At 37.8% G+C, this 144,179-nt stretch overlaps 3 protein-coding genes and 1 long non-coding RNA gene across 8 annotated transcripts; 3 read left to right on the forward strand and 1 right to left on the reverse strand.

Annotated features, from left to right (window-relative positions):
- The first annotated feature begins 30,862 nt into the window (after positions 1-30,862).
- On the forward strand, positions 30,863-45,907 carry sync (syncoilin, intermediate filament protein). 2 transcript variants are annotated; one of them, XM_065294569.1, is made up of 6 exons: positions 30,892-31,013; positions 32,116-32,381; positions 32,835-33,600; positions 42,461-42,883; positions 42,991-43,119; positions 45,028-45,907. In XM_065294569.1, the coding sequence occupies exons 3-6, from the start codon at positions 32,848-32,850 to the stop codon at positions 45,079-45,081; spliced, it is 1,359 nt and encodes a 452-aa protein (XP_065150641.1). In that variant the 5' UTR covers positions 30,892-31,013; positions 32,116-32,381; positions 32,835-32,847; the 3' UTR covers positions 45,082-45,907. The 2 variants fall into 2 exon arrangements, with proteins under 2 accessions (XP_065150640.1, XP_065150641.1); XM_065294568.1 differs by lacking the exon at positions 32,116-32,381 and having other exon boundaries at positions 30,863-31,013; positions 45,028-45,906.
- A 435-nt stretch (positions 45,908-46,342) lies between these two features.
- Positions 46,343-95,077, forward strand: LOC135784978 (uncharacterized). 2 transcript variants are annotated; one of them, XM_073812658.1, is made up of 4 exons: positions 46,343-47,029; positions 67,489-67,942; positions 71,023-72,977; positions 93,962-95,077. In XM_073812658.1, exons 1-4 carry the CDS (start codon positions 46,862-46,864, stop codon positions 94,829-94,831), a joined length of 3,447 nt encoding a protein of 1,148 aa, XP_073668759.1. In that variant the 5' UTR covers positions 46,343-46,861; the 3' UTR covers positions 94,832-95,077. The 2 variants fall into 2 exon arrangements, with proteins under 2 accessions (XP_073668759.1, XP_065150644.1); XM_065294572.2 differs by lacking the exon at positions 93,962-95,077 and having other exon boundaries at positions 46,363-47,029; positions 71,023-73,793.
- Positions 47,940-52,045, reverse strand: LOC135784925 (uncharacterized). 3 transcript variants are annotated; one of them, XR_010546256.2, is made up of 9 exons: positions 51,948-52,045; positions 51,350-51,409; positions 51,119-51,206; positions 50,789-50,829; positions 50,556-50,638; positions 50,177-50,255; positions 49,964-50,027; positions 49,453-49,564; positions 47,940-49,072 (listed from the first exon to the last, which is right to left on the reverse strand). It is a non-coding gene; the product is annotated as an uncharacterized lncRNA (long non-coding RNA). The 3 variants fall into 3 exon arrangements; XR_010546250.2 differs by having other exon boundaries at positions 49,453-49,595; XR_010546244.2 differs by having other exon boundaries at positions 47,942-49,072; positions 49,453-49,553; positions 51,948-52,044.
- A 4,227-nt stretch (positions 95,078-99,304) lies between the features above and the next one.
- On the forward strand, positions 99,305-103,903 carry LOC135785066 (uncharacterized). Its single transcript, XM_065294579.2, has 3 exons — positions 99,305-99,566; positions 99,660-99,954; positions 102,193-103,903. The coding sequence occupies exons 1-3, from the start codon at positions 99,405-99,407 to the stop codon at positions 103,596-103,598; spliced, it is 1,863 nt and encodes a 620-aa protein (XP_065150651.1). The 5' UTR covers positions 99,305-99,404; the 3' UTR covers positions 103,599-103,903.
- Positions 103,904-144,179: the final 40,276 nt, after the last annotated feature.

The following is a 144,179-nucleotide window of genomic DNA, read 5'->3' on the forward strand; positions in this document are numbered from 1 at the left end:
TTCTTTAAAATTAACAGCAAGACAACTAGCAGTGAATGTGCGTTCAAGAGAGTTAGTAGATTAGCATGGGAGGATTTGAACTTGAAAAGCGGAGTGTACTGACGCCTTTCCGTGGTTAAAAGTAAACAACATTCCTTCTCATGGTCATTCATGTTTATTTGATGCTATAAATTAACTAGAAGGAAGAGATGATTGGAAAGGTGAGACTTTGTTTAATATGTTAAATCTCAAAAGTAACCGAAAAGTAACCTGGTCTGTCCTGTATGTCAGCGCGTTGTCAGTGTCTGCTCCGCTCTGTATTTTTCACTGCGTGAGAACGTGAGGGGGCGTGTAACACAAAACAATTGTTTTAAATAGTATTTAAAAATTCTTTATGATAAAAAATGTTTTAAAAAATATTTTAATAACACGGTTTTGCCGGTTATAGAGTTCTAATGACGGTGTTCAACTATAACCGTCGGTCTCACGGTTATATAATGACCGTCACACCCCTACTTGTATATACTGTATGTTATTTTTTGCGATTTTTGCAAATCCGACTTTGCAAAATTAGACAAAGCCGTCAACAAAAAACAACAACAAACTTTACAGCATCAATTTAACTAAGGCATAAAACTATAATCTCTGGTACAACCCTCTTATGAAGTTTAATGTGTTGATCAATCCATTTCCACCATAGATTATCATCACATACCGGAAAATTGAGTCACTTAAATCGTAAATACAGATAAGGTAGACATATGTGACAGGATGTGTATCCAGAATGACCTAATATACTCTGTAAACAGAAGACTGCTTATTCTCTGAGCTTGTTTAACTTTCTTTCTGCTTTGAAAAGCACAGATGGAGATCCTCTGGCCTCTTCTCTCCACACTGGGATGAACCAAATATGGTCCAATAAATCAACACTGGGGATCACAATCCAGAGCATTTTTTTCTAAAGTCATAAAGTGAACATACCGTACATCCAAACTTCTTTGATTCTCAGACAGCAAAAAAGGATAATTGCTAACATTGCAGAAACAGATTGCATATCTTTATTTCAAAGATCCTTTATGTGTTGTTCTGTTATTCCTTTTGTAAGAGAGAGAGAGAGAGAGAGAGAGAGAGAGAGAGAGAGAGAGAGAGAGAGAGAGAGAGAGAGAGAGAGAGAGAGAGAGAGAGAGAAAGGGCAAGAAACGAGTTGTGGGGGATTGGGTGGGGTTACTGTGAGTCAGACTTAAATTCAGTCCGGACAGATTGAAATGTTTAAATGTTGCTATAGAAACTATGGAGAAAACAGTTATTCCCTTGGCTTCATAAAAGCCTGTGTGTTGTTGTGAATATACGGTGCTGGAGCACTGTGGTACCACACATAATCATTAACCATCAGAACTAACTGAAGCTGGTTTGCATAAAGAAAATGCAACATTTCCTCAGTTGAATGAAGACAAACCAAGCCTGGCTCAAGGTTATTACTATTGTTTGTGTAAATAGTCCTACAGCTTTGGTACTTTGGTATTCTGCAATAAGTTCCTGGTAGCCATGGATACCTACTCTCCTCTTTTGGTGTCTCCTTGGGTTGTGATGCAAGAGTCTAACCAGTGTCTGTTCAACATTACCCCTCATAGTGAGAGAGAGAGAGAGAGAGATTATGAGTTATGATCTATTAATTGGAGCAGTTTTCTATGGTTTTAGAGCTTTAAAGGAATTATATTAGAGACTAGGGGTGCACCGATATATCGGGCGATGATGCTTGCTATACTTCTCAATGAATTACGGGGAAATGCCGTTACATCCAAAAGCCTGGGGGCGCAATATTTGAAAAATGCTAGAAAAGTGGGCAGACCCCAATGAAAATAGAGGGGACGAACTGAGCTCGTACCAAGTGCGTGGTGAGATCGTAACAAGGGGGTGGTGAGCTTGAACCTGCTTACGTAGGATCGTACCGCTTACGTCACACATTACCGTTTACATTATAATAATAACTATAATGTTTTTTTACATTTACAGTGTAGTATAAAGCTCTTGTCTGTTGTATTTGGGATTCAACAGGATCTATGGCATTCCTTTACAGCAACAGTCTGTAGCTTAAACCATTGGATTAGCAAATGTAAAGGTCATGGGCTCAATCCCCAAAACAAATAGTTAACTCAAAAAAGTTTTGTGAAAATTGTTGTAACAACTGTGAATTAACTAAAAATGTACCAAGTGCATATATTGGCTTTTATTTTCTGAGAGTCCGTCCAAAATGAAGAGGCATTTATCTGTATACATATCAATATTGTACAGTATCGTTGTTTTGTCCAGTTGGATGCAGTGTTTTGGGAGCCTGTAACCGCTATTTTATCTGTGTCTCAGAGTGGATAAATCTGAACATGACACTCTTGTGGTTTTCTGTGTACAGCCATTCTGTTTATTTTGTGATATGATGATGTCATTACCCCACTTCTTAAGTCTAGTCAGACACCACTACATCACGTAACATCAACAACAATGACGGACTACATGTTTGTGTTCGTGCAGAAGGTACTTTATACTAAAGCAAAATCTTCTGCTGCTAGTGAGCAACAAATGATTATGGACAACAACAAAGTGTATGTGCATGTTACAGTCTTCTCCATTTTCTTCTTTCTCTGTGGTAGAATTGCATCAATTTGAGGTGTTTTCAGTGGTTTCAAGATGTTTCTTCAGACGGCGCCGTGTTTAAGGTCTTTTTTTAGAACGAGAAAAAAGATTGGATAGGGAGAGCTTTGGCTTCATGTGGATGTGGCCTGAGCATCACATAAGCACAAACTGATGATAGAGCCCATTTTATATTGTAATATTCTCTATAAATCTCTGCAGCCTATAAAACTCAACAACAAGCCCATTTACACAGGTGCTTTGTGTAAATCTCCCACTACTCTCAGTTATGAGTGCTGAGGCAACATTCAGGAAATCCCTCTTGTCGACCGGGTTAAGCCTCCTCTCCCAGTGCTGTATAGCAACCCGCTTTCTCTCTTTGTCTTCTGCAGACTGGATTTCCCTCTGTACCACTGAGATGCACAGGCAGTGACACAATTGCAAATTCCCAAAGGATGAAACAAGCACACACAATATCACTTATTCCTTGCAGTGAATCAAAGGATAAGTTTACCCCTTTACATTTTCTTAAAAGTTTCACATCCACACTGCAAAAAATGACTTTTTTTAAATAGTAGAAATATCTAAAAATTCTTAAATTAAGATGTATTTTCTTGATGATCAAATGACCTAAGAAAATAAGGCTAGTTTTTAGACAAAATATACAAAGTTTAAGCAAATTTGTGCTTAAAACAAGCGAAAAAAATCTGCCAATGGAATAAGAAATTTTTTCTTGAATTTGCTTAATACAAGAAAAGTCAGCAAAAAATGCCTTATTCCATTGGCAGATTTTTTTTATTTGGCATGTTTTAAGCATTAAATTTGGTATGTTTTGTCTAAAAACAAAACTTATTTGCTCATCAAGAAAATAAATCTTGATTTAAGTGTTTTTAGATTTAATTTCTACTGAAGACAAAAATACTTAGTAAGAAAGACATTTTTTGCGGTGCATTTAATAAAAAATGGTATGCACTGCAAAAAATGACTTTCTTATTAAGTATTTTTGTCTACTTAGCTTCAGTGGGTAAGCTGTCTTGGGCTACAGGGTGATATGGCTGCATCTATCAGTATATATCATAAAATATACTGAAATAAAAAGAGAAAATAAACTTTTGATCTTCACATGGCCTTCTGAAGATCCAGATGATGTATCGTCCTTTTGAAAATGTGACTTGTGTAATATTCCTAGATTCAGAGAGGGGGACGTGTTGGGTAACAGGACTGAGTAAAATCATGGGGACATGACTAAGATGTGCATTTTATGTAAAATAATTAGACTTTTTCAGTGGTAAAAAATGTTTAAAGCATAGATGGGATATGGAACACAAAAATGCAAAAAAAAAATAAAAAATAAAGATATCGGAAGAATTTTACACTTTATATTTCGAGGTGAATTATAGAGCTACAGTGGATAACGTGGATAAAAATGCTGTTTTTCAGTGTTCTATGTAGTTTCTTTTAATGTTTTAAATTATATAGTTTAAATTTGATGTTAGTTTAACATGCAGGACACTAAAATGCATTTTAGGACGGTTTCACATTTGGTGCGATTGCCTGGTCCGAACCCGAGTTCGATTGCTTCCCCCTCCCCATGCCCCCATGGACTGTGTTCACATATTATTTTTGCATCCGAACCGCGGTACGCTTGCATCATCAAGCTGCAGCCGGCGCGTTCTCATGTTGCTTGGCAACCGCTGTAAACGAGAAGACGACAAGCGTGATTGACGAACTCCAAGCAGAGAGATGATTTCTGAATGCCTCGGCAAAAATTGACGTTGGTGGACAGACCGTTGTCATCGAAACGACTTTAGTATGTTTGGGCCAGATAGACGCAAGTGCGTTTCTGTATTATTTTTTTAAAAACAAAACCAAAGGTTTAAAAAAATAAGAACAAAACTCAAGCAAGCATTCTATGCATTTTGTTGTCAAGGTAAGTGCACGCACACAAACACACACGTCTGTTTTGGTGGGACATTCCATATAATACGTAATTAACATTGGTTCACTTCCACGATTTGGTGCGATTGCGCTCACATTAGCAGCGAACCGATCTGGAGTTCACATGAACCGGACCCCAGACCACCCTTTTCAAGCGGACTCGAGTACGTTTCGCGGGTGCGCACCCGAGTTCGGAAGACAGCGTTCACATCATCCAAATGTACCGAACTCTGATGTCAATCGAACCCGGGTGCGCACCAAAAGTGCTAATGTGAAAACGCCCTACATTTCTTGCATTTTTATACATACAATGTCCTGGGCACAGAAATAGCACAGATTTAAATGGCCTAAGTAAGTAAGCTACAGTATTGCTAGAGACACTATAATGGGGCATAAACGTGAGTTCAACAATTTGCGCAAGTAGATTACATACAAAGTCAATGCAAAGACACGATCAGAAGCGACCTCGCGCTGGGCTTTGCGAATGACGCAAATTGGGTGGCGTAATTGCCGCGAAAACACACGCTATTCGCCTCAAATGCACCTTCATGCAAGTTGAAAATATTCAACTCAAGCGAAAAATTTGCATGACACAAAGTTAAATCCCACAAAGTAATCTAGAGCGAGCAACGCGATGCTATGCGTTTAGTGTTTACATAGCATTAGACAGAAAAAGCTAATACGTGATGATCTGTTGTTACACATGTGCAGTCCAGCCAAGTCCCAGCAAGCACCGAAAGGGTGCTTGGGTACCAAGGCTTTCACCCTAATGAGGATCACATAGTTTCAAACTCATTACTCTGTCACAAGAATCATGGAGAAAGTAAATCTTGGCAAGCGTCCGCACTTTTTTAATCTCCTTCATCAAGCCAGAACTTTGAAATGAAACGCATGGAGAGTTTCAATTAGAGATTTTGGCCTGGGAAGAGACACTTTGATTTAAAGGCTTCTGTGCCTTCATGCCTCTGTCTTTAATAAGGTACTGATGTGCCAAGATCCCAAAGCATCACAGATTTAACACTTTAATACTGCTAGTCAATTAATTCAATGAAGTCTTCCAGTGACTGGTCAGAACTGAAAACACCACAAGGTGAAAACAACCTTGAGTTTGACCGGTTGAAAATAACCCAGCACTTGTTCTCATTTTATCTAATATTACACTCTAAAAATGCTAGGTTATTTTCAACCTAGCGTTGGGTCAAAAAGGGTGAGGTGAAATGCTGGGTTGTTTTAACCTATTGTTGAGTCAAAAATAAAAAAAAATGGGTTAATTTGAACCCAACTGCTGGGTTCGTCCCTTTTTGACCCAACGTTGGGTTAAAAAACAACATAAGAGTGTATTACTTCTGGATGAACCGAAGTTCAAATAGTAAAATTTTGCAATGCTGACATGTATTGAATTGTTTTCAATCTAAACTGCCAGAAAGTTGTAATATGTGTTGGGTAAGTTACTCAAAAAGGTCATTAATTACTAGTTATTAATATTTGTTAGACTTGATAATGTTGGTAAACAGTTAATAATTATGTTTGTCAACTAATTGTTTATTTATTATTACAGAAAGTTGCACCTGAAGCTACATGACATGGCAGTGTGTAAACCGCTGGCAAAGAGTCAGAACTGCTATGTTTTACACATAGGCCTACTGTTATTTACATAAAAATGTGAAACTGGATCCTAAAATGGCTGTTTATTTATTCTTGAGAAAATATAAATAAAGTGAGGAAAAATGACTGTTATGAAGTGTATCGTTTCTATCACAACATTTACATAACATGTTACATCTTAACTTGTAAAACTTGAGGCAGAATTTTATAACATGAAAATGTTTTTTTTTTTTTTGCACATGTGGAAGGTCAACATTTGTCAACATACATTGTAAATGCATTCTTTACTTGCAGTGAAACATTAGTAATTGTACACTGTTATAAGATTCATGTGTAAGTATAGTTATTTTGTCTGTCATGCCCAAAGTTAAATATTAAATGTTGGTTTGCAAACAATCGATTCCAACCATGTTTGTTTTATCACGGAAGCTGTTAGTATTATTCATTACCCCATTGTATTACCAAATGTGTAACATGTATTACAAATGTTCTTGTTCTTTTAATGGAAAAGGTATACATACTTTGTCCTGGGTAAAATGCTAAATAACATTAATAGCAAAAATATTACTACACTGCCGTCATTTAACATTAAAAAAAAACTTTCAATATAAAAACATCATGTTTACATAATGAACAACATAACATCTAAGGAACAATGTGACAGCATCTTGATGACTGGGGCACTTGTGTTAGAGACACAGAAAGGTTTGGGCAATGAATAGCATCAACATATAGAATTGTTTTAGCACTTTAAGTGGGTGTATCTACCAAGCTATTATGAACAACAATATTCTATTAAACCCATGATTTACTCACCCCCAAGCTGTCCGAGATGCATATGTCCATTGTTTTTCAGACAAACACATTTTCAGATATTTTAGAACATGTTTTAGATCTTTCAGTTAATTAAATGTGAAGTTACAGGGTCCACGTCCTTCAAGTCCAAAAAATGTGCGTCCATCCTTCACAAATTAAATCCAAACGGCTCCAGGATGATAAACAAAGGTCTTCTGAGGGTAATCCGCGCGGTGTTGTTGTAGAAATATCCATATTTAAAACTTTATAAACAAAAATAACTCGCTTCCGGTAGCGCCACCATCTTAATCGCGTTCTGCATTCGAGATCAGAGCTTACACAGCCTACCGAGGCTACTCTGCTGCTGCTCTGTACCCCCGCCCTCCGAATTTGTCATACGTCACTAAGAAAAGTGCGTATACGCTAATACTCTCTCCTGAATACAGAGGAGTCTAAGATGGCGGCTCTACCGGAAGGTATTTATTTTCGTTAATAAAGTTTTAAATATGGATAATTCTACAACAACACCACACAGATTACCCTCAGAAGACCTTTGTTTATCATCCTCCTGGAGCCCTTTGGATTTAATTTGAGAAGGATGGATGCAAATTTTTTGGACTTGAAGGACGTGGACCACGTAACTTCACATTTAATTAATTGAAAGATCTAAAACATTTTTTTAAATTTCTGAAAATGTGTTTGTCTGAAAAATGATGGACATATGCATCTTGGCCAGCTTGGGGGTAAGTAAATATGGGTTTTATATCATTTTTGGCAGAACTATCCCTTTAAATATAAAAGGCAAAAAGTAATGTTTCATATATCCCTGTTGCTAAAGATATCGTTAATTTGTTATCGCTGATTGTAACCATTGACTACCATAGTAGGAAAAACAAATATGATTTAATTCAACTTTGTTTTAACCTTCAACTTACCATCATTTATCAAAATATGTTTTTCATCATTTATCACAATTCTTCCATTATATTTGTTTTTTCTACTATGAAAGTCAATGGTTACAATTAGTTGTGTGCTTACCATCATTTATCAAAATATCTTTTTTTATGTTCATCAAAAAAAAGAAACTCATACAAGTTTAGAACAACATGAAGAAGAGAAAATGATGACAAAAATTATTTTTTGTGTGAACTATCCCTTTAAATCAATGTTAAATCCGTTCCAATCTGCAATAGGATAATGATCAACAAAACATCTTGGGAACAAATTTCTTGTTCACCAGCATGGTTTTGTGCGCTTGACCCATGCAACCGCTTCCAGGTTAGATGAGAACATCTGGTTGGAGGCGGTGTAAGGCTGCAGAGCCAAACCAATGACTCAAAAATGTGTCTGTGACAAGAAAGCAATGCTAGAAGCAGGACACAAAACCCCTCCCAATTCATAACATCTGCTACAGACAGACAATAGGGTAGAAGTGGCCGAAATCCTATTGTTTTTTCAGAAGATAGTTAGCTGAAAGCTGTAAACATATAGTATTTTCCACACTGAGTACTCAATGTCATTATTTGTTTCCACTTTCTTTTCACCTTTGGTTGTCGCTGTTTTGCTGAGTTTACAGTCTTTAAAAGGGGTCAGATAGATAAGCAGACCAGTTCATTATTCCTGCCTCCAGGTTGCACACAGGCACAGGTCTAGACATGATGTTTGGTCCCTCCCCCTCTTCCTCTCTATCTCACTTTCATAGCATGGGGTTATTTAAGAGACACGGTAAAAAGCCAAATGTTCTAAAGTTCCTGGATTTCGCTCCATTTGCACATCACACGGGCCAATGAAAGATAAAATCATTGTTTTTTCTTGTCAAATTTACTCCACATGACTAAAAATAAAGAGTGTGGAAAAGTGTACAGAGTATTATAAAGTTTTAATGTCTGGGGTTTCGGAAGGTTTAATTACAGGCGCCACTAAAAAAACACACAATGGGTTCTTTAAGACACTGGAGGTCTATATAACTCTCATTGGAGATCTTTCTTTGAAATATCCAGTATAATCCAGATGTGCAGGACCTGGATAAAAAGTGTCCGAATGGACAAATTTTCCCAGGATTTGGGTTGTAGTGTAGCTCCTTTGGGCATTATGTGGTTGCAGTATCTCACAAACGTCGTTTTGTTTTGCTCTTTTTCTAATCTGTTACTCATTTCTGCATGACATGACCCATATTATGATGCTGGTTTTCTAAAATCTTCCATCTTTTGTGTTGGGAACTGTGCTGATTTAACATTAATGGACTGTGATTTTAGATCAATTTCATGCTAAACATTGAGGATACAGGTTGTGGAGACAAAAGGTTTTACGTGTGATGTTTTCTGCAGGACTGTTATCAAATCTTTAAGAATTAAATGCAATGAAATAATCTGTTAAATTGTTCTCTGATATCTACATAGAAGGTATGTGTCAGAATCCTGCCGGATCCTGTTGGTATTTAGATCTAGTTTAGCATGGCAGGGTTCTGACAGTACATATGTTCTATGTGGGAAATGTGTGGTTGTAGTATTGGTTTATTTTGACCACGCATTTCCCGGGTCTCGTCACTTTTTCCCCGATCCCTTACTCGTGATTATTTTCAGCTGTATGTAATTTACTTTCTCCCTATTTAAGAGTCCTTGTGTTTGTTGTTCAGTGCACGTTCGTCTTGTTTCCTGCCTTGTTTTGATGCCTTGTCTCATGCCCTGTCGGTTCCTGTAAGTTTGTATTATATCCTAGTTTAGATCTGTTTTGTGTTTGATAAGTTTAATGTTAGTTTTGTCGAGCTTAGTGTTAGTTAGCGTCTTGTTTTCCCTGTCTTGTTTTGCCCCCTCGTGGGTTTTGTTTTCCTGTTTATCCCTGTGTTTTGTAATAAATCCCTCTGTTTTACGTCCGCATCTGGGTTCGTGTTCTGTGTTACCCAAATCCTGACAGTATGTGGCTTTATTAAATGCAAAATAATATCCAGAATCGGTTTTACATGTCCATTTACAATCTTAGGATTTGCCCTTAAAATAAAATGGTCTATCATTAACTTATTTGGAAGGGTCATTAATAATAACGTTGAGCTCTGCTCTGATTGGCTGTTTGTCAGATCAGCTCCTTTGAATAGCTGTGTGTGTATATAAACCGACCTTGTCTGTATCAACCAAAGATACAGAATTTGAGGAATAATGGACTTAGTAGTAAGTTTGTGTTTTTTCAGTATGGACCTGCAAAATGTAACTGTAACGCCATTAGAAGAACTTCAGCCTAAATGCTAGCATATAGCATTAACTAGCATATGGTGTTTACTCAGCAGTCACAACTTTGTTTTTACCATTGTAACAACATTGAAATTAATTGAATGTGTTATTTAATGTTAGGGGCGTGCATCTCGACTGTAACGTCACAGATGGTGTTATGTTGAGATTGGCCAGTTTTCCAGCGGTATTTTACATTTACGAGGATTACATGAGAAGGAAGAAACAATAGTGTTTGAGGCTCATGATATGTTACCATGTACAGTACAGAGCTCGTATTATTCATCTATGCCGTAGGTAAATAAAGTTTTACACTATACGGCAAGATCTTTGCAAATGGGGTCCGAAATACTTGTTTGAAATCTTAGGACCTTAAAAAATAAAGGTCCTCTGAAACTTTCGTCCTTCATAAAAAAATTCAGATCAGGTTCAATTTTCTTGCATTTTTGGCATCTGTAGCAAGCATTTTGAGTAGGCCTGGCAAACTCGATTCCTTTTAAGGATCCGGGTTATTGTGAATCACTCACTAAAGTGATCCGGGTTGTGGGGGTCACTTGAGTCACTTGATTCAGTATTGCTAAATTGCCAAGGAAACTCAGTACAGACCCACTTGTAACCGGCTGATCCACGCAACTCGAGATTCTCAGAGCCGGAAACATTGTAGACTCGCAGACCATGGACATGAGACTCGCTCTACAGATCCACTAACCGGCTGATTCACGTGGATCACCCGGAGCCGGTTAGTGGATCTATGGGGCTGTTTACACTTGGTTTTAAGATGTGTTTTCATCGATCGGATCACAAGTGGACGAGAGAGACCCATTACGTTTACACCTGGTATTTAAATCCGTCTCTTTTGTCCACTTTCGACCGCATCTGTCCTGAATACTGTGAGGGGGCGTTCTGTGAGACGGTGGGCGAGTCTCTCTGCTGTCATTCAAACGCGAGCGGGAGTAATTATGAGTTTATATGGACGCAAACTTATATTATGTCGGAGCCCACTGCTTGTTTAGCAAGTATACATGCTGCACAGTGTTTTGTACGTGTATATGTTGGAGCTTTCTCTGAATTTTCAGCGCAATTGATGAAATAGGATCGCGCAACTTTCACGCTTTCAAAACGAAACTACGGAGAACACCCAGTAGTTTTATCAATGAAAGGCTAAAAATAGCGCTGTTCACCGTATGTTCACGGCAGAAGTAAAAAAAAGACGTAAAATTAGTGTTTAATACCTCAGATTAGATAAATGGGCGGAGAGAAGGCGGTCGCGTGTGGCTGTTCGAACACATTCAACCACATTGCGTTCCGCAGCTCCAAAGCGATCCGATCGAAAGTGGTTTCGACTACCTCTGGATGTGGTTGAAAGTGGTCGAAAGTGGACGCGTTCAAAACGTTTTGAACACCGTTTACACCTGGCATTAACGTCGTCCACTTGTGATCCGATCGACGAAAACACATGTTAATGCCAAGTGTAAACAGCCTCTATAAAGTCTCCTCAAAAGCAAATCCATAACAAAAGCCTTTCACTTCTGAAATAACATGCTTATAGGTTTTAGGTTTGGTGTGTATGGTCGACCATTTAAAAAAGAAGCCTAATAACAATAGCATAATAATATAGAGAAAATATAGAAAAAACTGTGTCCTGCTTATGTAGCCCCCAGAGCCGGAGAGACAGTTCGCGCAGATCAGCCGGTTACGCATCAGCCGGCGGATCAGTCGGATATGGATCAGCCGGTTACGAGTTGAGAGACTCTTGAGTCATTCGCATGTCTCTCGAGTCCTCATTGTTTCCGGCTCTTAGTGAGAATCTCAGGTCAGTTCTCGCGCAGATCAGCCGGTTACGAGTGGATCTGTAGTGCGAGCAGGGTCTCATCAATAATGTTGAAAGAGGTTTGTGTGTGTGGTGGCGCTGTTTATGGTTTTACATTGAATTGTAGTAGGACTCAACTGATCCGGGTTAATGACACTAGAGACTCGCGACTCATGAGTTAATTTAAAGATCCGGGTTAAAGATCCGAGTGAGTCACGACTCGAACAGGTCTAATTTTGAGAGGTGTTTTGACATCAGAGCTACCTTTCAAGCGAATGCCAAAATCAATAGCGTCTCACAAATTGATCCGAATTGTCTAAAGCCCTATTCGCACGGGATTAGTATTACCTGGTGACCTCTAGTGATTTGTAATAATTACGGAGGTTGTCTGTGATCTTAATCCCGTGCGAATCGGCCATGTCTGTAATTTGTAAAGTAAAAATTCCTCCGCAAATGACCTACCATATTTTGCCGAACGCCGAGGTCCTCTGATAATATTAGTCCCGTGCGAATTGGCATCTCTGTAATTTGGCCAGCATTTGTTACCAGTGCGCCTTTTTTATTTTTATTTTTTCTCAGTTTCTGTGCCTCTCGCACGGCAGCTGTGAAGCGCACATACAGAGACGCATCCCTCCGATTTTTTTGGCTTTCATGGTGAAACTTGAGGGCTTTATTAGTATGTTTCTGATTTTAAACTTCTAATCAGTCTCTTTCGTCCATCTTGGTGATTAATATTAAAAATATGCAGAACTGTCAATATTTGCGATCTCTAAGTTTAGGTGGGGCTGTCGTGGTAAAGGAATTTCATTTGTGGTGATTTCGGGTGGCTCAATAGCGTTGTATACACAACCCTTTGTTTATTAAAATAAAATAATTATTTAAATCCAGAACGAGATGCACTGAGGTTGTTTAGGCTTGTTAAGTGCAAATTTACAAAGAATCTGTCAATAACACAGCAGTGTCTTGAAGAAATTACAATTATGCAGTATTTGTGCACGTGTACAGAACGAATGCAATACAGAAGGCAATACATATATTAATATAGGACATTTTTAATTTGTATCTATGAAATTAAGTTGGAGAGATCCTTTTTAGTCATTTGGCTTTTTTCATCATTTCAGAACAAGCTTAACTGCTATCCATAATAACTTATATTATATTCTGTGTGTTCCTTGGTCGAAAATATGTAGAAATATATGCGTGTAAAAAGTACAGAACAAAAAAATGTAGCTCACGCGGAGCAAACGGAAAGCAGTTAATAAAGCAGACCCTCCGTAGATGCTGAAACAGTCGAGTCGGTTGATGATCATCATGTTTATGTTTCACGCAGATATTGTTGATGAAAAACTTTCATATCTTAATGCCCAGGCGAGAGTCAAGTGTTCAGTCAGTTAATAATAAAGCCATCGGCGTTACATGCTGCTGTTACCTCGTCCACGGAGCGGACGTTGTTGATACACAAAGAAAAAACCTTGTTTTTATTAAAGAGCACCAATTATGCTAATAAATTAGCACGTTAGCACGTTATTGTAATATCCCATAGTACATACATGTTATTAAAACTTGAACTAATGCACTGTGAGTCTTATAAATTGCTTACATACCTCACCGATTTCTGCATGTCTGGAAAACGCTCGGATTTAGTTCCTGTCTCCGCCTCCCAAAATGTCTAGTGTATTCGGATTGGTCAGATGACTACTCAACTGTTATTTGTCAACTGGGTTCGGCGTGTGTTTGAAAGGTTACGCCCCTGACTACGCGTGGATTTTCCGGTTCTGACTGAGAGTCACAGGCAACGTAAACAAGCGCTATATTTCTCTATAAACGATGGTGTCTGTACTGCCTTACCACTTCAAGCTCGATCCAGAGAGTTCAGACGGCCGTTACGGTATAAACAATCTCCGTCAATGAACGCGATTGGATTTAACTTTTTTAGGTGTCCTTAGCTCTGCCAGAATGCTAAACGAAGACGAAAATGTGTTGCAAAGACATCCAAAAGGTAATTATAACGTACTACATTACTTTGCAAACTATATGGAAACACCAAATGTAGCACATAGAAAGTATTTGTTGAAATGATTATAAAACTATTTCACTTATTAACATTATTTTACTATAGTAAACTTTATTATAAAAGACTGTTACATACTATATTACTGTGCAAACTATATGGAAACACCAAATGTAGCACAAAGAAAGTATTAATTGAAATGAATGTTCTACAACCCCAAAACAGAAAAAGTTGGGACACTGTAGAAATTGTGAGTAAAAAAGGAATGGAATAATTTACAAATCTCATAAACTTATATTTTATTCACAGTAGAATATAGATAACGTATCAAATGTTGAAAGTGAGATATTTTGAAATGTCATGCCAAATATTGGCTCATTTTGGATTTCATGAGAGCTACACATTCCAAAAAAAGTTGGGACAGGTAGCAATAAGAGGCCAGAAAATTTAAATGTACAAATAAGGAACAGTTGAAAGACCAATTTGCAACTTATTAGGTCAATTGGCAACATGATTGGGTATAAAAAAGCCTCTCAGATTGGCAGTGTCTCTCAGAGGTCAAGATGGGCGGAGAATCACCAATTCTCCCAATGCTGCGGCGAAAAATAGTTTTCTGAGTTTCTCAGAAAAAAATTGCAATGAGATTGAAGTTATCATCATCTACGGTGCAAAATATCATCCAAAGATTCAGAGAATCTGGAACAATCTCTGTGCGTAAGGGTCAAGACCGGAAAACCATACCGGATGCCTGTGATCTTCGGGCTCTTAGATGGCACTGCATCACATACAGGAATGCTACTGTAATGGAAATCACAACATGGGCTCTGGAATACTTCCAGAACACATTGTCAGTGAACACAATCCACCGTGTCATTCGCTGTTGCCAGCTAAAACTCTGTAGGTCAAAAAAGAAGCCATATCTAAACATGATCCAGAAGCACAGGCGTTTTCCCTGGGCAAGGCTCATTTAAAATGGACTTTGGCAAAGTGGAAAACTGTTCTGTGGTCCAACGAATCAAAATTTGAAGTTCTTTTTGAAAAACTGGGATGCCATTTCATCCGGACTAAAGAGGACAATGACAACCCAAGTTGTTATTAGCGCTCTTTTCAGAAGCCTGCATCTCTGATGGTTTGGGGTTGCATGAGTGCGTGTGGCATGGTCAGCTTACACATCTGGAAAGGCACCATCAATGCTGAAAGGTTTATCCAAGTTCTAGATACATATGATCCCATTCAGACGTCGTCTCTTTCAGGGAAGACCTTGCATTTTCCAACATGACAATGCCAGACCACATAGTGCATCAATTACAACATCAAGACTGCATAGAAGAAGGATTTGAGTACTGAAATGGCCAGCCTGCAGTCCAGATCTTTCACCCAAAGAAAAGATTTGGTGCATCATAAAGCGAAAGATGCGACAAAGAAGACCTAAGACAGTTGAGCAACTAGAAGTCTGTATTAGACAAGAATAGGACAACATTCCTATTCCTAAACATTGGTCCTCCTCCAGCTGTTCCTTTATATGCACATTTAACTTTTCTGGCCTCTTATTGCTACCTGTCCCAACTTTTTTTAGAATGTGTAGCTCTCATGAAATCCAAAATGAGTCAATATTTGGCATGACATTTCAAAATATCTTACTTTCAACATTTGATATGCTATCTATATTCTACTGTGAATAAAATATAAGTTTATGAGATTTGTAAATTATTCCATTCCTTTTTTACTCACAATTTCTACAGTGTCCCAACTTTTTCTGTTTTGGGGTTATACATTATTTCACTATGGTAAACTTTTTTATGAAAGACTGCTTACTTATAAGTGCTATGTTTTTACTTATTAGGTTTTAAGGAGAATGCAACATGTTCCAGGGCCTCTTACCTGCGTGATTCATCATCCAGGTTTTGCACAAATTGTCTAAATCCCTACACACAGAACATTTATTGTACCGACTATAAGCCTTTGAGGCGCAGGACCAGAGTAAGTTTTATTACATTTTTAAACCAATAACACTAAAGTATCATTATAGTAACAAAGTACCCAAAAGAACAAAAGATGTAACTTTAAAGAAAATATAATAGTCAGTCAAAAGTTTTTTTTATTTATTACAAATATATATTTAAATGTTAAACAATATACAAATAAACATACTTTAGTAACCATATTGTGCACTTGTTTCAAAAATTTTTCAATTCATTTCTTACAGCTATCTATTCAGATAAATAGCATATCAAAGCTTTGTCAGCTGGTGCTATTTAAGACGACACTATAAGGTTATCATCCTGTCGTGTGTTGTTCTCCAGATATGCTTGGAGCTTCCTGATCAGATCGGTCACAATTTTGGCTTTCGACGACCCCTGCACTGAAGATGGCATGCAATCACGTCCTCCTTTGAAGGTCTCTCAAACTGTGATGCCAGGTCCATTGGAATCGGGGTTTCCTTCAGCTTATCTTCAAATACCTCATCAAACACAAACCTGATCACATCATCCACATAACTGTAGAAATATTGCGGTCAATAAATCTTTTGTTTTGATCATTTATTTCCCTGCTTCATACATTAAGTTTTTAATTATGAATGTATTTGAAATAAAACATTACTGCTTACGGTATGTCACTTGTGTGTTTTGGGAACATAGCCTTGTACTTTCCCTCTCATGCTTTTGTTACGGCTTGGTGACATTGTAATGGATGGCTGCAAGGTACAAATACCTGTAAAATATATAAACAAGCAATTAATTTATTGTAAAAGTAAATACTACTTTATTTAACACAGTTACTAAAATACTTAAATACCTGCACAGCATTCCAATAAATGAGAAAATCAAATGTTTTTTGCTGCAAATCTGAAATCTCAGGCTACGGACGGCAAAGGCATCCACTGATGATGGTGATGGAAACATTGTGAAACGATGCTACTGCCTGGGTTCCTATTATTATGCAGAGAAAAAAAACTTTGTCATCATCAGTTATACATCTAAGACTGGTAGTGGTTTCATTAGCTAAATACATCATTTGTGTTACACACCTTTGCTTCTCATATGCCAGTCTGACTCCTTGTACTGTGTGTAATGATGTTATGTTTGCATACAGTGTAGAAGGATGTGTCCAGCTGCGAATCTAGGATATAGACAAATAAAACAAACATGTATTCAGTCAAAAAGACATATTATAACAATAGAGTACAACGACTATAAATCGTTAGACTATTCATTAAACCGTAAATGTATTACATATTACATGGCCCAACATTAGCAACACACATTACGTGTTTACTTCGTTTCAAAATCTAAGAAAGCTTCAAGTAAATACAACAGTAAAATACATATAACTTTAAACAAATCATCTGTACTTAGAGTTTCTTGAGTTTGATCATGAGAACACATTTTACCGGTAACAGTTTAGCTGGTATTTGTATTTGTATTTAGCTTAGCAACTTAGCAAGTTTGTAAACATGTCTAAACCAACATAGATAAAAAAAAACGATAGTCTGCATAATTCAACATACACGTGTGTAAATATGGTACGTTGTTTATGAAATACAGTATTACAACACAAAACAATTAGCTTGCAAGCTTAGCTCTACACGCACATTATGTTAATCTCCGGTTACGTAACGTACAGTAAAAGGCAAATAATAAACGTGAATACTACTTACAGCCTGTGATCCAGAAGTGCACAGTAATCCAACTTTCAGAAGGAGACGTCGCGCAAATCCAGCTTCGGTTCATGAGAAGCAGTTATTGTGAAAACTCCGTGAACAACTTCTGAGTGGATTTTTCCGGAACCGTATTAAACATGATGTCCTCTGTGGAAGTCCATAAAGTGCTATTTTGCCCTCGCATCTAAAGAGACAGCGTCTACTCGAGAGATTTAATCGCTTAAATGATGAAACAGGAGTTTGCAAACAGAGTCAAAGCAGGGACTCACAACCTCCGCCATTTTAGCTCTCTTCTGACTCAGCGCTCCCCACCCCCGTCTTTGAGGGCGTACCCAAGCAAAGCAGAGAGGGCTGAACTATGATAATGTTGGTCTTATCTACGTCACTAATCCCAGGAAGTAAACTGTTGCCTACAATCCGAGTGTTTTTTGTAGTCCTCGAACGTTAGAGACGATAACTTGCGTCATCGTTTTCTTTGAGGTATGTACTTTTTGAATATCGTTAGCATGTACTAATACACACTTACACACAAAAGGATGTTTAAACGTGTATCCCATAATAGGTGCTCTTTAAAAGCTGGTTGTTTTTATTAATTTATTTAATGCTGGTAAGCAAGCAGTTATATTTTTGCGCCTTGTATTTGTGTTGATCATATACATTAATTTTAATCTTTAAAACTGCATCTAGAGGCAAAAGACGCTATTCTGCATTTCAGTTTCACTTTTTTCACACATTCAATGATTTAACGAAACGATTTGATTTTGTGTTGCATGATAGTGTTATGCAAAGCCTCAACATTATATTTGGGAGATAAGTCAGTAAATTGAAGTGAAATCACAGGCTTTGCTTATCCCGTGCGAACCGGCCACACGAATCTCAGACGTAGGTAGGTAATTTCTAAATCACATTAGGTCCCCAGATAATACTTATCCCATGCGAATAGTACATAAGAAACTCATTTAGTGGACAGTTTCAGCACCTTTGCTTCCTTGGAAGCTTCCTTGCTCAAGTTAGCTAAACGAGAGTTTGTTGATATTAATCCATTCGCAATGAATAGTGCTAATGTTACGTAGACTTCAGTACCATTCCCTGACACTGACAGTACCATTCCCTTAAGGAGCGGCTACCAGACGCTCCTCAGGGGGAACACTAAACACGGGACATAATAGACTGAATACAAGACAAAAACCATGAGAACATTACAAACACTAACAAGGGCAACAAGGCAATAACAAGAACAGGATTGGGGTGAGACATTAAAAATAACAAACAAGGGAGGGGGGGGGGGGTGGGGGAACAAAAGAGTTCAAAGGTGGTGGTGAAGGAGTCCTGGGTGAAGCAGAGGAAGTCCGGGGAGGTCTTGTGGAAGACCTGGGAAGCTTGACATGGTTCTTGGGGTGCAGGCTCTCTCGGCTGCGGCGCAGTGACAGGGGTCTCTGCCGCTAGCTGAGACGTCGGTGTGGGCCCAGGAGAAGATGGAGAACAGGAGGCTCCCTTCTTCCTCTTCTTTCTCCTGGGTCGCGGTGCAGAAAGTGGCGAAGGGAGAAGAGGCACTGTGGCGGGCAAGACAAACTCTGAGGAGGATCCCCCGGACGCCGATTCCCAGGAGATCCTTCTCTCACGCTTCCCACGAAGCGACACTGGTAGAGAGGAGCTCTCTGGGGCCGAAGGGGGAAGACGCGGGTCACCAAACACAATTACTCCCATGGCTCGGTCCTCTGGGATGGCTGACAAATGAATGGGATCAGTGGTTCTGACTGGTTCCCTCCTGGAATTGACCCCGGGTCCATACAGGAGAGGATCGAACCAGGTAGGACCCGGTTCACAAGCAACAGGAGAGCTGCGGCCCCTCCTTGCACAGTGACGGTACATCCCGTCCGCTGGGTTCAGTTCTGGCTTGTGCGTTCTGTCAAGATTGGCGAGACAAGAACCCAGGCGCAGACGGAAGTATACAAAAAAACACTGATGACTTTAATTAAAGACACAAAAACAGAAAAACAAAACCCACGAGGGGGCAAAACATCACAAATACAAGATAAAAAAACACTGACTAAACTAGGATGACTAACAAACAAACTCTACTAAATAACAATAAACTAGACAGGATTCCTTTAAGACAGGATACTTTCAGCACACGATACTCACAACAAGAAATACAACGCACAAGCAAAGAACATCAAACACAAGGACTTTAAATAGGGACAAAGTAAATTACATACACCTGGAAATCATTACAAGTAAGGGATCGGGGAAAAAGTGACGAGACCCGGGAAATGCGTGGTCAGAGTAATACACCACTAAAACCACACATTTCCCACATAGAACATGGTACTGCCAGGACCCCGCACACAAAGACTAGATATAATAAAAGACATGATTCTGACTGATCCTGACAGTTTTGCAAATTATTCCGCAACAGATTAATTAAAGGTCCCGTTTTTCCTGTGTTTTTGAAGCTATGATTGTGTTAAGGTGTGCAATATAACATGTGTTCATGTTTCCTGTGTGAAAAACGAAGTATTTTTGACAAAGTTTACTTATCTCTATAGCGCTTTTTTCACTGTCCTAAAAACGGGCTGATGTCTTCCTTGTTCTATGAACTCCCTCCTTCAGAAATACGTAACGAGTTCTGATTGTGTCGTTTGTTTAGTGTGTTGTGATTCGACAGGAGCTTAGCTTAGCCAGAGCCATTTGAGCTTAGCTGGCGACTGACGTATTCCTGTGGGCGGAGTAAAAACTTTTCTAGTGACATCATTAAAGCAGGAAGTAGAGGGCTGTAGTCCAAACCGACCGTTCACTGTAGGTTTTGAAAAGGGAATTCTGTTAAAGAAAATATTTCACTTGGCAGTGAACTTTGAGCTTTATCATTTTGCAGGTATTATTTATGCCCTAACAGCAGCATTACACACTAACTAAAGTAAAAAAATGGGATATTAAACGGGACCTTTAATACACATTGGATACAGTGTTAAAGGTTTGTGTGCATGACGAATTTGTAGTATAATAAATACGAAAAACGCAAACGAAAATTACGGATTACAGATTTGCAGAGAACTTTACACTTAGGCCATGTGCACTCAGAGTTTAGGAGTCTGGTGGGTGGACTTTAAAACTTGACTATTTGTTATGTTCAGGATTGAGTAATTACGGTCTCGAGTTGCTTGGGTTTGTTTGCAGAGGTTTGCAATCTACTGCTGCATCTGCTATTGTCCTGTAATTATGCTATCATCATAACACCAGGTTACAGTAGGCCTACAACAGAAAATTACTATTTTAGTTGTTGGAGAATAGTTTTCTCTCCTTCAGCATGAACTTTACTTCATTATATGCTTGATGTTCAAAATGTACAGCATAATACACTCTTAAAAATAAAGGTGCTTGAAAGGTTCTTCACAATGATGCCATAGAAAAACCATGTTTAGTTCCTAAAAGAACCATTCAGTCAAAGAACCATTTATTTCATACCTTTTCATAATCTAAAGCACCTTTTCCACTACAAATAACCCTCTGTAAGACAGAAAGGTTCTTCAGATGTTAAAGGTTTGGGAACCATTCAGCCAAAATGGTTCTTATGTGGCATCATGAAGCATCTTTATTTTTAAGAGTAATTAAATAAAACTACTTTGCCCCATTAAAGGCTCAGTCTGACAAGTCTTTAGTTATAATCAATGCATTGTTATTGTATACTACAACTCTACATCATCAATGTGAGTATAGCTTGCATCATGAGAGTCCTACAATCTTAGAAAAAAAGGTGTCACTGGGGCGGTACCTTTTCAAAAATTACACTTTTGTTCCTAAAAGGTGTATATTGGTGTCTAAAATGTACATTTTGTTAACTTAGAGGTACACACTGGTACATTAAAGGTACATATCTGTATCAAAATGGTACATATTAGGACCTTTTTAACAACATGATCTCACGGAGAGTCATGCTATTGTCACTCAAAATTTTAGTAGTTTATTAGTGTCCATGGCACGAGATTCAGCTCTTTTTCATGACACGCACGAATTTCTATAAATAGTTTCTCATGTCCGTGGCACGACTTTCTTTTTTGTGTAATTTTATGTAGGGGTTAGATTTGGGGTTTGGGTTAGGATGTAATTTTATGTATTGGTTTCTACATGTTTTTCTTGCGCTTTCAAAACTATTCTCGCCTGGAGTTGGCTTTAGAGTTCAGAAAGTGACAGAAAGTGTTTCTAACCCCAACCCCAAGCGACAATGGTAAGAAAATAGGAAAAAACAATGACAATACATAAAATGAAACGAAATGAAAAACAAAGTTGTGCCACAGACACAAGAAACTATATGAAGAGTTTCGTTGCAAAGCGAGATATCTCCGTTTTTAACATTTTTGTCAAAACATGTTTATTATTATGTTATCATGTTATTATTTTTTATGGTGCTACTTAGCTGTATTTTTTAAGTTATGAATGTTTAAATCAAAACAAACCAACTGATATTAATTGGAATGCACAACCAAAAAAACAAGATTTCTGAAAATTTTTTTTATCTTTTATCTTTGAGTTATCTCGTTTTGCAATGAAACTCTTCATTTATAGAAATTGTGCAAGTGTCACGAAAAATACATTTGTGCTTAAAGCACAAAAAAGGCTGAATTTCGTGACATGGACACAAATAAATTAATACAATTTTGCGTGACTATAACACGACTTTCCATGAGATCAGTTTGGTTTAAAAGGTACCCTCCCAGTGAACTTTTTATAATCAGGCAATGTAAAATACTGACTGCATATCATTTTAGATTTTGTTATGAAAAAACACACAACAATATCTGCCTTACCTTTCACACAAATTGTGTGTCTTTGTGATCAGTTAAATGCTTACAGTTGCACAGCCTAGTATGATATTTAAGGGCAGTGTTTAAACTGTGCACTAATGCATACTATATTACAGAGGAAACTTGTAAAAAGAACCATTGTGTCCTGCTTATATATATTTGGCCTCTTCGTTCAAAATGACTAAAATAAACTTGACTGTGTTTAAAATAGCATGGTAAATTTAATTTAGTGGCAAAATCAGAAGAACTTAGATATTTAATATCATTAAAACGTGGCTGGCTTTTAAATGACCTAGAGAACAAAAACATACAAAACTGTTTAAATGTATAATGAAATGTATGCAATAAAGCACAGCATAGGTCTGTTATTTTGGAGAAGAGATGACTCATTTAAGCAACCAAAATTGAATTTTCCACATTCTTCGTGCAACACAAATGAACACCTATCACTGACGGGAAATCGTGACCTTTTATAGTTCATCAAGGGTGTTAACTTTAGCATCACGGGTTGTGGAAAGTTAGTAACACATGAAACAGGGTCTGGGCTATTTGTTCAGTTGATTGCCATCACAGTCAGGAATAATATTTGTTTAACCTTTAGATCTGGGGTCTCCAACCCACCAACGGATAAAACAATCTGGAGGGCTACTTTTTAATATAGTCTACTCAAAACTTTTTTGTTTTACTAGTTGATTTTATTTTATTTTACTTGTTGATATGTTTTAGTATTGTTTAAAATGTTAACAAACAAACATAAACCAAGCCAAGCTAATATAAAAAAATGTCATAAATAAATATTACAATTGAGACTATTAATAGAATGTGCTTTGGGGCACATTGGAGACCCCTGCTTTAGATGCTGTACTGATGTGTGCATGTGCGTCTGCTCACTGCATGTAAAATACAGAGTGCTGAGGTGTTTTAATCTATTGTTGGGTCATATATAAACATTTTCTGGGTTAATTTAACCCAAGGGTTTGTCACCTTTTTACCCAATGCTGGGTTAAAAATAACAAGTCCTGTTTATTTATTTTTAAATTAAAAATATATTATCAACATTTCATTAACAAAGAAATATGGAATGTTAAAGTGTTTGATATTTAGAATTTTTTTTACAATTTTTTTGGTTCCTTTTAAGTTCAGAATCAGATCTTTAGTCTTATATCTCACTAATGTACCATGGCAAATTTCCCATAATTCCCTCTTAAACAATCCCATTATGGCAAAGGATCAGTTGTCATGATATTTTTATTGAGTAGTGAAAAGTTCTGGCAGATACCTTTTGATCTTGCTAACCTGCATTGAGAAGTAGACCCATGAAAACAACAGGACACCAGTTGAAAAGAGAGATAGAAAACATGATCCATTCCAGATAGAAGTGATTCGCTCATCCTTCTCCTTAGGACTTCATATCCATTTATGGATTTGTTCTTTCGATAACTTGAATCAAGGCTGCAGCCTCTAACTGCTTATTTTTCATACAGGTGTATGTTGTGAGATTTGTTTTGATTTCACTTTGAAGGTAAAGAAATGATATGTGAAGCACAGAACAGTATACACTACTGAGTGCCACTTACTGGGCAGAAATGATTTGGTTGACCTACTCTGTGTTTTATTCCTCTTACATGAGATTGTTATCTGATAAGAACATTGCAATTGTGTTTGAAAAAATTTTCTTTATGCCGTCATTCCTATTCATGTTTACACATCCTTTAACAATGTTTTTGAAAGCTCCAGCTTGATAGTTCACTTCATGAAAAAGATTAAAAGTCCCTGTGTACAGGAATTCGCAATCGACCTTACTTCTAAATTATGACTATAACTAGAGTTGTTCCGATTCTGATACCAGTATTGGAAAAGCACCACCAAAAATTCTGGCATCGGAATCGGCGAGTAGTTGAACCCATGTACCGATCCGATACCATTTTCTTAATAAACCTAGTAATGCCCGTTATAGCTAATGCTAAAGCTAACGCTGAAAGCAATACTCATCTCTTCTTCGCTGCTCTGAATGCAAACACCAGGAAGTTACCACACGTGCGACACAACCAATGTTTACTTAGAGAGGCGAAAAAAAGAAAGCGCACAGCTGTATTTATTAAAATTAAAAAACATGAATTTAAAATAATTGTGCTGCACTGCCACACAGTGATACTGTACATTCTTTGTCCCAATTTCGCAGTAAACTAATCTAAAAGATTTCTTTCTGAAATAAATGTAACCTGAAGTGCGCCTCACGCTTTTTTCTGGAGAAATTGACGGATTGTTAGATTTAGGATTGGGTTAGTAGCTTAAAGAAATCTTTTCAAAGTAAACTAGTATTTCACACAAATTTGAGGGGTAAAATGGTTAGGGGTTGGGTTAAGGGTAATTTGGAGTTACTTTGATTAAAACTTGGTCCAGGACAACAAAAAAAGTTGTTCACATGGTGATCACATCACACTTTGTGAAATCACAGTGACAGAGAGGGGGCTTATGCTGCCCTCACGTGGTATTGAAAAGATTATATTTTCCATTTGTGAACCAGTGGGTTGCGTGCTAGTGCTTTTGTTGTCGTACTGTATCACGTTAATTGCCTGATCGCTCATTACTAGGAGGCTCCTATTGATTGCTAGCTAGCATCTGCTAGCTGGTAGGTAACACCAAACCATAACGGTGTTTTTAAAAGTGACACTGAGTGTTAATGCATTATATTAAAATCGTCAATGACACAACATTGTATAGGCTACAAAAACTATGGGCTAACAGTAGGAAAAAAACATTTAGTAGTGTACAATGCTTATCATTCACGACTCTTCAGTTGCTCTCCACCATTTTGAAAAGGTCAAAGGTTATCTCATCTGTCAACTCGGGCATCAAAATATTGTAAGACTTGCCAAGTGGAAAATACCACATGAGGGGGTGTTCATGTGCATTTTCCAGGTTGGCTTTTGGTATTTACCATACAGTAAGTAGCACGTGAAGGCTGCAAGTCGTAAACACACACATGGAGGACTGGGCAGCTATATGCCTACAGCGCCCCTGTAGCAATTTGGGTTAAGTTGTCTTGCTCAAGGGCACCTCAGTCACAACCTGCCAGCCGTGAGACACGAACCGGCAACCCTTGGGTTACAAGCCCGACTCTTAAACCGCTACTGCCCCAAGTTTTTAAATGAAGGCTAGGATAAGCCCTGTCTGGGAAACTGCCCCATATATTTAACTTTAATATCTCTTTAAATGTAAACTCTTCTAATATCTACAGAGCACAAATCAAGATAACAACATTAACAAAGCTTTTGAGTTTGGGGATTAGACTATATAGACATGAAGTGAGGGCTTAACAGAGGCTCTAAAAATTGGATCTTGCAAAAAATTATCTTTTCTATAGTTAAAATATTTAAACTTTCCTAAAAGAGAGTCATTACTGTCTTAGAGTGTACTTTCTATGTTATAAAGTCCATAAGGCCAAAGGTGTCCATAGTTACCGTCTACCTATTTATATAGCCCAGCCCACTGCAATGGTGACCTTTTAGTCAAACACTGGACATGCATGGGGCAGTCTACCAAAATATTTAACTTTCCAAAGCACCCGCCGACACAAGGCTTATGGCTGTGCTTTCCAGGCAGAGAGAAACAAAAGGAAGGAAATTATTGATGGAAAATAGGTGATGATGTCTATAACAATACAAGCAGAAGTATACATATAGCTTGGAAAGACTTGGGTGCCTGTATGCACAGTATTTAATACTTATCTTCCCTATCATAAATGTGCACACTATAAATGTCAAAACATCTCTTCTTTACATTTACTTATTCACCTTTTGAATCAGGCATAAAAACATACTCAGCAAATGAGGTACACGCTTGTTTCAGGCACGACTACATTAATAAATCTTGCAAATTTGTAGTAGGCCTATGTACAGTATGCACTTTCATGAAGAGGGACAAAAAGAAGAGAATTGAGTTTAGATGTCAGGCACTGTTGGAGTTGAAGAAGGTCAAGTTCATTCCAAGTTCACTGTCAGTCACTTTTTAAGTTAAAATGTGTTTTTATTATGACATTGTTTCACCACAACTGTTTTAAATATACCTGTTTCTTTTTCCATTATTTTTCCTCTATTTACGAATAATGATGTTTTTTCCTATGGTGTAACAAGATTGTTTATTGTCTTAGCATTACAGGTTAAACAGCACCACCAAGTGGTTTTGAGAGGAAAAATATAGGAGTAGAATTACAGGAAAGCCCCAACACATGACAGCATCCAATCATACTGTGAAGTTGAATGTTTTCTTGAGGAGACAAATTACAAAAAATGATTGTCAACACTCCAAGAGCTCTTATTGGAATCTTTCAAGGACACTATTAAAAATGATGAATGATGAGTAACATTCTTGTCTAAAGTGTGAAATATCCAAGAAAATGAACCATGGTTTAAATACAATATATGTTAAATATATGTTAACAATATATTAAATATATGTTAATAAAGGTTCAAACTAAATATAATTTCAAATGTATTTAGCATATATGAAGAGTTTCGTTGCAAAACAAACATTTTTGTCAAATTTGTTTATTATTATGTTATCAATTTATCATGTTATTATTTTGTTTTCTGGTGCTACTTAGCTGTATTTTTTTAAGTTATGAAGGTTTAAATCAAATCAAACCAACTGCAGTTGAATTGATATTAATTGGAATGCAAAACCAAAAAACGAGATTTCTGAAAAGTTATCTCGTTTTGCCACGAAACTCTTTATATATATATATATATATATATATATATATATATATATATATATATATATATATATATATATATAAACACATTAAAAAATTTTGGCCAGATATTTTTTATTTTTTTTTTGCCGTGGTAAGTACCCCAAAGATGCATATTAGTACAAAACGTATTGTACCAACAGTTGACATATCTGTACCTTACTGCCCCAGTGACCCCTTGGGTACATATTTTGCCATTTTTCTAACAGTGCATTTAAATAAACATCATAACTATATTTAAACATTGGTTACAACAAAAACATGGTTTTACTCATGGTTATTTATAATATGCCAAATTATGATTGATTTTTGTATTTTAATATTAATTTTACCGCATTAAAAACCGCAAGGGGTGGTTTCTCGGACAGGGCTTAACCTAGTCCCAGACTTAAATGCTGCCTTAATTTAACAACACCTTGCACTGACATATCCTAACATATATCAGTGCCACTGTTTTGTCCCAAAATGCACACCAGTATTGATTTTTTTGAAGGCATGTTTTTAAAATCTACTTAAATGTCCTAATAAGGCCTAGTCCTGGATTAATCTAAACTCCGTTCCACCCACAAAACTTCTTAGCTTTGTTTATACAAAGTTGACATGAAATATTTAAATTTTTGCAATTCTAATTTATTATCTGGTTTTACCTTTACGAAACAAAAATATATTGCAGTATATTGAAAAATATCATGTAATATATTAGGCAACATATTCCCATATATGGGATTTAACATTTATATTTTCCAATATATTGAAATATATGCATGAAACATACATGTATATATGATACAAAATATATTGCAATCAAGAACAAAAAGGGCACTATATTTTTTACATGTAATAGTTTGTCTTTATATGCTTTGATATATTGCAATATATGCATAAACCATACATGTATATATAAGACAAAATATATTGCAATCAAGAACAGAAAGGGCACTGTATTTTTTACATGTAATAGTTTGTCTTTATATGCTTTGATATATTGCAATATATGCATGAAACATACATTTATATATGATACAAAATATATTGCAATCAAGAACAAAAAGGGCACTATATATATATATATATAAAATGCTCGAGTAGGAAGCTGAGATTCAGGCGCGAAGAGAGGACAGGATACGTAACAGACACCAGCAACAAGGAGGCTGATATAGGTCCTGACCTATGATCCTGACCCACACTCCTAATCAGTAGGTGGCGGTAATGCCACTAAAAGTTGTTTGCCAACTGCCAGTAAAACTCAAGAAGAAGAAGAAGAAGAAGAAGACTGATGTCAGCAGGCTCCAAGGAAACTTCAAGTTTTAAAAGGTATATAGTTTTCAGAGCTGGTGCTTTTCAGTTTTTATTGCATCTCTGAGAGATTTTTGTGAACAACTTGTTGTTCTGCTCCACAGATGCTGTTTTAAAACAGTTTCCTATAAGGCCAAGGAAGCTGATGTCAGAAAATCTATCAACAGTAGAATCTGCGAGCTAATGGCATTAGACACCAGGTGAAGAGCTAAAGCATGGGTATGTAAGTGGTTTACATCAGTGAAGAACCAAGGTGGACTCCTAACCAGGATAATGGACTGTTCTTTTGGCAAATCTTTTTTTTTTTTTTGCTTTTTCACGGTTCCCAAAACTTCTTGAAAGTTTGTTTATTATTTATTTGTTCATTATTGTCTGTGCATTTTGTTTATTGATATTGTCTTTATTGATATTGTCTTTATATTGTATAATGGCACTGCTGAAATTTTGAAATGGACACATTTATGTAATGTAATGTAAAGCCAATCACATTTCCTTTGACTGACCATATGCAAAACCTCTTGTGGTTTTAATAGGCCTATAGAGCTCTGAACCTCAAATTGGGATTAGGATCTGTGCCTGATTAAAAGAAAATAAAGGTGGCTTTTGATAGATTACCCATCAGTCTGTGTTAATATGTGGTGTAAATGTTTGTATATTGCAGGTTGCATATTTAAGTATTTATATATTTTAGATGTTTCATGTACATATACTGTATATATCCCAAATATATTCATACATTGTATGTGCATGTTCTCATATATGTACACATATTGTGCATACATTTACAATAAATATGTACATATATTTCCATCTAATTTTAAATATATGTAAAATGTATTCCACAATATATCAAACACATATCTACATATATATTTCCATATAGTTGTACATATATTTGAAATATATTCTACCATATAGTAAACATACATGTGACACTATATCTGTACATATATTGTTAATACATGTTCCCATATATGCACATATATTTCACATATTCTCCATCTAATTTTACATATATGTAAAATGTATTCCACAAGATATCGAACACATATCTACATATATATTTCCATATAGTTGTACATATATTTGAAATATATTCTACCATATAGTAAACATACATGTTACACTATATCTGTACATATATTTTTAATACATATTCCCATATATGCACATATATTTCCCATCTTATTTTACATATATTTAAAATGTATTCCACAATATATCAAACACATATCTACATATATTTCATGTATATTTCCATATAATTTTACATATATTTGAAATATATTCTACCATATAGTAAACATATATGTGAAACTATATCTCTACATATATTGTTAATACATTTTCGCATATAAATCAAAATACAATATTGCAGATATATATAAATATAATATTGCATATATTTTTAAATATATAAACACATATATTATATCCATGTACAATATATTGAAAGTGGCAATAATTTGTATATTTTGCAATATACTGCAATATATTACACATATATAGAATATATGTACCATCAATATATTATTCCATGTATTGCCAATGTATAATATATTGGAAAATTGAAAGTAAAATAATATATTGCAATATATTACAATATATTTCAAGTAATATATTGGTAAATATATTTTCCTTTCGTAAGGGTATTCTCCCATTCCATATTTTGGTTTATATGAAATCACAATGATTGGTGTTAACCTTTATTTTGCAAATTAAAGTGTATATTTTGAAGCTTTTTAACACAGAAATAACACTTAATAACTTAAAATATAATTTGCTAAATAAGTTCATCCAACTTTTCACTTTTTATATTGTATATCTTGTAATGAAAAGCAGATCCAGATTTTACTGATCTAAGCAAGATCTATTTAGATGTGTGATATCTATTTAAAGCTGTTGGGATAAGCAGTAGTGAATTTGGCCCCAGTAACCCTTCTGATCAAACACTGATATCTCCCTGTTAGTCTTGCCTCTCCTTTAGCTTTCTAACCCCTTGTGATTTCAGTACACGTTTAATAACAGCCAGGTTTTCAAGGCAGAATGTGGGTCACTGCCATTTGAGTAACCATCTCTTCACAGACATCTCTCCCCTTTGGTTACTACACCCTGTCACTCCTGTGTGGCCACCCCTTATGAATTCTTCTGCTGTGTCATTTCCATGTGAGGACCCTGCAGTTGACACCCATTGGATAGTGAACAAATTCATCGGCATAAAATTTGCTTTTTGGCATTCTATTGGTTCCTGTGAGTAGGTCACCTCCCACTGGACCTCACGAATGCTGATCACCTCGATGTTCAGCCCATGCTGTATAGATCATATTTCTTTTCCTTAGTGTTTATTAATAAATATAAACAGATTAAAAGTTGCCTGGGAGACCTGCACCATATGTTTAAGCTTAGACGGAGAGCAAGGCCAGACTCTCTTGCCCCTTGTTCAGTTTGCTACCAGCTCTTTAGTTCGGGTTCAGTTCATGGTCATTGTCCTGGAACCTCTGTATTTAGGTTGAGGTAAGTTTATTTATAAATGTATATATTTATTACAGGTTTCTACTTAGTTTTAGCATATTAATATTGTCAAAGTATCCTAATTTAACTTCTGCAGTTATTTATACTGCACAATGTCCTTATGATGTTTCTTTCACAATTTGTTTCTATTCAAGGAAATGGTTTAAGAAAGATGCAGTGTTTTATTCATGTACACTAAGTTTTAAAACACTTAGTCATTTTTTTATTTATATTTACACACAGTTTAGATTAATAGTGAATTCATCAAAACTATACAATAACATTAAATGTAATTATTATAGGAGTTATGACCAAAAGCATATACAATAAATCCAAAATGTTTTATCATTTTATAATCTGCCTAACATTTGCAAGATTGTAGTATTGGCTTTTATCAAGCAGGGTTTTTAGGTCTTACTCTGAGATATTTTAAATTATTTATATATTTTTATATTTACGCATTTGCAATGCAAATACTTCTATCCTGACAAACTTAGTATACATTTTTATTAGAGATGCACCGCTGTTAAGTTCTCAGTCGATTATTCAAATGCCAATAGTTTGGTGGTTATATTAACTTGCATTAACTAAAGTCTAAAGATTACATTTTCTGAATGTTATTCATTAATAAAATGACCATTAATATTGAACATTAAACTAGTGATGTTTCTTTACATTTTCTATAGACGGTTTCATCAGACGCATGTGCGTTGTCGCGGTTACGCATCTGGGCAGAACTTAACTTCCGATTAAGTTGTTATTGATTCTTTGCAGAGTTTACCGGAAATTAAGTTTGTTCCACGAAAGCTGTTTGTTTATGTGGTTATACTGAAACCCTAAACAGAGCTCAAATTCATTGCATGTTTCCAGTTTCCTGTTTTTGTTTCTTCAGTATTTGGTCCAAGTCATCCATTGAATAAAATAAAAATAAATATTAGGGTTTCTTTAGTTATGTTGGCTCAATTATAGTTTTGTATACAAAATCTTTTTAACTGTTTAAACATGCACCTTCAGATTAAAGGACTTTTAAGATTACAAGAAACATTTTCAAGTTTGTCAATACATCTTAACGGCAGTGTTTATCTACATTCTGCTTTGATTACAGTTGTTTTTGGTCACTTCACAACACATGCTCTTTAAAAAAAAAATCATAACAAACAACGGGTGATTGGAAGGAAAATGTTAGTGTTTCAAATATAGAGCATGTATAAACATGATGAAGGAATGAACAGTTGTCTGAGACGAGGGCTTTGAGGTCATTGGCACTGTTGGAATCTAATGCTCCGGTCTGGAGGTTTGCTGCAGCTGCTTTCTGTGCCCCAGCGATACAGACATGAAAAATACCAGCAATGTCCACCAAGAAGTCATGCGGTGGGCTTTTAAGATCATAGTTCATTTGGGGAGACTAAATGTTAGCAAATGTTATTTTTCTCTGGTTTGAAGTGATCCAGTACCAAGCATTGACAGTATTTAGTTGCTTATTTGTTAAAACATTTTAAAGTTTGCTAAATGCAAGTGCATGCATATAGGTGTCTATATAGACTATATGTTCTTTACCACTGATTATATGCTCATTCGCAGAATTCAATTTAAGGTCTTTGTTCGAACACTATGTATAAATATGCTTCATTATCACTCAGCTGTTCAACAAGTTTGCAGCTGTTCCTGAATGACGTATTAGCTTCAAATTTCCCCTCACCAACATCAACACCATCACAAGAATGTTAATACTTTGCCCAGTGTATTGAGTCTAGCATTTGTGAAATTCAAGAAATGCTAAAACCGCTTCATAGATTTAACCCATTTCATCCCTGGTTTTGATAGGTGAACATATACAATGGAGGATCATGAAATGAACTTTGAGGAAGGTTATGGATCTCCATCAGAGAACGAGGGAACGTGTGAACCTTTATTTATTAACGAGGAAGATGAAGATTACTTTGAAGATTGCTTGGAAGAGATTGAAGCAACTCTTACTCTGCCTGTAGAGCCCATGAACTACTCACCAAAATGCAGAGAGGTCTTGCAAGCTGAGTTTAATGGACTTATGCAACAGATGTTGGCACAATTAGATGTTTTTGAGGGAACCCACAAAATCACATCTACATCAATGGATGTATTTTCAGAACCAGATGACAAAACTGACAGGAATGCATGCATAAAAGCAATCGTGTTCAGAGAGCCATTCATTCCTGAGGAAAAGAAAACTATGTTTCAGGTCAAAGATGATTCTCTGGGCAGTCCTGTTGAGACAGCACACGAGTTGTCAACTGTCATGAACATAAAAGAGCTGGAAGCAGCATTTGAGGCATGTATCGAGGAGGTGGGCCAGTTGGAGCGCAGAAGAGATGAGCTGGTTCGGGAGCTTCTGGACCTCGAGGAGCCCATGGCCCAGGAGTTGACGACTTTAAGGAAGAGTCTAGGGAAGGAGCAAGGTTTTCTGTCCAAAGTCAAACTGGAGAAACACAGGTTCCAGGAAGAGACTTTAATGACTAAGAGACGGCTATTTATAGTGGCTCGAGAATGTGCACAGAGACAAGTAGAGCTTATAACACAACATAATGAGGTGGAGCAACTTAACAAAGCTCAGGTAATATTGAATGAACCATGGGGCGATTGGGGTGGTCTACAAATCATACTTATCACTACAGGTTATTTAAAAAACTTCCAGAAAATATTTTAGATTATGGTTAAGATTTGTTCTTACTAAATAAACCATTTAGTTTGAGATCTTTCAGTTCATAACCTTTAGGGCACAAGATACTTTAAAGGAATATTTCACTTTCATAAAAAATTCTGATAATTCACTCACCCCCATGTTATCAAAGATGTTTATGTCAGGATCGGTAGGACAGAACCCAGGAGCAGACAACAGATGAACACACAAGACTTTTATTAAACAAAAACAGAAAAACTGGAGAGGTCTGGGAACATACCGGGAACAGCACATGGCCAAAGTCAACAAACAACAATGACTATGTGCTACACCTAACATACATGGGGCTGTCACAATCCTGACACAAAACTAAAACAAAACAATGACCATAAGGCCAGGATCGTGACAGTACCTCTTCCCAGGCTTGGCAGGGGCCATTGCAGGGGGGGGCAGACAGTGGCAGGGCAGAGGCAGGAGTGACAGGGGCAGCAAAAGGGGGCAAACTAGGGTTACAGGGTACCAAGGGAGTAGGAATGGAAACAGGCTTGGGCAAACAAGGGCTAAGAGGGTATGGGAGAGAGTCAAAAGAGGACATGGAGAGTGAGGCAGGATGAGGAGGGTGATGATAAAGTGAATGAAGTGATGAGCAGTGGGTGTACCATGGTCTGGGAGGGCTGCCGCTGGCATGGCCAACTCCGTGGAGGAGGTGTCCAACCCTGTATTCCATGACGTCCTTTTCCCACTCTTCCCACTTAGGCGAACTGGTGCGACAGAACCTTCAGGAGTTGAGGTGTGAGGAGCAAGCTCTTCCAAGGATGCAACGACCAGGATGAATCAATGCCATTGAGGCTGGAGGTGCGGCCTTGGGCTCGGACCAGTTCATAACGTACCGGACCATGTCCACAAAGCCCAAGGGCCTCAGCAGCTCCACATTCCTGGAGTTAAGGGGCTAATTAAAGCAGCTATTAAAAATTATTTTCAATTCTGCCTCGTTTGAACCCCTTTTGATGTGCTGCCCCCAGGAACTCCAGGGTAAAAGACCGCACATCCATATCCGTCTGCTGAAGGCCAAACAGTAAGTGGGCATGGTGGCTGTGATGGGCGGCCCAGGATGGGTCCATTGATGTCTGCTGTGTTCTAGCTGGCTGGAACATTTTGTCAGGATCAGTAAGACAGAACCCAGGGGCAGACAACAGATGAATGCACAAGACTTTTATAAAAAAAACAGAAAAACAAAAACCCACTAGGGGGCAAGCAATAAAACTTTGCAAACAACAAAAGACAGACTAGACTAAATTAACAAACAACTTGACATTAAACCTTGACTCAAGACTTGTCTTTATAATGCACTAGATTCAACAAGACTTGACATTAAACTGGGAATATACAAACAAATCAGCACAGTACAGCAAACACAAGGGCATTAAATAGGGGAGAACTAATGAGGGCAACAGTTGAGGGCAGTGAACCAATAACAAGATTATTAATGAGGAAACATTGGGTGGGGTCTGAAGAGACAGGGGAAAGCACATGGCCAAAGTCAACAAACAACAATGACCATGTGCTATACATAACATACATGGGGCTGTCACGATCCTGACATAAAACTAGAACAAAACTATGACCATTGTCGTGGAATTTTAGCCGCATCAAATAATACTCACTAAGAGTCAAAGTCAAGGATCACACAGACACACTGTCGACAGAATTTTCTTTGTCTGAATTTTATATATTCTGCAGAATAGGCTCTCACCCCCATGGTGCAAGAAGTTTAAAAACCTAAGAGCCCCGATCACAAGGTTGAAGACACATTTATAGTAAGATGGTGAAACACGTACAATCATCCGTTTCTACGTCATTTAGAAGATAGCCTTCAGTTGTCAGTGATTAAGAGCAAAAACCGTTAAACATAATCATAAAGGACAGTACATGCTGGTACATGATGTTTAAGTCCTTCCTTGGACATTGTACTTGCTGAAAAGACAGAAAGAGCATAATTCTGTACGTTAGCAGAAAAACATGATCTCCATATGAATCACAATTTGTGAGCTTCAGATTGTTATTAAAAAATGAAAAATAGGATGAAAAATAAAACATAATAATATGAAAATAAAAGCATAATAAAAGTCCTCCACTACACTCCTCCCTTTTTATGATTTATTCATAACTTCATTTACTGTCATCGTTACGTAGCTCTGGTTATTACCCTTAACCATAGTGTACATATAGTTCTGTGCAGTTGCAAAAGTAAAAATGCACACACACATAGTATGATCATGAACCTCATTTTTGAAAGAAGAAAAATAGTTCGTTTTCTTGAAGAAATTGAGCACAGTTAGAGTTGGGGTCGTGAGCCCTTGATGATTCCGGATTGAGCACAGTTAGAGTTGGGGTCGTGAGCCCTGAGCACAGTTAGAGTTGGGGTCGTGAGCCCTGAGCACAGTTAGAGTTGGGGTCGTGAGCCCTTGTTGATTAATTTCCTTTGTAGGTTCGGGTTTGGTAGGACCACACGGTGCAGTCGTGCCAAGCTATCCTGCTTTCTTGTTCGAATGAAATTATCTTAGTGTCTAAATTAATGTGGGGTCTCAAAGCTGGTGTTGTAATTACAGTTATTAAGCTGCAAGCGTCGTGTCGATTACCCACATTAAAGATGTCGTGTGCGTGTGTCCAAACCAAACCCAGAATACTGGAGTCGTCCTCCAATACTTTGTGAGCTGTTGCAGTTCTCTCGTGTCGTTCTTCGTATAAACTTGCAGTATACAGGTATCTGTGGTTCCCACCAATACGAAAAAGTGGTCCGTAGCAGTCGACTAGCCGTCCTCCCTTTGGTTTACACCTTGCAGTCCCGGATCAAACCTCCGGCAATGGGCAACGTGCACCCAGGTGGCACGCTCCGCGACCTTCACAGCGGTGTGAGTCGTCAGCAGAACCTGAAATGGCCCCTCCCACCGTCTGGCTTTCCAGGATTTCCTCCTGAGGTTCTTTACCACCACGTAATCCCCTGGTTTGATGTTGTGTAATGGTTCTTCTACTGGACGGGGTAGGGCTGATTTAACCTGCTTTGGAGATATTTTGAAATACAGAGGACATAGAAATACAATATTGCAACATGTCATTTTCATTTTGAAGAGTATCGCATGTCACCGTGGTCCCCATGTGTCAACCTAGCAAAATGGGAATAAAAATGTTTAGGTAAGCAAGGTTTTTGATTTGGACCCATCCAAATCCCTTCAGGAGTTTTGGTTGCTCCACACGATTTCCATAGAGCTATTTCTGTTGGAAGAGAAAATGTTTGCATGCTTATTAGTAACTCCTGTGGTGTTTCAGCTTCCTTTTCCTGGGAAATCTGTGTAAGAGAAAACTCTACGTTAGTAGTCATGAGAGACGCTTCCGCATCCGTGCGTGCATTTCCTCTGGAGATCACGTCCTGTTCCTTGGTGTGTGCTTTGCATTTGCACACAGCTATTTGAGAAAGGAGTAAAATTTGTTATAGGAGAGAAACTGTCAGTAAAATCAGCAGTCAATGTAAATGGTTATAGATTGATTAGTAGCAAGTTGACAAGCTTGTGTTAGTGCATGCAATTCAGCCACCTTCGCAGATTTCTGAGGTGGTAAGCATCCGGATTTCACTACTTCAAAGTCAGACACAACTGCCCACCCCATCCTATTTATGCCTCTGTCATCTCTGGAAGAGGAACCATCCACATAATATGTGAGGGTGCATTTAGGTATGAGTGTGTCAGCAAGGTCAGGCCTTGGTGTGCATACTTCCCGTAGGGCAGACAAACAACAATGTGGTGTACCTTCACCAGTTGTAGGTAACAATGTCGCCGGGTTTAGCACTGTACATCTTTCAACTGTGACATTAGACATCTGAAACAATGCACAGGAATAACGCAGCCATCTTGCTGCAGACAAGTGAGATGTGCGCTGTTCAAGCCCTGAGACATCCTGGTAGGCCCCTGGCCACCGCATCAAGGCGTCCTGAAAAATATGCAACTGGTCTCAACTTGTCACCATGTTCTTGTAACAAAACAGATGTCATACAGCCATTTCCTTCATCCACAGTTTGAACAAAAGGCTTTTTCGGGTCTGGCAAACCTAAAGTGGGTGCCTGCTGTAGTGTCTGTTTTAGTTCCACAAAGGCCTTTTCAGCCTTCTCTGTCCATTCTACCTTCTCTGATGGTGCCAAAGGTTTCTCATAAATCATATCATGCAATGGTTGTTGCATCTCAGAATAGTTAGCAATAAAAGTCCTGCAATAAGATGTCATACCCAAGAATGACATCACCTGTTTCTTTGTAATGGGTTTTGGTATGTTAGCTATTGCCTCTATTCTCTTTGGAGAGAGAGACTTACCCATAGGTGTAATTTCGTGTCCTAGAAAGGTTACTTTCTGGACAGAGCACTGTACCTTTTTGGGGTTGACCTTGTGGCCCTCCTCAGCTAGATGAGTGAGCAGCCGTATGGTGTTGTCTGTGCACGACTGTCGAGTCGGTGCTGCCACCAAGAGGTCATCCACGTACTGCAATAGAGCAACATCATCATCCAACACAAGTGTCTGTAATGAACAATGCAATGCCGAGTTATAAATTGTGGGGCTCTCGGCGTACCCCTGACACAATCTTGTAAAAGTATAATTCTTTCCTTCAAATGTAAAGGCAAACCAGAACTGGCTATCAGGATGGACAGGAACACTGAAAAATGCATTTGAAATGTCTACTACAGAAAACCACTGGCCATCAGCTGGTATCTGTGAGAGAATTGTGTAAGGGTTTGGCACGTGAGGTGCCCTTGCTTGTACTGCAGCATTTCCTGCTTGGAGATCTTGAACAAACCTCCACTCTGTGGGCTGACCTGCATCCCTGACCTTTTGTACAGGAAAAATGGGTGTTCTCACAGGTGAGTGTGGGCAGGGAATAATTATCCCAATAATGCCTAAAATACTGGCCTTATCCCCTCAAGCGCCTCCCTTTTCAGAGGATATTGGGGTTTACATGGTCTATAATCACTCTTTGGGGTGATAGTTACTGGTTCACACCCTTTAATCAAGCCCACATCATACTTGTCTTTAGCCCACAGGTAATCAGGTACATTGTCAAGAACCTCTTGTGGTAAATCAATGCTAGCACACGTCATGTGTACTGACAAACTGTTTTGTGAGTTGGAATCTGCAGAAACAGCTTTCTGTTTTACAACTCTCTCTCTCTCTCAGCCATGAAAAAGCAGCATAATCTCTTCTGTGTGCTGATAACTGCTCTGAGAACTGTATGCTATCTGCTAATGGTTCCCAATCAACAGCCTCGCTGCAGGCCTTTGCAAATTCACCTGCATTTCTAACGGCTGACTAGTATTTTTTGCAATGGAGATGTGGGGTACTGAATTGTCAAAATCAAAAATTTGTTCCTGCTTTCCTGTCAACTGAACGAGTGCCACACACCATGAGTCATTCCAGCATATATGGGTTAAAGTCAAAACCCTCTATCTTTACAGAAAACCATCTCTCTTGCCACTCTCTTTCTGTTATGTCAACAACATGAGCTTGTGCAATGCATGTTTTCAGCTGGAATGACCTCGCTGGCTTGTGGCAATCTTATCTTCCCTTCAGCATGCAACTCTTCATTCAGAAAGGCCCATTCATACACATATACAGACAGAGACATACATATAGATGACATTCTGGGATCCCAACAAGAAATATTCAGGCCTTGGTTGTTACATAAGATGCTAGCATTAATTTTACACATCAAATCCCTCCCCATGAGGTTTACCGGACACGCGTCAGATAAAAGGAACATATGCATAAACTTGTTACCGTCATGCATACAACAGAGTGGAGCAGTAAATTCTTCCCTCACTATATGCCCCGTAGCACTCATAGATGAGTTAAACTGCCCACTCAAGGTGACAAATGGGAATTCATCTTTGCGTATGACAGAGTTGATTGCAGCAGAGTCTACCATAAACAACAATGCCTGTCCCTCAAACATTATTTCTTCGAGAGGCAGTTTAGAGATGTTGCCTCTCGTTCAGCATCAAGCAAAGCAAGTTCTTCATTGCATAGAGCGTTTCTTTCCCTTTCACACACATCAGAAAAACAGAATTAGCAAGCAGATAATATGGCATTTGAACCGCAGAAAAAACAAGATTGGACTTACCCGCCTCCGTACGATGCTCCCCTTCCCCCTCCTGGCTTCAGTCGGCCCTTTCTTTACACACCGGCAGGTTTCCCGTGCTCCCTTGGGATTCCGGTGTCCCTTTAGTTTTCAGGAAATGGAAACATTGTTTTTCAAATGTCCTTTCTGTCCGCAATACCAGCAAACATTTTCTTTCGGATCTCCTCTCCTCTTCTCTCATTCTCTCTGCTGCCTGTTCTCTCGGGAGCGTTGTCCTTGCGAAGAGAAATTGCGTTGTTATGTTGTGGCTGTGCCCATTCTCCTATCTTGGCAAAAGCTTAAGATAGCTGTTTCTCTGGTGAACGGCTTCTCTGCTGTTTCCTTAGGCCTTGCCTCCCGTTCCGTCTTTATCTGAACATCATCTTTGTCCTCTTCAAAAGTGCTGTCAAGGATGTGGATGATCTCTGATTCTGGTCCACGTGGCAGTTCTTGCATCGGCGGTGGCGGGGGTGCAGAAGGTGGTGCTTGTCGTGCTGGCTGTTGTATCTGTGCGGCTTGTTGAGCTGGTTGTTGTATCTGTGCGATTTGTTGAGCAGGTGGTGGTGGAGGGCGACGTTGTGGAGGGGGTTGGAGGTCATCGTCCAGAAGCGGTACCCTTGTGAATTGGAAATGTACCCCAGGTGGGGTACGTGCAGGTGCATAGGGAGGAGGGAAGAAAAAAAAAAAAGAAAGTTAGGTTCATCATGTAATGAATCTGATGTAGGAAAAACATTTGCTTAATGTTTAGCTCTGACTTAGTCTGAGTCAGTTTGTCCTTGGTTCTTATCTTACTCTGTGCTCTCATTTCTCTGCCATCCGCAATGATCTTTTCCCTTAATAAAGTGAGTGCTTTTACACTCAGTGTCCCTTTAGGAGGAAAATTATACCTTTTCTCCCAGATTTTACGCTTTCCAACGCCCCCGTGCCCTTTGATTTGATCACTCGAGCATACACGCCATTTTCCAGATCCATTGACTTTGTACTCCCTTTCGAATTACCCTGACCCATGGTCACGAACGAAATAACGCTTACCATATTATCTATTCAGATGCCACCACAACGGTTCTTTTCCAGATTCCGTCAGCCTTGACTTCAGAACTGGTTGAGACTCTCCCTTCCCTTAGGCCTGGGGTACGGAGCCCGAGACCTCTTGTCTCAGGGGTGATCAGTCAGTCTCTCCCAAACCTGGAGTCTACAGCTGTGGAATCCGCATCCTCGTCGCCATTATTGTCGTGGAATTTTAGCCGCATCAAATAATACTCACTAAGAGTCAAAGTCAAGGATCACACAGACACACTGTCGACAGAATTTTCTTTGTCTGAATTTTATATATTCTGCAGAATAGGCTCTCACCCCCATGGTGCAAGAAGTTTAAAAACCTAAGAGCCCCGATCACAAGGTTGAAGACACATTTATAGTAAGATGGTGAAACACGTACAATCATCCGTTTCTACGTCATTTAGAAGATAGCCTTCAGTTGTCAGTGATTAAGAGCAAAAACCGTTAAACATAATCATAAAGGACAGTACATGCTGGTACATGATGTTTAAGTCCTTCCTTGGACATTGTACTTGCTGAAAAGACAGAAAGAGCATAATTCTGTACGTTAGCAGAAAAACATGATCTCCATATGAATCACAATTTGTGAGCTTCAGATTGTTATTAAAAAATGAAAAATAGGATGAAAAATAAAACATAATAATATGAAAATAAAAGCATAATAAAAGTCCTCCACTACACCATAAAGCCAAAATCCTGACAGTTGATGTCTTTCTTTGTTCAGTCAAAAATAAATACATTTTTTTGAGGAAAACATTCCATGATTTTATGCCATATAATGGACTTAAGTGGACCTCAACAGCTCACAGCTTCAGTGCAGTTTAAAACTGCAGTTTAAATGCAGCTTCAAACGGCTCTAAATTATCCCAACTGAGGCATAAGGGTCTTATCTTGTGAAACAATTGTCATTTTCGGCAACAAAAAAAAACTTGCCATGTGACGCACCAGCGTGACCTTACATATTATGTAATCATATCGAAAGAAAGATCTTGGATGACATGGGGGTGAGTAATTTTTTATGAAAGTGGAATATTCATTTAACTCTTTCCCCACCAGCATTTTTAAGGAAAGTTGTCAGCCAGTGGCATGATTTTTCATAATTTTCACAAAAATGTAATGCCAGAGAATTATCTTCTTTAAATATATAAACATACAATATATCACATTAAAGAAAGAACATACCCTATTCTTTAAAAAAAGTTTCATACAACCTTGATTGAATCACCTCTCAAATATGGGTAGGTTTCTTCAAAAATACAAAATTTTGAGCAAAAAGCTGAAATAATTTCAGTTTTGTAAAGGACTTTTAATAGAGATCAGACTGATGGACACATACACAGAGTTTTAACTGTTTGCGATAAGGGAATACTTCCGGGTTGTATAAGATGTAAGAGATCCAGCTGGTGGATAATAGCGGAAATACAGATTGCCGGAAAACTCGTCATTGGCAGGAAAGCATTTTCTCTTAATTAACAAGTTAACTCGTCAATGGCGGGGAAAGAGTTAAGGATGTTTTAACAGCATTTTAAAGTGTTACTAATCCACCTGAATTCTATTTCTATTACAAATCTCTGACTCAGGAGGAGCTAAAGGCCCTTGTTGCAAAAATGACGGAAGAGATCACTAAGCTCAATTCAGATCACCAAAATCACGTTCTGGCCCTGCAACAACAGCAGAACAATATCACTCGGGAATCCACCAGAAAGAAGACACATTCTTACGTGACACAGGGAAGACGGGCCTCTTTCGACTTACAGCAATACCTGCACGGAGGGATAAAAATTCTTGAAGAGTTTTACGAGCCCCGGTTAATATCCCTGTTAAAGAGGCGACAGGCCACCACAGAAGCCATTAGCAAAGCTAAAGAACAGTGCCAGGAGCTAAGGACGAGGCTAGGGCCACTGAGAGAAGAGGAACATGTGCTGAAACTCCAGAAGATTTGTCTGGAGGAAAGAATCCAATTAATGGAGAATCAGAGGAGGGAAAATGTGGAACAATATCGGGTACGTAATAGGTTTTGGATTTTTCGCTTTGATTTGATTTCTTTAGATATATTTTAAAATGTTATTTTAGATTGCATGGTATTGAATGTTTAAAGTTCTGTATTTAGGAGACAGTTGACCTCTTAGAGGAAAACAGCCGACAACTGAAAATTGAGCTTCAAATCCAGATAAGAAAGACAGAAGAATTGGAGATGATGAAGAACGACATTGCTAGAGAACTGCTCTTCTATAGGCAAGTACAGGCACTTAAAGTGCCTATTACAGTTTTCTTGATTGCTAAAACACTATAACCAGGTTTTTGAACTAAAATTTTAGAAACCATAGCGCAATTTTTCAAGAAGCACAATCATTTTGCTGAACTATAAACATTACTCCCCGGCTTTAACACATGAGTCGGATTTGGTGAACTGTAACTTCAAAACTCTACACACAAATCCCTACATTTCTCAGTGCGTACACCATCTGGTCATATGGAAAGCACTAGCATTCAATACTGTTCCCTCAAGTCAGCACAGCTTAGGCTCAATTAGTAAACAATAACAAAGGTGGAAACACTAAGAGTCAAAGTTAACACACATCAATTAGATCTTTCAATAGATAGATAAAAGGACCCGAATCAGTTCACTGAGCTTTGAAACTATGAATCCACAGAGAAATTAAGAAATAGGTTGAAGAGAAGGAGGAGGAAGAGGAGGAGAATGCAGAGGAAGAGAGAGAGGAGGAGGGAAAGATGGAGGACATGGAGAGGGAGGAGGAGGAAGAGGAGAAGGAGGGAGAGGAGGAGGCAGAAGAGGAGGGAAAGGAGGAGGACGTGGTGAAGGAGGAGGAAGAGGACATGGTGAAGGAGGAGGTAGAGGAGTAGGACATGGTGAAGGATGAGGAAGAGGAAATGGTGAAGGAGGAGGGAGAAGACTTGGTAAAGAAGGAGAAATAGGAGGAGGACATGGTGAAGGAGGAGGGAGAGAAGGAGGATGTGGTGAAGGATGAGGAAGGGCAAATGGTAAAGGAGGAGGAAGAAGACTTGGTAAAGGAGGAGGAAGAGGAGAAGGACGTGTTAAACAACTCCTGACATCAATATTTTTTCTTAAAGGAATACTCCACTTTCATAAAAAATCCCAATAATTTACTTACCCCCATGTCATCCAAGATGTTTAAGTCTTGTTTTGCTAGATAAGACTCTTATGCAAAACTGTATAACTGCATAAACTGCATTGAAACTATGAACTGTTGAGGTCCATCCTACGAGTTTTTTTTAAATAAAATGGAGTATTCATTTAAGCTCACATTGTGCTGAAAACATTTTTCAAGGTCGTTTTGGCTATAACGCAAGGCCTCATTACCTCAAGTTTTATCATCTGATAATTGGTTCTTTTAACTGGAGGGTGGGACTTCAGTCACCAGGGTGACCATACTGAGTGTTGGATTGCCCCCTTTCAAAGTAATAGAAGTGCTCTACAGGGAGTGCAGAATTATTAGGCAAGTTGTATTTTTGAGGATTACTTTTGTTATTGTACAACTACAGTGCTCTTGGTCAATTCAAAATGTTAACAAACCCTCAAACCTGAACATTTAAGTAGTAAAAGTGAAATTTTGGCTTTCTTAAGAGAATATTTCTTTTATTATATTGTTTTATTATTTTCTTTTTGTAAATGATAGAGTTTGTTTATTATTCTCACTTTAACAGGTGAAAAAAGTGAGATGGTAAAATCTTTGTTTTTCATTTAGTTGCCTAATAATTCTGCACACTAATAGTTGCCTAATAATGATGTACATAGAAATATTCTCTTAATAAAGCCAAAATTTCACTTTTACTGCTTAAATGTTCAGGTTTGAGGGTTTGTTAACATTTTGAATTGACCAAGAGCACTGTAGTTGTACAATAACAAAAGTAATCCTCAAAAATACAACTTGCCTAATAATTCTGCACTCCCTGTATTGTTATCTTGTTATATCTAATATGATTGTTATTTAAACTTTTTTCAACACCTCACTATATAAAAAATACTATGTTGAAATGAATTGATTATACTTCAAAATAATTTAATAGGCAAACAGGATTTTTTTACAGTTTTGAAATTTGTTATATTCTACCATAGGAAACATGGCGTATCTTCATTTTTCACCTTTACTTTTTTTACAGAGAGAGCATAGAGGGCCTCTGCAAGAAAGAGAACACAGTGATGGTGGAAAAAACCTAAACTTCCAATTATTGTGTTATTGATTATTATTTATATTATATGCCTTTGATATCTTGTTTTCATAGCTGTTGTTGATATGCATATTGTTTTTTGTTTTTGTTTTCACATTTGTTTTCAAATACAAGCTGCCTGTTTTCACCATCACCTAATGAATAATCACAGAATGGACATGCATGTAGATGAAGGCCACAAATATCAATGAAAGTGAAAGTGACATGTTTGTTAAGTATGAAATGCATACTCTGAATATCAGGACCAACCTTGTCAGTTTCTGAGAGCTGCAAGTATTCAAATCTTAATTCGACAGGTTACACAACACAAAATGTTGTTAAAATAGCTGTGTCGTAAAGTACATCAGCCAATGGAAAGGAGAAATAAAGCTATTACTGTATATTTAGTGGTGCCTGTGAATGCTTTTTCTCAACAGAGGTGGGCAAAAACAAGGACATATTTGGGCACTGCAAGACCTCTCTAAGCATACTGATGGGGTGATGGCTGAAAGGATGGATGTAACAAATAGGATTATGCACACTGTTAATTTTATGTCTTGTTATAAGGGTCTGAGATAAACATTAAAGTTAAATTAAAGTTTTGTTTATGTGACTCATAGGCTACCGGACTACAAAAATATTACAAAAATACTAACTCTGTCACAGTGATAAGTGCTTCAAAAGCTTAAAGGTGTTAAAATAAGACTTGTTAATGATTATGTTATGGACAATACATCAACCATAAAATCTGTAGCTTAACAATAAAGTAAGTTAAGTAAAACATGCTTCTACAGTCTCTCCTTATTGGATTTCATTAGGAAAATGTCAATAAACATTTGAACGATTTAAAGCATTGCTTTTGGAGTGTTTTTTGTTTTCAAGTTTGTTTTCAAGCAGGACCTTGGCTTGAAGAAGGGAGTGTTGAACAAAGGCCTGACTCGACACAGCAGATAGTGACCATTGACTTCTATAGTAGGAAAATATCTTATTCAAGTCTATGGTCACTCTTTGCTGTGTGTTTGCCATCATTTATCAAAATATCTTCTTTTGTGTTAATCAGAAAAAAAATCATATAGGTTTAGAACAAAAAGAGGATGAGTAAATGATGACAGAATTTTCATTTTAAAGTGAACTATCTCTTTAATTTATTTACAGTGACATAATTGTGTCTTATGTTTTTTCTCACACATTAATTAGGAATTAATGTGTGAGAAAAGCTCAGCTGTATAATAACAGTTTAGTCCAAGTACTGATAAGCAATGCAATGAAATAGATTCTGATATAATATACCATAAGGTATTTTGATATTGCAGCTTCCATTTCATTAATAAAATGACAAGGAAGATAAAAACTACTCGATTATGAAAGAATTTGTGTTTTCTTATATCTCAATTTAAAAATATGTTGGTGGGTCCTCCTGGGATAGATTATACCTAATTAAGAAGGTTGCAAAATTAAAAGTTTGTGAACCACTGGTCTAGTGCTTAAGTGAAATATGTTTAGTACTTTAATGAAAACTGTATAATGTGATGCCGGAGCAATACAGACATAGGTACATTCACTGACATTGAGTCTTTACTTTTGGTTTAAAACCAGCATTGTGACAGCCCACAGCCCCAGACCATGAAGAAACATCAAACTTTTGACAGATGAGTGAAGTTTTGATCGTCTTCTCTCTACAGTACAGTAGGAGGCGATCTGCAGCTCTTTAGTCCGCCGATAAACCCACTAAAGAAAGAAAGAGTTTGCGTTTTAAGTGTGGTCTTGTCTCTGTGTATTTTAGTGTTGAGATGTTGATGATGAGAGATGTGAACGTGATGTGCTGTAAATCAGTAGGAACTGATTTGTCCATGCTGGATATTGATGATTTCATCACAGAAATCTCTCAGCTGAAGAAAGAGGTGGCATTACTGGAGACAAAGCTGAGGTCAAGAGGAGATGAAGGAGTGAAGAGAGAGGTTTGTACAGCTTAAAGAAAAAACACCGTTTTTAAGTATTTTACTATGTTCTTACTCAAACTTAGACGAATTAATACATGCCTATGCGGCTCGCAAAATCGCTAGCCCGACGTCCCGGGGCTATTTGCAGTCGGGCTATCAAAATGCATCCCCAGCCCTGCCCGTCGGGCTATCTTGACTTATAGGGAGGAAAAATATATTTAAATGGTTATGCATTCTATCACAGTATTGGATGGGTAATTGTGGTGTATGAAATTCAGGCATCGGGTATTTAAATTGCGTTTGAGCGCGCGCTCGAGTTTTACTTTCACTTTCGCTATAAGCCGCAGTACAGGAAGCAATCCGATTTGTTATGGATTTGTTGTGCAAAATCCTCTTACTTCGTCCTGTCAGTTATATCTATCCTCACGTAAAAAATAAATCTCTCGCAGAAAGCTTCAAAGTGTACTGGCAGTGAAGAGAATTACGAAAAAGGCTCCAGTATCCGCCTGTTTCTCGAACGCGGAAATAAGTGATGTGACGTTTTTCCTTTCCGGTCCGACTTCCTCTAGCCAGCCGGTAGAAAGTAGTGTAGTGTGAGCACGCATGAAATATGATTTAAACAGTTCATATTTACTACACCTGCCATGTATGAACCAGTGTGAGGATGAAATTAAGAAGTGGCTTGCTTGATATATGAAGATGTATTCAATAATTTTGTGTTGTTGATCGGAGGTGACGGGTCTTCAATGCGCAAATATAAAAGCATAGAGACATACTAGTATCTTTACAATGGGAAAGTCAGTTGAGTGTTTGTACATTGATTTCACCAAGACTTCGTGTTTTTAACTTTTCAGGGGATGGTTTAAAATGTCACAACTGTCCCTCTGGTGTGAGGTTTTTTTTAAAACGGCAGTTTTTAATGGACCCCAACAAACATTTGGACGTGTGATGACCGTTGAAAAGACGTCCGTTCGTCACGTCCCGTCCGCGTTGAAAAATATATCCAAAATGAAAGTTGAGCCGACGTCTTTGACGTCATCTGGCCGTGAATTACACGTCTTTTCTGCACGTCCCTGGACGTCTAAATGCGCCGTCTTTTGGATGTTTAAATGTGTTCCTGCATAGTTTAAATATATGTTTTAAGCCCCCATATAGCAAACATTTGGACGTTTTATGACCGTTGAAAAGACGTCCCTTCGTCACGTCCCATCACGGTTGAAAAATACCCTAAATTAAAGTTGAGCGGACGTCTTTGACGTCATTTGGCCGTGAATTACACGTCTTTTCTGCCCGTCCCTGGACGTCTAAATGTGCCGTCTTCTGGATGTTTAAATGTGTTGCTGCATTGTTTAAATGTATGCATATAAAATGAATATACACCCACTGTGTAACATCGTGAAAGGCAATCAATTGTATTGAGGTTTAACACATATTCACAAAGGTTCAAAATCGGTTCAAAATTGGTCCAGTCAGACCTGAACGTCCATAAAACGTTTTAACCACGTGTACTTCACAAACACATTAAAGAACACATTATTTGTCGCCATAACCAAAAAAGAAGCATGTTCTGATTTAGCACTTTTTATTTTTTAACCATTTAACTATAATAACAATTTCAAAACACTTTCTATAAAGGGATAGTTCACCCAAAAATTAATATTTAGTCATTTATTCCCTCTCATGTTTCAAACCTGTATACCTTTCTATGTTCTGCTGAACACAAAGATATTTAAATATATTGTTTTTAACAAAGCAGATCTCACAACCCATTACTACAATTGTAAAAAAAAAATATTGACAGTTAATGGGTTGTGAAGTTACAAACATTCTTCAATCTTTGTGTTCAGCAGAAAATAGAAAGGTATACAGGTTTGAAACATGTGGATAAGAAAATTATAACAATTTTCCTTTTTTGGTGAACTCTCTCTTTAACACATCACAGCTGTTAGGCTTTTTTGTATCCACCACCCCCAGCTCTTCCTGGAGCGTGCTTGAGGTGGTCTGCCATAGCTGCATCTATTTCCGATTCGGTGGCATTTGGGCTCCACCTCTTCACAGCATCTGAAGGAAGAGAAGAATATGCTTCTTTTTTAAAATAAATACAACTAAAATTTTGAGGTAAATGACATGCACTTACTTTCAAAATCTTTATGGTCTACAGCTAAAATTATATATTACTATTATATATATTATTGTACAAAATATGTTCTGCTTTAAATAAGTGTTAGATCAGTTGTGGGGGAAACAGCATTTGTCCCCTCCCTCAACAAAACCACTGTGGTGCCCTTGAGAAAGACCCTTAACTAGGTGTGTAACTGTCAAAAAATGAACAGGATATTTCTGATAAAGACAGGTGAGCTGTGATGTCCCCTGAATAGATCAAGCATAACAATAAAAATTACATCAATATAATTACATCAAAATAACATTCCCCAAATTACCTTGAATAACATAATACAAAGGTGTGCCTTTAAAAGACTTCTTTTCCAGATGTCCACCACCCTTCATATTGAACTTTGCCATAAGACAATTTCACATCATTCTGTGAAAGAACTGTAAGATTACTTCACCTTAGACAAATAACCTAAAAGGTCAATAAATCACAATTAACAGTAATGAGCAATTGCATACAATGTTCAAACATACACTATGTGTTAACACTTCACAACTTCACTTGTTTCATCTACCATGTAACAAGTGCTATGAACTATATCATCATCCATAAGTTTGGGTGACAAGTAACGGCTTACACTGAAATTATGTTTTGATTTCTTGTTTTCAGTATGGCTAACTGTTTAAGTCACTACGAACATTAAAACTTCTGAACAAGTGATGTGTGACGGATTAAATCCTGAATTGAAGTAATATAAATAGCTGGGTTAATTATGGTGGTAATCAATATATATTCCTTAAATATTATGCAGGATTACACAAATCAAGAGAAATACATACCTATTCATAACGTTGTCCACGGAGTCTCTGACAGAATATCCACCAACTCAGACAGTTGCTGGACCTAAATGTGAAAACAATGGAAATAATGTTATAGAAAGATAGATGGAAATATAAATACATATTCTTTATGTCACAACTTACGCAGGTCAACTTATCAACATCTTTGATGTATTCATAATGCAAAATACACAGTCATATAGCATTTCTTACTTCTTGCATTTGAAGCTGAGGCCATAGGTGAAGAATCAGGTAGTCTCCATCCGGTAATTTTTTCGTTGTGTTACCTCACCTGTACAAATAGAGTTAATGTTATGGTAGTGTAATATTTTAACAGTTAATAACTTCACAGTATACTGCATTAGTTATGAAATCAGCTGGCTGTACTTTTAGGTCTTTGTGGTTGCAATGACAGACATTATAAGCTCTGTATTTGTAACTATTAACTCAGATTCAGAGAAATTTAAATTTTTATACTCTAAGCTGTGTTGCCACTAATGTGAAATCTTGTGATGCACGATAAATCGCATGTGATATCATGCGCATCTCGTCAGTAAAGCCGGTTCCTTGATTAGTAGTAAATCACCATCACCTGGTTTCAGATGGATGCTCTCTGGGATTGGGGTGCCCACTGGTACTGGATCGTCAATCCAGAATTTGGGATTGTAGACAATACTATATAGACAATAAAAACAAAAGGTGTAAAAAATGCTAAGTTATTTAAGGTAAGAAAGGACACATTAATGAATGAATAACACCATAACTGTACAATTACAAAAAATCCGCTTTAGGTGTATGACAATACACAAGAAAACAATACTATGCCTCTTTCGGTTGTCTGTAAGATGGCTGTTCATTATGTGACCCTGCGAAACAAATGACACCTTGCATGTAATTTCATTAAGTACAATAAACATACACATGCACAATGTATTTTAAAAAATACATAGTAGTGTAAAATATTAAAATAAATCACTTTTTATATCAAAGTTTGGGATATTATGTTGACATTTAGGCAAAACCCTGACTCATGGAATACATTTTTACCTATAAATGAGAATGACATTATAAAGATGGAACTGTATGCAATTTGGAGCCAAGCAATGTGTTTGTATAGTGTGGGAATGCACAAAAAAAAGCATCAGTAGCACGTACACAGCATCAGTGTCACAGCTTATTCTAGGGTATAGATCAATCACACCATCTTGATACCGATGTTTACTGTCATGATGTGTGCCATCACCTGTGTAAACAAAAAAAAAAAGTGTGTTGGACACAAAACTTGATCTTTAGAACAAACAAGGACATATGACAAATTAGAACATTAACAAATGTGTAGACTGTTTAAGCCATATCTACACAATTCATATCTACAGTTTGTCATACCTTCTTTTTTATTGTTTGTAGAATCTACAACATCTTCATTTGGTTTGTGTTGATCTTCAACTGTAAATAAAATGAAATTGTAATGATATTTACACCACAAATAACATCTCACATTTGTTTAAGTGTATTTTCAAATGGATTGGATTTGAATGGTTATATTTTGGAGGAGGATCTGGGTAGGACACAGTCCTTTAAACAGCTTGTTTATTTTTATTTGGATTAGGTTCTGCTTTTCCTTTGTACAAAACAAAAGCAAAGGAAGTTAATCAAACACTTACACTGAGCTTTTAATACAGAACAGTATTTAACATTTTACATCTGCAATGTTAATCATTACCATCATGCCAAATGACTTTTCTCTTTCAGATAATTTACTTTCTGAAAGAAACTCTCAAAAGGCTACATAAATAAGTTAAAGTAATAACTTTGACTATCATTAAACATACTTTATGGTATACCATGTATAAGTTCAGATTAACTTTAAGCCTACTACGTTAGCTAATTTTACGTGTGGACAATTCTGGCAACGTTTATTTCGGTTCCTTCGTCAACAAGTAAAACTTAAGCACGTTAATCAAATAATACAAAATGTACTTACCCAATAGTAGATTTTATATAATATATAGACACAACTCCTTCGTAAATTCACCCTCTCCTCGTGGCTTACTGGCTGCACACGACGTACTTCCGGGAGAACACGTCACGTGAACACTATCTCGCGAGAAAATCTATCCTATCGCGCGATTTTGTAAAATATTTTGTTAAAACATTCTTGGCAGCGCAGTTTATGAAATTACATCCAACTCAGACCTAAATGGTAACCGGATATATACTTTCTTTACATTTATATGCATACATTTAATAATAAAGCAGGTTGTAATAATGACTAAAATGTATTGTGGCTTTGCAATCACACTGGGCACTTTAAGATTATAATTTATTTAAACAAGATAAAGTTAATATATTTACTTTGTATACAAATCGTGTATTTCATAAAGATAATTCTGTTTTTTTCCTACTAGTCTAGTCTAGACGTGTAAAAGACGTCAGTGGACATCTATTCACAACCTCTTAAAAATACTTTTTGCACTTAAATTAATTATTGCAGTATTAACCAAGGTGTAGGCACAGCATTTGCATATTTCACAATGACTTTATAGAAGGTTTATGATTTTTTATAGAGGGTCATGATGGACTATAAATGCACGTGTAAAAGACGTCACCTAGTGACGTCCTCTGACAACCGATTCACAACAGGGTATAAATATTGAAGCACACGTAGTAAAAGTCAAAGTAACAATTATACATGCAACCCCATAGAACTATAGACATGTACAAATGTATCTGAATGCATTTTTATGAAATGTTCTGTGTTACATATTTTCACCGATTTGTGCCGTCATACCGCGACTATTTTTGGCCAGGGACACGACGTTGCGGTCGGACCAATGTTTGCTGGGACTTGTTTATGGTAAGGTGACCAGATTTTTTAAATGAAAACCGGGGACATTTTATACTTAAATGGTCAAAATATCATTCAAATCTCATTTGTTGTTATCTATGAATAAAAAAATGGGGACAAAACGTTTTTTGAAAGTTTACTTCTTTTTATTGTTGTGGGTTCACTGCAAAAAATGACTTACTTCTTAATAGTATTTTTTGTCTTGTTTTCAGTACAAATCTAAACATTCTTAAATCGAGATCTTGATAAGCAAATATCCCCTAAGAAAAGTCTAGTTTTAAGACAAAAAAAATAATTGATGTGAATTTGTGCTTAAAACATGCAAAAAATATTTTTCTTGACTTTTTTCTTGATTTAACCCAACAAACATTTGGACGTGTGATGACCGTTGCAAAGACAGCCCTTCGTCATGTCCCATCACGGCTGTCCAAAATTAAAGTTGAAAGGACGTCTTTGACGTCATCTGGCCGTGAATTACACGTCTTTTCTGCACGTCCCTTGTGCCGTCTTCTGGACGTTTCAATGTGTTGCTGCATAGTTTAAATGTATGTTTAAACACGCATATAAATTAATCATACACCAATTATGTAACATTGTGAAAGGCAATCAATTGGTTCAAAATCGGTTCAAAATTGGTCCAGTCAGACCTGAACGTCCATAAAACGTTTTAATCATGTGTACTTCACAAACACATTAAAAAAAACATTATTTGTGGACATAAAAAACAAAAAAGCATGTTCTTATTTAACACTTTATTTTAAAAAAAAAAAACGTTTAACTATAATAATTTCAAAATTATTTATTATATAAAAGGATAGTTCACCAAAAATTTATATTTATGCAATTACTCCCTCTCATGTTTCAAACCTGTATACCTTTCTATGTTCTGCTGAACACAAAGATATTTGGAAAAAATGTAACAAAGCAGATCTCACAACCCATTACTACACATGTGTTTAGCAGAACATAGAAGGTATACAGGTTTGAAACATGGGTATTTTTGGGTGAACTACCTCTAACACATTGCAGCTTTGTGTCTTATTTTCTGTATCCCCGCCCCCAGCTCTTCCTGGAGCGTGCTTAAGGTGTTCTGCAATGGCTGAATCAATTTCAGAGTCTGTGGCATTTGGGCTCCACCTCTTCACAGCATCTGAGGGAAGAGAATGTGTTTCTTTAAAAAAAAAAAAAAGAAATATTTGAAGTAAATGACACGCGCTTACTTTCAAAATATCTTTATGGTCTACAGCTAAAATAAATAAATAAACACACACACACACACACACACACACACACACACACACACACACACACACACACACACACACACACACACACACACACACATATATGGACTGGGACTGGGGCGTTCTCTGGGACTGGGGTGCCAGCGAAGAACTTGGGACAGGAGACAAAACTAAATAGACATTACAAAAATAAATACAAAGTTATTTAAATGTTAGAAAGAACACATTAATGATTAAACATAACTGTATGATTAAAAAAAAATCCTCTTGTGGATGAAATTAAACAAGAAAACAATACTATGCCTCTTTCGGTTCTCCCTGATGGCCTGGAGAATGATTCACGAATTGTCCGTCTGGCAGATGGCCGTTCGATATATGACCCTGAGAGACAATTTGCAGTTTAAATGTAAATTAATTTATACAATAATAAATTAAGTTATTAAATAATGTAGAGTTTATTATAAAAATAGTTAATTTTATGGATGTTTAAATATTAACAGTAAATCACATCACATTTTAATACTGCATTAGTTATGAAATCAGCTGGCTGTACTTTTAGGTCTTTCTTGTTGAGCAGTTAAAGACAATGTAAGCTCTGTATTTGTAACTAACTCAGATTCAGAGAAATTAACGGATTTATATGCTAGGCTGTGTTGTCACTAAAGTAGGCTGCGTTTAAAATAATATTCAAATAAAGTTTTCACATACAGTGGGGCAACCTCTGGTGCTGGGGTGTCCTATTGGAATGGTGCTGCTGCTGGGCGTCCTATGGTGCTGCTGCTGGGGCGTCCTATGGTGGTGCTGCTGGGGCATCCTATGGTGCTGCTGCTGGGGCGTCCTATGGGGCTGCTGCTGGGGCGTCAAATCGGAATTTTGGACTGTAGACAATAATATATAGACATAAAAAAAGATGTGAAAAATAAATTATTTAAGGCAAGAAAGGACACATTAATGAATGAATAACACCGTAATTGTACAATTACCACAAAGTTCATTATATGACCCAGCGAGACAAATTACACCTTGCATGTAATTTCATTAAATACATTAAACATACACATACACATGAACATGCACAATGTATTTAAAAAAAATTACATAGAAAATCTGTCACTGACCTCACTGTTTTCAATAAATTCAGTTATCCAGCCGCTAAACACTTCCACAATAAACTCCACAAATGCAGTTAATGAAGTTTAATCTTGAAAAATGTGAAACTACAAAAAATAGAAAAATACACAAATATAAATTTCATAAAGTTAACAAATCATCAAATAAATTAACATTCTGAAGTACACAAGGTTGTATATCAACAGCATAGATGAATACTTTGCAAACTTAAATAGAAAGTTACAAACATGCTTAACTGAATACTTTAACAAATAGCACAGCAATAAAGTACTCAAAATGCTCACAAAACAAAGTTAAACAAACACACTTACAGATATTGCATTTCAAAGGGCTTTAAATGGCATGATGATGTTTGATGACTGCAACCACATGGAGTACCTTGTAAAACTAAAGCTGTAAAGTAATATGGCCTACTTCCTCTTAAAACAGGAAACAATAGGAAGAACTATGGAAAAAAGTCAAAACTAGATCAAAATAAAAGTCCTTCTTTAGAACACAAATTAAAGCACAAATCACTTTTTAAATTAGGGATGCACCCGGCGCGATTGGCAACCGGACGGTTTTTGTATTTTTCGGGCGATTTTTCCAGAAGTGCACCCGCGTGCACAGACTACATTTTTATCATTCGCAAACATGTCTTTTGTGTAAAAGCATTTTGAAATCTGTGCGCAGGACATTAAGATTGCAAGCTGCAATGTCTGAAAGGACAAGTTAATCGCGGAGAAACAACAGTACATTCGCAGGGCTCTCACGCATTCACTGTGAGATACACGCATTTCAGTCAGTTTACACAATCACACCTTGTATTTCTAAAAGACTGATAACTTTTCCTGCTATATACTATTAATGGACAAGTCGCAGGGAAGTTATCTGTCAAGCTGTCTCAAGTTTTTCTCGCGCTCCCCTGATGTCAATCACTTGGATGCGTGGCGTTAGTGGAAGTTAGAAGAGCAAAATCCGATGAATGCTGTAAATAACGCAGCTTTCTTGAATATAGCCAAATACATGTTAAATTATGCTTGATTTATTAAAAAACTCTCCAACTGCTTTGCAATCAGAAGCTTTAGCTTACCTGAAACTAAGGCTTCCTGAAATTAATGAAAGGACCAGAGATGTATTTCATTATTATTGCCATGTAGTGTAATACTGAACATGTAACCTTATCTCTCTCTTAAACACAGCTTAAAATACACGCTGATGGCAAGTGCTGCAATCCTACTGTATTTTTTAATATGTAGAGCAATTGATTTTTGATAAATTTGTCTGTCTTTTATCAGACTTACCAATTGTTATAATTTATATTTGTGCTGGTCAGTTATGAATAATAGGTAACATTGAACTGCTAGCAAAAACTTGAGAATTTGGTGGGGCAGAGGGGCCTCTCCCCTAACAGATGTTATCTCACTCCAAACTTTTAAATGAAACCTAAGAGCTCTGTAGTCACCACAAAAAACTTGGTCAGACATTTAAGTTCATCACCTGATAGAACACAATAAGTATCAAAAGTCTGTTGATAATGCAAAACAGGCAAGACCATCAACCCTCACTAAACCATCCATGTCATTGGTCTCATTTAACCACTTATGTTTGTATTGAACGTAGCCTACTGTACAGTTACTGCTGTTAATTTTAGATGGTTACAGTTATTCACTGTAAAAAAAAATCCGTAGAAATTGCAGCTGAGTTGCCGGTAATTTACCGTAGATTTACATTTATGTTTTTTACTGGCAACATTTTGTTCAAAGTTAAATGAAAATTAAACATTTACAAGTCTTTATCTTTACAGAGTAAAACTAAAAAACAGCATCAAGCTAAACATTCTGGGACACAATATCTGGACCAAAAAACAGAAAAAGGTTGATGATGATTTCTGGTTCCCAGAATGCTTTGCATGAGGCTGTTATTGTATAGTTTTATTCTGTAAAGATAAAGACTTGTTAATATTTGAAATTTATTTAACTTTGAACAAACTCTTGCCAGTAAATAACATAAATGTAAATCTACGGTAAATTACCGGCAACCCAGCTGCAATAACATTGAAATTTCTACGGAATTTTTTTACAGTGTTGTTTTCAATAGCCAAACCAAGTTTAGCCTGTTAAATACCAAATAAACATATTGTTTATGTGTACTTTCATTCTTTCTTGTTTGTTGCCTCGGAAAATCTGATCGGAATCGACCAATTTGCTTATTAAGAAAATCGGTATAAAAATCAGCCATGAAAAATCAAGATCGTGCATCCCTATTTTAAATAAAAGTTTTGAAATATTATGTTGACATTCAGGCAAAACCCTGACTTATGAAATACATTTTTACCTGTGAGAATGATGTAGAAGACATGGTAATAAGCAAAGCAATCAAAAACTTACAACTTAATGAAGGGTAGAAGAAGTCAGGGGTCGGGCAGGTCTCCTCCAAGTGTTTTGGACACAAAACTTGATCTTTAGCACAAACAAGGACATATGACAAATTAGACCATTAAACCATATCTACGCAATTCATATCTACAGTTTGTCATACCCTTTTTTTATTGTGTGTCGATTTTTCAGCATCTTTATTTTGTTTGTGTTGAACTACAACTGTACAAAAAATGAAATTGTAATTAATATTAAAACTACAAGTAACAACTCCAATTTGTTTAAATGTATTTTCAAACTGATGCATTTACCTGGCTTGGGTTTTTGATAGTTATATTTATGAGGAGGATCTGGATATGAGACAGTCCTCTGAACAGCTTTTTTTCTGGTATTCGGTTCTTTTTTTTTCTTTGTACAAAACAAAAGCAAAGTAAGTTAACTAAACACTTATGTTGAGCACTTAATACAGAACATTATTTAACATTTTAAATATGCAATGATTTGTCAATCAAACCACATAACCAAATAAATTTTTCCACTGAAAGCCCTCATTTTGAAGGGCTATAATTTCAAATTCTACAAAAGGTATTTTTTGGATTAGGCTGAAGATGCACAATAAAAAAATTAAATAAGCAACTCACGTTTTTTTGCTGGCAAGAGACTTTGACTAAGCTCAATGTCAGTCATGTCACTGTCGTTTTCAAGCTCCAAGTCTAAATTGAATAAAACAAATAAATTTGTGTGACACTTTCTGGTTAACATAATGCAGTCTTGCACTGTCTTTCATAACACATGATAATCCAAAGCAGTTTTAAAGCATCAAATAATAATGTACCATTAACTCTTTCTCATCAATTAAGAGAAAACGCTTCCCCGCCAATGACAAGATTTTCCGTCTTTCCGCAATACCGCTATTATCCACCAGGTGGCACCCTTCCGCAACTTTTTAAACCCGGAAGTATTGCCCTATGGCAAGCGGCTGCATGTCCGTGTCTGTTTTAAAGATCGCTCTGAATGGGATCTCTATGAAAAGTCCGTCACAAAAATGGAATTATCTCTGCTTTTTGCTCAAAATGTGGTGTTTTTGCAGAAACCTACCCAAATTCAAAAGCTGATTACAAAAGAACCACTGAAGGTAGTAGGATGAAACGGGATTTTTGTTTGAAAGCAGAGGGTCTGTTCTTTCATTTGGTATATTGTATGTTTATATATTTAAAGAAGAACATTTTCTGGAAGGCATTAAACTTTGGTGAAAATAATGAAAAACGCTGGTGCTGGCTGGCAACTTTTAAAAAAAAAAACGCTGGCGGTGAAAGAGTTAACAAAGTCATGAAAGACTTTCCTCTTTCTGATTCTTTTTGCTTCGCCCCGATTGTCCATTATCTAAAGGATAAAACAACAGGACAGAGTTTACCTTTCAGGACACTAAATTATATCAATTTTTCCTATAGTAAATACTTATTCTGGTTTGTGCAACAGAGGGAATATAGTGTAACCCTGTTTGTAAGGAAGACACACAGCCTTTTTGTAGATGTTTTCTCTGTTTGTCAGTGTTCGCTTTGCCACTGTGAAGTCACTGCTGACAAACATGATGTTGAAGAGCTTTGAGTTGCATGACTGTCACAGTCAGTTTCCCTTAACACATCCAGCCTTAGTGTTCCATCGCTTCGTTTCTCTTGGATAAAACCCACTGAATTATCCATCAAGAACACACAGTTGTCAGGCATCTTTGCGGTTAGCTTGGTTGTACTTTGGGCTTGCCTGGCATGTCTTTTAGTACATTGTCTTTCAACAAGTCTTTTTGTGACTTGCACTAGCGGTTGTTTGCCACTCCTTACCATTTTTTTGATAGCCTGTAAATGATTCTCAAACAGAAAACATGAAATATCATTCAAAAGAATGCTCATTCCAACACTCAGACAAAGAAAGTGGTGGTACTGGTCATTAGAAAGCACATCCTTCAAGATTAACGGTCATGTGTAGAGCATGAACTGACGTAGCTCAGTAGCTTTCCACCTGTCCAAGTCTTCCATGCTTCTTGGCTGCCTTGAAAACTCTGCAGGCAAAGCTCATTTCAAATGACTAATGTTCATTTGTACTTGCTCTCTCTGAACTTTACTCAGTCGGTGTCAGGATTCTCCAAAAAGGAGATAGGGAGAGAACCCAGGCGCAGGCGTGGATGAACACAAATGTTTTATTAAAGCAAGACACCCAAAAACAAAAGACCCACAATGGGGTAAGACAGGGCAATTACTAAGACAAAATAAACACTACAGTACTAAACAAAGACTGGAACAGGACTTGGATCTTAAACAATAAACTAGAACCATATACTTGACAAGTACTCTTGACTATAGATGACACAGGTATGTACAGATGAGAACAAAACGAATCAGCACAAGACAGCAAACACAAGGGCATTAAATAGGGGAGCAAATCAAGGGGGGAACAGGTGACATTAATCAAACAATAATGGGGTAATAAATGAGGAAACAAGGGGGCGGGGTCAGGAGACGAGACAGAAAGCACATGGCTTGAATAAACAAAGCCAGTGCTTTCAAACAAAACATGGGCCTGTTGTAAGGGGGTGAATTTTATATCCCCCATCCATCCGTTTGGCCCAATGGCGAAGTCCAAACCGCATGGGAAGGATTGATAGCGCGTTCTGTCTTTTCCGGCGCTTTGCAGATGACGTTTTGGCGTTACGTAATTTAGGTATATTTATCTCTTATCTGACTCCAAAGACAAAGATTTAGTTTATATTAATATTACAAATCGGATTGATTATTACTTTTAAAACTTACAGAATTAGATGGATGTTTGTTTATTTATTCTGATAAAGCTCTGGTATTACACTCGTTCATTCGGTTCTCACAGTCGCACATGATCCTAGTATGGGCCTCATAATTAATATACTGGTCAACGGTCGTAAGCGAATCAGTGTTGGTCGCTGCCAGAGGTTGGACTATACGCTTAAGCGGCCGCTTTCTGCGTGCTCAACTTTAAACATACTTTATTTAGTCCCCTTAGAGGTGACACTTAATTATTACAATTATTATTTCTAATCAAGATTAATGAATAGAATAACATTGAAATAAACAGAGGTTGAGGCTGACCCTATTTAGAGTAATCAGAAATGTTACTCTAAACGGAAACACAGCCTCCACGCTTCTAAGTACACTTAAACTAACGCCAATTGCTATTCGTATCTCACAAATCCTCAGCTGATGTATTATTCACTATCTAACTGGGTTTGGGCCAATCCTAGCCTGATTTCAGTCCTTACGGTAACTACGGATACAACGATATTACTTGCAGTGTCAACATTTACCGAGCAACACAGAATAAATCAAACTTAACAATTTATTAACCAGGTAGGTAAAACATAATTCAGAAGCCAATTCACATTCCAATTTAAATACGAGAAAACAAATATAATCAAATGAGAATAATGCATACCTGGCAAGTGATGAATATCTGGTTACAGATTTCTCAAAGTAAAATAAAATACATGATGCTGTATAAAAGATACAGCATCATGTGGGTGAATTTCCATGAACAGAAAGAGCCCCTGAACCATTTTACATCATTCCCTTAAATATCCAGAGAGACAAAGCATATAGGAGTTTGCTACTGATTGGTTGTTGTAAAATTCAGGGGTGTTGCCTAATATACATTCAGTGGGTGATTGGTCAACATCTCTAAGGCAGGAGTTGTCTCCCAACATTAGGTTAAGTTTACTTATTTATTGTCACAGATTAACATTGAATCCTGTTGTCATATTAATAAACCCAAATGTACCACTTGCATTAAAACACTTCATATAACACCAAACAAGACCAGTTTCAGATTCTTTGTGCATGTAGAATGTATACAGTTTGCTTTTAGAACATGAGGAGAGGGGGACGAGAAAGTGTGGTAGGGTGTGTGACTCTAGGGTGTCTCACCACATGGGGTAACTGTCTTGGGGGGTAGATGTGAATTCTTTGAGAAAGGTTTCAGATGATAATTCAACAGGAATTAGGAAGCGGTTCCCTGTGGATTCAGCCATTTGCTGCTGGCTTTTAGAAATACCTTTTGTCAGGGTTTACAGGTCTTACACTGTCATGATCCTGCCTCATGACTAATACTAAAACAAGGACAAGAGGGCAGAATCATGGCAGAACCCCCCCCCCCCCCTCAGGGGAACACTAGACACGTGACACGACAGACTGACAAACAGACACAAACCAACAAAACATGACAAATAACAATAAAGGCAAACAAGAACTGACAATGACATGGTTGGGATGACACAACAAAAACAACAAACAAGCGAGGGATGGCGGGGGATCAAAAAAGTTCATGGGAGGAGGTCCAGGTAGGGTGGAGCTGGGTAGGTCAGGAGACTTTGAGCGGGACGGTGCAGGACATGATTGAGGGCGAGGAGTCCGGGCAGGTTTAATAGGGGATGTGGGACTGACAGGCTTTGCAGCGGACACACGAGGAGCAGTTCCAGGGGGGACAAACTGCGGTAGGACAGGTCCGGGCACAACAGGAGGAGACAAACCAGGGCTACTGAGGGAGGAGAGAGAGTCCAGGGATGACAAGGACACAGAGGCAGGGGACCGGGCAGACGAACAGGGTGACGAGGGTAAATAGGAGGCGGCAGCAGACGAAACTGGCGAGACAGATAACACTGCGGCAGTCAGCGGGGGCGAGACAAGGGCTGGGACAGGGGCGCTGCTGGCTGTGGTGCTGAGGCAGGGGGCGCTTCAGCAGGCTGTGGTGTAGAGGCGGGGGTCTCAGCAGTGGGCTGTGGTGCAGAGGCGGGGGGGTTCTGCTGCTGGCTGTGGCGTAGAGGCAAGAGGCGCTGCAGCAGACTGTGGTGCAGAAGCAGGGGGTTCAGCAGCGAACTGAGGTGCAGAGGCAGGGGGTTCAGCAGCAGGCTGAGGTGCAGAGGCAGGGGGTTCAGCAGCGCGCTGGGGGTCTGACACGGCACCAGGAGGAGACAGAGAAGGAGTACAGGTAGTCTTCTTCCTTTTATTTCTCTTTGGGCGAGGAGCTGAAGCTGTGGCAGGTGAGGTGGACACCGTGGTGGTAGTGGCGGGTTCTGTTGAGGACCCCTCAGATGTAGACTCCCAAGATGCCCTTCGCCCTCGCTTCTGAGGAAGGCAGACAGGTGGGATAGGGCTCTCGGGAGCCGATTTGGAGAGAGCTGGGTCCTCCAGGGCCACCATAGCCATGACACGGTGCTCCGGGATGGGAGGAAGCTGAGCGGGCTGGTCAGTTTTGGTTGGGCCCCTGGGATCGCGGTTCATCAAATAATTAACCATGTCAGGAAAACCCAGGGGCCTCAGCATCCTCTGCTCAGAGGAGTGGAGGGGCTCATCGAGGCAGCTGTTAAATATCAGCTTAAGCTCAGGCTCGCCAAAGCCAGAGCCCTTAGCTGACCTCAAAAAGTCCATGGCAAAGTCTTTGATGTCGGCCCCCTTCTGGTGGAGGCCGAACAATACATGAGCTTGGTGGGCTCTGCGGGCAGCCAGGGCTGTGTCCATCCTGGCCTGCTGGATTCTTAGTGGGCTGATTCGTTCTGTCAGGATTCTCCAAAAAGGAGAGAGGGAGAGAACCCAGGGGCAGGCGTAGATGAACACAAATGTTTTATTAAAGCAAGACACCCAAAAACAAAAGACCCACAATGGGGTAAAACAAGGCAAGTACTAAGACAAAAAAAACACTATAGTACTAAACAAAGACTGGAACAGGACCTTGACTTAAACAATAAACTAGAACCATATACTTGACAAATACTCTTGACTATAGATGACACAGGTACATACAGATGAGAACAAAACGAATCAGCACAAGACAGCAAACACAAGGGCATTAAATAGGGGAGCAAATCAAGAGGGGAACAGGTGACATGAATCAAACAATAATGGGGTAATAAACGAGGAAGCAAGGGAGCGGGGTCAGGAGACGAGACAGAAAGCCCATGGCTTGAATAAACAAAGCCAGTGCTTTCACACAAAACATGGGCCTGTCATGATCCTGCCTCATGACTAATACAAAAACAAGGACAAGAGGGCAGAATCATGACAGTCGGCAGATAACTGGCCCACGCCACAAGTATGTCAGCAGCCTTTTCATGGCTCCAAGACATACTAGGTGCATGTAATGTAATCAGAAGGACCCTTTCATTAAGTAAACTACCCTCCTTTTGATCATTTGTGCTACTGCAACACATCGCTCACATCCATGCAGACTATTGTGACTTTTTATACATTTTAGAAATGACCTAGAAATTAACTTCCCCTGGCAGTGTCTCTTTTGAAATGTGTTCAACAAGGTAACGCTCAATACCATTATAAATATACTGTCCATTGCATTTATTATGAACTGGCACTCCTTGTGGAGTATCAAGAAGGGTTCTAGCATCTTTGGGAAGTCTGTGACCATGGCGTCTGAGCACCCAAAGAAGCTCATTTAATGCCATGTGGGTCTGGTTTGTAGCAGTAGCCCAATTAGCCAAGTCTTCAATGGAGAGAAGGTGTTTTATCAGTTGAGTGTGAAGTCTCATCCAACTGCTCAGACTCAGTTTCAATAGACTCTGTGTCATAATCATCTGTTCATCATCAGTATCACCCCTAATTGACACAGCTCCTGTGCTGATGGAAGAACTACAGCCCTCCATAGGATGTAATTCGTCATATGTTGATCCCTCTGCGAGTGGACTGCCCTCCCCCACCAAGGCTGGCTCCACTGGCCCCTCGGATTCAGAGCTGCTATCATGTTACACTAAGGCATCAACCCTTGCCCTTCGTCGTCTCCACTTCCTTTGGTACTCAGAGGACACGTTTAGAAATTCTAAAATTACAAAATATTTTTAAAGCAGTTACAGAAAACATACATTTTCAAATTCTGCTAAAAATTTAATTCTCTTTCAGAAAATTTACTTTCTTATAGAAACTCTCAAAATGCTACATTAATAAGTTACAGTAATAACTTTGACCGTATCATTAACCACTTCACTGTCACTCACCACTTTTGATTACTGAATGCACCTTTTGACGACTTATTACTTATCAAGGAACTGGCTTTATTGGCTAGATGCATGTGACAATCGCATGCGATTTATCTTGCAGCCCTAATAAACATTTAACAAAAACATCTTGTCAGCAGTATTAAGACTTTATTTTATAAAACAGACAAGAATATCTAAAAGTGTTACTATAATAACACTATTTATTATCACTATACTGACTCCTACACTAGATTATGCTTTATTCTATATAAAATAAATCACATTACTGTAATTATATTGGGAACATTTTAGTTTATAATAAGGGTCAATGAATCATAATAAATGAGTTAAGGCATGTACTTAACATAAACTAATCATAATTAGCTATAACATGACTCAAAACATGAACTCATTCTTTATACATTAACTAACAACTAAAAACATGTAATGTTGCACTTAATGATGACTCTTCATTAGTTTGTGATTGGTACATGTCTAAACTCAGCCTAACTTCAGGCTGAAGTAAAAATAAGTTCATTATGATTCATGAACCCTTATTATAAAGTGTAAACATTATATTATTACTGTTAATATTATTGCTATTAGTAGTTCTGCATTTTCATTTATGTAACAGATAGAAACACAACAGCATTACTGGTTTGAGGTTTTGAAAACTTTCTTTCTGATTCGTTTGCACTCTGCCATAATTCTTGCGGTTTTCTTCCACTCTATCATTACAAAGTCGCAGGTCCTTATATTAGGTTAAGTGAGATCAAACGAGAACTCAACAACATAGATATTTTACGACAAATTTGTATTGTCGATGTTGTCAACTAATCGTTTCACCTGGTATACCATGTATAAGTTCAAAGTAACTTTTATCCTACTAGGTAATTTGAGGAGTAATCAGTAAATTTCACTGCGGCCAATTCTGGCAATGTGGGCATCATTTATTTCGTTTCCATCGTGTCAAACAAGTAAAACTCAAGTACGTTAATCAAATAAAAATTTACTTACCCAACAGTAGATCTCTCTAAATATATACTGACACAACTCTGAATTCTGAATTCCTCCTCTCCGCGTGGTTTCTAGTTCCAACTTCCAGAAGAACACGTGACCACTAGCTATCTCGCGAGAATTTTTTTTTAGCGATAGCTTCACTTGAGCACGCGAAACTAAACTTTAAAAAAAAATTCTGCACATGAACGTTTCGCGTGAGCAGATGAAAGTTTCGCGAGAGCACATGAAACTAAACTTTATTTAATTTTTGCTCCTTGTCCCCTTAGGGGCTCCGTGCATTTTTGCAGTGTTTCTAATTAAATTAATTGAACAATTTCTGTAGCCTAAATCAGATTTTTTTTCTCCTTTTTTTATAAAACGCACAGAGACATCATCAAAAAGGACTTCTAAGGCAGGCTACTACTTTAGCTGATTTCATAGCATTGTAAACATGAAGAACAGAAGGAATAATGCAAAAGTAAACATATTTCGGCTACACAAAACAAATGCTCAGTTACATACTGTGATCAGTTCACTTAATTTGTTTATTACTTTAATTTAACATGAGTAGTTAGTACCTTAACCTCCGATAACTTTAACTGTTTTCATATCTTATGATAACTTGATGATGATGACGCTTTCTCGTGTCTTGTAGTAAATTCTTCATCGCTAAATCAGTGATGTGCGCAAGTAATCAGTAGCTCGCGGCCCCCTCTGCTGGTGAAAATCAATGTATTTGCTGGTTGTTTTGGACGTGTTGTAAAACGGGGACATTTCCGGGGACAGCTCCAGTCGGGGACAGAACACCAAAAAACAGGACTGTCCCCGGAAACCGGGGACGTCTGGTCACCTTAGTTTATGGTGACACGTCGAGCTTCTCAGTCCGACAAAGTCAGCAGCATCTTTCTCATTCAACACATTGTTATTTGAACAAATCATAATAAACATATTAAACTACTCCATGTATTGAGTATTGTTTTCATTTTATGAAAATATTATTACATCGCTTCTTACGCGGGGTGGAGACATGAGCTTATGAAATTATTTGCTTACTTTTAAAAGTATTTGCTTTTTCATTTAAAACATAACTAAAGTACGCTCAAACACATTACGAGCTATTATAAACATAAACTAAGCAGATTATGTCGTATATATTCTGTACTGTAAACACATTTTTGTAATAATATAGTAGCAGAATAAATAAATCAGCATATTTTTATCAGCGTAATAAGTTGTTTGACCTTGTAGTGCAGTATCATCACCACTCCTGAGGGTCCTGACTACTCCCCCTCTCGTGCAAACTTCTGTCAATATTACTGCGCCATATAATATAGTTTTCATTTTTTATCAACTTAACAGTCTTTAAATAGGGAAAACATGGAATTAATGGGGCTAGGCTAAATGCTAACAAATGCACGTGCTGTACAAAGATTAAGTGTATGCATTTAAAAAAGATAAGTTTGTATTAATTAGGGATGCACGATAATTTGCATCTGATTGTCATTGTACATCTAGTGAAGCCAGTTCCGTGATTAGAAGTAAATCGCCATCAGCTGCTTTCAGATGGAGCGACATTTACTACACAAAGGCAAAGCCATAGTTCACTGACAATCGGGGGAATTTTGCATGAATTATTAATCGCGATATGTATGCGTTAAGGCCCAGCTTGTCAATGAACTACGGCTGCTCCACCTGAATAGCAGGTGATGGCGATTTACTACTAATCAAGTAACCGGCTTTTCTGAGGAGATGCACATGATATTGCATGCAAATTATCGTGCATCCCTAGTATTCATTTTTCTAAGTTGAGGTAAGAAGAACATGGTAAAATATTGAGAAACGGTGGTGTTTTCCTTTTAAACATTATTTACATGAATCACTCTGTCTGTTTGACACTATTAAATCATTTATAATCTTACACTGAGTGTGTGTTGTGTTGTCAGGATGTGGATGTAGTTTGTTGTGAATCTTCAGTGTATGTGACTGATGGATGTCTGGATTCAGTGTGGATGAGCAGAGATCAGAGCCGCACACCACAGCCACTGCTGGACTCTAAACTCTCTGAAGAGAAATCCAGACACACACAGGACTCAGAGCTCAGTCTCACTTTACTCTGTTATACTGAGTCAAAGCCCACAGACGCTCAGGACACTGTGTGTGACAGTAATCAGGGCTTACAGGATGAGGAATCTACTGATCAAACCTCCACAGAGTCTCTGGATTCTGTCTGTAACGCTGGAGAACAGCAGCAGATCCTGCAGACCACACTGAAGATGTGTTCAGTCAAACTGATCGACTGCAGGAACCTGATGATGAAGATTAAAACTGAACCCACAGAAGAAGAAAATCACACCGATAAAGATGAAGACAATCATGAAGATGGTTTAATTTCATCAGGTATGTCTCCTTAATTATTGTTGTATTTATATAAATTTATACTTTTTTAAGTGTCGTGGCAGCGACTGTTTTATTAAAGGCGGTTTTCAGTCAAAAACTCACAACAAAAAGGACTAAAAATCTGAAAGGAGTTTAGGATATCTTTAATACCTATTATATCCCAGGGCTGTAGCTAGAGTATTCGGGGCCACCTAAAAAATTGACGTAGGCCCCCACCACCCTCTGCTTATAACATTTATTGTACAATAAGTGTGCCCAAATGTAATCTAATAGGTTTTTTTTTTCAATATTTTACCATGTTTTTCCCTTAACTTCGACAAATTAAGGGAAAATCACATTATAATGATAAATATGACATCAGGGCTCCAGACTAACTTTTTTCACTAGGAGCATGGTGGCCCCCAACTCAAAATTTTAGGGGCGCAACCAGAAAATCAACATGTTAACCAAATATTCACATTTCTACTTAGTAATACACTGTATTACTAATAAATACTTTGATGATAGATGCAGAAAGTACAATGTGCTGTTTTTAATTCCGTGTCACATCACAAAAAAAGGTCAGATTTACTGGTCGCACATGTGCTACTGGATGTAAAATTCAGTGGCACACTCTCGATTTTTTATTGCAGTCTGGAGCCCTGAACATTAACTATAACTATATTAGCGTCCACATTATAATGATAACTTTATGCTAATTCACTCACGCGCGGGGCACTCGCGCAAATACTTGCCTTTAATGACATTAACTTTTATTGGATATTTCTTGTAATAAAAACTGTTGCAATTGTTTACATGTCACTGAATATGTAAATATGCTGTTTTTGCATTAACCAGCAGATGTCCTCAACATGCTGCGTTTTGTGTAAGTCTAAACAGTGAATCTAGTTTGTGTAATCTAAGTTAATATCTTACCTTTTGGCGTAGTCAGTGTGGTAGGAAACAAGCATTACGTAGTGAATTTCAAAGCAACTGCATCTGCACTGGATACCTGAGGTAATTTTATGTTAAGACCTCCGCATTGAGCTTTACCACTGTCATTTCACGTGCACTTGAAGTTCAAATGGATTTGATTGGCTGTCGATGGTTTATCGTTAATAAAATAATCGCTCATAAAGTGATCCCAATGATATTGTTCGTTGTATCTTTTTTGTTATAGTTGTGTTGTGAACTCCCCTTTTGACTTTAATATAAAACGATTTTCAAAACTATATTTTTTATAGTTATCGTTATAATGTAAACGGCCCTTTAGTGTTGGGATTCTGTTTGTGTGTTTTTGAGATTTATTATTTCCTTGTCATGTTTTGTTTTATTTTGCTTATTGTTACCTGTGTTCCTTGTTTATTGTATTATGTACTGTTTTTTGATTAGGGTCTTGTCTTTGATTGTGGTTTTTATTTGCATTATATCTTGTTTTGTTTCTTATCCTGTCTTTGTATTTGATTAGTATTGTCCTTGTGGTTAAAGTATTATTTCTAGTATTTATGTTTGTATTTGAGTCTTGCCTGTGTCTCCTCGTGTTGATTTATTGTTACCGCCTAGTCATTTGTTACCCTGGTTACTCATTGTCTTCATGCTCCTCCCCTTGTTTGTTGTCATGGTGTTTTATTGTTCTGGTTATTTCATTGGTTTACATTGGGTATTTATTGACTTCCTGTTCACCCCTTTGTCACGGTCCATTGTCTTAATGTTACAGTGTGTTGCTCTGAGTTTTCGTGTGGTTTTTTTTGCTAACCTGTGGAAATAAATATTTTAACTGCACTTGGATCCATCCTCTCTTCTCTTTCGTGTGCTCATCGTGACATTTAATACATATCTCTCTTTTCTCAATGCGTGCACTTAGTCGTTGTACAGTGCATCCATTCAGGGTTGCCAGGTCCAAGAAAAATTTCCAGCCCAATTACAACTTAAAACACGCCAAAAAGGAATGAAACCCAATAACTAGCCCAATTTTTACATTTGTCCAATCACAGTTGAAAACTGCGGGATTACAACTCCTTACTATTGCTTTTAATGTACTTTCCAGATGAAAATGTTCTTAATGCATTTAAAGTGCTCTATTTTCACACACGATTCTGTTCTAAACATAAAAAAATCTACTTTAGTACTTTTTTAAGATTATCTAAAGAACATCTAGTGTACACAACCGTGCCATTTTGAGACAGTATATGAACTCTGCCTTTTTATCATACTATATCTGTATTAGAAAATTTTTATTTAACTTGAAAAGATCTTACAAAGATGGGTTCACATGGTCTGTAAATATCCTCTCAGTATAGACGTAACTTCTTACATAAGGTAATTTCTTGTTTATGACGTGATATTAAGAGCAAAACGCGCCCCTCCACTCACTTTTCCACTGACTTCCTGACGCTGCAGTGGTCATTGTTGACAGGTATTGCTTATGGGATTAATGCACATTAGGAAAATAATTCATTTTATAAGTCTACAGATAACACTTTTGCGGCCTCGGCACATTATAAAACTAGCCCAAAAATCCGCAACCCACAGCTCTGAATTTTTTCCCGCAACTGTATTTTCAAAATAGCCCAATTGTGCGGGAAAACCGCAAACCTGGCAACACTGCATCCATTTAGCACCATTTATTCATTAGGATCCAAACACTGATTGGTGAATGAATAGGTTTTTGTTTTACACTGTGTGAGTGTGAGCAATTTTGACTGATGTAGCACCTTGGATTGTAATGTAAATACATGAACACATGAATGCAGCATCTGAATACAGGGAAATACTGTATATGCAAGTGAATTGCCATCATTTAGAAAGAATGCTTTTATGAATCGAGATGGTGATCCTTTTTTTGATTAATCGTGCAGCTCTTACTGTCAACTCTTTCCCCCCAGCGGGAGTATGTAACGTCACAGATTAACTGATCGATAATGAATTTCAATATTGTTTTTTTAAATAGATTTTATCAATTAGTTGTTGCAGCCCTAGTTGAATTGTAAAATATTGCATTTTAACAAACAGGAAGGGTAATGCGTTTCTTCACCCTGGAGCTGGGCGGGGGTAGACTATTAATCCTCTCAGCTGTTTTAATTGTATCGTGTTTCTTTCAGATCAGAAGAGTGATTCATGTCCTGATGTAGAAACGTCCTCAACATCAGAAGATCGACTGACAGCACAAACTCTTTCCTGCATCACCTGTGGAAAGACATTCAGCTCACAGAGACATTTAGAGACACATGAGAGAAAACACACAGAACAGAAACTCAGCTTTACTACCTTACAAGAGAAGAAACTTCATCATTCAAAAGAGCACGAAGAGAAGAAGAAACAGCAGTTTCACTGTGAGCAGTGTGGGAAAAATTTTGATTTCTTATCTCAGCTGGAAGATCACATGAGGACACACAGTGGTGAAAAGTCTTTCTATTGCACTGAATGTGGAAATTACTTCAGCAGAAAAGAAAGTCTTGAAGCTCATCAGAGAATTCACACAGGAGAAAAACCATACGAGTGTCCTCACTGTGAGAAGAGATTCAGACATAAAAGCAATCTAATGAGACACGTCCGTTTACACACAAATGAGAGACCGTATCAGTGCAGTAAATGTGACAAAGACTATAGGGATTCAGGTACATTAAAAAGACACCAGTATATTCACTCTGAAAAGAAACTCTATCAATGTTCACACTGTGATAAAGGTTTCTGTTATGAATCTAAACTTATATGCCACGAGAGGATTCACACTGGAGAGAAACCTCATCACTGTAGTATCTGCGGGAAGAGTTTTATTCTACGTTACAAATTACTGTTACACCAGAGAATTCATACAGGCGAAAAACCTTACAAATGCTCTCAGTGTGAGAAAACGTTTTCTTATTTACATGACTTAAAAGCCCATCAGAGAAATCACACTGGGGAGAAACCTCATCACTGTAGTATCTGTGGGAAGAGTTTTAATCGACATCACAGTTTAGTGTTACACCAGAGAACTCATACAGGTGAAAAACCTTACAAATGCTCTCAGTGTGAGAAAACGTTTACTCAGTCAAGTACCTTAATAAGCCATCAGAAAATTCACACTGGAGAGAAACCCAACAAATGCTCTCAGTGTGAGAAAACATTTACTCGTTTAACTAACTTAAAAGCCCATCAGAGAGTTCACAGTGGAGAGAAACCTTATGTCTGCTCACAGTGTGGAAGGAGCTTCTCTACTCTTAGTTCTTTAAAAGTTCATCAGAAAATTCACACTGGAGAGAAACCTCATCACTGTAGTGTTTGTGGGAAGTGTTTTAATCGACATGACCATTTAGTGGGTCACCAGAGAACTCATACAGGTGAAAAACCTTACAATTGTTCACATTGTGACAAGACATTTGCTCATTCAGGTGACTTAAAAGCCCATGAGAGAATTCACACCGGAGAGAAACCTTACGTCTGCTCACAGTGTGGAAGGAGCTTCACTGTTCTTAGGTCTTTAAAAGCCCATGAGAGAATTCACACTGGAGAGAAACCTCATCGCTGTAGTGTTTGTGGGAAGTGTTTTAATCGACATTACCATTTAGTAAGACACGAGAGAACTCATACAGGTGAAAAACCTTACAATTGTTCACATTGTGACAAGACATTTGCTCATTCAGGTGACTTAAAAGCCCATGAGAGAATTCACACCGGAGAGAAACCTTACGTCTGCTCACAGTGTGGAAGGAGCTTCACTGTTCTTAGGTCTTTAAAAGCCCATGAGAGAATTCACACTGGAGAGAAACCTCATCGCTGTAGTGTTTGTGGGAAGTGTTTTAATCGACATGACCATTTAGTGGGTCACCAGAGAACTCATACAGGTGAAAAACCTTACGAATGCTCTCAGTGTGAGAAATCATTTACTCATTTAACTAACTTAAAAGCCCATCAGAGTGTTCATACAGGAGAGAAACCTTATCACTGTAGTGTTTGTGGGAGGAGTTTTGTGCAGCGTACACATTTAGTGAAGCACCAGAGAACTCATACAGGTGAAAAACCTTACAAATGCTCTCATTGTGACAAGGTGTTTACTCAGTCAAGTCGCTTAAAAATCCATGAGAGACTTCACACTAGATAGAAACTGAAATGAGTCTTCAATGGTCTCCATCTCAAGGTTTTTATTAACGTAATGAGAATGTTGTGAAACTGCACTGCCTGTGTTTAGTATTGAAGGATCCTACCTTAGATCCTCACGTGCAGAATGTTTTTATTATTGTGTTTTTTATCTTTAATCATTTATTTACATAATCATCATAATCATTTTATAATCATTAGTTTTTATACATTTAATTATTGTATTTGATTATTTAATATTATTTTATCATTATCAATTTCATTATTATAATTTTTATTACTACATTATTGTTTATTAATTCATTTATTCATTATTGTTTTTATTCATTATTCATTTATTCATTCATTATTATATTTCTACATTTTATTATATAATTCATTAATTCATTGTATTTCTATATTTTATATGTCTCTTGGTGGTTCAGTTTCACATTTGGGAAGTTTCATAGAACTGTTCTGTCTGTGTGTAAACAAGATAGATAAAGAGAATGTTTATGGAAGCCCAAGGTCTAAGGGATGATGCAGCTGAGCAATTTTGGATATAACAGTGCATGCTGTATTCCTGGGGTAGACGAGGTTTGAACATTGAGGCATATGCAACTGAAACTGCTGTCCATCAATAAAACTCTGTTCTATTTTATCATCTAAACCTCCGTCTCACGACTCTGTTTATGCTCTCCTCTAGCAACGATTGATCAGCCTTGTATCTGACAGATGCTTTAACAAAGTAAACTTATGTTTTCTGACGTGATCTGGTGTCCGGGGCTGGATCGTTTTTTATTTTGTCTGTGGTGTGGAGTCCAGATCTAACAGTTTTTGCGTAGTCGGCAGGATAGAATAACAAGTCTTGTTGTCTCCATCTGAACGAGGAGTCAGGATTTTCTCTCGCACATCCAGATGGAAATGTTTCCAGACCATTGGCTTCTGACTCTGAGCCGCGAGTGACGATGGGGGTTAACCACAGCTGGTCCGGTGTCCTCTCTCCTGACTCATCCACTTAAGCAAAAGCAAGAGTGAGTGTGTTCTGTTCTGACATTTTGGAAAATTCAGTACGTACTGTATTAGTAGCTTGTCTACTGGTCAGATTATATTGCTTGGATAATGGAGCAGTCAGAGACAGAGATCAAGCTTCAAGCTAGATGATATATTAAAAGCTAGCTAAAACAACAGCTGAAAGAGAACTTTAAGATCAAACAAGGGGAAAAAGAAAAATTCAGTTGCTAAATATAACATCAAAAATATAATATAACATCAAAGTACGTTGGGCGGTCTTTAGGTTCCCAAGACAAAGGTAAAAGTAAAGACATATTAAAGACGTATATAAAGAGTTTAAAAAAAAGATGTAAACTTCAAAAAATGATAACCCGAGAATCGAAGCGTATCCCTTGGATTTTTGTCACTTTGTCTAAATGTAGAAATTGAAAAGTGAAAATGCAAAATCAATTTAGTTTATTTTCAAACTGAGTTAAAGGCTCAGTTTGAAAATAAACTAAAATCTAAAATGGCTTATGTTTAAGTTACAACTCTTTGTTGATCAAAAGAAAATTACGTCGGTTTTACCAGATTTTAAATGCATGCGACACTGGTATTGACATCAATGCATGCAACACTGGTAGTGACCTCAAAACAACCAGTTTCAGATTTTGACACAGACAATGATGTTTGTAAAAGGGTAAATCATGTCCTTTGTGAGTTCAGATGAGTATTTTGGTTTTGCTATTTCTATGCTGTGCTTGGCAATGAAGATCTGCCATTGAAAATGCCAGTTAGTATACCATGATATATATGATATATGCCATTTAATTGTACAATGTTTAAGGAAGTTGCTTTTCGAAATTTGCCATGTATAAACATAACAGTTAAAGGACAAGTTTGTGATCGAATTCTTCCAAATTTCAAATTTGTGTTAAGATTACAGCTGCTATCAACTTTCTGATAAAAGGGACTATTTCATTAAGCTCCACAAGAGCATAATACAACCACGGAATATTTTTCTAAACCTTTGATGGGTAAAATAAAGGGTTAAGTGTTTAAACTTCTCATTCTTTTATTAACGAAATAAAATATGCTCAGTAAATTTATGTTCAGATACGAATGGTGTGTGTGAAAGACAGTGTGCTGTTTTTCATAGAGTTGAGGGCTCAAAGTAAGTGTATGAAGGTTAGAGGAAGTGGAGTAAGTTTATGATGGTCAACGGAAGTAGGGAATGTTAAATCCAAGATCAGTTGGACTGTTTGGAAGCTCTGAAAGAGATTTATTTTTTCTTTATTGGTCAGAGATGGGTTCAGCATAGTTTCAGTCAATCTGTCATGGACAGGCAGGAAAAGTTGAAAGAAGTTCTTGGTGAAACTTTGAGTAGTGAACGTTTAACTGACGATGGAGCTAAAAGAGATGTTTGGATAAATCTTTAGGTTTGGTTTGATGTAGGAGGTACAACAGTAAGTAGTTTGGAATGCATTTGCAAGTTGTAAATGAAGGATAAATGAAAGTGTTAAAAATCCACCACAGCCGGACAGTAATGGAGTACAATTACTTGAGTACAGTACTTAAATACAATTTTGAGGGATCTGTACTTTACTCAAGTATCATTTTTTTGGAGTACTCATGACTTTACTCAAGTACATTTGAGAGGCAAATATTTTACTCTTTACTCCACTACATTTCTATCCATAACTGTAAGTACCTGTTACTTTTTCTTAAAAAAAGGAAAAAATAAAAATCTCAGAAACCCTCAATTTGTTGTTTCCCTCTCTTAAACGTGATTGGATTGTGCAGGCGCAACTGATTGGGACAGCCTATCAGCAATCACCTTCAGCTTTCCGCCAAAGTCACCATGGTCAGATTTAGATAAGAGACGAAACCACTCACGAAACAATGGATGAAGAAGCAGCAGGTCCATTCTGGGAATGTGTCAACCCGTGGCAGCTCGCCAGACTATTTTAATTTTCTAAACAAGTTAATGATAGTTTTCTTTTCAAGTGTTTGCTGTGTTTACCAAAACAAAACTTCAGCGGCAGGAATCACTGGTGAGCCCGGATTATTGTTGTTCAAAATGAATTACTCGTCAAAACATCACACTCTTACTTGATCTTGACAAACTCAGCATCACAAGACAGGTTTAAGACTCCAGCTTCGACATTTGACCACTGTTTATGATTAAACTGGTTTGCAGTAACATTAATTTCTTAATTTATGCCAGTTTTAGTTTTAGTTTAATTTTATTTATATAGCACTATATTTCAACAGGTGTTGGCCATAGTGCTGAACATAGCCAATAAAAAATATAAATACATAAAAACCACACACAGAGCATATAAAACATAAGGAGTCCAAAATTATGAATCTGTAACTCTCGTTATTTTGAAAAGAAATCATCATTCGTAAAACATGTATTCTCTTTTTCATGTGTTCAAATAGATAAAATATACAGAATCCCCCAGGGCTATTAGTACAATGGTGAGCATATTTGGGGAAATAATGATTAATTATCACATGTTAGTAAAATATTTAGTCATACAGAATAACATTTCTATTCATTTTCCACTGATTTATGCGATCTGAAGAGCTCAAACAGTGAACAGAGCGATTTGTGTATCCTCTTCCTGTTTTGCATCAGATTTGACCTCAGAGCTCTAGAAAATGTACTCTTGTACTCCTGATACTCAAGTACTTTTAAAAACAAGCACTTCTGTACTTTTACTTAAGTAGACATCTGACTGCAGTACTTTTACTTTTACTTGAGTAAAATTTAGCAAGGGGTAACTGTACTTTTACTCAAGTACTGAAGCTGTGTACTCTGTCCGCCTCTGTAAAAATCACTGAACATTTGTGTGAGCGAAGGAGGGGGTTTGTGAAACGCTGTATCTGTTCTTCCAGCAATTGCTGAAGCAAAAACAAAACAACGATAAGCTTTTCTCTTCTCTTTTTAAAGCTTTGAGAGAGAGAGTGCTTATGTGCCTACTCTATATGTTCGGGTCCATATTTTAAATACATATTTTATTTTCTCATTGATAAGAAGCAGAGATAACAATCTTTCTATCTGATTTTCTTACAGAAGTTTCTTTAAAATCAGATACGAAACTATTCATGTTACAGAAGCAACAGGAGAAAGTTTGACATTTCTCAGAGAAACACAGACAGTGTTATGGCCTATAGGCAGCAGCTTTGCTGTGCGGTACGCAGCTGTGAATTCTGTGTGTGTCATGATGTTGGCTGGCCTATCAAGATAACTTGTGTTCTATTTTGATATTTCTCTGTTAAAGTAAAATTTAAGTATAATTTAAGTTTAATCACCTGTCGAGAATAGGGGAAATGAGACGGTGTGAGTGAGTGTCACGCGTCATTTATGTTGCTTAACCCTTTTCCAACAAGCATATTTTAAGCAGGGGTTCGTAACATAAATGGGGACTCATCCATGATGTTTAGATCTTTCTCTCATTTTTCAGTTTGTCCCACATGTAGTCACTGTTGCAGTGTAGTACGTGACATTATTCAGCCATTACTTGGTTTGGATGTTTTGATTAATTTGAATTCAGATTTGCAATTCAGAATTGAAATGTAATATGGCAGTTATGGATCATCATGGAGACTCATCGTTGATTATAGAGTGCATAGCAAACCAATACATTGATAAGATAAGACCTCTTGTGTCTGACTCATCAACAAGTTTCGGCTTGATTAAACCGGAACACAAATGGTTTACAGTGTTTGATATGACTAATCAGTAGTCTTTGCAAAAGACTTTTAAGACATTTAAGACATCAAAGACATTTGAGAGATTTAGATTTAACATCAGTCATCATTCAATATATTGAAGATATTTTGATTTGTTCAGAAGACAAAACTGAACATGAGAGAGACGTCAGGTTATTTGATTTCTTGTACAATAAAGATCACAAAACAAAACAGAAGTAATCTTTGACCCAAATTCAAAGTGTATCGCAGGGTAAAAGGCGAATAACACCTAGTCACTGTGAGGTAATAAAAAAAACATCTATTAACAACTATTCAAGAGCTGAGATCTCTTTCTTTTTTGGGGTTTATGTAATTACAGTTGTAATTAGATTGAAGGGTATGCAGAAAAATCACAACCCTTAAACAGTTTGTTTTAAAAGGTAATCCAAAGGCCCAAGACTCAGTTAACTAGACTCCTGAAGCTAACATGCTTTTGAGGGATTTAAAGAAGCCTTATTTGAAGCTCCTGCACTTGGCATGATTAATCACAGAAAGTCTTTTACATTGTATGTAAACGAACAAAAGGGTTATATGACATCTGTTTTAATACAAGAAAATCAAAATTAGCCTGTACTGTATGGGTATTATTCACAACAACAACTTGACTTTGTTTTACAAAGCTGGGGCCTTGTTTACGAGCGATTCAGGCAGTGTATTTGGCCTTGCTTGGTCAAAAGATAACCATTTGATAAACATATTCTGTTTATGCTTTATTATCTCTCTAGGGAAAGCTGCTCGTATGACATTGAAGAAGGCACACCATCAAATCCAGCTACACTACTTGGTATGTCTAAAGCAAACTCAAACAGCCATGATGGTGACTGTGTAGATATTATACAAACATTAAATGTTTTTAGACAATTTGTCACTTACAAATTCCAATTTGATTTACAATGATGTTTATCTTTTGTGGACAAAAGGGAAATGAAAGGCAAAATTACAAAAAACATGTGAATTGGCTAGTAACAAAAAACCTAACATTTATATTTAATTTTTTTGTTATGCCTGGGGAGCTGTGCATATCTCTCGAGCAGGTTGGCAGCAGAGAGGTTTCCTGAGATGTCCCGGGAACAGGTTGCGGTAAAAGCCCACCTGAAGGGAGATTCTAGTGATATTAAAGGGAATACCTTGCTGACCAGGCAAAGCCGTGCACCCGCTGAACCCTGCTCTATCGCAACGTGCTTACTTGTCGAAAAATGCTACCGTAGAGACCTGGGGCCTCATGTACAAAGCGTGCGCATAAGCACAGAAAAGTGCCGTAAGCTACCATCATTGTCAGGGGCGGGCGGTCCACTAACAATTTAGACCTACTTACAAACCGGCCTTTTCTTGTGAAAAATTAGGTAACATACTGTCGACCATTTGACTCTTTCACTTCTCTTATTTTTTTCTCTTTCCGTTTTTGACTTCCAGATTTTTGAGGCATTTTCACTTCCTCGTCAGTCAAGTTGATATTCTGCCGGCGCTATAAGTGAAGTCAAGCTGTGTTGCCTGGATTATACAATTTGGGGGGACCAAACCATTTTATGATAATTGAGAGGGGAGGAAAGGGGCCCACGGACGTTTGTGTTTCCTAAACAAATACATTTTTTTGATACCAGGAAACAGCAAATAGAATAATTTAAAGGTAATAATTTTTACTATTAAATATTTTTTAGCACCCCAATTTTGGGGGCTTCACTGGGCCCCCTCTTACTTGTGGGCCCCGAGAATCGTCATTGTTTACCCCCCTTTTACAGCGCCCTTGTCTAAAAGGTTGTCTTTGTTTGAAGCAAGCGTAACGCACAAGCCCTGAAAAGTGAAGCCAAAACGTCTTGATCGCCCCCAGTGACTGGTCCCAGTATAGGTCATAAACCCCGCCTCCCCACGTTATTCAATGGGACTTGAGACCAACGAAACAATTTAATTACACTTCAATTATCTTTTTTCCGAAGTTGGTTTCTGTCATTTACTGTAGTTTTATCATGCTGATGTAAATTCAAGTGTTTGTTTTTAAAATAAGTTTGATTTTAGTTAGTTATTAAATGCTATAAAAAAACGGTGGTGTCACGTCACGATTGACAGCTGTGATATGCGCAATCTGCGAGGGCGGGGCCTTGCTTTCGCGGCTTTACTTCCTGCTCACTACTGCACAGAACTGGTCCCGAAATCGCTACTGCGCAGACTCAAGACCCAAGATGTCAGCATTGTATCGGGACACTGGCGGCTTCACTTTTCAACAATGGAAGAAAACAAATGGGCATCGTCCATCTTTTTTTACAGTCTATGGTTTGAAGCCCTTTTGTCATTGTGTATAAAGTTCTGTCCCACAGACAGAACTTTGTGTATAAAGTTCTGTCCCACAGTTCTGTCCCACAGACAGAACTTTGGGTTAAGAATGTAGAAGGTTGATGCAACAACATCGCTCCTGAAGAACTATGCTACACAACAATCTTCATTAAAACTCTTTTCCCCATAAGCACGTATTGGTCCAACTTACTTATTTTACACATTAAATGCATTCTAATGTGTTGGCGAGCTGCCATTTTAAGAAAATCTAACACAAGCATGTGGAAAAATAAGTAATTGAAATTTGTCTCCCTTGTTACGTCATAAGGGGATAATACCGCCACTTAATCGGATTCGTCACTATCCAACAACGGCACTGCCATTTAATGCAGAGATCAGCTCATTTGCATTTTTAAAGAAAAAATGCTGTACATTTTCGCTCACACCTAAAAAGTGGCAATTTTAACATGCTATAATAAATGATATGGTATTTTGAGCTAGTACTTCACAAACGAACTCTGGGGACACCAAAGATTTATTTTACATCTAAAAAAAAAAGATTGTGCAATGTCCCCTTTAACGAACTATGGCATTGCTCTGAAGAACCTTTAATCACCTTTCATTTTTAAGAGTGTAGAATGGTTTGCATAAGGGAGGGTGTTATTTTAGTTTATTCTGTAAAGATAAGTTAATGATGTTTTATGTTCATTTAACTTTGAACAAACCGTTGCCAGTAAATAACATACATTTAAATGTACAGTAATACTGTAATTTCTACAAAAAAAGGTTTACAGTGTAGAAATGCACTTTAGCTAAAGCCACAGGTCTGTCTATGTTTTGTTTCAAATCTGATGATAACTCTAAAACTGAATTGTATTAAATGTTTTTTTCAAATCGTGAATTTATTGCTAATGTTTGTTTATTCACATTTTCTAAGCATCCATTCAATGTACTGTCTCTATTGTTTTGTTGCTCAGACAGCCCTGGCTGGACCCATAACCAGAGGTGTCAAGTAATGAAGTACAAATACTTCGTTACCTTACTTAAGTAGCTATTTTGGGTATCTATACTTTACTGGAGTAATTATTTTTCAGACGACTTTTTACTTCTACTCCTTACATTTTCACGCAATTATCTGTACTTTCTACTCCTTACATTTTAAAAATCGCCTCGTTACTTCTATTTAGCTTGTTTGCTTTTTTTCATTCCGGCTTGTCATCGTTAAAAAACCTATCTTGATAAATTGCATCATCCAGATAAATGCGATTGTGGTTGGATGAGAAGTATAAACCTAAACCATTCCGACACCCTATTGGTTTGTACGCAATCCCCGCCCCCCAGCTGACTGCAGATGATCAAAAGTTTGTTCGATGCTGCTGCACAGAAAAACATAAAAGAACCGCGAGAGCGATTAGAAAGCATGCGGAGCAGTTTGCTCTCGCGATGCTTTGATATCATCCGCCATCCGTTTGTACAGTAACAGAACGCGGCATTCTGTCTTCAAATGGAAAAGTACGAAATAAAACTCGCGCATCACTTTCAGGTCAGTTCACATTCACAAGCCTGTGTAAATATATAGCTGGCTGCTGACACCAACTCATCTGTGTGATTTAAATAGTGTAACAATACCAATTTATATCATATAACTTCAGTTGTTCAACTTAAATGACATTGTGCTGCGTTGCGTTTTGAAGCATGGCAAAGATATCTATGCTAAAGACATTGTTGTTTTGTATATGCTTATAACTACCCTAAATTTTATTTGCATTAACAAAACCTACTTAGCTGAATGCTTGAGTGTTAAATAAATCAAACACATAACCATACATACCAACTTTTGCTTTTGTTAATAGACAGTTGTTTCCTTAAACCTGACATTTTGAATTTACTTACAAGAAAGACATTTAGTAATTCTCCTTAATTGCTTGGATTTATACTGACTAAAGTAAAGTATACTAAAGTCCATTAGCTACACAAGTACAGATACAGGAATATAGGCTATAATATATAATTGCATATTTGTATAATTGTAGTTTGTGTTGCTGTCAAAATAAAATTTTAAATGAAAACAATAATAGCATATTTCTATTCTCACACATACTATAGTTGTGTGTGATTTTGTTGTTTTTTAACTAAAGAGGGCACCACTGTAAAAGTTTTGCCAGCAGCGGCCCTGCTCTGAAGTTTGACTTTTTGCACCATTACAATATTTATAGGCAACTAGTCATCATATCTTCCTCTCTATGGAACACATGTTAATGCTCAGTAATACACATATGTGGTTCTTTAATGCAGTGGTTATCAAACCTTTTTTTTTCGCGCCTCCCTTATGTACAGTGGATTCCTTCACGACCCCCCAAAGAAAATGTATGACATAAACATTCTAAAACTTTCAATTTGAATTAAACAAAACATATTAAATTATACAATGTATTGCTTTTGTTTAGTAGCCTTATTTTTTGAGGTTTAATTACACAGAATTTATAATAAAGTAATGTATTTCATAAAATATTATAAAACTGTGGCCCCTGGCACCATCTCGCGGCCCCCCGTTTGAGAACCACTGCTTTAATGTATTTGTTCGCATTGTATTGAAATGCGTTCATTTTTAATGGGCATGTACCGTATGTGGTTGAAACAGATAGTCTAGTGCAGGGGTAGGCAACATGGAGTGCCGATGTCCTGCAGTGTTTAGATCCAGGTCTAAACAAGCAGACCTGAACAAACTAATAAAGGTTTATAAAGTCACCTGAAACTCCAGGTAGCCAAGGTTTTATAAGGGTTGGAGCTAAAATCTGCAGGACATCGGCACTCCAGGACTGATGTTGCCTACCCCTGGCCCTAGTGCATCCCAAATTGTTTAACATTAACATTTTTAATATAACACTATAGTTATTATGGCCTTTAGAAACATGTTTTAGAGGAGATAGGGTAGTGCACAAAAGGCCCCTGTGGTGCGGCCTAGGCTTTTTTCCGTAATAAAATTTTTTCCTTACATTACTTTTACTTTTATACTTTAAGTAGTTTTGAAACCAGTACTTTTTCACTTTTACTTGAGTAAAAAGCTTGAGTTGATACTTCAACTTCTACAAAAGTCTTTTTTAACCCTAGTATCTATACTTCTACTTGAGTAATGAATATGAATACTTTTGACACCACTGCCCATAACACCTCTTAAGCCTGTATGGCTCTCTAATTATCATTCTTTTGTCTTTATTACAATTCAATTGAAATGTACTGTATGATTGTGTGTCCTTACTTACTAAAGCATTATACATGACAAGAAATTAGTAAGGAATAATTGACAATAGTTTGGGGCATTTTATATTTATTTAGAGTTTGATTAATCGTTCTTTCATTAGTGCATGAAACAGCAATATAATAATTCATGACATATTCGTTTGGCCTAAACGAAAGTTAGGTTAACCTTAGGGGAACATTAAACTAACCTTAAAAATAACGTACTTTTTAGTAGAAAAATCTTTTCTGGCTAACAAAAAACATACCTTGGAACATCCCCTTATGTTTTCCTAAATTTATTCTGGATAAGCGGGATAATACAGGCAGGTATCGCGAAATAAGCCCCTTGGCAGGTGAATGAAGTGTTGAGCGTCTTCTCTCTCCAGTACAGCAGGAGGCGCTCTGCAGATCTTTAGTCCGCCGATAAACCCACTAAAGAAAGAAAGAAAAAGCTCGCGTATGATTTGTTTGTATCCTCAGTGTTTTGATGAGTGTAAACAGAGTCTTGTCTCTGTGTATTTTAGTGTTGAGATGGATGAGATGTGCTGTAAATCAGTAGGAACTGATCTGTCCATGCTGGATATTGATGATTTCATCACAGAAATCTCTCAGCTGAAGAAAGAGGTGGCGTTACTGGAGACAAAGCTGAGGTCAAGAGGAGATGAAGGAGTGAAGAGTGAGCTTTTAAACCAACTGGACAATGTTCATTCAGGGAGGCGTAAGCCAAAGCAATGGCTTCGACGATCCATTTAGATAGCCTCTGTTTAGTGAGCGGCATACCTAAGGAATGTTGTGCGAAGCTTACGAACAGCTGATCTGACTTGCGGTATGAGGCAGAACGGTCCGTGTATATTCTAAACGCTCTGACGGGGCAGAGCGTGTTCGGGGTTTGTTCGCCGTCCGCCGGCGGAAGGGCGAGAAGTGAAACCACCTGAACTCTAAATGGCGTGGTCAAAACTTTAGGAATGTATCCCGCTCTCGGTCTAAGGATCACTTTGCTATCGTTAGGACCGAATTCCAGACACGACGGGTCAATTGAAAACGCGTGTAAATCGCCCACTCGTTTAACCGATGCCAACGCCAGGAGGAGAGCGGTTTTAAACGAGAGAGCGCGCAGGTCAGCCTGCTCGAGGGGCTCGAAAGGGGGACCGCGCAACGCTTTCAGAACCGTGGACAGATCCCAAGATGGGACCGTGTTAGGTCGCGGTGGGTGTAGTCTGCGAGCGCCTCTGAGGAATTTAATGATGAGATCATGTTTTCCCACGGTGCGACCGGCGATAAGGCCGTGATTCGCCGTTATCGCCGCCACATACACTTTAAGCGTTGAGGGCGCGCGACCGCTGTCCAGCATTTCCTGCAGAAAGGAGAGAATATGCTCCACTTCACAGGTGTTTGGGTTTAAGTCTTTCGTCGTGCACCAGTCTGCGTGTGGGTGAGCAAACTCTTCTGGAGGTTGATTTTGAACCCTAAATTCTCCAAATGCTGGAGTACAACGGTCTTGTGCGCAGTAATTTCCCTCTCTGACTGTGCTAGAATAAGCCAATCGTCGAGGTAATTCAATATGCGGATGCCGCTCTGTCTGAGAGGGGCGAGAGCCGCATCCGCACATTTGGCAGAACTTTGTACTGGTATGCTGTCCCGTCGAACGCGAATCTTAGAAACGGCCTGTGACGTGGCGCTATCGGAATGTGAAAGTAAGCGTCTTTCAGATCCACTGATATGAACCAATCGCCCGGTCGAATTAACGCCATGATTCGTCTGGCTGTAAGCATTTTGAACGGCCGTTTGGCAAGAGCGCGATTCAAAACGCGTAGATCCAATATCGGTCTGAGGCCGCCGTCTTTCTTTGGAACGAGAAAATAACGACTGTAAAAGCCTGATTCGCTTTGATCCACCGGGACCGTCTCTATCGCATCTTTTAGTAATAAAGAACGCACCTCTTCCCTGAGGATCTGCATACGATCGTCTGGGACAGTGGTGTAGAGAACGCCGCGAAACCGGGGTGGTCTCCGAGCGAATTGAAGTGAATAACCGTGTTGGATTACGTTTAGAATCCAGCCCGGCATACCGGGGGTGGATTGCCAAACGTGAAGTTTGACGGCGAGCGTCGATATGCTTATGGACGTTAAGCCGTGTGTGTGTGTGTACAGAGGAGGAAATTTGCTCTTTTTGTGAAAAGGTAAAAATTTGTGTTTCGCTGTTACAGCGAGGGTGTGTCCAGCGCCCGAGGGGACTGAAACACGCAGAACTTTCGAGGGCGGGCCGGCCGAAGCGGGACCAGAGCCTCTTTTCCTCCTCAGACTCTCTTCAGGGAGGCGGCGCCGGGGATTTCGATGCCAGGGTTGATGTCAGGCGACAGGGCTTTGATGGATGGTTCATCTTCGCTCTCCATCCGCCGGCTGAAGACGGGCAGAGATGGGCGGCGACAGTTTCCTCGAGCGGCGGCATTTTGGAGTAGCCGTGTTCGTCGGCGCCGTCCACTACGGAGAGGACGTGGGAGACGGCGCTCTGAGCTCGGGTGGAGTGGGGAGCACGCCAACATTTGGTGAGCTCTTGGTGAACCTCAGGAAAAAACGGCGCCTGCCGTTGGCGGGATGATTGACGGCGCCCGGGCTGCAGAAACCACTCGTCCAACCGGCTGAGTTGAGGCTCTGACGGCGGCGACCACTTGATGTTGAGCTCCGCCGTAGCTTGCGTCAAGATGCGGATGAGCTCAGAGTCGTGAGGACGCGACTCGGTTGGTTCTTCAGCGGCGGCTGTGTGGGCGTCGTCATCCGAAGCCGCCCAATCCTCTAACTCCTCAGAGGATGACATCATTTCCAAGTTGTCACCGGACCCAAAGGAAACCATGCCGCTAGCACTCGGCATGGGGCGTAGGTCCTCATGGGCGAAGGTGACAGGATGACGGCGGGGAGACAGAGCACGCGGGGGATGAGCCGGCGTGGACTCGGTCTCAGGGCGTCTTCCAGCTTCACGGCTCCGCTGCTGTTTAGGCGGGAGAGCACGGGAAGCCTTCCGTTTAAAGATCTCGAGGCGGGAGCGCAGCGCCGCGATGGGAAGGAGCTCGCAGTGGGCGCAGCCCGCCTCGGTGAGTACGGCCTCGGCGTGGGCAGGACCCAGACAGATGACGCACTCCTTGTGGAAATCCTCCACAGGCAAAGGGGCTCGGCAGGAGCCACAATGCCGAAGCGACATTATCTCAAAGCGCTTCTGCTCTTTTAGATAAACTCTCTTTAGGCTCACCGGAAAGCGGCAGGGGAACACGCTGGTGTGTTGTAGTCCGCTGCAGTACTTGGATCGACGGCGAGTAAGGGCTTCTTCTTCGGAGCAGCGAGAAGGTTCGCGCTGAAGGAGAAAAGTAATGAGCTCTTGACGTATTTCACCGGCTTATATAGGGACGTGTGCCAATAGGCTTCAATCACGGAGTAAACAGGAGTTTCCCCCCTATAGCGTCAGCAAACTGACGCAATGCGAAGTGAACCGTATTGAAAGGGAACATATTTTATTATAAGTCTTAAAAATGTCCATAACATAAAATCATTGTCAGCATACCATAGTTTGACTTGTACTCCGCTGCGCTGATTTCTAAAGACTGCGGCGATAGCGTTTTGCGCTCAAACAACGCTAAGAGAGAGCTTACGAATGGTCCAGACCAACCTTACGAAAGTGTGACTCTACAGAAGATATACTTGGCGTACGAACGTTTTGGGAATCGTGCCATAGAGTTAAGAGAGAGGTTAAGGAATAGGTTAAGGACTACTTAGCGATAAGAACGTTTTGGGGAACCGGCCCTGTTAGTTAAATACTTATTTTATTTGATTATATTATTTGTATACACCTAAATAATATCTGTACATTTTACACAAAATTTCTGTTTATTTTTTATATTAAATCATCTATTTTGGTTTGTCCAACTAAAAAAATCACCCAAGTGATAAAGAGATTTTATTAAGTTATTTAAATTATTTATTTTAGTGATATTTAAGCCACTGAATTATTTAGTTTAATTAATTACTGCGTCACGTTAATGTTCCAATATGTTTTTTGAAATTCTGGCCAGGAATAAATAAAACGGAATATGTATATAACTTATTAATAAGGTATATAGTGATTTTGATCTTTTAATAGCACTGTATTTAATGCATTAGAATGCATTAAGCGTCATGTTAATGTCCCTAAGGTTGTGTTTAGTTTTTTTTATTAATAAAACTGTATATGAAGTATGACTCCTTAATAAGATATATAGTAAACTTGATCTTTAAATAGCAATGTATTTATGCGTTAAGCATCATGTTAATGTCCGGATGTTTTTTTTGTTATTCCGGGCAGGAATGAATAAAACGCTTTAAGACCCAAGATGTATGAATTTGATCCTTATATAGCACTGTATCAATGCGTTAGCTCACGTTATGTCCCAATGTTTTTTTGAAATTCTGGGAAAGAGTTAATAAAACTGGATTTATACACGACCAAGGTGTATGAATTGTATCCTTAATAGCAATGTATTAATGTATTGAGCTGCGATAAGCGTCACTATTCTGATGATTTTAATGAAATTCTGGGCAAAAATTAAAAAACTGCTTTTAGTATGCGTCATTAATAATGTGTATAGTGAATTTGATCTTTTAATAGGTGTTAGCATTGTGTTAATGTCCCGATGGTTTAAATGAAATTCTGGGCACTAAAACGTGGCCACGATCTAGCTTAAACGATGCAACAAATTACTAAAACGTGAGCACGATTTAGCTTAAACGAGCGAACGAATTACTAAAACGTGGGCACGATTTAGCTTAAACGAGGGAACGAATTACTAAAACGTGGGCACGATTTAGCTTAAACGAGGGAACGAATTACTAAAACATGGCCACGATTTAATAATTCGTGGGAACGAATTGCTAATTCGTGGCCACGATTTAAAAACAGTTTTACCATGTCATGAGACGGGCTCCGTAGAAGTGTCACCATATAATACTACAAGGATTGTGGAAGTCTTTGTACAATAAAATATGTCAATTTGACTCCCCTCCTCAAAATAGTGGATTATTGCATTTAATGTTTTGTCTTTGATCACTAGTTAAGTTTGTCTCAATTCTAATAAAATATTTACATAATAAAAAAAAATTATTTATTTGATGTGCTGTGGCTATAATAACAGGACTGACAGTCTTCTGTCCCTGTGTGAATACAGAACAAGATACAGAATCTCATTTAATCCTTTGTGTAATAACAAAGGATTAAACATAAAAAGAGCAAAATTGTCAGAATCAGCTTTGTTCCCAAGTGTGCACACACACGAAATGTGTATTGTTTACAGGAGCTTTAAGTTTGTTGTGCCGAATGCAGGGCTCTCAGGTGTTATTTAAAGGTTTGGAGTGAGATAACATCTGAGGAGAGGCCCCTCTGCCCCACCAAATTCTCAAGTTTTTGCTAGCAGTTCAATGTTACCTATTATTTAGGGCTGAACGATACATCAAATTTATATCCTCATCGCGATATGAACTCACACGATGAACACATCGCAACAGACAGCCTTGACGCGATGAATGAAGGGAAAATGGTAAGCGCATGTAATAAACGTTTGACCTATCACGTTGAAGACAAACCGCATACTTCCATACTATATAGTAGGCGAAAAGCACTACTTCTCGTAGTCTTTGCATACTATATAGTATGGAAGTAGGCAGTTTGGGACGCACGGATGGTTTGCGCGTTCATGATATTAGGCCAATCAGGGGAACCCCCAAGTCAGCTACGCTCAGATTGATTTGTGAGGTGTCAGTTGCGACGCTGTGCCTGTTAGCAAAAACGATAGCGGAGGAAGGAGAGAAGAGTGATGAAAATGTGTTGTCAGAAGACCTTGTCGTGAAAAGGAACAGCACTTCAGCTATATCATGGAATTATTTTGGATTTAGGAGAGATGACGCCGCAAACAGGTACTGTGGAAGCCGTGATTCACATATTGCGTCTATTGCGCGTTCAAGTTCATTATTTCAAATGTAGGCGCGCAGTATGTGCGCTCTGGAAGCGCCGCGGTCGCGTCTCGCACGCGGTGCGACGCGCTCATTTTTCCAGGCTTTTCTAAAACATTTTAACTTTTCAGAACAGTGGCGGCGTTTCACGAAAACCTAGGGTATGGCAAAAATTCTTCGTACAAGGCGTCCATTCAAATAACGAATCTATGAAACCACATTATATCCATACATACATACTGTACATACTCCACCAACCTGTATAAAATCATACTATGATTGCACGGATGTACACTTACTGACAACAATACGGAAGCAATACAAATGAAAAACAAAAATAGAAATCATGGTTGTTTAAAATGCTTTTCAAATGTTGTCATTCTTAACTAAGTGCAACTCCAGCAACAGATAAACTAAAACAGGATAATATCAAAACATACTGTAACATCCCTTCACAAATCTTGTCATGACAGCCGCCAATAAACACTTATAAAAACACAATAAAGACTTTTAATGATGTGATAGAGCCATAGACTGTAAAAAAAGATGGACGACGCCTGTTCGCTCTCTTCCATTGGTGAGAAGTGAAGCCGCCAGTGTCCCGATATGGCGCTGACATCTTGGGTCTTGAGTCTGCGCAATAGCGATTTCGGGACCAGTCATGCGCAGTAGTGAGCAGGAAGGGAAGCCGCCAAGTCAAAACCCCGCCCTAGCTCTCGTAGAATGCGCATATCACACGATATCACAGCTGTCAATCATGACGTGACACCACTGTTTTTATATCATTAAATAACTAACTAAACACAAACCTATTTTAAAAACAAACACTTGAATTTACATCAGCATGATAAAACTACAGTAAATGACAGAAACCAGCTTCGGAAAAAATATAATTGAAGTTTAATTAATTTTTTTAGTTGGTCTCAAGTCCCATTGAATAACATGGGGAGGCGGGGTTTATGACCTATACTGGGACCAGTCACTGGGGGGCGATCGAGACGTTTTGGCTTCACTTTTCAGGGCTTGTGCGGCATGCTTGGATAGAGCACACGTAGTTAACCCAGCCAGCTAACCAACTAAGACTAAAACACTAAATAAAACTCTTAGTAAAACAGGTCTAAATGCAAAAACAAGTCTTACCTTTTGTCGTCGTGCAGTTTTTATTCCACAAGTCGCCATATTCAAAAATGCGCACAAATAATTAATACAATTCACTTCGATTGTGCTACAATTTCCCAGTGTAAGAGAACATGTTTATTTATCCACAGAGAACAAATCATTTTACTTCTGGAATAATAATATGCATTGCGCGAGTGAGGGGGAAAACCGTGAGTGTTTGAATGTTAAAACAAAAAAAGGAGTTTACTTGCGAAAATAAAGATTATAACAACAGCGGTCATCATGAAACCTGCACAATTCAAGCTGCGCTGCAAGAACGACAGGTTGATGACATCAAAGTACCTCGAGGGTGAGGCGAGAAATAATCGGAAGAGTTTCCTTTAACCCTCGTGTGGTGTTCATATTTCTGTTACTTAGACAATGTTTGTGGGTCTAGTGGACCCACTGCATTATTTGTATCTTAAAACAATGCAGTCATACAAATTTATGTATAATTGTTTACAGATGTTTACTTTAGCCTTATTGCAAGTAAAATAAACAGAATATATGGTTAATTTTTGTCATTTACCACTAGTAGAGGACTATTTATAGATTCAAGTGCTATTCGTTTTTGTGATAATATGAAATAAGAGAAGAAAATTCTATTCTCCTCCAGATATTGGGGAAAAACATGTTTATCTTAAATAAGTATTTATCACTTTTTCATCTCAAATATGTTTTTCATCACTTTGATGTTTAATTCTTTGAACTAAGTTTGAAATTGTACACATTTGTGTCAGTTTACACAGCACAATCCCCATCTGGAAAGATGCCGTATCGGAACATATCATCCACATTGAACACATAACCTGTTCATGCCAGCCGACACAACACATAAGAAGCAAATTTTTACCATGTAGCTGTGTTGCATATGCATTTCTTGTTTTTTATAGACATATACTGTGTTGTCCTGTCTATCTTATGTCCACACACACTGCAGTACAATGTGTTGCTATTGGCTACAACCTAAAATGATAAAAATGCTTGGATATAATTTTTACTTTCTCTATTTCTACTTCTCTATTTACTTTCTCTCTCTCCGCACTCATACGCACACACACACACATGTGCGCGCACACACCATAGGTTTTGTGGTAAACCCATGGTTTTACAAATGGTAATCAATACACCAATTTACCATGATTACTACACTTTTACTACAATACAGCCATGGTTATTTTTTGTAAGGGAGATAATGGTAAAATGTAGAATGGTTCCTGTTAGACAGAAGGTAAAGTGTTTGGGACAGTGGGGGCAGACAAGTGTTCATGCTTGATATATAACATGTTGTATCCTTGCGCTGCTACAGCAAGTGCAGAAGGACAAAACTCTGACATGCATCCATCACATAATGTACAGACATATATACAAACACACTCATGCACTCACATGAGTCCCAGATAGAAGAAAAACAGAGTAAAGTTACATAGCACATTCAATTTTTACACTCTTATTAACCCCGGGTCCAGTGGACCCGAACACTACATATGTTATATAAATGTGTAGGGGGGGTGTACAGTGTACAGTCATTATAAAGCTGTTCATTTCTATGTTCTTTATAGAAAATGAACCAAGGCCAATGAATCTGAGGTTGAAACAATAATTAATTGCATAATTTTTCTTTTAGTAAACATTAAAAACGGGTCCCACAGACCCGAACACCACACAAGGGTTAAACCGCTCTCGCGGCACGTTGATGTCATCCACATGTCGGTTTCTGTATTATAGCATGAAGTCGAGCACACGCGTAAATTATCCATATTAGTGATGTACCAATGTTCAGATATGTTCTACTTAAAATATTTAACATTATTTTTAATGAGCTTCATTATAGCCTGTTGATTTTTGGTGTTTTGTCTGAATGCTAGGGTATGGCAACTGCCATACCCTGCCATACGCAAACGCCGCCCCTGTTTCAGAATGACAAAAGCGCAGCGTGCAGGTCATGTGACAATAACCTACTTGTCTAGCGTTTTTAGGCGCGACATGTGAATGGCCCCTAAAACATGAAAAAATATAAAATATTTATCGCAACTCACTTCGTCATTGCAACATTAAACAATGTCATCGCACCTTTTCCTCACATCGTGCAGCCCTACTATTATTCATAACTGACCAGCACAAATATGAATTATAACAATTGGTAAGTCTAATAAAAGACAGACAAATTTATCCAAATTAAATAAATTGCTCTACATATTAAAAAATACAAATAAAATCTTTATTATATACATTAGGATTGCAGAACTTGCCATCAGCGTGTATTTTAAGCTGTGTGTGTGAGAGATAAGATTATGTTCAGTACTACATGGCAATAATCCTTTCATTAATTTCAGGAAGCCTCTACGTTAGTTTCAGGTAAGCTAACACTTCTGATTGCAAAGCAGTTGGAGAGTTTTTTAATAAATCAAGCATAACTTGTATTTGGCTATATTCAAGAAACCTGCGTTATTTACCGCATTCATTGGATCTTAACCTTCTAACTTTCGTGCATCCAAGTGAATGACATCAGACAGAGCTATGAACTCAACAGAGAACTTCCCTGCGCCTCGTCCATTAATTGTATATAGCAGGTAGAGTTATCAGTCTCTTAGAAAGACAAGGTGTGAGTGTGTAAGCTGACTGAAATGCGTGTATCTCACAGTGAGTGCGTAAGACTTGAAAGCCCTGCGAATGTACTGTTGTTTCTACGCGATTAACTTGTCCTTTGCAGACATTGCAGCTTACAATCTTAACGTCCTGCGCACAGATTTTAAAATACTTTCACACAAAAGACATGTTTGCGAATTATTAAAAATGTAGTCTGTGCACGAGGGCGCACTTCCGGAAAAATCGTCCGTAAAAAAAAACTATTTATGGCCGGTTAACTGGTGCATCCCTAGGGTAGACTATTTATCCTTTCAGCTGTTTTAACTCTATCATGTTTCTTTCAGATGTGAAGACTGAGTCATGCTTTGAAAAAGAAACATCCCCAACATCAGAAGAGCGACTGACAGCACAAACTCTTTCCTGCATCACCTGTGGAAAGACATTCAGCTCACAGAGACATTTAGAGAGACATGAGAGAAAACACACAGAACAGAAACTCAGCTTTACTACCTTACAAGAGAAGAAACTTCATCATTCAAAGGAGCACGAAGAGAAGAAGAAGAAGAAAAAGAAGTTGTTTCACTGTGAGCAGTGTGGGAAGGATTTTGTCTTCTTATCTCAGCTGGAAGATCACATGAGGACACACAGTGGTGAAAAGCCTTTCTACTGCACTGAATGTGGAAATTACTTCAGCACCAAAGGAAGTCTTGATGCTCATCAGAGAATTCACACAGGAGAAAAACCATACGAGTGTCCTCACTGTGAGATGAGATTCAGACAAAAAGGCAATCTGAGGAGACACGTGCGTTTACACACCAATGAGAGACCGTATCAGTGCAGTAAATGTGACAAAGCCTTTAGGGATTCAGGTACATTAAAATCACACCAGAATATTCACTCTGAAAAGAAACTCTATCAATGTTCACACTGTGATAAAGGTTTCTGTTATGAATCTAGTCTGAAAAGCCATGAGAGCATTCACACTGGAGAGAAACCTCATCACTTACACCAGAAAACTCATACAGGTGAAAAACCTTACAAATGCTCTCAGTGTGAGAAAACGTTTACTTATTTACGTAACTTAAAAGCCCATCAGAGAATTCACACTGGAGAGAAGAAACCTTACGTCTGCTCACAGTGTGGAAGGAGCTTCACTGTTCTTAGTTCTTTAAAAGTTCATGAGAGAATTCACACTGGAGAGAAACCTTATCACTGTAGTGTCTGTGGGAGGAGTTTTAATCGACATGACAATTTAGTGAGTCACCAGAGAACTCATACAGGTGAAAAACCTTACAAATGCTCTCAGTGTGAGAAATCGTTTACTCAATTAACTAACTTAAAAGCCCATCAGAGAATTCACACCGGAGAGAAACCTTATGTCTGCTCACAGTGTGGAAGCAGCTTCACTGATCTTAGTACTTTTAAAGTTCATCACAGAGTTCATACTGGAGAGAAACCTCATCACTGTAGTGTCTGTGGGATGAGTTTTGGGCGGCGTGAACATTTAGTATTACACCAGAGAATTCACACTGGAGAAAAACCTTACCATTGTAGTGGTTGTGGGAAAAGTTTTGTGCAGCGTCACCATTTAGTGAATCATCAGAAAACTCATACAGGTGAAAAACCTTACAAATGTTCACATTGTGAGAAGACGTTTACTGAGTCAGGTGCCTTAAAAGCCCATGAGAGAATTCACACTGGAGAAAAACCTTACCATTGTAGTGCTTGTGGCAAAAGTTTTGTGCAGCGTCACCATTTAGTGAATCATCAGAAAACTCATACAGGTGAAAAACCTTACAAATGCTCTCAGTGTGACAAGACGTTTAATCGGTCAAGTACCTTAAAAATCCATGAGAGAATTCACACTAGATAGAAACTGAAATGAGTCTACAATGGTCTCCATCTCAATGGTCTCCATCTTCATCACATTTAAGTGAATTTTATAAACTCACAGCGTACACTGCAGTCACCAGGTTCAAGGAATCACTGACAGCAATATATTAATAATATGTAAAAAATAATCCATGTCTGGTCATCTAAGATTTTTTTATGGATATAAAAATTTTGATCTGTTTTTTGTAGTTTTGCTTCATGATGCAAGTGTATAATAGCATGATTTTTTTTGCTGCATGATGTCAGAATTAACAAGTGGATTAAGTTTCACAACAGAGTTGTACAGATTTAGTGAATTCCTGACGGGGATAGAGATCTAGTGAAACTAGAGTCACAAATAGAAACCGTTCATGAAGGCTTGGCACTAAAAGCGTAAGTTTCGTCTCATTTGAAAGCAGTCACTTTGAAGTTTGTAAAGTCAAAATTAACTGAAAATTAACTGTCATAATGAAAAACAATATTTATAAAGAGTTTATTACACATTTCTAGTAGCTTCTACAAAACCTACATGAAATAGCTTTATGATAGGATACTCTTTTCAAAATAAAGATGCTTCACGATGCCATAGAAGAACATTTTCTGTCTAAATTGTTCTTTAAAGCACCTTTAACATCTGAAGAACCTTTCTGCTTTATAAAAGATTCTTTAGGGTGAAAAAATGTTTGTCAGATTTTAAAAATGTATTAAAAAAGTATATAAAAAAAATTCTTTAAAGAAGATATATGAAAATCTGAATTTTTCCAGGTTTAAGTGTTATAATTGGGTCCCCAGTGCTTCTATCGACCAGACAATGTGAAAAAGATCAGCACAGTAATTTAGTTTTGGTAAATAATTTTCTGCAAATGAAGGATTTGTGTATTTTTCTTTGTCTGATGTGTTGAAACTTTGCCCTGATGTAATCAACATATGTGCCTGCAGTGAAGGTGTGAACCAAATGCCACATACAGATGTATGGCTCCACCACTATTCCTCGGTAGAACAATCTTCTGTAGGAGGTCCTTAAAGGTTGTCTTTGTTTGAAGCCCTTTTGTCATTGTGTATAAAATTCTGTCCCACAGACAGAACTTTGGGTTAAGAATGTAGATGGTTGACGCAAAAGCATTGCTCCTGAAGAACTATGCTACACAACAATCTTCATCAAAACTCTTTTCCCCATAAGCACGTATTGGTCCAACTTACTTATTTTACGTATTAAATGCATTCTAATGCGTTGGCGAGCCACAAAAGACTCAGCCGAATTTTAAGAAAATCTAACACAAGCATGTGGAAAAATAAGTCATTGAAATTTGGCTCTCCTTGTTATGTCAAGGGGATAATACCGCCCCTTAATCGGAGGACACCAAAGATTTATTTGACATCTTAAAAAAAAGATTGTGCAATGTCCCCTTTAAAGAACTTTTGACTAAATGGTTCTTTGAGGAACCAAAAAGGTTCTATGGCATCACTCTGAAGAACCTTTAATCACCTTTCATTTTTAAGAGTGTAGAATGCTTTGCATGAGGGAGGGTGTTATTTTAGTTTAGTTTATTCTGTAAAGATAAGTTAATTATGTTTTATGTTTATTTAACTTTGATCAAAGTGTTGCCAGTAAATAACATACATTTAAATGTACAGTAATACTGTAATTTCTACAAAAAAAGGTTTACAGTGTAGAAATGCACTTTAGCTAAAGCCACAGGTCTGTCTATGTTTTGTTTCAAATCTGATGATAACTCTAAAACTATATTGTATTAAAAAAAAATTAAATCGTGAGTTTATTGCTAACGTTTGTTCATTTACATTTTCTAAGCATCCATTCAGTGTACTGTCTCTATTGTTTTGTTGCTCAGACAGCCCTAACACCTCTTAAAGGAACAGTATGTAAGAAATTTATATCAATTAATCATTAAATGGCCCTGATATGTCACTAGACATTAAGAAATAATTTTCATTTCAAATACTTATATCACTCACAACAGCGGTCTGGCCAAGATATTGTCATTTAAAAAGTGGAGTTGCAGCCCTCAACTGATGTTTATGTTGACATTTTGTGTATTGGCCACCAGGGGCCCGTTCTTCGTACGTCGCTTAATACATCCGAGATCAAATGAGACATCCGAGAAGTTTAGATCTGGCTAATTATAATCTCGCTTATTTGGTTCTTTGAACACCACTGCTGTTGATGATTATTATGGCAGGATTGAATTATCTGAGATCACTGCGCGTTCATGCACTGCAAGAAAAGTCAATACATATCGATAGTAGAAACACTGATCAGCCACGCTGTGATTGGCCAGTTGTTACAATGGCCAAGAACACGCCCATTTTTAACCCCTGCAGTCTGAGAGCTATTGGTGGAAGGTTGTGAACTTTTTATGTGACTGAATTTAAAAACCCAGTTAAAGCTACTTTAGTACATAAATCACCATAAATAATTCAAAATTTTCTGTAAAAATATAATCTTGATATCTTTACTATGCTTGTCAAAGATTGAAATTAATGATTGTAATTAAAATTTGATGCTCCTAAAGTACTTTAAGTCTCTTTTAAAAACAGTTAAATGCTATTTTGTCTGTTTGTAACAGCAACTTAAAAAGCAGAATAAAAAAACACAGGTGGTGGCCCTCCATCTTCATGTGATGTGCTGGCAGGAGTGATGTCTCTAAACTGGCTGATTGTACATATAATCTCTGGAGCAGTTGCTCTTTCTTAAACCGACAGCCAATGCAACAATTTAATTCCTGATAAATAAAATTTTAATTGTAGTGTATTATAAGATAGTGTTTTCCTCTCTTTTGTGCAGTTGTAGATAATACACCAACACTTTTAGCAGTTTCCAATAATGTGGTAAATAAAGTATGATGCGCAGTAAGGGAATGGTAATGTTATTCTACATCAAAAGATTATAAAATACAACCGTTTCTGATAGCAATGCACATGACAGTAAAGAAATCCTCTCAGATGGTAGTCCTTTAGAGAAACTATATGCAAATGGTTAAATAAGTTTACTTCAATTGCATTATTCTTAACTGATTTCTGACTATATTAGCAGTATTCCACGTTAACTGAAAGTCCTGCATCTGCTGCGTCTGCACAGAAAAGTGTAAAGAAGATAAAGATATGTGAAAATATGTGCAAAAAACTTATTTGGTTATTTTGGTCATTTTTGTCACAGAACAGGGACAGGGTAACATATTTGTAGACAACGTTTTAAAGATAGAACAGATAGAAATTACTAAATGAAAACCCTTTCATGCATGACAGCTACTTGACAATCTAAAGACAAAACTAAAATAGGAGATTAGTTTATTCAAATGAAAATTATTTCACACTGAGTAATAGTCTTTATTGTACATAACATCTATTAGTGCTGGGTATGATTAATTGCTGTTTTTATTAAGGAAAATTCAAACAAATTTAAAATGAATGTGATCAGCATGTCATTCGTTTAAGAATAATAATCAAACACCTGTTACACAAAAACACAACAAGTCGCACAAGTACAGAAAAAATATATTTGTTATATTATATTTTTTTTTAAATAACATCGCTAAAAGATTTAATTGATATATTCTTTTTTTATTACGTGTTGAATTTGAAAAGCTCTTTATATTAATCATGCATCTTACGCAGATTGCGCTCGTATAATGGAGAATACGCGACTGCGTCAGACTTTCCGTATCACATCCGCTTAAAAAGGTACAAACTAATCTTGTTTACATGAAATAAGCCTGCTCCCGAGCAGGTTTGAGCTTACAGACCTGTTGCTATGACAGCAAGTTTAGAATGAGCTTCAAAGAACCAAATAATCCAAGATCATGCCAAATCATCAACAATCAAATCCAGCTAACTGAGTTAGCGACGTACGAAGAACGGGCCCCAGCTGTGTGATTGCAGTACCAGTTTTAGCCACACGTTTTGTGATTGCAATACCAGTTTTGGCCACAATCCTACATACTGTTCCTTTAAGCCTTGTATGGCTCTCTAATTATCATTCTTTTGTCTGTTATTACAATTCAATTTAAATGTACTTTATTGACCTGATTGTGTGTACTTACTTACTAAAGCATTATACATGATACAAGAAATGAATAAGGAATAATTGACAATAGTTTTGGGCTTTTTATATTTATTTAGAGTTTGATTAATCGTTCTTTCATTAGTGCATGAAACAGCAATATAATAATTCATGACATATTCGTTTGGCCCTAAACGAAAGTTAGGTTATCCTGGGGGAACATTAAACTAACCTAAAAAATAACGTTCTTTTAAGTAGAAAAATCTTTTCTGGCTAACCAAAAACATACCTTGGAAAATCCCCTTATGTTTCCCTAAATTTATTCTGGAAAAGCGGGATAATACAGGCATGTATCACGAAATAAGCCCCTTGGCAGGTGAATGAAGTGTTGAGCGTCTTCTCTCTCCAGTACATCAGGAGGCGCTCTGCAGATCTTTAGTCCGCCGATAAACCAACTAAAGAAAGAAAGAAAAAGCTCGCGTATGATTTGTTTGTGTATCCTCAGTGTTTTGATGAGTGTAAATAGAGTCTTGTCTCTGTGTATTTTAGTATTAAGATGTTGATGATGAGAGATGAGATGTGCTGTAAATCAGTAGGAACTGATCTGTCCATGCTGGATATTGATGATTTCATCACAGAAATCTCTCAGCTGAAGAAAGAGGTGGCGTTACTGGAGACAAAGCTGAGGTCAAGAGGAGATGAAGGAGTGAAGAGAGAGGTTTGTACAGCTTAAACATCCTTTACATGAATCACTCTGACAACATTAAATCATTTATAATCTTACACTGAGTGTGTTGTGTTGTGTTGTCAGGATGTGGTTTGTTGTGAATCTTCAGTGTATGTGACTGATGGATGTCTGGATTCAGTGTGGATGAGCAGAGATCAGAGCCGCACACCACAGCCACTGCTGGACTCTAAACTCTCTGAAGAGAAATCCAGACACACACAGGACTCAGAGCAGCAGATCCTGCAGACCACACTGAAGATGTGTTCAGTCAAACTGATCGACTGCAGGAACCTGATGATGAAGATTAAAACTGAACCCACAGAAGAGGAAGATCACACCGAAGATAAAGACAACCGTGCAGATGATTTTATACCATCAGGTATGTTTATCGCATTCTTAATTATGGTTGTATTTATAAAAATGTTAACTGTCGTGTGAGCAACTGTTTTATAAAAGTGGGTTTCAGTCACAAACTCACTAACGAAAAGACCCACAAAATTAAAGGTCTAAAAGGAGTGTAGGATATTTGTAATACTTATTATTTCACAGGGCTGTTGAATGCTTTATTCTGATATATAGCGTTCAATATCAGCATTTATCGGATCAATATCAGCATTAAATCAACATGCTAACCAAATGTTCACATTTCTACTAAGTAATACACTGTATTACTAATAAATACTTTAATGATAGATGCAGAAAGTAGAATGTGCGGTTTTAAATTCAGTGTCACATCAGGAAAAAGGTCAAATTTACTGGTCGCACATGTGCGACTGGATGAAAAATTTAGTTGCACACTCAAATTTTGGTGGCAGTGTGGAGCCCTGTAATAAAAAAAAATGTAGCTGCGTGCGTATGTTTACAAAATTTGATTTATTTGATGTGCTGTGGCTATAATAACAGGACTGACAGTCTTCTGTCTCTGTGTGAATATAGAACAATACCAGTAAAAGAGCAAAATTGTCAGAATCAGCTTTTTTCGCTAAGTGTGCACACACACAAGAAATGTGTTTTGGTTACAGGAGCTTAAAAGCGTATATGCAGCGTCTGAAATTTTCTTGGCCGAATCCGATTTTTTTTCCAAGAATTATGATTGACATCATATTATAGGCTACAAACAAAAATATTTTTTTTATAAAACAACTTTATTTTCATCATAAATTATGAAGTCAGAGCCAATGGTGTAGTGGGCAGCGCTCCGAGTCCGATATGTGTTGCTTTCGCACTTTCGGCAACAAAAGTTCGATTGCTGGCTCGTGGTTATTTGCTAATCCAATTGGGTTCATTTTGAGAATCTAAAATTAACAGCAGTAACTGTGCAGTAGGCTACATTCAATACAAACATAAGTGGATGGTTAAGGGGGTTAAAGGTCTTGCCTGTTTTGCATTATCAACATATTTTGGTTTCCCGAACAGGGATTAGCTTATGCCAGGACTAGGCCTTAGTTTAATTAGGAAATATAACTAATTTTAACAAACATGCCTTTCTAAAATACCTTGTGTGCATTTTGAGGCAAAACAAAGGGCACTAATGTAATTTAAGATATGTCACTGCAAGTTGTTTTCAGTTTGGACAGCTCTTACATTTATTTTAGTCTCGGACTAGGCTAATCCCTGTCTGGGAAACTACCCCATTGTGTTCTATCGTGGGGATGAACTTAAATGTCTGATCAAGTTTGTTGTGCCGAAATGCAGGACTCTCAGGTTTTATTTAAAGGGGTCATAGCATGAAAATGTTAGCATTGCTACTTTGTAGGTTTGAGCAAAAATGTGTCGTTTTGGGTGTGTCTTTTAAAATGCAAATGAGCTGATGGAGCGCAAACACTGATCACAATGATGGTAGTTTGATGCAATTCAAACTCAATTGTGCTGTGAATTATTTTTTCTCTCTTTCTTTCTCTCTGCACTAAATGGCAGTGCTGTGATTGGATAGTGTACATTAAGGGGGCGGTATTATTCTAATAAGATATCCTTATGACATCATAATGAAAGCCAAATTTCAATGACCTATTTTTGCTCACACCTACAAAGTGGCAATGCTAACATTTTCATGCAATGGCCCCTTTAAAGGTTTGGAGTGAGATAACATCTGTTAGGGAAGGGGCCCCTCTGCCCCACCAAATTCTCAAGTTTTTGTTAGCAGTTCAATGTTACCTATTATTGATAACTGACCAGCACAAATATGAATTATAACAATTGGTAAGTCCGATAAAAGACCGACAAATTTATCCAAATTAAATAAATTGCTGTAAATATTAAACAATACAAATGTATCAAAATTAAAATAAAAACTATATTATATACAGTAGGATTGCAGCACTTGCCATCAGCGTGTATTTTAAGCTGTGTCTGTGAGAGATAACATGTTCAAGTCTACATGGCAATAATAATGAAATACATCTCTGGTCCTTTCATTAATTTCAGGAAGCCTCTACGTTAGTTTCAGGTAAGCTAAGGCTTCACACAAAATACATATTTGCGAATGATTAAAAATGTAGTCTGCACTTCCGGAAAAATCGGCTGAAATGGGTACTATTTATTGCCGGTCAACCGGTGCATCCCTAGGGTAGACTATATATCCTTTCAGCTGTTTTAACTCTTATCATGTTTCTTTTAGATGTGAAGAGTGAATCATGTTGTGATGGAGAAACATCCTCAACATCAGAAGATCGACTGACAGCACAAACTCTTTCCTGCATTACCTGTGGAAAGACATTCAGCTCACAAAGACATTTAGAGAGACATGAGAGAAAACACACAGAACAGAAACTCAGCTTTACTACCTTACAAGAGAAGAAACTTCATCATTCAAAGGAGCACGAAGAGAAGTTGTTGTTTCACTGTGAGCAGTGTGGGAAGATTTTTGATTTCTTATCCAAGCTAAAAGTTCACATGAGGACACATAGTGGTGAAAAGTCTTTCTGCTGCACTGAATGTGGAAATTACTTCAGCACCAAAGGAAGTCTTGATGTTCATCAGAGAATTCACACAGGAGAAAAACCATACGAGTGTCCTCACTGTGAAAAGCGATTCAGACATAAAAGCAATCTGAGGAGACATGTGCGTTTACACACCAATGAGAGACCGTATCAGTGCAGTGAATGCGACAAAACATTTAGGGATTCAGCTTCATTAAAATCACACCAGAATATTCACTCTCAACTCTTTCAATGTTCACACTGTGATAAACATTTCTGTCAGAAATCTAATCTGATACGCCATGAAAGCATTCACACTGGAGAGAAACCTCATCACTGTGGTATCTGTGGGAAGAGTTTTATTCTACATGACAAATTAGTGAATCACCAGAGAATTCATACAGGTGATAAACCTTACAAATGCTCTCAGTGTGAGAAGACGTTTACTCATTCAAGTAACTTAAAAATCCATCAGAGAGTTCACACTGGAGAGAAACCTTACATCTGCTCTGAGTGTGGAAAGAGATTCACTAATTCAAGTTCTTTTAAAATTCACCAGAGAGTTCATACGGGAGAAAAACCTCATCACTGTAGTGTTTGTGGGAAAAGTTTTAATCGACATGACAATTTAGTGAATCACCAGAGAATTCATACAGGTGAAAAACCTTTCAAATGCTCTCAGTGTGACAAGATGTTTGCTCTGTCAAGTCACTTAAAAATCCATGAGAGAGTTCACACTGGAGAGAAACCTTACGCCTGCTCTCAATGTGGAAAGAGATTCAATAATTCAACTTCTATAAGAGTTCATCTGAGAGTTCACACTGGAGAAAAACCTTTTTACTGTAGTGTTTGTGGGAAATGTTTTAATCGACATGACAATTTAGTGAATCACCAGAGAACTCATACAGGTGAAAAGCCTTACAAATGCTCTCAGTGTGACAAGACATTTGCTCATTCAAATACCTTTAAAATCCATGAGAGAGTTCACACTGGAGAGAAACCCTACCACTGCTTGACTTGTGAAGAGAGATTTGCTGACTCTAAAAGTCTTCGGAATCATCAGAACAAACACACTGAAGAACAAACTACACTGAAATCATCATAGTGACTTTTTTATATTATATTTATTTTGTCTAGTTACTCTATTCTACAATATTTTTCTTAATATTGTTTAAATCTAATGTTGGTGCTGTATTGTTTTTTTAATGCTGATATGAGTCTTCAGTGATTTCTATGTCAGCATTTATGGCTATATTCATTGCGAGAACTGTTTTATAAAATAAATTTTAATACATTATGATATTGCTTCACCAGCTACTTGACATTTATATGAGGTTTTATGAAGACTTTTTTATGTGTGTATCATCATGCATTCATCAAATGCATTATAACTTAAACATTAAACTTTAGAAATATAGTAGTGATAATGGTTTTATGCTTACTCAAATGATGTGGTTCTCTGTTAACTGTGGGGTGCAGGGCTGTTATGGTAACGGTATACAGCATGCTATTGTTCATTCACGGTAGTAAATTAAAGTAAAAAAAATGTTCACAAAGTTGCATACTCTATATATAATGACAGGTATTTTATTGTATTTATTTTTACAATAATTTTTTAATTTCTGGAAATATTTAATACAGAATGACAAATAATGCAGGATCCCAAAAATGCGACATTTTGTTGATTTTTTTATGTCTTCCACAATCGCGAGGAATTGGAGGGACTGGCTGGCAGCCGACATCTAACTCCAGATTGATGATCATTGTTGAGTCTTGATATAAAACAAAGCTGTTTTGTTAAGTGATGCCTGTAACTTAGCGTCCTCGGCTCTCGCTCTCCCGCTGATTGACGTGTGGGTGTGGTTTTCCGGTGGAAGTGCCCATAAAAAGAAGTGTATGACCGTATAGACCCTTTTACAGCCCACGTGATCAAATAGTCGCACGCATTTTGGCAATGGAAGTGGTTCTAACGTGTTAGCAGCTTTTTTATCAAGTTTATCAAGAAGGGTTTTTTGCGTTTATAATTGCACTAATATTTGTATATTTTATTATATATTTGATATTTACATCATATATTTGGCCATCTGCTAACGTCGTCTATCCACTCCACTATTGTTCATGGATCTGGTAGCCCGATACCATTTGATAAAGACAACTGCTGATTCTCGCCATACGTCCGTTGCCAAAATGCACGTGCATATGTTGCTATGTCATCATTTTTTCAATTTCAATTTTTTCAGCAAATTGTGCTAAACTAGCAACGGGGACATGGATACAAAAAAATTTACGTTACATCGACACAAATAAAATACTTGCTTACCTTGAATACACAACGAAGTTGCACTGAAGCCCAGGCCAAACCCAATCGAGCGTGAACTCTGCGAAGTGACGGTTATTTCAAATGACTGTTGTGAGAAAATTCCAGAACAACAGCAGGGGGCTGGTGTTAACCCAGAATATGGGTTACTCTTTCGAAAAATAACCTAGAAACCCAAACAACCCAGGAATTGGGTCAAAACATTAGCCCTATAACCCAGAAAATGGTTACTCTCTGAAAAAATAACCCGTAATTTTAACAGAACACAAATAACCCAGAAAATGGGTTGAAGATATAACCCAGGAGTTTTTGGAGTGTAGGATGTATATAGGTTCATGTCAAAAGTTATAAAGTGGTCAGAAAGATGGAAAGGTACAACCTTAATATTGTCTGTAGTACATCTGTGGGTAAAGATTAGTTAAAACTGGTTTCCTGACCTGTGACTGGCAGCAGTGGAGAGGCGAGTAAGGTCAAATGAGGAGGTGAGTGTATGGAAGTCCAGAGAGAAGGGCTTCTCCAGGTGGATGTTAAATTCTCTGATTACTACGAGAGCTCTGCCATCCTCAGGCAAAGAGGACAACAACATATCTAGTTTATCTATGAACTTCAGAAGCGGACCTGGAGGGTGGTAAACCACATCAACATGAAGTTGAGTAGAAGAGGTGATGTTGATTTGAATTTCATTTGAATTGAATACGTTTATTGTCATTGTATTGCATGCACCAAAATTAGGAGCACTGCATGATAGCAGCATAATATTATAATAATAGCATAATATTTAAAAGTGGAGTGTACTTCCAGCTATTGTTAACAAGCAAACATCCTCCACCTCGTCCTGTCAGGTGAGGAGAGTGAGAGGATTAGTAGTTTGAGGAGATGGCAGCGGGCGTGGCTGTGTCCTCCTGCCCAATAAATGTCTCTGTGAGGGCTAGGATGTTGAGGGCTGACAGCGTAGCAAAGGCATGGATGAAGTCGGACTTGTTGACAGCTGACTGGCAGTTTCAGAGCCCCATTACCCATATATTTATTACGAGTGTACTTCTAGTACACTTTTTAGAAATACATAAATAATATATGTAGGTATTATGGCAACATTTTCAAAAACCCCAAAGCTCAAAATGTATCACATGACTAGACAGAGCAGACATTCCCATTTACAAAAATATCTGGATTGTAAAAATCTATTGAGGATTGAGTAAGTTGTGTGACTGAAAATGCTGCTTATTCACATGTTTTGCTTGTAAATTTCTCATTTCATCAGATATTTGCATGACATTTTAACAGACGGTAGATTTTTGTTAGTTCTTTCAAATGAAATCATGAACATTTACTGTTTTAGTTGGAATGGGCCATTTAGTTGGAATTAGTTTGTCATATTCAGATTCAGACCCATAGTTTTTATAACGATGCCAGCAGTTCTGATGTTCTGACAGGACGTTCGCTAATCTACCACCACAAACGTGAATACCAAATTTCCGCAACTTATTTAATTACCTTTTCAGTTGTGCCCCGATTCTAGCTGGAGCACACCAACTGGTTGAAAGTTACATTTTTTAAAAAATATATTAAAATGGATTTTAACATCTTTAATACACTTTAAGAATGTTGGAATTACAAATGTATTACAGGGTTTCCCACAGAAAATTTGTTAGTTAAGGTGGTAGGGTTGGGCGGGTTGTTTCAGGGCTAGGGGCGTGGCAATCAATGGGCGTGAACGGATCATGATGAAAATTAAAATTTTTATTTAAAACACTCAAAACTCAAGGGTTAATAGACCCTTTTCCTGTTTGTACACAATGATGATGTGGCAACGTATACGCACGCCTATTGGCAACGGAAGTACAGCAAGAATCCGCAATGAAGCAAAACGGCAAGATATTTCTTCAAGATATATCAACTTTTTCAAGACTGCTACCAAATATGTGTACTATAGTGGAGTGGATAGAAGACGTTAGCAGATGGCCAAATATAAAGTGGCCAGATACATATATACGTATATTACATTAGTGCAACCAAACGCAACAACCAGACATTCTGATGCTGGGAAACCATTTTAATAAACTTTGAGTTGCCAACACGTTAGAACCACTGGGGAATAACACCACTTCTGCCAAGATGCGTGCGCAGGCTATTTGATCAAGTTAGCTGTAAAAAGTATTAATAAACAAACTAAAGGAGATGTTGTAGAACGTCTGGCGAACGATGATAGCGCAAAAATTGTCAAAACAAATTCTTTCCCACTATTAATTACATTATCTTAAAGCTCCACTGTGTAGGATCTACTCCCATCTAGCGGTGAAAGTCTATATGACAAGCAACTGAATATTTCTTTCTAGCCCCCCCCCCATTCGGAATGCGTTTTAACTCGTACGGTGGCCCGGCCGTGTCATGCCAAGGCTTCCAGTAGCTACAAAGCAAAAGCAATGAGAAAAAAATAAACAATTTGCAATGTCCTTTGCCTGTGATCCATCAAAGCACACAGATTTATGTTTAACATGAAAAAAAATCACATACAAAAAGCAACCATGACGGGTTTAAATGGACGCGAACTAATATTATGTCAAAGTACAATGCTTATGTTTTAAGTAAATGTTACATGTCCGTGTATATGTAAGAGCTTTCTCTCTTATTGGTGAAAAAAGATCGCGCAACTTTCACACTCTTGTAAAATGAAACGAAAGACGCGCAGATCAGACGCTTTTATCAGAGTATTATGTCATACATTATGTCAGAGTACAATGCTTATGTTTTAAGTAAACGTTACATGTCCGTGTATATGTAAGAGCTTTCTCTCATATTGGTGAAAAAAGATCGCGCAACTTTCACACTCTTGTAAAATGAAACGAAAGACGCGCAGATCAGACGCTTTTATCAGAGTATTATGTCATACATTATGTCAGAGTACAATGCTTATGTTTTAAGTAAACGTTACATGTCCATGTATATGTAAGAGCTTTCTCTGATATTGGTGAAAAAAGATCGCGCAAATTTCGCAAGCTTGTAAAATGAAACGAAAGACGCGCAGATCAGACACTTTTATCAGAGTATTATGTCAGACATTATGTCAGAGTACAATGCTTATGTTTTAAGTAAACGTTACATGTCCGTGTATATGTAAGAGCTTTCTCTCATATTGGTGAAAAAAGATTGCGCAACTTTCACACGCTTGTAAAATGAAACGAAAGACGCGCAGATCAGACGCTTTTATCAATGAAAGGCTAAAAATAGCGCTGTCACCGTGTGTTTGTGCTAGAGGTCAGAAAAGATTAAAAACATTTATCTCAGTACCTCAGATTACATAAATGGGCGGAGAGACTGCGTGTGTCTGTTCGAACACATTAAACCACATGCATGTTTACACTAACAAGTGTTATGCATAATCATGCTAAAGTTAGCCAAGGAACTATAAAACTTCAAGTTTACAACATGGTCTGTATAGATGTAAACGAATATGCTGAATTACCTGTGGAGAATATAGAAAGTGCAACTTCAGTGTCCCTTGAGCCCCATCTTGGAAAACTAACTCCAATAGTGACTTTGGTCTTGATGTTTTTCCTGTCACGTTGTCGTTTAAAATCCCCATTTCGTATCCTTGGCGATTTGTTTTAATGTCCTCGAGAATATGTCTTCAACAGGCTTTCAAATCAAAGCATTAGATCGCAGGTTCATCACGGTGTGCGGTTGTTGTAGAATCCGAAGGATTCAGCTACGCAGGTCACAGGCTGGATACGTCATCAAGCCTGGTTTATTTAAATCAACTGAGCATTACATTCGCAAGTCATACGCATATTAAATCAATTTACAATTAACTAAGAATAATTGTCAGCTTTATAATTGTTAATATTCTGAAATAAGACTGTCTTGATGACGTATACCGCCTACACATGCAACCTACGGAGGCTTCAGCTATTGGCCAGCGTGAGTGTAGAGTGAAAGCGCGAAAGGCGGAGCTTGAATTTCAGGAATGTCCCTCGTCGGCGAATGTATTTCAAAGATGGAGGCACAACATGGATTCAGCCAGAGAGCGCTTCGACGGTATGCATTTTAAATAGCAGATTCTACACTTACGAGAATACTTTGATTAGTGGGTGGGAAGTAATTACACATGAATGAGCACATACTTTTGAAAGAAAACATGGGTTTTTGTTAAGAATTAACTCAATAAACTACACAGTAGAGCTTTAAAGGAGTGTAACTGTAGCATGTAAATAATGCACATAAATAACGTGATCAGAGCGCTCAATTATATCTAATCAACAGGCATGTGAATCCTAACTAGCAGGTTGCTCAAACAACAAAATCACCAGCTAACTTGCTTTAGATTTGCAACTATGTGGTGTGTTGTACATGCACGCTTGTGGTGTGAATCACGTCCGTGCTATTCTCCGAGATGCACTTGACAGCCTTTTGTTCAGCAACTTTTTTTTGTTTGGTTACCTAGTTAAGGCGGTAGGGTTAACTGCAAAATGCTGCGGGAAACCCTGTATTATAAACATACTAATTTGAATTTTAAGTATATTTTAGTACATTTTATACACTGTAAAAAACAATTTGTTGAGTTGACTAAAAAAACTTTGTTACCCCGCTGCCTTAAAATTCTTTGTTAAGTTAACAATATTTTTTTTGTTGAAATAACTTGCCCTCAAAGTGGAGTCAACCTTTAAAAATAAGTCAATTTGATGGACTTTCCCAAGTTGCCTTAAGTATTATTTTCTAGTCCAGACAACAAATGTTTTGTTGTTGTAACAAATGAAAATGTGTGTTATCTTAACTAAACAATTTGTGTTGATTAAACTAAAAAAAACATTTGTAACCCCACTGCCTTACAATTTCTAGTTAAGATAAACGTTTTTGTGTTGTGTTAACTTGATTAAGATGTTTTCTGCAAATTAGCTTTTAGAAATAACACATACCAAAACTAGTTTATTGTACCATTTAATATGAATTAAATATCAATATCATGAAGTGCATACATTCATTTTTTAAAGGTGCAGTGTGTAATTTTTAGAAGGATGTCTTGACAGAAATGCAATATAATATACAAAACTACATTAGTATGGGTGTATAAAGACCTTTTTATAATGAATCATTATTTTTCTATTACCTTAGAATGAGATGTTTTATCTACATGCATGAGGGTCCCCTTACATGGAAGTTGCCATTTTGTGCCACGTTTCTACAGAAGCCCTTAACGGAAAAACATTTTTGTCTCCAACAATGACATGTTTTTCTAGTGGCGGCTACTGTAGCTTCTCTATGCGTTTCGAAAGCAAGGGGTGAGCAGTGGGCTGAGCCGTTGGTTGCAATTCGTAACCTCACCACTAGATGCCACTAAAATGTACACATTGCACCTTTAAATATCACAACTTGACACAGATAATTTGCACAAAAAGCAACTTGTTGCAAAGACCATAAATACTGAAAAGCTGCTTCCACCAATTTCATTAGAAGTTTGTGTAAATCCTTAAAGGTTTACTACTATTTAAAATAAACAGATTAAACTACATCCATTAGGAGTCCGAATTCCTTGGGTACATTTAACATTGTTCATATTCATGTCTGGTATTTACTGACTCAAAGTGTATGAAGTGCGTAAAGAGAAAAAAATATTTTAAAGTCACAACTTGACACAAACATTACAAAATTTGCAAAAAGCCACACAACAGCCTAGAGGTACTCAAAAAAAGCTACTTTTTACATAGCAAATTGATGCGAAAACAATAAACACAAGAAGAACAGCTGCTTCCATAAGGGGTAGTCAATGTTAACAGTGTAAAGCAGACCCATTAGCAGTCCATATACCTTGGGGACATCCGTGATATCAGTAAATACAAGATGTAAAGATGAACATTAAAGGACAAGTTCGGTATTTGACACTTAAAGCCCTGTTTTCAGATTGTTTATGATGAAATGGAACGGTTTTGACTGAAATTTGGACATATGCAGCTGCCCCGAGAATTTTTGGGTGTTGTTTCACCTCCCACCTCTACAATGGGTCTATAGGTGCACTGGAACAATCCTTCCTAAAATGCATTAAACTTTCGTTTACAAAGACGTGAAACTCAGCGAGTGGTCAGGGGTGTTCACTGCTCACACAAAAATCGCTGCAAAAGACGCATTCCAACAGGTTTTTATCATAGTTTTTGCCAACTCCATTGACTTGTATTAGATGTGCTGTGAGGTACGGTATTACTCCGCGCCGGGAACTTTGTTTCGATTCTTGCAATTGGCAAAGGCGGATTATCGCCACAAACTGGATTGTCTATTATTCAAGCTCTAAGCGGAAGACTATACGAGTGTGAGGCGTTTGGAAAAATAGGTCCACAAGTTTACAACGAATGCTAAAACACCTGTTGGAAAGCATCTTTTGCAGCGATTTTTGTGTGAGCATATCAGTGAACAACCCTGACCACTCGCTGAGTTTCACGTCTTTGTAAACAAAAGTTTAATGCATTTTAGGAAGGACTGTTCCTGTGCACCTATGCACCCATTGTAGAGGTGGGAGGTGAAACAACAAACACCTGAAAATTCCTCGGGGCAGCCGCATATGTCGAAATTTCAGTCAAAACCGTTCCATTTCATCATAAACAATCTGAAAACAGGGCTTTAAGTGTAAAATACCGAACTTTTCCTTTAAGTGCATAAAGAGAATAAAAGGTTTCAAAATGCCAGAACTTGACACAAACATTACAAAATTAGCTAAAGGCACATAAGAGCTTAGAGGTTCTTCAAAAAAGCTACTTTTTGCATAGCAACGTGTTGCGAAGACCATGAACACGTGAAGAACAGTGGCTTCCACCAATGTTCATTAGAAGTTTTTGTAGGGCCTCAAAGGTGTACTTCATGTGTTTGGGGTAGTCAATGTTAACGGCGTAAAGCAAAACCATTAGCAGTCCATATGCCTTGGGGACATCCAAGATTTCAGTAACCACCAGACGTTCTTCTAAAATGAGCGATATGTCAATTATTTCCTTTGGAAGCACGTCTCCACATGGCTCCTCACTTACGATTAAAATGCCCGTATGAGTGCCTTTTAGGATGTCTTCAATTTCATCTGATGGCTGAAATTACAAAGATAAAAATAACAAATTAGTAAATTCAGTAAGGTTCCAGTATGTATTCAGAAAAACATTAAAGAATTCTATCACTGACTGCAATTCAGTTTGTAATTATTAAATACTGGTTACATTTCTCACATCGCCACAAGATGGAGTAAATACAATTTTTGAAAACACTTTCTATCCATTTGTAGTGTATTGTAAGGGCATTTGCATAATGTTGGAGTATTACCTTATAGAAAGTTTATATGTCGTTTCATTATTAATATAATGTCTAACATGATTGATGAACTACAGGGAGTGCAGAATTATTAGGCAAGTTGTATTTTTGAGGATTACTTTTGTTATTGTACAACTACAGTGCTCTTGGTCAATTCAAACAGTATGTAAGAAATGTATATCAATTAATCGTAAAATGGCCCTGATATGTCACAAGACATTAAGAAATCATTTTTATTTCAAATACTTATATCACTGACAACAGTGGTCCGGCCAGGATATTGTCATTTAAAAAGTGGAGTTGCAGCCCTCAACTAATGTTTATATGTTGTCATGTTGTGTATTGGCCACCAGTTGTGTGATTGCAGTACTAGTTTTAGCCACAGGTTTTGTGATTGCAGTACCAGTTTTGGCCACAATCCTACATACTGTTCCTTTAACAAACCCTCTACCTGAACATTTAAGTAGTAAAAGTGAAATTTTGGCTTTCTTAAGAGAATATTTCTATGTACACCATTATTAGGCAACTATTAGTGTGCAGAATTATTAGGCAACTAAATGAAAAACAAAGATTTAACATCTCACTTGTTTTTTTCACCTGTTAAAGTGAGAATAATAAACAAACTCTACATTTACAAAAAATAATAATAAAACAATAAAAAATATATAAACTCAGTGACCAATATAGCCACCCTTCCTTTCGATAACAATCACAAGCCTTCCATTCAAGGATTCAGTCAGTTTCTTGATCTGGTCTGAACCCACATTTTGTGCAGCCACAACCACAGCCTCCCAGACACTATTCAGAGAAGTGTACGGTTTACCTTCACTGTAAATGTCCTGCTTAAGAAGGGATCAAAAGGTCTCAATAGGGTTTAAGTCAGGTGAAGAAGGGGCCATGTCATTAGTTTTTCATCTCTAAGGCCTTTGCTGGCCAGCCATGCAGTGGAGTACTTTGATGCATGTGATGAAGCGTTGTCTTGCATAAAAAAGTCTTCTTGAAAGATGCAGATTTTTTCCTGTACCACTGCTTGAAGAAAGTGTCTTCTAAAACTTGGCAGTAGGTCTGAGAGTTGTTTTTTATTTCCATTTTCAACCCAAAAAGGTCCAACTAGCTCATCTTTAATCATACCTGTCTGTGCTTGCCTGCCTATAATGTAGAAGACACTTTCTTCAAGCAGTGGTACAGGAAAAAAGTTTGCATCTTTCAAGAAGACTGATTATTTTGCAAGACAACACTCCATCACATACATCAAAGTACTCCACTGCATGGCTGGCCAGTAAAGGCCTTAGGGGCTGTTTACACTTGGTATTAAGATGTGTTTTCATTGATCGGATCACAAGTGGACGAGAGAGACACATTACGTTTACACCTGGTATTTAAATCCGTCTCTTTTGTCCACTTTCGACCGCTTCTGTGCTGAATACTTTGAGGGGGTGGTCTGTGAGACGGTGGGCGAGTCTCTCTGCTGTCATTCAAACCCGAGCGGGAGTAATTATGAGTTTATATGGACGCAAACTAATATTATGTCGGAGTGCACTGCTTGTTTAGCAAGTAAACATGCTGCACAGTGTTTTGTACATGAGTATGTAAGAGCTTTCTTTGAATTTTCAGCGCAATTGATGAAATAGGATCGCGCAACTTTCACACGCTTTCAAAACGAAACTACGGAGATCAGCCGCTTAGTTTTATCAATGAAAGGCTAAAAATAGCGCTGTTCACCGAATGTTCACGCCAGAAGTCAAAAAAGACGTAAAACTTGTGTTTAATACCTCAGATTAGATAAATGGGCGGCGAGAAGGCGGTCGCGTGTGGCTGTTCGAACGCATTCAACCACATGTGCGTTCCGCAGCTCCAAAGCGATCCGATCGAAAGTGGTTTCGACCACCTCTGGATATGGTTGAAAGTGGTCGAAAGTGGACGAGCTCAAAACGTTTTGAACACCGTTTACACCTGGCATTAACGTCGTCCACTTGTGATCCGATCGACGAAAACACATGTTAATGCCAAGTGTAAACAGCCTCATAGAGATGAAAAACTAATGACATGGCCCCATCTTCACCTGACTTAAACCCTATTGAGACCTTTTGATCCCTTCTTAAGCAGGACATTTACAGTGAAGGTAAACAGTACACCTCTCTGAACAGTGTCTGGGAGGCTTTGGTTGCGTCTGCACAAAATGTGGGTTCAGATCAGATCAAGAAACTGACTGAATCCGTGAATGGAAGGCTTGTGATTGTTATCGAAAAGAAGGGTGGCTATATTGGTCACTGAGTTTATATATTTTTTATTGTTTTATTACATTTTTTTTGTAAATGTAGAGTTTGTTTATTATTCTCACTTTAACAGGTGAAAAAAAAACAAGTGAGATGTAAAATCTTTGTTTTTCATTTAGTTGCCTAATAATTCTGCACACTAATAGTTGCCTAATAATGGTGTACATAGAAATATTCTCTTAAAGAGGCCCTTCCGCATAAAACCGTTTTTACTTGTATTTTTTGATATGTGTTAGGTCCATATGTGTTTGTGTTGTGTTGTGAATGTGAAAATTAACTTCCACCTCCTCTGTCAGCTCTAGCCACTGAAAAGAAAGAAGCGGAGAAATCAGGTCAGTTTAAAAAGCTTATCAGTGTGACGTGGAACTGATCGAGGTCATTAATATTCATGAGCTCTTCAACTTGAGACCGCGCCCACATATTACGTGTAGTTGAGTTAGTTTTCATAACAAGTAACTGCAAGGATGCTAAACGTTAACCGTACCATATTCAGGCCATTGTTTTTCGTCAAGAGACATCATTCCTATTAAACGAGGTAATCATACCAGTTGCTACATGTTTGGATGTTCAGAAGAACGCTGGATTTGAAGAGAGACTGCGATTAAAAAGCAATGCTCCTCTATCAATATTGGATCCGGACGTAATGGTGGCGCAGCTTATGTGAGTAAAACGCTTTAGTACTATGTGTCACTGTGGCGGCCGGTGTTTTCTCTTCCGAGGGACGCGAATTCATGCTGCACATGCTTTGAAAGGGTTTATGATAAAAAACACGCGTTTGTGTGAGTAAAACACTTTAGTAGTACGTGTTACTAGGGATGCTCCGATCAGGATTTTTGCAGGCCGATACGATCATCGATTTGTTGTCTTCGTGATCGGCCGATACCAATGCCGATACCGATTTTTCAAGCTGATATGCAAGCTCTTTGATGACTGTAACTTTTAAAATTTTTTCTAGATAAAGTAATACCACAGATTAGGGTTGTGCCGATAGACGACAGTATCGTGTATCGACGATCTTCAGACATATCGCCAATGGCAGGCTTTCATGGCGATAGTCAAGACGATAGTTGGCGAATGGTTATTATTATTATCATAGTTTTATATTAACACCGACAATGCATGCTTTTCCTCACATGAGGGTTTGTGGGCTTCACTTTACGCGGAGAGCTTGTAAAGAGAGAATTCCTTCTAGCACGTACCTGCACTTAATGCGCGCGTCTCCTTCTACCACTATCCAGCGCGCCGTGTCATGAGCAGCTGCGCTTCTCTTTGTCTCACGTGCACGCGCTCTCGCCTCTGTCCGCAGTCTAAACATAAACTGAAGTAGTAATCCTTATTTGTTCAGTTTAATGCGTTTCATGCGAGCTGATGCAAACTTTACTTTTTGTTTAAAATATGACCCGCTGCATATTAGCGCCTCTCTCTCACTCTCGCGTACGTGCAGAGAGCTGCACTCTGTCCGAAGTCAGATCACTAGGTATTAATCCTGTTTATGATATGCATTTCAATGAGTTGTAGCAACACGTCCCTCGTGTTTAATATATGATTGTGTTTAAAATATGATCGCGTTCCGCTGGACCGATGCGTTTAAAAAGGCACCTCATGAGAGCACCACTGCTTGACACGTGTAGTCTTCTGCAACAGCACTAAATAAATGCAATGAATAGTTTGTATGTGCGCGCACGTGTGTTTTTACAGTTATTAAGTAATCATGATAGGGTTTTAATGACGCGCTCGCTTTAATGGCATCAGTTTTAAGAAGGTTGCGGTCATGACAGTGTCACGGTCTTGTTTTTTTTTGTCCACCCATCAAGTGACTTGTTATAATGAGTAAAAATTAACAAATAAAAAAAAGGTAAACTACTGCCACGCCCCCCGATAATATCGTGTATCGCCGATCTCACAGGCTGACGAAAGGACGATCTGAAAATAGGGCATATCGCCAAACACAACCACAGATGTTGCCTTTGTTATATTACTTGAAGTAATTAGGTATATTATTGTTTTAATATAGAATCAAATAAATTAGCACAACAAATATTTCTTCTGCAAAGAGAAATTTAATATGCCTTTAATAAAGCTTATGTCTGTAAAAACTAATGAAAATAAAACACTTCACAGTCTTTACTGTATGAATTAAATATACACGCATTCGTATGAAGTACAACAGTTCTTTAGTGAAGAGCAGAGAGTGATTTTATTGAGAGATGAATTAGGTTACTGCAGCTTTAAGACTTGACAGAGAGATCGCTCTGTTCACGTGCACTGATGACAGGCTGCTGTGTGTGTGCGCGCGCGGCGGGTGTATGCAGACGAGAGCAGCTGTGAGGAAAATTAAAGTTTAAACGCTCAAAACTTTAAAACGCATGCAAATAATAAACTTTTGACATGAGGATGCAATTGTCCATGATAGATATGTGTTGTATACGCTGTTTGATGGGGATGTGAAGACGGGTCGCGCTGTTAGGACCGGACCGCGTCCTCATAGAAAATACACATATCTCTGTAAAGGCAAAGAGAGAAATGCAAATATGCACGTCGCTCATGAGCCACGGGTTATAAAAATGCTCTCCCTGCGTAAAAATGGTCTCTAACTGCAGCCGCATTGAGGAGCCATATGATGACAAAAGTAAACAGAAAGATCGGTTCACGAGATCGGCAAATTTAACGAGGACCGATCGAGTCATTTAATGCTTTGATACCGATCTGCCGCCGATCGATCGGAGCATCCCTACGTGTTACTATCAGTTGCGGCCATTGAATGTGATAAAAAAAACACGTGTGTGTTTGTGCATTCGTTACACACGCGTCGAAGGGTTTATGTAAAAGACGTGTGTGTGTGTGTGTGTGTGTGTGTGTGTGTGTGTGTGTGTGTGTGTGTGTGTGTTGCTACACGCACATCGAAAGGGTTTACGATAAAAGACACGTGTACGTTTGTGTTTGTGTGCGTGGGTTTACGATAAAAGACAGGCGTGTGTGTGTCAAAAGGGTTTATGATAAAATATGCGTGTGTAAGAAAGACACTGTGTCTTGAGACACTCACTTAACATTAAACCGATTACACATGAGATTAAATTGAAAGTTAGTTTGAACGTAAAACTGTTGTCCAATCATAGCAAAGGCCGTTTACTTCCAAGTCGTCAATGCAGCCCGCCCATTAAAACGGATCATTTCTCTAACCAGCCTCAAAATCAGGGTACAAAATAGCCTATTACTTATTGCTTTTGATGTTTTTGGATGTAAAAACCATGAAAACGTCATGAGTAGACCTCAGCCAACAGTCTAAAACAATAAAAACGCCAGAGGAAGGGCACCTTTAAGAAAGCCAAAATTTCACTTTTACTACTTAAATGCTCAGGTTTGAGGGTTTGTTAACATTTTGAATTGACCAAGAGCACTGTAGTTGTACAATAACAAAAGTAATCCTCAAAAATACAACTTGCCTAATAATTCTGCACTCCCTGTATATGAGCAGAGCTTGCATGTCCACTTCATTAAACTGTCAGAATCCTGGGAAATTAGTCATTTTTCTGTAACAAAAAACAACAACAATAAGATTATTTAAATGGTTATTTTATGCAAGTCTAAAATCTGATGAATTTGATCAGGGCCATATACTATGGAGCGTTTCAGAATTACAGAGGTCCCACAACAAATCTGCTTAAGGATTAATACATGGCTAATAGTTAATTCATAGTTATATGAAAATAAATGAACTAGACTCTTCATAATAAATAGAAGTGGTTTAAATCACATAAGTAGAATTGTCATTCTAACTGTACTCTCTTGACGCTTTATAAAAAAGTTGAGGTAAAAGTTTGTAAACAAACACTGTGCGTTTGTGTGTGTGTGTGTGTGTGTGTGTGTGTGTGTTTGTGTGTGTGTGTGTGTGTGTGAGAGAGAGAGAGAGAGAGAGAGAGAGAACACGCTCGTGCATGACAGAAATATCTGCACGACGGCGTTGCAAACATGACCGCGGAGTGCCACAACTTCCATTGGTTCGTCAACACCATTACAAACGTATTAAATGTTGCACGTCGCCTCGTTTCTGATGTGAAAATTGTGTAATGGCATGGCTCTGTTATTGTTTTATGTGTCGTCACACTGATACCTCCATACGCGACGCGCAACATTCAAAACGTAGCATCAATTGTAACGTATTGTTGTCGTTGAGGACAAAAACTCTAAATAACACGGAAAATATACATTTTCTTATATCTTGCGACGTCACGTCGAATCTTGTCTGGACAATTAAGTTAACACAAAGTACATTACAGTAACCGCGTCAATAAACTCTACATTCAAAACAGCGTTTTGTAGTTTCCATCGCGAGATAACACTGTATGTTATTTAAGATTTCTAACAAAAGAGAGTCAATTATTAAAATGTTTAACGTTAGCTACTTACATTGTGTGTTGCACTCTTTCACAAGGGAATTTACCTCAGCTTCTGTAAACCGTAACTCCCGCCTTCTTTGATATGATTGGCCAGTAACACCCGCGTTCTTTGATTCGATTGGCCACCAACACTGGCTGACCGCAACATTAAACAGGTTTTCCTTATAAATCCTTACGTTAATAATTTCCTTAATATTCGGTGGTCTGCGCAGTTTTACTCGTATATATATATTCGGTTTGCGTACAAAAGCTGCAAACACTTCATTAATTTGGATATTTATTCGGCCAGATCAGTATACAGTTATAGTTTAAACCAATATGAAACAATATAACTTAAAAAACGTACCTTACATGTCGCCTGCAGAACGTCCGTCAGTCACCAAGGCGGGAAGGGATGTGGAGGATGTCCGTGGTCGGCTTCAGTCTCGCGATTTTTTAAGTAAAGCCCGCGAAAATGTGAATCAGTTCTTTCAACAAACATTTTTTAGTTTAAATAACAATTATCCTCGTTTATTCAACTTTTACCCTAGTTTAGGACAAAAAACTAAAATTTTCTTGTTGTTTCAACAATTTATAAAAGTGTAGTTATGTCTACAAAAAAAAGTAAGTTGACATAACTAATTCACACAATTATTTTTTACAGTGTAGTAACTCTTTTTTACCGTTTTTCAAGTTTTCCAATTTTATCAGTGTTTTTCTTTGGAAAATATACATTCCAAAGCATAATATCATACTTTTTACTGCACTATATTTTATAAATAAAAAACAAATACAAGTTTTTGTTTTACATTAAATAATTATGTGCATTAAACATCTACAGGGTTTCCACAGGTCCTTGAAATTCTTGAAAGTTTATTAATCTGGGGGGATAATTTCAAGGCCCTGGAAAGTTTTGAAAAGAAATCAGGCAGACTTACCCATTAGGCAAAGGTTGGCAGCTCAACACTAAAAGATTCAAGCAGAGCTGCAGCTATTTTAATATATATTTTAATCGCATCCTCATTGGGGGCTGAAACTCGGGTAACTTCTCGAAAAATAGGTTGTGTGCATTGAGAAAGTCAGAAAAATACCGTAACGGGTGCATAGTTGGGGCCCCGACACACGGATTTGCATCACTGAATCCACCCCTGACAAAAAGGAGTAGAGCGATTCACAAAGATAACTCACTATCTAATCATTAACATAAGAAATATTTAAATACACAAAAGAAAAACACCACATTAGTGGGACTTAAACGTGTCTTTGAGCATGTGAAACGAATTTTTCAGCCCACCTGGATGTTATGAGATAACGCATTTCTCCGTTTTACACTCAACTCCAGGCCACACAACAGGTGTCGGGTTTCCGCAACCACGTTTGTTAAGTTACAGTTCAGCCTTAGATAACGCGCAAATTTTCTTCCTCCTCCTTTGCACAGATTTCCTTCTTTACACACACACTAGACACTTTTCCTCTTCACCATTGCTTTACACACAATTAATTTTGATACAACAATAATGTCTGTCTCAACATGTGGGTGATAGCCTCTCTAAACTCACAATAGACTGATTGCACTTCACTCACAGTTAGCACTTAGTAGTTAACTCACAGTAGCACACCTCCAGTTACACTCCATGACTCTCATTTTATCTACTTCTGTCTAATTGTCCAACCGAAAGTAGGGAGGGGTTTTCTCACTCTGCCACCCCCCCCACACACACTGGGAAAAACAACTCATGTGCTGAGTCCCAATTCGCCTACTTATACTACGACCTAAAAGTATGTATGGTTAAGCTCCTCCCTCCCGAACGCAATGGGTTGTGGGCAATATTAGCCGTTAGTGTGCATTGATCTGCACTTCGAATTCTAACCGGAAAAAGTAGACCATCCAGGTATCTTTGGGATACTAATTTCAACGTACTACGAAACTAGAATTAGTACGTCCCAAATCGAATACCATTTAGGACGGATAGTATGCGAATTGGGACTCAGCAATGGTTGACGGTAAGAAACATTTTACAATTTTGTGTAGTGTTAACCAAAAAACTTCCTCTTTGGAAGTTTCCTCAAATAACACGGAGACTTTCTTTTTTCAGGTTTTTTAGTTCTTCAGCATTTGGATAGCATGTGCAGTTTGGATATCTTCTCCAGTTGCTTCCAGTGTAATCTTATAATTCAGTGGACCCAACTGCTTCAAGAAGGGAGCTTGGAAACTCTGTAAGGATCTTTCCAGTTTGGGGCTATTTTGCACTGATATGACGTTGTGCACTGGATTGTGGAAAATTTCTTAACCACACGGGCTGAATCCGAAATCGAATACTTACTGAATTTCACTGAGTAACTACTTAACGAGCGCTAAGACGGTACGTACGTTTGCGTTGGTATGGACAGCATCTGCCATGTTGATGTTATCATGTGACCTATAATGTGGTAGACTTGTTCGAGTTCATGCGGAACCACAAGAACCGACAGGAGGACGACATCACAATACCGTGAGAGCGACTCGAAATCAGACTTCTCCATATGATTTCTGGAATTGCTCTCACGGTAGTTTGATGTCATCCACCTGTTGGTTCTTGCCACGGTGCATGAACTCGAACAAACCTAATAACAGGCATGAAAACGTATGCGTTTGTATGAGGGACAGGTGCACTAACACCTGATTGCATCAGTAACTTGAAAACTTTACTACGGTCACTGTCAGTGTTACAGATATTATATACACATTATTTTTTAGTGGACAAAAATAAGTAAAAAAAGCAGACTGTGTGGGATTTGATTTTGTTTTACTAATCGTGCTGTTTATAATCTTAATTAATGTGTATTGTTACAACAAAGATTTCTGTGCTGAGTACAAGAAAGTTGTCTGTGTGGTTTCGGTTGGGGGAGAAACAGCATATGCTGAGGAATGTACGTCTGGAAATTGTTAAGATAAGAGAGGGGCCTGAGGGAGAAAAGCAAACAGACATCCATGTTTTTAACCAATGCTTTAATATTCACAGAATAAAATATGCAATGTATTTCTTATTTAATCAGTATTAATCACTGAATAGTTGATGTAATAAATATAAGATGTTGTCTTTGATAAATGTGTATTAACCAATTAAATGAAGGTTGCATACAGAATAACCTAATGGGGGCAGGGCAGCTCAACCTTGAAGAAACAGAATCTCCTGTGTTTGTTCTTTGTGTGTGTGTGTGTGTGTCATTTCTTCCCTAACAGATAGAAACTGGGTGTGGTGATGGAGTCAGATGGACGAGGGGAACGGCCTTTGTGGGTGGAGATTTTCTGAAGAAAGATCGACGTCACATATTTTATAAATATGCATGTTACTTCCTGAGCTGGTGGTTCGCCACTTGAGAGGACCCAGCGCGCTGTTAAACTTTTTCATATCTGATCAATAAATATTTGAACTTAGATATTTGTATCTTGTGCCTTTCCTCTAAATTATGAACATGCAATGGACGCCTTAAAGTCCAACAATTGGTGACCGCCGACGTTTTGTGGAGGGAAAGGAGAGAGTGAGAGGAAGGAGGGTTTCACATTGAAGAAACCAGAGTAAGGGAGGGCTCCATTTCAACACAAAAAGAGCGCTCTACTAAAACAAGGTAAGCAGAAACCTGTTTTATCGAATTCTGCTATTTGGATATACCAAATTACTTGTGTTGATAAGGAGATCCGAACTGAATTACAAATTTACATTTTTGTAAATTGATCAGAGTGAAAAAGTTTTTGAAATCATTGAATTTTGTAGTTAAATAAAAGGTTGAGGATTCCTTTAACGCATTAGGCGTTATAAAATACCAACTCGGGTTGAAGCCCGTAGGGCAGGGGTTCTCAAAGTCCGGACTCCGGTCCGGATCCGGACCCGACGGGAACTTGATCCGGACCCGCGTCAAGTTCATTTTACAAGTGCATTAATTTCTATGTGATGGATTAAATTTGTGCATTTGCTACGTTACAAATGCATATTAAAATTGTAAACCATTCGTTTAGTTTTCTTTACTTTTTGGATTTAAGATTATTCCTGGTCCGAAAATAAAACGAGTTATTTAAAAATTTCCTGTGTCACGCTGTAGCCATCACACCCAGATATTATGCACAGCTACTTCATGTACTACGGCTTTTGATCAGTAAGTCCTTATCAATCTGAAATCACTGTTGGTTTGAGTTGTTTATAACATGCATTTGAAAAAGCAACACTCGTCAAACATAATCTTTATACATATTCTTTATTATCATGAAAATACCTGAAAAGGTTTGAAGAACATGAAATATAAATATATCCTTCCTGGAGCTGCCGTGTGTCTGGTTCTTCGTCTGCAGCGCATATTGAGTTTCTGCACAAGAGCGCCCCCTGGCTTTTGGATGTAGCGGCATTTCACCGTAATTCATTGAGATGCATAGCAAGCATCATCAGCTAATTTATAGGTGCACCCCTAATTTTGGTCAGTGTCTCTGCCTACCAACCACACTTTTTTTGCCATGGTTTATGCATCTGATGGAAAACAAACTGTGCCATTTATCTTATTAGGTTGCTCTGTATTTTGCACCTGGTTACTTTTGGCATATTTCTTGTGTTTATGTTTAAAAAAATGTTTTTACATTTTTTTACAGTTGTTATGTTTTTCACAAACTATTTGTGTTGATTGTTATATAAACAAATGATTTACATAAAGTTATTACCATGCTTGACAATTTTTTGTAATAACCAGTTTTTCCGGACCTATGAAAATGATGAGAATTCAGATTTGGACCTTTGAATGTAAACTTTGAGAACCCCTGCCGTAGGGCGTTGAGAAACCAATGGGTGGAGGGCCCAGGAATCATCCAATTGAGTACAGTATTAAATTTAAGGGTTGAGAAACCTTTAGGTGAAAGTCCTAGGAATAATCTAATTGAGTACAGTATTAAATTTAAGGGTTGAGAAACCTTTAGGTGAAAGGCCTAGGAATTATCTAATTGAGTACAGTATTAAATTTAAGGGTTGAGAAACCTTTAGGTGAAAGGCCTAGGAATTATCTAATTGAGTACAGTATTAAATTTAAGGGTTGAGAAACCTTTAGGTGAAAGTCCTAGGAATCATCTAATTGAGTACAGTATTAAATTAAGGGTGTGGAAACCTTTGGGTTAAAGGCCCAGGAAATTCCATTGTGTACTTGATTCTGCAGTTGTATTTGGGTATATTTCATTTTGACATTATATATATATAGAGGAATTGTATTTACAGTTGTATAAAGAATGGTTGACTTTCAGAAAGAGTGTGATGAATATGTGTGTTCACCGGTGTATGTGCAATGGAAAAAAGGCTAATAGTTTGGAAAGGGACCGACTGTAAAAGACTCAGAGAAAGAGTTGAGAATTTGGACGACATTAGCTCTGGTTGCTGCTGCCATGCAGGCTATTAAATCAAATAGAAAAGGGGAAGTTTACAGTGGTGCAGCTGCAAAGCAACAGGAAGTTGAACAAGGACACAGTCAGTCAGACTCAAGTGTGACACCTACGGCTCCTCCTCCAGCTCCACCCCCAGTGAAATCGATCTACCCCTATTTGCCCACACCTCCTCCTTATGAGGAAGCCAAAGCCCCAATGCAACAGCCTGTTTTTCAAATCAATAGCTGTTGGGTGCTGCCCCTTTAAGAACAGTGAGCTCGTGTGATGACACGCGTAGAGCGTAGGTTCAGAGGGTAGAGAAAAAAAACCAAGTGAAACATGTGCCATGTTGTACTCGTGTTAAGCAAGTTTAAGGGCTGTTTAATTACAGATGTCTTCAAGATTAAGCATAAACTAACTATTCCCAGCGTGGTAAGAATCACATTTGTTTGTTATATGTGTTTTGAAGTGTGTTTATCAACGATTTATATCGCTATTTGCGATTAGCGCCTTAGCGTCTTAACGCCTAAAGTTACGGTGCATATGTATGCTTAAAAGTTTTAAATACATCATTTAAATACTCTTGTATATATGTTTGCTTAATCATTAAGTTTGAATAAGTGTCTATAATGCAGAGACTACTTCTAAAGTAAATGATTCATGTTGTTTACATTAATACGATGATATTCCACGTTTAAAGATGCTATATTGTGTCAGTATGTTATGTTGACCTACATATCGTACATATAAGAATTGAGTAGTTAAGCTGCAAATGTATTGCAACAAAATGCAATGTTTAATTGTATGAGTGTTTAAGTGAAATTAATTGATTTAAGTGATTCAATTTATCTTTTTCTCTCTAAACTATCTTTTATTTAGTCTTTATTGAGTTTTGTAATTCACATGCTATTTAAAATTGTAAATATGGTTATTTGGCAATATAGTAATATGCATATTGAGTATGCTGTCTTTAAAAAAGGGAACTTTGCTAATTTGTGCATTTTGATTTGTTTTACAGTTTGACCATTAAATGCATGTTTATGTCAACTAACCTAACAACTACTTCACAACTACAAACCTGATCTTAAACTGCATTGTGTGTTCTGCACAAGGGAAATAAAAACACCAAACAACAGCTAAATTAATGTGATCTTTATTGGTTACAATAGCGGTGAATTGAATGTAGATGTAGATTTTATTTGTGTGAAAATGTAGTGTCTCTGTGATATAATGAGTCTGTTAAAACCATAAATGGGATTAAGCAAAATTTAGCAGAAAGACAGAAGCGAAGCTTTGAAAGAAAAACAACAAATTGGAGAAAAAGGGTAGAGACCAAGTTATTAAAGGTGGAAATAAAGATGAAAAATTAAAAAAGGACAGAAAAGTATTAAAAAGTGAATGACACAGATAGATTGTATACAGGAAAAAAAGATTTAACAAAATGAAGAGGAGTCTTCATCTGATGATGGAAGGTGGTCACAAGATAAATTTTATTTTAAATTGAAAGGCAATATTTTGCAATGGGTTAAGTTAAACCTTGAAAGGCTGAAAGCTCTGATCCTTTGACATTCAAGAAAGTGAATAAAAGCTGGCAAGAAACAGACAATGAAAAACTGTGTGTGACATCAAAGTGTTGGAGCAGTAAAGAGAGGAGAACTCATAAACTAAACTGTGGACACATCCTATATGAATGGGACTATATGGAGCAGTGAAGGGGGCACTGCACAATGTTCAAAGACGATTACAAAAAAAGACTGAGTGGAGTCCAAAAGGAGACTCACAAAGACAATAATTTTCTTGGAGGCAAGAGAAACTGGACAATACTACACTGGACACTGAACTTTTTCATCTTCATACGAGCCTTTGAGTGAAAAAGGGGAAAGAGTAAACAGCCGTTCAATGTTTAGTAAAGACCTTGTTACTATAGGGACACAGACAATCTTTATGAGAAAATCAGCTAGACACATTTAAAGGCTGATCAAGAACTTTGTTGTTAGGTGTGACTACCTGTTCTGAAATCAAATCAGACTCCTATTAATCTGACAGGAAGAAATGTATAATTGAATTTGGTATCTACAGAGGAAGTCAGAACTCCACTGATGGTACTGAGCTAAAAAGCAAATATAAATGGCATAGAACAGCTATGGCAGAAAGGAAATTAAAATAGATATAGGAAATAAATTGAAAAAGAAAAAAAGAACACCATAGAACACTATAAAAGGTAAACAAGAAAAGCTGTGAGAATAGAAAAATAACTGATTATTGTAACAAACTTTGTATTTAAGGAAATTGCCAGCCCAGACATCATATATGTGCATGAAGGTGTTCACATGGCAGATCTAATCACTGAGGGTGAGCCACATGACTGCATACCATTGACTGAAAAAACAAACAAATTGAGAGATGGTTTGTTCCGGTACCACTGACAACTCCCCGACCGGTAATCAAACTGTTTACAGATGGTTGTTGTTTCAGAGCAGCAGATGACACATTGAAGGCAGGTTTTGCAGTGGTTGAACAGGTTGAGGGTGATTTTGTGACTAGAGTGAGTGGTAAATTGGAGGGTAAGCAGTCAGCACAGAGAGCTGAAATGGTAGCTGTTATCAAAGCCTTGCACTACACTGGTGAAGAGAGGGTGATTGTTTATAGTGACTCTGCATATGTGATTGGTGCAGTATAAATGGAACTGCCATATGGCAGATAGGTGGGTTTGAAACCAGGAAAGGCCGGCCTATAACAAATGCTAGCGAAGCCTGACGCATACTACAGGCTGTGAAGGTACCTAATGAAGTGGCTGTTGTCAACTGCCTAATAAACCTAATTGGTTTATTAGGCAGTTGACAACAGCCACTTCATTATCCCCAACCATGGTTTCCCAAGACAAAGTTAGATCTGACAAAATTGTCAAACAAGCACTGGAATTGAAATATAGTTTCGGGGCTGCTTATCACCCCAATGTTAGAGCAAAGCTGAAATACTGAACCTGACTTTGACATTAAAACTTGACTTGACAAACTATGTGCACAGACAAAAATAACATGGCTTGAGGCATTACCAATTGCATTAATGTCTATTCGCTCTTCTGTTAACAGGATTTCTGGTTTCACAACCTTTGAATTGCTTACAGGTCGACAGTTTCCAGGCCCACGGAACGCCTTGGTGTAGGATCCAATCCTGCCACTAACTAATGCTGTTTATTTCTACAAACTAACTGATCTGATTAAACATTTTTCCTGCCAGGCTACCACACAACGAAATTGTGAGAACGACCCAGCTGTTATAAATGATGTTTGGGTTTCTAACAGACACAGGTGTGGACCTGAGGACTCAGGTCCAAGAGAGGGAGAGTGTTGAAAGTAGGGCTGCACGATTCGGAGAAAAAATCTAATTGCGATTTTTCTGATCAAAATTGCGATTCGCGATTTAAAGTGCGATTCATTAGTATATAATAAAAGAGGTACATCCAGGTTTGTTGTGGTGGTTTTAATAGCACCAAAGAAAGATGCTGTGCTACTGTTTATTTAAAACCTCTTAAACATTGTACCAAGTTGTCTGCAGGACTTTGCTATTCTGCAGACACACTTTTTTTTAATCTAAGAACATTAAAAAAAATACAATTTAAATTTTTTTTGAAAGTTTTATTTAAAATAACATATAGGCCAATGTATTTTGGCTGTCACTACAACAATGCATCTGACAAGCAAATGTTTAGTTTTTCTTTTAATCATAAGACTATACTCATCTTGTTTTACTTTTCAGGCATCTGTAATAAGTGTAAATATATTAGTTATTAGAATCTATGATTTAACATAAGCAAAAAATACAAATAAAAGACTGCACAGTCCTCACTGTAGGATTTTAAATGTGGAGCTGCAGAAGCTTGTTCAGTTAAGAGTAAGGACTGATTTTAATTTTTGGTGTGTAATAAACATTTCTGACACAGAAAGCACCAGGTTACTGTCACTTTAAGACACAAGACAGCTAAACTGCTCTGCTTCAATATAGCCTACTGATAAACATCCAGCTGTTTATGTTCACTTAGACAAGAAAGAAAACTTAAGTTTAGTGATCACGCGTGTGCTGACTGCTCTCTGTGTGCGCGCTTCATGAACCCTCATGCCTGTAAATATTCAAAGCGGTGCAGATGTGCGCGTGCAAGAAAGTATAATGTACCTGTTTCGTCTGCTGTGTTCCGGGCTTTAATGAAACCTGCTTATAGTCTGATGAGGCGCTTGCCATTGTTTGCGATGCATGACAAGAAACGGACGTATATACACCTTTCTTTAAGTCCAACATTACACAAAAGGGAAATGTTTTCGCGCATTTCTGTCCTTTCATTTGCCGGTTAATGAGTTATAATGCGTTTTTGAAATGACTGAATCCAAAATCTGCCAACTTCATGACATTCCGCGTTGTGCAGTTAATTCCATTTATATGCATTTCGCGATTCTGTCCGTGTTTTCCGCATCGCGGAAATCATATGGCCGTACACTTTGTTGAGGAGTTGAACTGCTGCTCGCGCTCATGTTTTCCAAATGGTGTGATGACGTGTAGTCAGCACCTCAGTGTTCATGCACTGTATTGGTCTAAACTGCATCAAACGTAAAATGCGCATGAAGCGAACTGTCAAAAACTGCGTACTAGATGATTGTTATATTTAATAGTTTTGAATCGAAATAATCGCATTTCTTGCGATTCGAAAATCGCATCCATTCACATCGCGATTTCGGTTTAAAAACGATTAATCGTGCAGCCCTAGTTGAAAGTGAAAGTGAATCAGCTGGAATACAGAGAGGACAAACAGGAAGTGAAACATCAGTGGTAACACTTACACAACACCAACAACAAAGTCAACAAACACTCTGTAAAATTTTGCATAAAAAAGGTGACATTTTTTCCAGCCCAGTAACAGAACCCCTAGCACACTGTGTGAGTACAGATTGTGCCTACGGAGCAGGTATAGCCGTACAATTCAAAGTGAAGTACGGTACACAAGAGGTTGTAAGACAAAACAAACACACAGGTGAATATGCAGTTACCCATGAGGACGACGGCAGATTGATTTTTCATTTAATAACAAAACAAAATTGTACTGATTTACCAACATATGAGAATTTTACCTACAGCCTCAGATGTATGAGAGAGTGGTGTGAGAAAGAAAACATAACAAGTGTATCCACTCCCCGGCTGGAGTGTGGCCTGGATAAATTGGATTTCCACAAAGTGCTGGAAATCCTGACAGAAGTGTTTAGAGACCTGAATATCACAATTGCCATATATTCATTATAACCTGATTAACATTTTAATGCTTAAGAGTTTTGAGTTTTCTATAATTATTACATTTTACATTACTGTTGATTTTCTTAAAGTTTCGTATTATTTTATAGTTTACTTTTCCTGTGTGGATTTGAGTCCACAAGAATGAAGTTGTACAGAACCTCGAGGAGGATGGAGAAGAAAATGTGTGACCTCTTTCAGAGGTCAAGAGAGGGAATTGTGGGATTTGATTTTGTTTTACTAATCGTGCTGTTTATAATCTTAATTAATGTGTATTGTTACAACAAAGATTTCTGTGCTGAGTACAAGAAAGTTGTCTGTGTGGTTTCGGTTGGGGGAGAAACAGCATATGCTGAGGAATGTACGTCTGGAAATTGTTAAGATAAGAGAGGGGCCTGAGGGAGAAAAGCAAACAGACATCCATGTTATTAACCAATGCTTTAATATTCACAGAATAAAATATGCAATGTATTTCTTATTTAATCAGTATTAATCACTGAATAGTTGATGTAATAAATATAAGATGTTGTCTTTGATAAATGTGTATTAACCAATTAAATGAAGGTTGCATACAGAATAACCTAATGGGGGCAGGGCAGCTCAACCTTGAAGAAACAGAATCTCCTGTGTTTGTTCTTTGTGTGTGTGTGTGTCATTTCTTCCCTAACAGATAGAAACTGGGTGTGGTGATGGAGTCAGATGGACGAGGGGAACGGCCTTTGTGGGTGGAGATTTTCTGAAGAAAGATCGACGTCACATATTTTATAAATATGCATGTTACTTCCTGAGCTGGTGGTTCGCCACTTGAGAGGACCCAGCGCGCTGTTAAACTTTTTCATATCTGATCAATAAATATTTGAACTTAGATATTTGTATCTTGTGCCTTTCCTCTAAATTATGAACATGCAATGGACGCCTTAAAGTCCAACAACTGTAATTTAATATTTATTGTCAAATGACAAGTGATTATACACTTTAGTGAAGCAATGTTGCTCTTTTATATTTATTTAAAACAACAGGAAACATGAATAAAAAAAGAATGAATAAAACATAACAATAAATGAAAACGTATAGAAGGTGAATACCATATGAAACCACATTTATTCAAATGTATTTTTCTAAAAAACTATCAAATATATGGGCCATCTCAACACAGCTGTGACAATTCTACAGCTTTATTTTCATGAATCAGCTGAGCACTTTGTGATATATCCTGGGTTTGTGCGTGAAGTCAGAGTACTGAGGAACAGCCCTGTGTAACGTATTGAAATCACTCGATTGGCTGGTCTCCGGTCGATTGCTTTGCTTTCCCGTGGCATCATGAGAAAGCTGGGAAAGAAGTGTCCATCCAATGCTTGCTTCCAAATCTGGGCAAACTCAGCAGGGCATCCGGGGATTTCTCTGATTTTATGAATTTCTAGGATTCGGACATACTACGCTGTTCACATACCGTTTCCCCTACTACATTTTAAGTAGGTGGTTTTGGACAATACTTAACCCCCAGGGGTCCAAAAACTCGGCGCCGTATTTTGACGTGTTTTCTCCTTATAGCAAAATCAACTTAAAATACTCCATTAATAATCATTCACTTGTCACATGTTTGACATAATTTGAAACTGTGAAGGGTCTTCTTTAATTTGTGTACATTCACAATAACAAGAGATCTTTGTGTTTTTGTCAAATAAAGAAAATAAACAGGGTGCAGACATTTCTCTCTCTGCCAGCTGTCTCTCAAAACACGTTACAAAAATCAGTTGAAACTCCGCGAATACTCGTCACACAAACCTGATACACATATCCAAAGAAAGCCTGAAATGTCTACTTTTAAACAAGCTAATTATAATTGAAAATATTTCCTGTTTATATAATCTGCATTGAAGTAAAGAGAGTACTGTTTTTTCCCTGGCTGACTTCATTATCTTTAATGCGGTCACGCCCACAGGCGGTACACGCTGTTCACATGGTAATGAACAGACGAGCAGTTCAAACAGTGACAGACAAAGTGTAAAGCTTGATTAAATATAAAGACTTTACCGCATTTTTTGAATGATTAACTTTGTACACACATGTCAGGAATATCTTCATTTATGTCTGGACATTGAGGAAGAGAAGCGTTTATCTTTAACGTTACCTAAGAAGAACAACAATGGAAAACACACTGGAGGAGGATACTTGAAGTAAGTAACAGTTAATTTATCCTCATTTATATTTGCTATCATGTAATATGCTTATGGCTTGTGCACTTCAGCCTACATAAGCGACCTCAGGAGACTGCACGCTTCGGATTGAAAAACTTTCGCATTGTTTACAAACGAGGACGTGTAAAGTCATGTAATGGTGGATAACTGTTACACGCTGACAGTGTTTAACACAGTAATTCACTTTCGTATCCTTCATGGCAACTTTCAGTACGGCTGCACTGCAGGATCTTTTAAGTGTGTGCTGTAATATGATTTCATATATTGTTTACATGTAACGTAATTCCATACATTGCGCTTTACACGCAACACCGTTTTTTATGAGCACCATGTTTACACAGAGACGCAAGTACTCTCGCACATGGTCGCCATATGCGATGTGTTTTTAAAATTCATACGCACTTACAAAAATGCGTTATAAACAGAAGCTAGACGATAAGGGGATGGGCATCTGAAAACAGTCATCTGAAAACAGCTTTTTGTATAACTAATCACTGCAGATGTTTATCTGAGATATTCTAAATTTAGTTTATGTACACATGATAGTTTATCTGAATGTAGTGCTATCAGTGATATTTACCCTTCAGTTATGTATGTAAGGGTATTTCTATGGACAATTTATGCTAAAAGCTGTTTATAACTCTCTTACAGGTCTGCATCACTCTCATCAGTAAAAAACTATGAAGTGAAAAAACATATTCACACTTTTTGGACAAAGTTATATGAGCCACATGAAGTTTACAGCTCTGTTGTGTATCAGTTTCTTAGTTTATACAAGTTAAGTTTTTGAATAGGGTTTGTTTCCAAATAAACTAAAAATGTCCTACTGGCCTTCATTTCTAATTTGATTACATTGTTAACTTCTTAATAAACCACAAACAAACATGTATACATTTATTTGTCTTCCTCACATTCATTACTGTAATTCCCTCTCACATTCCTGCCAAAGGCTCATTATGTTGCTCATTACGCAAGTCTTTTGTTTCCTGAGCTGTCAATCAATCCTTCTCGCATATGGCCCCTCTTAAAAAAAGTGTCTTACAATTTCTAAATCAATATATTGTTTAATGTGAATGAGTAAGCAGAATGATTTTGACATCATTTTAAAGAGAAAAATTCTAGACTACTATACAGTATCCTGTTTAGAAAAGTCTTGTAAATACTTTGTTTAGTATAGGTTTTGTGGATTTATATCAGTGACTTAAAAATGTTGCTTTTTTAAAACCCATGCATAAACATTATTCTCTCAACAATACAAACATTTACATACATGTAGCTCATAGGGATGTAACGGTATCAAAAATTCACGGTACGGTAGTATTTCGGTATGATGCCCACGGTATGGTAATTATTGAAACATTTGCAGGAAGAAAAAAAACAAATGAAGACTTGGAAAAACTTCCATAAGTGTTTATTAAACAAGACTGAACATTACAATGTACAAAGTGTAGTGAAGTGTTTACTATTTTCATAAAAAGGACAAAAAATTAAGTTTCATTTTAGTTTGTCGACTTTAAACAACTCCCAATCAGTCAGGTTTTAAGAATTGAGTGACTCCCTCAATTGACCTAGTTTTAATTATTATTAAAATTAATGCTAATGCTTGGTACTCCTATGAAAGCAACGGTTGTGATTGTAGAATCAAGAAAAGATGATGGGTTTTAAGATGGGTCAATTCCTGAAAACAAAAACAACCCAGTAAAAAATGAAAATTGCTTACTTATTGTAGCTGGACTTAGAGCTGAGGTCAGCTCACTTAATACAGGGGCGCGTTTCCCAATCGGAAGTCTGCAGCCTCTATGGGTCGCATTTGTAGGCTGCATACGTAATGAAGACCGTCTTATTTCAAAATATTAACATTTTTCAAGTTGACTATTATTCTTATTTAATCGTATATTATTGTAAGCAGTGTTGGGAACGTTACTTAAAAAAAGTAATTAGTTATAGTTACTCACTACTTGTTCCAAAAAGTAACTGAGTTAGTAACTGAATTACTCTATAATAAAAGTAACTCGTTACCAGGGAAAGTAACTATTTGCGTTACGGTTAAAAAAAGTTGCTATATGTCAAAGAATTTGTATTTTTTTTAGCAGTTTTCACATGTCAGTTGAAATGAGTAGAACAGACAGGTGTTCATACATAACTTTCCATATTTATTGCACGTCAACAGACAGCAAGAGTTTTATCCTACACTTTAAGTATTATCTTTGTAAGAAAAGTAAACAAGTTACACCATATAAAGTGCATTTAACTTCAGCAAACTAAATTAAATCAAACTCTCTCAACCTGAGACAACTGGTCAAGTAAACAACCTGTACTTCCAAGTGTTTTGTTCACAAAAAGTTAACTTTTAAACAACAAAAAGTGTGTTTGCTCTGTAGTCGTATTCTTAATTAAATAAATCAAACTCCCAATGTCAGACAACTGGTCTGGTAGACATTCTGTACTTCAGGTATTTTCTTCAAAAGTAAACAGTTAAATAATATACAGTAAAGTGTGTTTACAATAACTGTAGCAAATTAAATAAATCAAACTAACAACCTGAAATAAATAGTCTGGAAGACATAGGCTGCTGTATTTCGTTTTCTTCATTAAAAAAGTAAACAGTTTAACAATATGATTCATTAAATTAGAGTTGCTTACAACGGATGTCCACAAAGTCTTCGCTCCCGGACATAATGTACACATTACATGCACATTTATGCCAACTTTTCATCGCATTGCTCCTCCTGACTCGCCATATCTCTTCTGCTACCACGAATCTCTGTTAGCTGTTGCGTGTGTGTGGGTAAATTCCAAATGCCGTTTGTGCGCCCTTGAAGGGCACTTCGCGAAGGGGATGTAAAATCCAAATAAACAGAAAAAGACGCTGTATTTTATCACCAAGTGTATTTTAATTAGCCACACTATGAGACAACATTGCGCAACTTTATCTAGAGTTATCTAGAGCCCTATTCCCTTCTTCGAAGGGAATAGGGCATAGTGATCATCACTTTCGGTTGCAATTCGCCCTGTGTGTGTGTGTGTGTCACCGCAGGCGCGTGCGCTGGCATATGTATAACAACACTGGCTCTGATTGGCTACCATGAAACACATTACTCTGCCTTAGCCAATCATAATCGCTTATCTCGTTATTAACCTACCTCCTCACTAGCTATGTGAGCCAGGGTTGCGTTTGCATCACACAGTTTATCAAGTCAGTGCATAGTAACGCACCGCATTTAACGTCCGGTAACGTTAACGGCGTTGTAACGGCGGGAAAAGTAATTAATTAGATTAGCCCGTTACTGAAAAATGAACGTCGTTACGTAACGCCGTTATTTTAAACGGCGTTATTCCAAACACTGATTGTAAGACGCTTATGACTTGCGAATGTAATACTCAGTTAACTTAAATACACCAGGCGTTTAATGACGGATGCAGCCTGCATATGCGACCTAAGGAGGCTGCAACCTTCTAATTGAGAAACGGCATACACACTCTGCTCATTCACGGATTTACTCACTCGTTTTTTGAATGTCCATCACATTTTGTCCTTCCTCGTTTCTTGTCACAGCGAACGCGAACTTTTTCGACACATCAGATTTAAAATCCGTGTTTCTTTTGCTTCCGCCATTGCCGCTCCACTTGTAGAGAGGCGTCAGAGTAGCACGCATGGGATTATGGGAATTGTAGTTCCCGCGTCCCTCCACTCGCTTTACTTGACCGGAAAAAAACTACACGTGTTGCCCGGAAGACCTAACATTTTACCGATCATGTGACCACGGTGGTACCCGGAAAATCTTCTACCGCAATACTACGAAATTTATAATACCGTTACATCCCTAGTAGCTCATATAATATTGTAGCCCAGTTTGTGCTGAACGCAGTGTTATGAGACACTTGCCATTATTATGTTTTAAAGCAACTGAAAAAAGACCAAATGTAAGAGCATGTCAGAACCTCTGCCAGTGTCCTAAAATGGTCGGACCCCAGAGGGTTAAGTACATGTCCCTCTGAATCTCGCGAGAAATGGTCCAAAATCCTGGTAATTCTCGCCTACCCTTTTACGTATACTGAGGTATCGGACATGCTATACGTTCGCCTACTGCTTTTTGCCTACTATATAGGTTGGCAGGATGCGGTTTCGGATTCAGCCCCGGTTTTCTTTAAAGGAAGGATCCCGTCTGTTCTTGTTATAACTCCTTTACTGCCGTTTTTTGAGCTTTTTTGCAACATCAGCTTTAGACTTCAATTGGGCATTGGGCAAGGTAATTAAAGAGTAACTAAACCCTTTACCAACTTTTTTTAGTTAAATATCTGTAAGAATGATGCTTTATTAGTGCTGTTCATTGATTTTAGTAAGTTTTTTGACATTTGGATATAAAGTGTTCCAATACTACAATATATGGTGTAAAAACGTCTGAGTGCTGCCCTCTTCAGGTTGAACGGTGGCTACTGCAGTTAAATTTTCATATTGGATGTTGGGTCCAAAAAAGAACTTGTGACGTAAGCAGGTTCAAGCTCACCACACACTTGGTAAGAGCTTAGTTCGTCCCCTCTATCTCCGTTGGGATCTGCCCACTTTTCTTGTATTTTCAAATATTGCCAGGGGGTGGAGTCAGACTCTGAACAGGGGTTTAGTTACGCTTTAACCATATCACAGGCTGAATTTGAATGGTAACAAATTTTTGTTGAAGCGGGCCTTGTATTTTCCTTCCAAGTTGAAGTTCTGCCGGAGACATACCAATGCTTTCCTGTACGCCAGAATTGAGTTCAAAACGAACCTCAGGTAAATATTAGTCCCATTTTTGTGGTTTTCATCCACATATGAGGCAATCATACACATCAAGGTGCGATTAACTCTTTCTGTTCTATTTGTTTCACAATCATTACTGTGAGTACTGCATGGCAAGGCTCCCATGATGTCTATGCCAATCATTTTGTTAGGTTTCATAATTGTTACTGGTTGAAGTTTTCCTGCTGGTTTTTGATTTTCATATTTGAGTTTTTGGCATTTTTCTTATCCTTTGACATAGTGTTTTCCACATCTTTGGCCAAAATACATCTTAGTTTTTTGTAGGTTTTAAAAATACCTCCATGACCACTTAAGGGATTAGAGTGGTAGAATTCCAGAACAGCTGAACATCCGATGTTTGAGGTAATGCTGACATTTTTCAAGTCACCAGACAACCGCGAGACACTCCTTTTCAGTAGCACTGTAGATCATTTCAGCTTTAATCAAAGCTTTCCCTTGCATACTGTAGGCAATAACAAGTTCCATTCCTTTGTCTATTCTTTGGGTCAGTACTGCTCCGAGACCTGTGTCACTGGCATCAGTGTACACAGTAAAAGGAAGTTGGAAGTCTGGGTGTCCTAGAAATAGGTGGTTAGGTAAGGTTCATTTTTAATTTCTCAAAGGCTTCTTAACATTAGGGTGTCAGTGCATTGATGGGTTTAGCAATCTGGGAAAAGTTGGGAACAAACCGATGGTACCAATTGCTAATCAGAGAAAGCGCTGAACTTCTTTGAGATTCTTTGGTACTGGGTAAGTCTTAATGGCTTCAACTTTGCTTGAATCCGAAGTAATTACATTAATACTTGCAACATGTCCTAAGAATGCAATTTCTTTCAAACAAAACTTAAATTTTTTAGATTGATGGTCAGTCCAGAATCCATCAGTTTATGGAAAACAGATTGGAGGTCTTCAAAGTGCTCAACAACTGAGGGTGAGTATCTGATGTTGTCAATATAAACAAAACACATTCTTCCTCTTAATTAACTCTCCGAATGCCGTTTCCATCAACCTTTGGAATGTGGCTGGAGCATTTTTCAATCTGAACGACATCATGGTAAAATGATATAGCTCTGAGGGGGTAATGCAAACAGTCATTGGTTTCCTCTGGGGTTCCATAGCTACTTGCCAGTAACCCCTGTTGAGGTCAATCGTAGAGAAGATTGCTGAACAAGAGAATGATTCAAGTATCTCATTGATGTTGGGGAGTAGAAAGCATCATTTTCCATTACTGCATTTAGTTTCCGATATTCCACGCAGAATCTGTGGTTGCAGTCCTTCTTAAAGACCAAAACAACAGGAGTAGCCCATCCAGAGTGCGATGGTTCCACAATTCCAGCAGGTAACATTTCCTCAAGCTGTTCCTTCAATATAGACGGTTTTACAGGTGACATGTGATAAGGACGTTGCTTGATGGGAACTTGATGCTGTGAGTAAATACTGTGTTCCAAGACATCAGTGCATCCAGGCTGTAGAGTACATACTTGAGAGTTGTTTTCTGTAATTGACCTTAATTTGTGTTTGTCTTCAGGAATCAACTGACTTTCATTTACAGCTGTATCAATGAAAGTTTGAACATCCTTGGTGACAGGGGATGGCATCACTGTAGGCAGTGGTGGAGGAAAAGGACTCAGTAATGTGAAGCTTTGATTGAGGGTCTTTGCAGATTGTTCAGGTTGTTTGCATGATAGTGCATGCATCCTGTAAGCATCGTCAAGTACGCTTGCATAACCCGGCTGAAATGTGTATTCTTCCATCTGTGTGGATTTAAATACTTTGTCTGTTACATATATTTGCAGGCCACTGAATAAAATGAAATCCAGTCCTGCAACCACAGTATAAGCAAGTGCTTGAGGAGACAAGACTACAACATGTAAGGTACAAGTTTTTCCATGAAGCATAAGTTGTAGTTGTATCCATCCTAGTGGCATTTCTCCCTGGCCATTTGTGAAGTACAGTAGTCTAAAAGTCCAAAGCTTAAGTTCCTCTGGGATTGTTAATTTTTTCCATAGACTTTCTCATGTACAGTGAGAAAAATAAGTATTTGAACATCCTGCTATTTTGCAAGTTCTCCCACTTAGAAATCATGGAGGGGTCTGAAATTGTCACCGTAGGTCAGGGGTTCTCAAAGTACGGACTCCTGTCCAGACCCGGCGTGAATTTGATCCGGACCCGCGTCCACATTAAATTTCAAGTGCATTAGTTTCTGTGATTTGATTAATGTGTGCATTTGCTACTTTAAAAACGCATATTAAACTTGTAAACCATTAGTTTAGGTTTTTTTATTTAATTGTACATTTTTTTTTGTTGATTTTTTTTTAATTCACGTGTGATGCTGTAGCCATGGCACCCAGTAAAAGCCGACGCAACCAACGTTTAACATAATCAGAGCGCCACCGCTGCTTTACCGTGGTGTAAATGTACGGATAGTTAGGTTGACGATGCTAGTTTCAAAAAGAAGAAAAGTTGACAAAGAAAATCGTGTTTTTAAAGACGACTGGACAGAGAAGTATGCTTTTATTTTACCCCAGTCCAGCGCGAAGCCGTTTTTTGTTTAATTTGCAGCGAGACAGTTGGAGTTATGAAGAGTGGAAATGTCAAACGCCACTATGAAACGAAACACAGACATTTTGAACAGCAGTATCCACAGAATGCAGAGGTGAGGACAATAAAATTATGACAGCTAAAGTCTTCATATGAATCAGCAAATAAGTTGCTTGTGAGAGCTCTGACACATCAAGAGAGAGCTACAGAAGCCTCTTTCCATGTGGCCTGGGTACTAGGCAAAAACAAAAAGCCCTTCTCTGATGCAGAGGTAGTAAGAGTGTTTTGTTGAGATAGCAGAGGCTTTGTTTGAGGGAAAGGAAGCTATCATGCAGATGCTTAATGAAATAGGAACTGATGTCAAGAATGTTGTGTCCATCACTTCTGATGGTGCTCCAGCTATGATAGGGAAGGAGAAGGGAGCTGTTCAGCGTCTGAAAAAGCAGCACGTAGACCTGCTGACATACCACTGTATAATACACCAGTCTGTGCTGTGTGCTAGCCTAGGAGAAGAATATGCAGGCATCATGGAAACTACTATGAAGCTTGTGAATTACCTCAGGGAATCTTCTGCCCTTCAGCACCGTCTTCTGCAAGCATTCCTGACTGACGTGAGTATTTATTTTACTTTATACTTCTACTGTGTTTATTAAGTTAATAAGTGGTGACCACATGTGCATCAAGCAGTCCTGGCGCTAAATTTTTCTTACACAAAACACCATTTTTTATTAATTTATTTATTATTTTTCTTTTCTTTTTTCTCTTACCAGTTAAATGCTGCATAATGACTTACTTCTTCATAACAATGTGAGGTGGCTGAGTAAGGGAAAGGTCCTGGAGAGGTTTTGGGCCATCAAGAAAGATTTGGAGATGTTTTTGTCTCAGCAAAAGAATATCTTTAGAAGGAAATCTTTAAGAGTGACATCACAGGGCCACATATTCACTTTGCAACTCTTCTCCAGCAGACTAATGGTTATCACCATCTTTCCTTTTTGGAGAAGCTTTTTCAGGCAGCACTTTGAAGACTTCAATGTAGGTAGACAAGTGCTGCTTTACATTACATCTCCATTCCTGGTAAAGAATGTTGAGGAGTTTTCAAAAGAAACCAAGAGCATCTTCTCATGGGCAAACATTGCATCTCTGCAGACTGAACTCATTGACTTGCAGGAAAATGTGGCTTTGCAGGAAGTGGACTGTGACACTTTTACCTTTTGGACTAAAATGGTCACAGCTGAAAATTTTCCCAACCTACAGAAGGTAGCCATCTATGTTCTTACCATGTTTGGTTCAACCTATCGGTGTGAAGCTGCATTCTCAGCAATGAATGTTGTAAAGAACTCATACCGCAACAACTTGACTAATGAACATTTATATCAGTGTCTCCGTCTAGCAACCACACCTTTTGTGCCGCAGTTTAGGTATCTGATGGAAGACAAACAGTGCCACTTCTCTCCTTAGGCTGCTCTGTATTTGCACCTTGTTACATTTGGCATAACATATTCTCGTATTTCGTGTTTATAAAAAATGCTGTTTTGCACTTGTTATGAATTCACTTTAAATGCAAAATGCACTAGTTATGAATATAATTTAAAAGAAAATCCATTTTAAAAAAAATTTGTTCATTTGTTATATGAACAAATGATGTACATATAGTTAACAACTTGATGAATGAACATTTAGGTCAGTGTCTCTATCAAGCAACCGCACCTTTTTGCTGTGGTTTAGGCATCTGATGAAAGAAAAACAGTGCCACTTCTCTTAGGCTGCTTTGTATTTTGCACCTTGTTACATTTGGCATAACATATTCTCGTATTTCATGTTTATAAAAAATGCTGTTTTGCTCTTACGTATTATGAATGTACTTTAAATGCAAAATACACTTGTGGATGTACTTTAAAAGAAAATACATTTTCAAACAATCTGTATTTTCAAACAATCTGTAAAGTATTTGGACACCTGAGAAAGTCAATATTAATATTTGGTACAGTAGCCTTTGTTTGCAATTACAGAGGTCAAACGTTTCCTGTAGTTTTTCACCAGGTTTGCACACAGTGCCGGAGGGATTTTGGCCCACTCCTCCACACAGATCTTCTCTAGATCAGTCAGGTTTCTGGCCTGTCACTGAGAAACACTGAGTTTGAGCTCCCTACAAAGATTCTCTATTGGGTTTAGGTCTGGAGATTGGCTAGGCCACGCCAGAACCTTGACTTACCTTCTTACAGAGCCACTCCTTGTTTATCCTGGCTGTGTGCTTTGGGTCATTGTCATGTTGCAAGACCCAGCCTCAACCCATCTTTAATGCTGTAACTGAGGGAAAGAGGTTGTTCCCTAAAATCTTGCAATACATGGCCCCGGTCATCCTCTCCTTAATACAGTGCTGTCGCCCTGTCCCATGTTCAGAAAAACACCCCCAAAGCATGAAGCTACCATCCCCATGCTTCACAGTAGGATGGTGTTGTTGGGATGGTGCTCGTAATTCTTTGTTCAAACACGTTTAGTGGAATTATGACCAAGGTTATATTTTGGTCTCATCTGACCACATGACTTTCTCCCATGACTCCTCTGGATCATCCAAATAGTAACTGGCAAACTTAAGATGGGCCTGGGCATGTGCTGGTTTAAGCAGGGGAAACTTCCGTGCCATGCACGATTTCAAACCATGACGTCTTAGTCTGTTACCAACGTAACCTTGTACATTTTACACACAAATATATGTTTATTTTTAGTCATTTATTTTGGTTTGTCTAACTCAAAAAATCAACTTAGTGACATAAAGAGATTTTATTAAGTTATTTTAATAATTTATTTTAGTGATATTTACAAAGCCACTGAATTATTTTTTACAGTGTACCAAACATGACAGTGACTATATTGACATGGAAAAGTGGCTTCTATATAACTTTAGTTGTTTAAAAAAATCTACGTTACAGTAGACTACACTCAAACCTTTACAAGCAACAAATTTACGGACTGTCCAGTTTGTGGTTATGAGTTCTAGATACTAAATAAAGAAGATATCATTGACTATGTTTACATGCACCCTCAAAATGTGATTACAATTGTATTTTGGCAATATTGAGATTATACCTCATGTAAACACAGTACTTCGATAAAAATAATGACACTTCGTCAATGTAAACACTTTACTCAAATTTTTACCGCACTAACTGAAGTGCATGTATGTTTTTGTATATGTGAAAGTTTTCCCTGCAGTTTGCCTTCATAGAAACGACTCGAATAACATGGCAGCAGCTTATAAAATTGTAACCGGCACTGTTACAATATTTCTGTCTTCATAACGGCAGAGAATAATGAAATGCATCCAAAATAACATGTTCGTCATTTAAATTTGCGTTAAAGTTAACGTTCGTCATTGCACTTTTGGTGTACATGTTAACGTAGTCATTGTCATTTGGTGACATGCCATTAATTACAATGTTGTTGCAGTGATAAAAGTTATGAGTTACCGTACAAAGATAATGATGCATGCTTTGAATTTCTACATTTGGCGTTACAGCTAACTTACGTTTTGTTTGTGCACACTGAATTTTTTTTTTACTTACCATTCAGAAACATTCATATCCAATCTCCTAACAATTAGTTGTTGTTCAAAATCTGTATGTATCTGTGTATCTGTGACAGGCTCAAACGTATAAGGTTGAATGCCTAAATTTTCCATCATTCACGCCGGTGACTAGATCTATTTACTGTGAGAGCTGGTGACGTGACCATCGTTGGGAAACAGCCAATCAGAGCGCAGCTCATTATTATTATTCATGAACCTTCCAAATAAGGTAATAACATGTAAATGGACATGTAAAGCCGTCTCTGGATAATTTTTTTACTTAAAAAAGCCACATACCTTATATTTAGATATCACAGAATAATGTAACGTATTATTTCAATCCATTCTTGGTCACCTTTAATGCATTTTTAAATTTATCTTGCCGGTGCATCTCAAACAAAGGTATGAATATTTACTGCAATCTTTTGTCACGAATCACCAGGCCATTCTGTTTGAGATTATTTAACTCCTCCGAAAATTCATGGAGATACTCATTAAGGTGCTCAGGCTTGCTTTCCCCAAAGTATAATGCCATAAATAAATGGATTGAAATCGCAAAATTTCACCAGTATTGGGCAGAACTGGACTTTAATACTTTTAAAGATTGGTAGTCCATCAATGTTGACATCCAAACTAACTGTACTGTGTTGTCATCTGAAAGCATCATTAGGTGCTCTTTAACTGCGGCTTGTATTCAAAGTGTGACAAACTGCCATCTTCTGTAGATATTTACTCCTGCATGTATTCACCTTATTTTTCACGACAACAAGGGCGGCGCCATTTCGCTCATTTTGTCAACGTTCTTCCGGCCGCATAGACGATGAGCAGCTGAGGCAGTGACTGAAGGCTGTTACAATATAGGTCAGCCAATAGAGGGCACCAACGAGCTAACATAGGATGGGGATGACAGGGAGTGAGGAAATGCGGAAAGAGTTCACTTTACAGCATTGTAGCTTGATGAAGGGAGTTGAATAAAAACAGTCAGTGTTCGACCCATCACAAGTCTCTTTATTGAACATGAAACATGGTGTCAGAAGTCAGAACCAACAAAGACCGCTCAAGCCGAACTAGCAAGTAAATAGTAGACGCACTGACGGACAACGTATTTATTAAACAAATTATTAATTCAGGCAAGTCAGTTCAGCAGCGAACAGCCATGGCGTACTGCATCCCGGTTCCAGAACCCATGGACATGAAAGGTGATACATACAACAACTGGGCGTTTTTTCGAGCACAATGGGACAATTATGAGATTGCCACGGGCCTGGATAAAAAAGACAACAAAATTCGAGTTGCTACGCTACTGACCGTGATGGGAAAAGAATGCCATCAACTTCAACGCCATCTACACATGCCTTCGGCAGACAGAGAGGATCCGACTAAAATTCTAGATGCCTTACAATCACATTTTGAACCATCCAAGAACGTGATCTACGAAAGGTTTGTGTTTAATGACTGTAAACAAACTCAGTGTGAGACAGCGGAACAGTTCATTGCAAAGCTAAGAAAGTTAGCAGATACATGTGAATTTGGTGAATTAAGAGAAGAGCTTATCCGTGACCGGCTGGTCATAGGAACAAAAGATTCAAGTGCACAAGCACGGATGCTACGCGAACCAAAGCTCACACTAAACACGGCCATAGACATGTGTCGCGCGAGTGAACAGGCGCAAATGCAAATACAGAAAATATGCGGAGCGGAGCGAGA

The sequence above is a fragment of the Paramisgurnus dabryanus genome, chromosome 19, assembly GCF_030506205.2.
Source record: "Paramisgurnus dabryanus chromosome 19, PD_genome_1.1, whole genome shotgun sequence".
In the NCBI taxonomy this organism is placed as follows: Eukaryota; Metazoa; Chordata; class Actinopteri; order Cypriniformes; family Cobitidae; genus Paramisgurnus; species Paramisgurnus dabryanus.

Coding starts and splice junctions, on each gene's coding strand:
- sync (XM_065294568.1), top strand. CDS start 32,848: ATGGAGGATCATGAAATGAACTTTGAGGAAGGTTATGGATCTCCATCA. Junction 33,601..42,460: donor AGCAACTTAACAAAGCTCAG/GTAATATTGAAT, acceptor TCTCTGACTCAG/GAGGAGCTAAAGGCCCTTGT. Junction 43,120..45,027: donor AACTGCTCTTCTATAGGCAA/GTACAGGCACTT, acceptor TTTTACAGAGAG/AGCATAGAGGGCCTCTGCAA.
- LOC135784978 (XM_073812658.1), top strand. CDS start 46,862: ATGTTGATGATGAGAGATGTGAACGTGATGTGCTGTAAATCAGTAGGA. Junction 67,943..71,022: donor AGATGGTTTAATTTCATCAG/GTATGTCTCCTT, acceptor TGTTTCTTTCAG/ATCAGAAGAGTGATTCATGT. Junction 72,978..93,961: donor CTCAGTCAAGTCGCTTAAAA/ATCCATGAGAGA, acceptor AAACCTCATCAC/TTACACCAGAAAACTCATAC.
- LOC135785066 (XM_065294579.2), top strand. CDS start 99,405: ATGTTGATGATGAGAGATGAGATGTGCTGTAAATCAGTAGGAACTGAT. Junction 99,567..99,659: donor ATGAAGGAGTGAAGAGAGAG/GTTTGTACAGCT, acceptor TTGTGTTGTCAG/GATGTGGTTTGTTGTGAATC. Junction 99,955..102,192: donor AGATGATTTTATACCATCAG/GTATGTTTATCG, acceptor TGTTTCTTTTAG/ATGTGAAGAGTGAATCATGT.